A 136,043-nucleotide genomic window follows, 5' to 3' on the forward strand; every position below is an offset into this window, starting at 1 on the left:
ATATATATATATATATATATATATATATAATATTTTACAGTGATGCTGTCTGAACAGGAGGAGGCAAATATGTATGTTTGGTCCACTTTCTTGAAACAGAAACCTTTAATTTCATGTTGTTAAGTAAGAAATGGGAAAAACAGCCCTGCATATGCATGTATTGATCTGTATAGATTTGTATGAGGGAAGAGGAAAGTGTGAGAGGTATACACCAGAGTTAACATTTGATTTGACATGTAGGCAGTCATTGTCCTTGGGTGGAAAGCTCTGATGATTTTGTAAATGACATTATTTCACTTGACAGTTGTGGAAAGGACCTGCATTAACAAGGGACTCTATCTATTGTCATCATACTACTTTGTCAGTTTTGAATTATTTACTCACAGAGAAGTCAAAACTCCATAACCGCTAAAACAAATCATCTTAATTAAGGCTTCCAAGCCAAATATTTTAAAATCCCAATAGCTAGGAATAAATCATATTGTTTTAGAGTATAAGAGCTCTGTCATATTAGACAGCTAGGGCTGCCATAACAACAACAACAACAACAAAAACCGTCGACTGGGTGGTTTAAACAACAGAAATTTATTTTCTCTTAGTTCTGGGGGCTAGAAGTCCCAAATCAAGGTCAGGTGTGGTTGACTTCCAGCGACGGCTCTCTTCTTGGCTTGCAGACAACCGCCTTCTCACATGGTAGAAAGAAGGAGCTCTGGGGTCTCTTTCTAGTCTCATAAGGGCACCAGCTCTGTGGCATTAGGGGGCAACTTGACTATTTAACCTTTATCACTTCCTCATTCCCTATCTCCAAATATAGCTACATTGGGGATTAGGGCTTCCTCATAGGAATTTTGTGACAGACACAATCCAGTTCATAGCAACTATTCCTCAGGTTTTTATTTTAAATTTAAAGAAAAAGATCTATAGACGTAGCCTGTAAAAAAAAGGGGAAAAAAACCATTTATATATACCTTTGTGACATATACTGGGAGAATAAGAAGATTTAAAAACTCTTAACATGTGTGCGTTTATAAAATTATTTTCTTTGCTTTTCTGCAGTCAGTGGAGTAAGCTCATTAAAAGTCAGTGAAGCAGCATGTCCCATTATCAGCACACTAAACCACAGGATTAACGAATATTCGAGCAAAAGCAATCACATTTATTAATGTCCCCATGGAGCTGTGGTCTGAAACAATAAACTTAACCATAATAATTTGGTATCTACTAATCAAATGAATTATTTTCTCCATCTCCTATTCCTACTCTACTTCAGATTCCCTGATAATAAAAGGGGGAAAGGGAAAATATTTTATTTTTAAAAAGAATAACTTTGAGGAAAGAATACACCCAGAGAAGTATAAACAATTAATTTGCATTTGTTGGCAACTTGTGACTCTGGCAAAGCACCCGGGAAGACCCGATGAAGCTCCCTGATGCCATGGATTGGGTAGCAGGGATTCAGAACCAAAGTGGTCGCCTGGAAAGGCCGGCAGGGGCACATGAAGACAGATGGTAGATAAGGGGGGATTTTTTTTCCCCCCATTTATTCACCAAACATAATTAATTAAGTATCTCTTTTGTACCAGTGTGAGTTGCTTTTCAAAAATGATCTCATTTAATCCGCTCACTAACCCTTACAGATGAAGAAGTCAGAGAGGGGGAGGGGCCAGGGGAGGAGGGAGGTTGGGGTTGGGGTGGGGAGGAAAAAAGAGAGAGGGAGGATGGGAGGGAGGGTGAGAAAGGAGAGAGAGAAACTTGACCAAAGGAACACAGCTAGCGAGATGGGGGAGAGGAACAGTTTCACATGCAGAGCAATCTGACTTTGAGTCCTTGGTTCTCTCTATTCCCTGTCACCCTGTAAAAAGCTTGTCATCTACACCTGTAATTTTTTTTTTTTTTTTGAGTTAGAGTCTCACTCTGTCGCCCAGACTGGAGTGCAGTGGCCGCTCCCGGCCACCGCAGCCTCGACCTGCTGGGCTCCGGCGATCCTTCTGCCTCAGCCTTCCGAGTAGCTGGAACTACAGGTGCGCGCTACCACGCCCGGCTGATTTTTTGAATTATTGTAGAGATGAGGTCTCGCCAAGTTGCCTAGGCGGGTCTCGAACCCCGGGCTCAGGCAATCCACTCACCTCGGCCTCCCAAAGTGCTGGGATTACAGGCTGAGCCACCGAGCTCGGCCTACACCTGTAATTTTTGCTTAATTTTGGTATCTCTTGCTAGAGAGTAAGATCCTTGAAGGCAGAGGCTATGTCTGTCTTGTGGGCTCCTGTATCCCTCATTATACCCTACAGATTCTTCTCCTTGGCCTGTGTTGGAAGCAGGGCACTTCCTGTTACATTTACTTCCCGTTTGGTGCAACCTGCTAAGGATATATTCATTTCACTCCAGCCAGGCCTCTGGAATCATTCTCACTCATGCTGTTGACTGGTCTCTTGCTTCTACTCATTCCCTTTAAGCCATTTTCCATGTAGTCGCCAGTGATTTTCTAAAATGTAAATCAGATTTTGACCTTAGAATAAAATCCAAAACCTGACCATGGCCTCCATACCCTATTACAACTCCTACCCACATCCTCCCTGAGGTCTCAGGCCTCTTCCCCTTGCTCCCTGACTCCAGCCATACGGGCTCCCTCCCCGATTCCAGCTGAGTCCTGTTTTGTCTTGGAGTCTTTGCACAAGCTGCTTCCTTTGCTCTCTTTGTTTTCTTTAATTAGCCTGGAGAAATACATGCACAAGGAAGCACATATAAGGATACTTATTGGAGCATTGTTTGTAACATGACAGTTGAAAACAACCTCATCAGTAAGAGGGGCCTATACACTACAGTGTACATCCTCTGTATTTCAGAATATTATGCAGCAGTGAAAAAAAGACCAAGGTATGCACTGACAGAGTATAAGTTGGCGCAGCTCCCGTGGAAGGCAATTGGGCAAAATCTATCAAAACTAGCTATTCAGGCTGGGTGTGGTGGCTAAAGCCTGTAATCCCAGCACTTTGGGAGACCGAGGTGAAGGATTGCTTGAGCCCACAGGTTTGATATCAGCCCGGGCAACTTGGCAGGACCTCATCTCTACAATAAATCAAAAATTAGCCGGGCGTGGTAGTGCGTGCCTATAGTTCTGGCTACTTGGAAGACTGAGGCGGAAGGATCGCAGGAGCCCAGCAGGTTGATACTGGGGAGGCCGAGAGCCTGGGTGACAGAGTGAGGCTCCACCTCAGAAAACAAAACAAAACATAACACAGAAAAAACTAGTTATTCATAATGCCCTTTGACTATAATTTTCCTTTTGGGAGTTTATCCTATAGGCATTCTTCCACACAGGGAAAGTGACATAGGTACACAGTTCTTTATTATAGCACTGATTGTAACAGTAAACATGGAAAATAACCCAAGACTCTGTCCACAGGGGCCTGGTTAAACCGTGGCATATCATTTCCACTAGAAATTCTCGGTGGAATACCATGTGCCTGTGTGAAAAGAAGAGAAAAGCTCTGTTAGATGTTCGGATAGATTTTTTTGGGAAGGCACTTCGAGGTGCAGAAGACTGCATGACATATGCGTGAAGTGTGTAAAACGTGGTAAAATAAGATTCTATATTCATACTTGATTGAAGGGCATGAAGAATAGTTGTCATGAAACACAAACAACAGTGGTTACCTAAGAAACTTAATATGGGACTGTGTAGATAAAAGGACATGTATGGGGAGAGAAACTGTCCATTGTACATCTTTGTATTCTTTTGGGTTTTTTTTTTTTTTTTTTTGAGTTGGAGTCTCACTCTGTCACCCAGACTGGAGTGCAGTGGCCGCTCCCGGCCACCGCAGCCTCGCCTGCTGGGCTCCGGCGATCCTTCCGCCTCAGCCTTCCGAGTAGCTGGAATTACAGGCACGCGCTACCACGCCCGGCTAATTTTTTGATTTATTGTAGAGATGAGGTCTCGCCAAGTTGCCCAGGCGGGTCTCGAACCCGCGGGCTCAGGCAATCCACTCACCTCAGCCTCCCAAAGGCACGGGATTACAGGCTGAGCCACCGAGCCCAGCTTCTTTTGGGGTTTTAACCACATGAATAAAGGCCGGGAGTGATGGCTCAAGCTTGTAATCCTAGCACTTTGGGAGACCGAGGTGAGATTGCCTAAGCTCAGGGGTTCAAGACCAGTCTGGGCAACTTGGTGAGACCTCGTCTCTACAATAAATCAAAAAATAAGCCAGGCATGGTGGCATGCGCTTGTAGTTCCAACTACTTGGAAGACTGAGGTGGAAGGCTTGTCTGCTCCCAGGAGGTCCGGCATGCCTCTGCATTCCAGCCTGGGCGAGCGTGAGAGTGCAAGTCAAAAAAAAAGAAAAAGAAAAAGCCATGGGAATATATTACCTGTCCCCCCACCCCACCAGGCACACACACATAACAAGGAAGAAGTAGGTTTGTACGTTCTGACATCAGAAGGTCTATAAGACTTATTGTTAAGAAAATCCAGCAAGTTGCAGAACAGTGTGCACACGCATATCCATGTTTAGAAATACAAGGGAGAAGGGGTCAGGAAGGGCTCGAGAGGGGTCTAAGGGGAGGGGGTGGGATGGCCAAGAGGGACTTTCTCTTTAGCTGCATGGCTCAGTTGTTTCCCTCCCCACCCCCACAGCAGAACGCGGCATCCATTACTCGTTAACCAATTAAAACTGAAGGAATAAAAAAGATTGCAGTGATTAGTAATATCGGGCAATGGCCAGATGAAGGGTTAGGTTCTGGGAGTAGGTGAGGAGTTCAGGAGGTACAGGGAATGTTCAGACAAGCTGTTAGCTAGGTATACGTGATGTTCAAAAGCCCCACTGTGATGCTGGGAGCTGAGGTAAGACACTGAGGGGCAGCTCTGAAGGCTACAAAGAATGATGAGCCGGTAGGTGTCTTTATCAACAGAGGCAGCTCTGTGACTTCTAGGCAGGCAGGGCTGGAGATTCTAGAGCTGCATGACAGGCATCTCCAAGGAGGGAGGGTTTTAGCTAATGGTGCAAATCGTCTAGACCTGCCTGTCGGATATAGTGGCCACTGACCACATGTGGCAACTGAGCACTTGAAATGTGGCTAGTGCAACTGAATTTTTAGTTGAAATTTAAAAACATGTTTAGTCATGTTTCTTATCTTGGACAGCTGCATGTAGCTGCATGAAGAACTGAGTCTGGTGGTGTGGGGTATGGAAGAATAAGTGGTCTTCACTAGAAATGCCCAAAGGTGGTATAGTGACCTTAGGAGAAGGCCTGGAACAAGGGTCTAACATCTCCATCACTGAAGAACATTCTATTGGACAGTGCTGGTCTGGCCACATGCTTCCATCGAGCCCTTGAAATGTGGAAAGTCTAAACTGAGATGTGCTGTGAGTGTAAATAAATACACACTGGATTCCGAAGACTTGGCTCAAAAAAAAGACTGTAAGATAGCGAATTAATGACTTTTAATATTGATGGCAGGTTGAAATGATAATATTTTGGATACAGTGTGTTAAATAAAATACACTACTAAGAGCAATTACAATTGCTTCTACTTTTTAAAAATGCAGCTACTAGAAAATTTAAAATTATATTTCTTTTGGACAGAGTTGATCTAAAAAGTGCAGAGAAAATGTTGAGAGGGGATCAGGTCAGAGCAGGGCTGAGGATGATGGGGATGAGAGGCATTTTGGAAAGAATGGGCTCACATTGGTATGTTCTGGTCCCAGGTGGTATTTAGCCTTAACTTGATGGGGAAAGCTGCCATGAGATCTGCCAAGGGACTGGGGTTCCAGCACGGAAACTGGTGGTATGGGACTGGCCAGGTAGAGGGGTGGAGGAGTAATGTCAAGGGCCTTGTGGGAATACTTAAGGACTTTCCCAGGTTCTCTTTTCCCTCATTAGGGAACTTCTCAGGATGGGTGTGGTGGTTCATGCCTACGATCCCGGCACTTTGGGTGGCTGAGGTGGGAGGATCGCTTGAAGCCAGGAGTTTGAGACCAGCCTGGGCAACATATCAAGACCTTGTCTCTATGAAAAATAGAAAAATTAGCTGAGCATGGTGGCATGAGCCTGTAGTCCCAGTAGTCGGGAGGCTGAGGCAGAAGGATCACCTAAGTCCAGGAGGTGGAGGTTGCAGTGAGCTGTGATCATGCCACTGTGCTCTAGCCTTGGTGTGAGAGTGAAGCTGTGTCTCCAAAAAAAGCAAAAACAAAAACCAAAAAACTTCTCCTCCTTGTCTTAATTTGACTCATAATACCTTAACATGCTATCCCTTTATATAGCAGACCTTGCCCCGATTAAGACCAGCCTTTCTCTTAAACACATGAAACTGGCATGGTGGCTCATGCCTGTAATCCCAGCACTTTGGGAGGCCAAAGCGAGAGGATTGCCTGAGTTCAGGGGTTCGAGATCAGCCTGGGCAACTTAGTGAGACCTCATCTCTACAATAAATTAAAAAAAAAATCAGCCAGGTATGGTAGCACATGCTTGTTGTTCCAGCCACTCGGAAGGCTGAGGTGGAAAGATCTGAGCCCAGCAGGTTGAGGCTATGGTGACCATGAGTGTACCACTGCACTCCAGTCTAGGCGACAGAGTGAGACTCCAACTCAACAAACAACACACGTGAAAAGATGCTTAAGTCACTTATAATAATAATGACACACAAAGCAAAATACAAGAACGTACCATTTTTCACCTAGCAGATTGGCCAAGATAAAAAACAAAATTAAGAAAAAATAGTGCAGGCAAGGTATGGGAAAACAGGGCAGTAGGAATTTAATTAGCAAAACCTTTGTGGGAGACAAATTGGCAGTGTCTGTCATACTTTGTGCTTCTCCTTGGACTCAATCCCAGTATTTATCCTACAGATATAATCAGTGCAAAACGACATATGTAAAAGGGTACTCATTGCAGTAGTGTTTATGAAAATAAAATATTGGAGACAACTTAAATATCCATTAATCGAGATTGATTAAATAACTTACAGGCATCATTGTAAAATAATGTAACTTCATCAATAATAATGTAACTTCAATAGTAAACAGTTACTAACAATAATAAGGAAGATCTCAATGTATAGATGTAGAGGATCTCTAGCATATATTAAGTAAAGAAAAAGAGAAGGTGAGAACAGTGTAAGTAGCACACTGCCATTTCTGTGTGAGAAAAACTCAATATATTTGCTGAACTACATGTTTATAAATATACAGATTTTTGAAATCTGTATAAGAAGTTAGTGACAGTTGTGGCTTCCAAGGAGGTGAACTGTGTTGTAGGAAGAAGGCAGACTTCACTTTATACTATTTTGTGCCTTTAGAATTTTATATCATACAAGTATATTACCAGTCAAATAAAACTAAGTAAAAAATTCTAAAGCTTCTATTTATGTGTGAATTTCCTTTGAGCACAACTTCGTAGAGTTTCTTTGCCTGTACTTTACAATATAGCACATCTTGCTTCCTAGAGAGTCAGAGTTGAGGACCCTCTTTCTACTTTATTACTTAAGAGAAAATTTGATCATTTATTTGATTGTCAAGTATGGTATCTGAATATACTGGTTTTTAGGTTTCAAGAATTTTTAATTTTTTTCCCTCTATTTTGTGCCTATCTTCAAACTTTTTGTTTTTGTTTTAGAGACAGGGTCTAGCTCTGTCGCTCAGGCTGGAGTGCAGCGGCACAATCATAGCTCACCGCAGCCTCAAACTCCTGGGCTCCAATGACCCTCATGACTCAGCCCCGTAAGTAGCTAGGACTACATACATGTGCCACCATGCCCAGCTAATTTTTAAAAATTTTATTTTTTGTAGAGACGGGGTCTCACTCTGTTGTCCAGGCTGGTCTGGAACTCCTGGCCTCAAGTCATCCTCCCACCTTGACCTCCCAAAGTGTTGGGATTACAGGCATGAGCCACTATGCCTGGGCCTTTTCTTCATACTTAAACACTTTCCATTAAGTTTGTGGAAGTTTTTTTCTAAAATGTTTGCATTTAAAAATTACAGTTCTCTTATTCTTTGACATTCTCTTGAAATATATATTTCAATACAAAATGGAAAGATAAAACACAAATGCAATGTGCCCTCTAGTGGTTAAAGACAATGATAAAAAATGTATTTATTTGCTTTACCATCTACCTCTTCCAAACCAAATACACAGATCAAAGTCTAGATTCAGTTATATGAATAACTTAATTGGTTATATGAATGTGGCTCTTATCTTCATATGAAACCATGACATATCAAAATATTTGTACGTCTTGTAAAATAATCATTTCTCTATTTGCAGTAAGCAGACAAAAAATTTACCTGTCTGTCCATTTGTTGAATAAACCATTCAAATAGATCAAAGCGTAGACAATGAAAAGTAAGTTTCTTCTCATCCTTGGTCCCCTAAATCTAAAGATTCCTTATGTAGAGGTAAGCACATTTGTCAGTTTTAAAAGAAATATATAGTGTATATGCACAAATACACATGTTGTATTAGTTATTTACGGCTATGTAACAAATTACCCCAAAATGTGTGGCTCAAAACAACGAACATTTATTATCTCACATTTTCTGTGGGTCAGGAACCCAGTGGCTTAGCTAGGCCTCAGCTCCAGGTCTTTCCCAGGGATGCAGTCCCCTGGTGCTACAGGCAGGATTCAGTTCCTCACAGGTTCTGGAGCTAAGGGCCTCATTTCTTCACTGGCTTTTTGCCTGAGGCACCCCTCAGTTTACTGCTACATGGGTCTCTCCACAGGGCACCACACAGCATGGCAGTTGGCTTCATCAGTGTGACCAAGAGAGCCAAAAAAGGCCAGCAAGCCTAGCTGCCAAAGTGTTGTGGTAACCTAATTTCAGGAGTGACATCGTATCACTTTTGCTTTGTTGTTTGTTAGAAGCAAATGACTGGGATGGACCCATACTCAAGGGGAGGGATTTATACAAGGGCATAAGTACCAGTAACTGGAAGTAATTGGGGCCATCTTAGAAGCTGCCTACCTCACATGTAAGAATTATAACTCTAGGCACCTTTTTAAAAAAAAAGTTTCATACCTTGCTTTTGTCATATCGTAGTGTACCTTTTGGAGCAATTTCCAAGTTAGTACATAAAGATCTCCCCCATTCTTCTTCTTCTTCTTTTTTTTTAACACAACATTCAGTTATTTATTACACAAAGAGTTTTACCACATGCATGTTTGTATTTTCTTTTTAATGTCAATGGGAACATCCAAGGTTTTATTTCGGCTTTCTTCAAATCCCTCATTCTTCTAACAATGGCATAGCATTTCAGCCCTACCTCCACACAGAACATTCTTTGTGCATGCCATACTTTCTGAACAGTTCCATATTGATGGATATTTAGGGTATTTATGGTTTTTTACTACACACTTCTTTACCTGTATGAGAGTGCATCTGGAAGGTAAATTCCTACAAGTGGAACTACTGAGTCAAATGGTACCTTCACATTTTGATAGCAGTGATCAAATTGTCGTTCAAGGGAAGTTGTACCAATTTATATTTTCCAACTCTGAAGTATTAATATAAGAATTGTATACTTATCCACAGCTTTTTAAGGCATTTTTTCCCCTACAAGTTTTAATGAAAAAGGAAAAGAGAAATCACAGAAGAAAAATTAAAATTCGAAGTCTAGTACACTGGACAAATTGGAATATTTAATTAACTAAAAAATGCAACAAACCTCTGCTTTTGCTTAATCTGATCTGGATTTATCAGGGTATTTTCCTAGTATAATATACAGATGAGAGCAGGGACCCTTGAGTTTAGGTTCAAGTATAACTGGTGATCCGTGCTGGTCATGTCCCTGAAACCTGGGGTAATATTCCCCCTCTGACGGTTGTGTGGCTTTTTTAACAGCACTCAGTAATTAGCTTATCAGATTCCAACTTCATCTGGAGGATATGACACTGATTGATAGACATAAAGCTGAGTTTACATTGAATAATTAGTTACCTTGGAAGCTTGACAACTTTAGCCATTTTTGTCTTTTCTACTGATGCTTCAGGCATTAGAAAGACAGAGAATGTTGGGGGTAAAAGAAGTCTCAGACACAGCTCAGATACTCAACTCTTCTCCTCTGAAATCCTTTATATAATCAGTCAGCCACTATTTGTATGTTTTCACAGAGAAATAGTTATTTAATTAGGTAGAATTATTTAACAAGGGTAACTGTTCCCTTGTTAAATAGTTCTACAGGCTACAACATTTGGGCCAGGCACAGTGGCTCACGCTTGTAATCACGGCATTTTAGGAGGCTGACGTGATAGGATTGCTTTAGTCCAGGAGTTAGAGACCAGCCTGGGCAACATAGTAAGACCTTGGTCTCTATCAAAAAAATAAAAATTAGCTGGGCATGGTGACACATGCCTGTAGTCCCAACTACTTGGGAGGCTGGTGTAGAATGATCACTTCTGAGCCTATGTCACAGCTGCAGTGAACTGTGATTGTGCCACTGCACTCCAGCCTGGGTGACAGAATGAGACCCTTGACTCAAAAAAAAACAAAAAAAAAAGTACTTAGTTGAAATCAGAAATCTGTTGGTTTGCTCCAAAGCATTCTTGTCTGCTGAGGGGGGTTGTCACAAGAAAAAAGTTTTTGTTCTTTGTAAATAGTTCCCTTAGCTCCCATAACTCTTCTCCAGAAGGATGATTTTTTTTTTTTAAGAGATGGGATCTGGCTGGGTGTGGTGCCTCACTCCTATAATTCCAGCACTGTGGAAGGCTGAGGTGAAAGGATTGCCTGAGTCCATAGGTTCAAGACCAGCCTGGGAAACTTGGTGAGACCTCATCTATACAATAAATCAAAAAATTAGCCGGGCATGGTGGTGCATGCCTGTAGTTCCAGCTGCCTAGAAGGCTGAGGCAGAAGGATGATCTGAGCCCAGCAGGTCAAGGCTGTGGTGGCCATGAGCCTGGGTGACAGAGTGACACTCCAACTCCAAAAAAAAAAAAAAAAAAGAGAGAGAGACAGGATCTCACCCTGTCACCCAGGTTGGGTGTGCAATGCCATGATCACAGCTTACCTCAGCCTCAAACTCCTGGGCTCCAGTGATCCAGAAAGATAATTTTAATTGGCATGATTCCTTTTTCCCAGTGATTGGTTTTCAGATGTACCATAACACTGATTTCTCTCCCCGAACATAATCCTGTTCTAAGATTCAGAAAGGTGTCAAGTATGAGGACCTCTGTAGTGCCAGTCTTTCTGCCGATCCCCACATGATAGTAGATGTGCTTCTAGAAACACTAATTGAGACTATGCATAATGGTAAGAGCTGCTGTGAATTCATAAATGCATTGACAACATTCCTAGCAGCAGCATTCACAGCAGCCAAAACCTGGAAGCAATTCAAGTGCCCATGGACAGATGAAAGGATAAACAAACTGTGGCACAGACATACAGTGGAACATTATTCAGCCTCACCAAGGAAGAAAATTCTGACACATGCTATAACATGGATGAAACTTAAGGCCATGATGGTAAGTGAAATAAGCCAGTCATAAAAGGCCAGATATAGTATAAACCCATTTATATAAGGTAGCTAGAGTAGTCAAATTCACAGGCAGAAAGTAGAATGGAGGTAGCCAGAGACTGAGAGGAGAGAGGAATGTTTAATAGATACAGCGTTTCAGTTTGGAAAGAAAAAAAGTTCTGGAAATGGATGGCGGTGATGATTGTAAAACAGTGTTAATGTACTTGAAGCCACTGAACTGTATACTTAAAAATGACAAAGCCGGGTGCAGTGGCTCAAGCCTGTAATCCTAGCACTTTGGGAGGCGGAGAAGAGAGGATTACCTGAGCTCAGGGTTTTGAGACCAGCCTGAGCAACGTGGCAAGACCTCGTCTCTACAGTAAATAAAAAAAAAACATTAGCTGGGCGTGTTGGCACGTGCCTGTGGTTCTAGCTATTCAGAAGGCTGAGGCAGAAGGCTCACCTGAGCCCAGCAGGTCGAGGCTGCCACTGCACTCCAGCCTGGGTGATAGAGTGAGACTCCGACTCAAAAAAACAAAACAAAAAGATGACTAAAATGGTAAATTTTATGTTATATGTATTTATCACAAAAATAATTACAATATCTTATTAATTGCAGCAACATCTCCAAACATTTGAAAAATAGTTGCACGTGTATCTGAGATCTATTGTTCATACACTTCACAGTTAGTTTTGGTTCACCCACTTCCCCTCACCAGGGAATCTTCATTCATTTCCCAGGGAGCCTCTGTGGCCATTTCCCTGGGCACAGCTGATTGAACCAAGAATGAGTGGCTAACCCGAGCTGGCCTCATCAGAACCTCACTCCTGAGAATTTGAAATTTGACTTCAGGAACTTTTTGCTAGTACCCACGTAGGGGTAAAAATGAGGCAATATATGGCTGGGAACTATAAGGTAGTCATATTCTTCCATGTTCACATATTATTTATCCAACCAGTATTCACTGTTTACCTGCTCCGTTCGAGGCTCTGTGTTAGGTACTGGGTGCAGCTGCATCCCTGCCCTCCTGGAGGCAGAGCAAGGTGACTGTAGAAAGATGAATCTCTAATGTTCTCGATCATATTTTTGTTAGCTGTAATATTTTGCAGACTGTTCTCTCCTAAATGAACAACACAGTATACCATGTTTGCTTTTTTTAATCACATTAACTTCCCTTCTAAGTTATTTATTTATTTATTTAAGCATATTCTTCAGCACCAGGACAAGCAGAATTGCTCAATGAAAGCTTGGTTGACAATGACAGGAAATTAGAAAGATTTTAATTGTAACAACAAATGTGACAGAGCACCAAGATCACTCACAGAAGTTCTGTGTGTTCACAGAAAACTTACAAAGAATGGTGTGTTGTTTGTTTGTTTACTGGTGGCAGCAGCGCCATCACGTGGCAAAATAGTAAATGATGCCAACTTCATCTGGAGGATATGACACTGATTGATAGATATAAAGCCGAGTTTACATTGAATAATTAGTTACCTTGGAAGCTTACAACTTTAGCCATTTTGTCTTTTCTACTGATGTTTCAGGCATGAGAAAGACAGAGAATGTTGGGGGTAAAAGAAGTGTCAGACACAGCTCAGATACTCAACTCTTCTCCTCTGAAATCCTTTATATAATCAGTCAGCCACTATTTGTATGTTTTCACAGAGAAATAGTTATTTAATTAGGTAGAACTGTTTAACAAGGGTAACTGTTCCCTTGTTAAATAGTTCTACAGGTTAAAACATTTGGGCCAGGCACAGTGGCTCACGCTTGTAATCACGGCATTTTAGGAGGCTGAGGTGATAGGATTGCTTTAGTCCGGGAGTTAGAGACCAGCCTAAAGACCAACATAAAATATTAGTCAAAAAATATTATTTTTCAATGATTTAAAAAATACTAAAAGTAAACATAATAATAACAAAATTATTTCTCCACAAATTTCTTTAGGATCTCACCTGGGGCACCGCAGGCCCCCCTACAGAGATAAGCAGGGAAAGAATAGGTGGGAAGTGCTAGAGCCCTGATATATTCATGGGTCAATGTTCCTTTTCCATGTAAGGCAACACATTTGCAGGTCCTGGGGATTAGGGCATGGAAATCTGTGGAGGGCCACGATTCAGTTTACCACAGGATCTAAAATGAACTTTATGTTTCTGTATTTTGCCCCTGGCTGGCAGGGCATGGCTTTGATCCCACCAGAGGAATCACATGGGAATGGCCCTAATAAATATAGTCATCTCTAACCAATTAAGTTCTGAAATTGTTACTGAGGAACTCAATGGGTGGAAGATGTGGTTCCAGTGAAGATGGAATGAAACAGCCCCCTGTTGTCAAAGGGCTTACCAGGCGTAAAGGAGACGTATCACAATATGAGTGTAAGAAGGAAAGGCTGAAATTTTAGTTTGGTTTAGTCACTGCTGTATCTGCAATGCCTAGAGCAGAGTAAGCACCATGCAAGTACTCAAGAAATACTTGTTAATGAATAAAATCAGCATCAGAAACACTTTGGGGAGAGCACAGGAGAATCCTGGCTTGAGAGTCAGAAAAGACCTCATGGATACTGTAGAACAACTGGGAGTGTCTCCAGCCCTCAGGATTTCAACTCTGGGGTTAATTCCCAGGAGTTGCTACAAGCTTCTCAGAAAGCAGGATGAAGGCCTTAGCACAATGTTGCCTCGCCTTAAGAAAATTCAAATTATGCTAATTTGAAATATTTAAAAGGCGTCCTTCGAGTTACAAATTTTGAAATAATACAAATCCCCTATCATCCCCAATTTAAAAAAACTTTGTCATAAAAGTGTTTGATTGTTATATTATGAGTTTAATGAAAACCTACTCTATAAATGTTAACTTAGAGTTTTAATTATAGTATTAAGTAAAAACCTTAACATAATCTTTGTCTTAAGTTAGTGAAAACAGTGTTATAAATCACCTATATAACTCTTAGATAAGTTTGGTTTATTTACTACTAAAGCCTATGAAAATCTTGGTTTGTTTGCTACTAAGACCACTAACTGATAACTTTTAAAAGATATGTATATAAAAGAGTTTTCTTTGTCTTGCCCCTTCAAAAATGGTATAAAAGCTCTGTATTAACTAACATTAAATTGTCATCTGTTCAAAAAACAGGTGTCCGGTATATAATCTTCGTCCATCGCCTATCCGTCTCTCCTTCAACACTTCCCACGACCCTTGCGGGGCGGGCCCCCGCTACACTGCTGGCTGTGAAGACAGAGGAGGGGGTCAGGGACCAAGGGGTGTAGGCGAACTCCAGAAGCTGGAGGAGGCAAAGAAAAGGATTCTCCTCCAGAGCCTCCAAACTGAGCTGATTTCTGACTTCCAGAACTTGCTATAAGCCACTAACTTTATAATTTGCTACAGCACAGTAGGAAACTATACAGATTTCTACCTGTCCTCTTTTTTTTTTTTTAAGCAGGATTTATTGAGAGGACAGAAAAGCTCCCACAGTGGGAGGGGACCCAAGGGTGTTGCCCTCTGCCTGTCCTCCTTCTAATCTGCCTTCCACACTGCCCATCCTCACTGGTGTGCAGAGCAAAAACATTTTTACTTTGCTCCCTTGTCTTCCTAAGTCATGGAGATGGCCTGGTTTGTCTTGACACAAGCCTGTAATGTTTCTCTAACAGGGTTGTCTGACCATTGGCATTCTTTGGTGAATCCTCACAGTCCCTGAGTTTTTTAAAATATCATATTTTCAGTTCCATGGTTAGCTAAAAAACTTGATATATAATCCAACATACAACCCAAAAGTCATCCTTATCCTCATGAGAACACTAAAAACATTCTCATTAAAGCCAGGAACAAGACAAGAATGTCCATTAGCAACACTCTTACTTAATATTATTCTGGAGGTATTGGCTAATATGATTACACAAGAAAAAAGATATTAAAAAATGGGACAAGAGGAAGTAAAATGTCAATTATTTGGAAATATAATTATACACCTAAAAGCTCAAGAAAATAAACCAAACTGTACCAATAATACAAGAGTTCAGTAAATTGTATAATAATTGTATAGCAATCAGTAGATAAATAACAATTACTCCCAACAAGGACATATATAAAGAATGCAAAAATTTTTTCTATTTATAGTAACAACAGAAAAGATAAAATACCTAGGAGTTAAAATAACAAGAAATATGTAATTTATATACATAACTCTGAATTGTACCCCACATCTTAAAAAAAAAAAAGAAATTGCAAAGTCAAGAGGTAAATTGGCAGTTATTTGCAAATATACACACATAAAAGCTCAAGAGAATAAACTGGAAAATTACACAAATAATAAAAGAATTTAGTAAACACATTATACAACATTAAATGTATAGTGATCAATAAACAACAATTACTTAGAACATATATAAAAATGAAAAACTTACTCTATTTACAGCAACAACAGAAAAGATAAAATACCTAAGAATTAAAGTAATAGGAAATATGCAAAGTCAGTGTGAAAGAAATGGAACAAAATTTGAAAAAGAAGAAAGGTATGACATGTTCTTTGAGAGAAACTTACCATGATAGTAATGTCAAAATAAAGCCTAATGTGTTTTAAGACCACTGTTAGTAATGACTTTTGTTACTAACAAATGAAATTGATATGGGAAATAGTCTTGCTTCATTTTCTCTTTATAACTTCATTCTCCACTTGACTTGTATTACCTGGTCTTGCCTCAAGAGTTTTACCCACATGGGGACATTCAGGCTCCCAACTGGCTGAAGCCAGGTCACAGATTAAGGGAAGCCTTATCTTTGGTGGTCCAAGCCAAACTCACCTTTGCACTGCCAGGCCATGGCAAGACAAGGCTTCTCAGATGCTGTTGTCTGTTGGTTCTCATGATCTGCCATGGGCACCTTGAGTCCTCCTTTGTCTGGCTGTCTCTCTGTCTGTCTCCCTCTCTCTCTCCTCTCTCTCTCTCTCGCTCACTTAGGGACACCCATTTCCACAGTACTCCATCTGGACCAAGGTTTTATTGACCTTATCAATACAATAATGTCTACACTGGCCAGGTGGTGGCTTTTGCCTGCAATCCCAGCACTTTAGGAAGCTGAGATGGGAGGGAGGATCACTTGAGACTAGAGTTTGAGATCAGCCTGGATGACATAGTGTGAACCTCAATTATACAAAAAAAACAAAATTACATGGGTGTGGAGGTGCATGCCTGTAGTTCCAGCTACTCAGGAGGCTGAGATGGATCACTTGAGCCCAGGAGTTTGAGGCTGCAGCGAGCTGTGTTCACGCCACTGCACCCCAACCTGGGTGAAGAGCGCGACTCTGTCACTAAAGAGAAAAAGTAAGAGTTTTCTTTTCACCAAGATCATAGTTAAAATGGAAATTTCTCTTATGTTCAACATGTCCCCAGTCTATTATTGGGCTATGTGCTTTTTGACACCATCTCTTATCTCTCAGGTATTTCCAGTTTTAAAAAATGCCACTGCTAAATACTATTGTCAAAAGAATTCTATATGTAATAAATAAGTTAGGTTTTTTTTTTTTTTTTGGTGGCAGAGGGGAGGAGAAGGAAGAAGCTGCTATTACCACTGAATCCTTATTTGTAAGGCATTGTGGGGTGGGTGTGGGGGAGGTAATGAGGTTAACCAGAATCTTCCATTCTACAGATTACACCCTCCTTGAAGGCTGCTCCCTGATTATTCCTAGAATCAGCTAGGCGCTCTCTTGGCAAAAGAGGCTAAGTCTGATTTTTAGCTGTCTTCTTTCTTCAGAGCCTGGCACATGCTAGAAATTCAAGAAATGCCAAATGAACAAATGGATGGGGTTGTGCTTTCACCAAACTATATCCTGAAGACTGAAGAGCAAGGAAAGACTGCTTTAAAATTCTCAAGAATGAAAGTGTCACCAAGTGGGAGCAGTCCATTGGCACAATACAAATTTTAGCTTTGGGAAATCATTTATACGGTCTCTATCTTTCAGCATGCAGAGGTCTCACAGCTATTAATATTATTAAATTATATTTATTATTCTACTCTTTCCCCCCTCAGATAAAAGCTTTTTTGAGTCAGGGTCTCACTCTGTCACCCAGACTGTTCAGTAGCATGATCATGGCTTGGCCTCCTAGGCTCAAGTGATCCTCCCATCTCAGCCTCCCCAGGAAGCTGGGACTATGGATGTATGCCACCGCATATACTATCGCATATACCACCGCATACACTGGCTAATATTTTGATTTTTTATAGAGACAAGGTCTCACTATGTTGCCCAGACTGGTCTTGAACTCCTAGACTCAAGTAATCCTCCCACCTTGGCCTATGTAAATGCTGTGATTACAGGTGTGAGCCACTACCCACCTCCCCCTTAAACAAATTAAAACATTTTGAGGAGGGCCTCTAAAAATTATTGTGGGTTACTGGAAACAAATGAAAATGAAGAAACATCCTACCAAAACTTCTGGGATGTCATAAAAACAGTTCTAGGAGGGGAATTTACATCTCTATGAACACACATCAAGAAAATGGAAAGATCACAAGTTAACAACCTAACAAATCACCTAAAGGAGCTGGAAAGACAAGACCACCAACCCTAACTTTAGCAGAAGAATCCAGATCACCAAAGTAAAAGTCCAAATATGGGACATAGAAGACAAAATATCATAGAAGTCAACAAAACAAAAAGCTGGTTCTTTGAAAGAATAAACAAGATTGGTGAACCCCTAGCCAGAATGACCAAGAAAAAGAGAGAAAAAGTCCAAATAAACAAAATCAGAAATGCAAAAGAAACAAAGCGGGAGGTATCACACTTCCAGACTTTAACTTTATTATAAGACTATAATCAAACACCCTGGAATTGATACAAGAACAGGTATACAGATCAATGAAACAGGATAGAGATTCTGGAAGCAAAATCTCAAGTTCTCAACCAACTCATCTTTGACAAAGCCTCCACCAATAAACACTGGGGAGAGGAGAACCTATTCAGTAAATGGTGCTGGGAAAGCTGGCTGACCAAATGCAGAAGATTGAAACAGGATCCCAACCTATCACAATACACAAAAATCAACTCTAAATGGATCAAAGACCTACATATAAAACCTCAAACTTTAAGGACCTTGGAAAATGGAGAAATAGCCCTATAGAGATTGGAACTGGCAACCAATTCCTGATCAAAACCCCAAATGTCCATGCCATAAGAGATAAGATAGACAAATGGGATCTCATCAAACTGAAAAGCTTCTGCAAAGCAAAAGAAACCATCAAGAGAGCAGGGAGACAGCCCACAGAATGGGAAAAAATATTTGCCAACTGTATATCTGACAAAGGCCTAACATAAAGGATCTACAAAGAAATCAAATGTGCCAAAAGGAAAAAAACAAACAGCCCCAGTAAAAAGTGGGCAAAAGACATGAATAGACACTTCTCTAAAGAAGACACATGGGCAACTGACACACAAAAAAGTGCTCAGCCTCACTAATCAGAGAAATGCAAGTCAAAACCACATTGAGATACCACCTAACCCTAGTAAGAATGGCCATCATTAATAAAACAAACAACAGATGCTGGCAAGGATGTGGAGATAAAGGGACGCTTCTACACTGCTGGTAGGAATACAAACTAGTACAACCTCTTTGGAAAACAGTGTGGTGATTTCTAAAAGAACTAGACATTGACCTTCCATATGACCCAGCAATCCCCCTACGGGGAATATACCCAGAGGAACTCATCATTCTCCAAAAAAAGATACCTGCACATGCATGCTTTTTGCAGCACTATTCACAATAGCAAAAATGGAACCAACCGTGCTGCCCATCGAAACTGGACTTAATAAAAAAATTGTGGTACATATACATGATGGAATATTATGCAGCCATAAAGAAGGACTAACATACGGACTTCACAGCATCTTAGATGGATTTAGAGTCTATCATACTCAGTGATCTATCACAGAAACAAAGAACTGAGCACCACATGTTCTCACTCATAAGCGAACCCTGAACATTTACCATAATACTGTAAGAAAGGGATTGGCAGTAGCAGGATACTGCCAGGGTTGCAGGGTGGGGGTGGGGATAACACAACATCAATAAGGGTACCTGATCTCCAATCAGGCAAAGTGGGGACCAAAGGGAGGCCCAAACTTTACCTGTACAATGACCACTTGTACACCTAATCCTGAATTGTGCCCCACATCTTTTTTTGGTTTTGAGTGGGAATCTTACTCCGTCGCCCAGGCTGGAGTGCAGTGGCACGCTCACAGCCACCCCAGTGTCGACCTGCTATGCTCAGGCGATTCTTCTGCCTCTGTCTTCCAAGTAGCCAGAACTACAGGTGCGTGCTACTATGCCTGGCTAGTTTTTTGATTTATTGCAGTGGTGAGGTCTCGCCAAGTTGCCAAGGCTGTTCTCGACCCCATGGGCTCAGGTAATCCCCTCACCTTGGCCTCCCAAAGTGCTGGAATTACAGTCTTGAGTCTCCACGCCCAGCCCCCACATCTTAAAAAAAGAGAAAAAAATGAGCCTAAAGACTGTAGAAAAAAAAATTATCATGGGTCCTAGGCACCAAACGTTTTGAGGTTAAGTCAGTTCTGGTTGGTGCCTAGTGAAAAAACAGCACAAAATAGAGTTTCTCTGGTTACTCTGAGTAGATCTGGTCATATGGGTAGGTCAATACTGCATGCTCTGCAATAATCATTAACTAGAAGAATAACCAGCTTCATTCTACTTGGTCACAGATGTTAAGATTAACATCACATCCTTCTCCTGAGAATTCGTCTTCCAACTACTAGCCCAGCCCATCTTGTCTGTGTGATTGACCACCCATGACTGATCAGTCCCTGCATCTCTCCAGTCAAAAGAAAACAGACTATCACCATGGCAACGACAACCCCTTCCCACCTTCATGTTCCATAGGAATGCTCTTTCCCAGCATCCTGGGAAACAAAAAATTATAAACCCCCTCCTCCAGCCTTAAGCATTCAGGGCATACTGTCCTTTTAGGGTCTAGCTCCCTTATCTACTCTTGGGGAAGTGACTTTTTCTGATCTACTTTTTGAATAAACCATTTTTATTTCTTTCTCTTTTTTTTTTTTTCTGAGTTGGAGTCTTACGCCATCGCCCAGGCTGGAGTGCAGTGGTATGCTCACGGCCACCCCAGCACCAGCCTGCTGGACTCCAGAGATCCTTCTGCCTCAGCCTTCCAAGTAGCTGGAACTGTAAGGACGCCCGGCTGATTTTTGATTAATTGTAGAGACAAGGTCTTGCCAAGTTTCTCAGGTTGGTCTTGAGCCCACGAGCTCAGGCAATCCACTTGCCTCAGCCTTCTAAAATGCTGGGATTACAGGCTGAGCCAACAAACCCAGTCAAACTATTTTTCTAATCTACCTTCTGTGCAATTCTTTGCATAGCAACAGCGCCAACTCAGCTCACCAAGCTAGCACCTAGGGAACTAGTTGTCAATGTTTTGATCATCAACTCTGAGTAAGTAAGACTTAACACTGTACATTATAAATAGAGCCAGGTGCGGTGGCTCACACCTGTAATCCCACTTTGGGAGGCCTAGGCAAGAGAATTGCTTGAGCCTAGGGATTTGAGACCAGTTTGGGCAACTTGGTGAGACCTCACCTCTACAACTAAAAACAAAAAAAAAAAAATTAGCCAGGTGTAGTGGCACGTGCTTGTAGTTTCAGCTACTTGGAAGGCTGAGGTGGAAGCCCAGCAGGTCGAGGTTGCAGTGGCCATTAGCATGACACTGCACTTTTCAGCCTGGGCAACAGAGTGAGACTTCAATTTAAAAACAAATAAATAAACAGACTATAAATAGAAACTTGAAATGCCAGTGTGGAGAATTTGTCCACTTCATGTGTTGAAGGCCTGGCTAACTGGTGTGCACAGTCCCTTTTCCAAGAAGTTGCCACCTCACCTGGACTGTTGCCCAATGTTGCCAGACTTTCTTGTGTTTCAAGAAAAGCTGGAAACACTAAGTTTTATGTAAAATCTCCCAGTTTAGAAATGCTAGCTCAAATTTCAAAGAAAATTGCTTCTGGAATGAACCAAACAAAATACCTGGATGGATTGTATCTGGCACTATGTAATTTCTGTTGAGAAAAGCTGCTTCAGGGAGAATCCTTATGAACAAATGGCAGGTGTGGGGATGTGAGAATCAACACATCAGGAAGAGAAAAATGGCATGGTTGTAGTGTGAGCACAAAAAGGTAATACTGATTACAGTAAGCTGTATGAGTCTTATTACTTATGTGTAGTCCCTTGGTGATAAGAATCATTAATCTAATTAACAATTTCACATTCTGTAGAATTCCATTTGGATTATTTTCATGCTGTCTCACCCTCCTTATGAGTAAGTAGGGCCAGAATTCCATAACTTAAATGCATCAAGGAGAACTCTGCTCATAATTGTGGATTTTGAATTTTTAAAAGATACATAATTAGGCCTGAATAAAGGCCTGTGTATTACTTCTAGTCAAGTCACACTTGTCTGACTTGCTTTGGGGCTTACAGCATAAAAAAGGAGAGGGAAGACATCTACATTCCTTTGTTTTAACTCTTTAGGGGCAAATATTTAGTAAAAATTATTTTAAAAATTAAAACTTTCAAGATTTGTCCGAAGAGCTGCATGTATCCACTTTCTAGTGACCAAGTCAGCCTGTGCACTGTCAGAACACCACTGGGCACACCCAGTTCCATGCCTCTCTTCATCTCAGCTGATTTCACTTTCTAATCCTAGAGTGTAAACAAGCAGTTAAGATCTAGTGTGATGGGCTCCTTAGAGTGGGAAAGTATTGGTTCCCATGGAAACAGAAGCAGGGTCTCTGACTCAGGCTTGGCGGGGGAGGGAGGACTGTAAGCCTTCCTGGAGGAAGTGACTGTCTTCAGTAAGAGCAGAAATTGATTAGACTTCAATATGGGTACAGGGCAAGAGTGAGGGAAGCAACCCAGAATTGAAAAAGTGTGACAGGATCCGAGTTCAATTGTGTTGGAGGGCGCAAAGCATCATTCTATTTTAATCTTACTTATAGCATGTGTCACTTTCTGATCATTTCTTGTTTACTTGCTTACTGTCTGTCTTTTACCCCTCTCCCCTCATACAGAATAGGAGTCCTAGCCTGTGAATTCCTCAGTGACTGGCACAGATGAGTGTTAATCTTTCCTGAGGTTCAGATCCTGTCCAAGTACTTTCCTCACTCCCCACCCCCACCATCCAGCAGACACAAAATTCTTCACAGCTGGCTCAAATGCTTTCTTCTCTGAAACCTCCCCCATCTCTTCTCCCCACTCCTACTCTCAGAATTAATTACTTCTTTGAGCGTTCCCCCAGCTATTGATCCTTCCTTGCAGCATCATTTTAATTATGCATAGTGTTAGTTTGCTGTTTCCTTGTTTGTCTCCTACACTCCTCATTAAGTTTTAAATCATGAAGACAGTGTTATTTTTATCTGACTCTGTAAAGTTTGACACCACTTTGGGCAGGCTTTTATGCACAACATGGGCTCAAACATATTTTGAATAAATGAATTAGGGAGAGGTCCATGAACACGCCCCCACTCCCACCCCAGTGCTCAAGAGCAATCTTTTAAAACAAAAATCCGACCACAAGGCCAATCTTCATCCCTGGAAATAGAATTCTAACTCTTCTAAGCACAATGGTTACCTTAGGGCTCTGTGTGAACCTGCTCCCATCCACCTCTCCAGGCATGTTCCTTCTCCACCCCTGGTCTAATACAACTAGACTGCTCAGGGTGACCTGCACTTCTGGGTTGTACTGATTCATGCCACAGGGCTTTTACTTCATTACTCTGCCTGGAATGCTTTTTTCACTTTCCTGCCTGGCTCAGTTCAGGCTTCTCAAGCAAGCTTTCCTTCTTCGAACTCAGGAGAAACTTTTATTTATTTACTTATTATTTACTATTTATTTTCTAGAGTTGGGGGTCTCCTCTGTTGTCCAGGATGGAGTGCTGTGGCATGATCACGGCTCACCGCAGCCTTGAGCCCTGAGCTCAGGCGATCCTTCCACAGTAGCCTCCTCAGTAGCTAGGACTACAGGCCTGCTCTACCACATCTGGTTAATTTTTACATTTTTTTTTTTGTAGCGACGAGGTCTTGCTATGTTGCCTGGGCTGGTCTCCAGCTCCTGGACTCAAGCAATCCTCTTGCCTCGGCCTCCCAAAGTATTGGAATTACAAGCGTGAGCCACCGCGCCCGATCCCAGAACCTTTTTTTAAAAAAAAGTACCAAGAACAGAAATTTACGGTGCTATCTCATTTATGTGATTAAAAATAAAAACAATACTAAAGCGAAAATGTAATCTTTAAAATGTCACACAACTTACATGTATGCTAGACTTAGACCTCCGTCTGTATTTGCGATTTTCTTTCACTGTCTGCATGCACCCATTTTGCAGACACCTTAGGTAGTGTCTATAGGTTTACCCGCAGGTCGAGTCAAACGCTCCTCCTCTCAGGCTTTCGTGCACAACCCTATCTCAGCATTCACCATCTTAACATAAGCAGACTAAGCCTGCCTCTCCCACCAGGGTGCGAGCTCCGGAAGTGGCGAGAACAACGTGTCTGTCCACCCAGCGCCTGACACCAGTTGGTTCCAGGCCTATTTCCTGAGTGGAAGTAAGAGCTCCTGCCTAGAGGCCGGGCGCGGTGGCTCACACCTCTAATCCCAGCACTTTGGGAGACAGAGGTGAGAGGACTGCATACGCCCATGAGTTCGCCAGCCTGAGCAACTTGGCGAGACCTCGTCTCTGCAATAAATCAGAAATAACCGGGCGTGGTGGCGCATGCCTGTAGTCCTAGCTACTTGGAAGGTTGAGGTGGAAAGGATCGCCTTAGCCCAGCAGGTCGAGGCCGCAGTGGCCGTGAGTGTGCCACTGCACTCCAGCTTGGGCGACAGAGTGGGAATCTGACTCAAAAAAAAAAAAAAAAAAAAAAAAGCTCCTGCCCTGCATGACCGGTGCATTTCTTCTTTAAGGAGGGTCTCCCCTTCCGCTCAGGAAATACAACCGGCTCGCATCCATCAAGGGAAGGCGCTGGGGCAAGAGAGTGAAACATCAGTCGGCCCTGAAAGTCAGGACAAGACGACGCTGTAAATTTCAGGGCCCCAAAACGCAAGCAAGCGCCGGGACTCCCAGGAAAGCGAACGGACTGAGCGCAGCTGGGGAATCACCCACACCGGAAGTCACGTGCGCAGCGGCGCCCAAATCACTCTCTCGGTAGTCGACTATTCAGCCTCGCAGGCGTCTCTGGCGCGCTTCGCTGAGATACGCTCTCTCGGTGCTCGACTCGCCCGTGCTGCTGCCGCCGCCGAAGGAGGGGCAAAGCTCAAGATGGCGGACAAAACGCCAGGCGGATCTCAGAAGGCCAGTTCAAAGGTAATTTCTTAGAGGACTTCGTAAGTCAGTGGGTCTGTCACTGTCGCCTGGGGCCTATAGACGCTTCTGGCCTACGAGGGGCGATTGGGATTGGGGTCCGCGTTCAGGTCGCGACAGCAGGCCCGGGTGCCGCCGCACTGTGGTGCGCAGGTTGAGAGGCCTGCTGTCTCCCCTCAGCCCCAGCCTGGATTCAGCCCAAGACTGGCGTGCCCAGGGGCAGGCGGCGTGAATATTCGGCCCGTGCTTGGCATTGGGTGAGATCAGGAATTCACACGGAGGCCCGAGGCCGAGAAAACGCGCCCCGGTCTCTCAACTTGCTGCGCTCTCGAGGCCGCGGGACTGCGCCTGGGAGAGGCGGGAATCGCTTCCCGGTGCTTCTGTGTCTGTTTGCTTTTTTTTCTCGGTTCATTGGTTTTGGAGCTCACTCACTTCCGGCTTCCCTCAGTTTCCCTGGTGCTTTCCAGAGATTAAATCGTCTCTCGGGTCGCAAGCTGTGAGGGAGGCCCAGTTGTGGAAGGACGCGCGGGGTGGGAAGTGCATAGGCGGGAGCCGCTCTCCTTTGCTGTGCTGCATAGCCAAGGTTAACGCTATACTCCACACGTGGTCTTTGCCTCACTTTAGAGGAAGGGAAAAATGCTTTTGAGGGTCGAGTATTTGTGGTCTTCTTCATGTTTGTTCCACTGAAAAGAGAACTTACGCAGACTTGGAAGCTACTTAAGATGAATCCATTGTATTTGTATTTACAGGGAACCGTGTGCACGCGTTGTGAAACCAGTGAACTATGTGGCACTAGTAAGGCTGTGCTTATCATCGGGTCTGAGTTGCCATCTTGGGCGGGTCATTTAATCATCTTTTGCTTCTTTAAGTTTATCATCTCGAACGAAAGTAATAGGTACTGGTACGAGGTAGTTATTAAGCTTTTCGATGCAGGAAGGTGTGTATCACTTAAAGTTCTAGGGCAACCCCCACCGATCCCCTCCTGCTCTGGGAGCTTTTCTGACCTCTCAATAAATCCTGCTCCCCCCCCAAAGTAAATAAATAAAGGTTCTAGGGACTGTTAAATTTTAAAGAGTGTGTATGCTTATAAATCAGTTATTAGGAAGTTAAGTTTCGTAGGAGAGAGTCTTGCATCTACAGTGAACCATTTTACACTTGCTTTCTCAGTTTTTAGTAATTTGAATCTTTATGCCATTTGGTGAATGATGTCCACCAAATAATTAGTGGATAACTTATAATGGCCTGACCAGATATCCTTTAGTTACACAGAAACTAAAACTATGGTAGGGGACCAGTTTTGTCTGCTTTACATCATGCCTTACTTCATCTCAGTTTTTTCCCTCCCCAGTACATTTCTCCTTCCCGATCTTGGCTCACTCTGCCATCTTTTCTCAACAGATCCATGACAGGAGTCTGTAAGAACAGCCTCACTTCTGTTAGTGAGCTATTACTAAAGCTAGTTGCATCCATTATAATTCATGCATAAGCCTCACAATTTTTTGTTTCTTATAAAGTAATATTTTAAATATTCCTTAGTTGAGGCCTTGGATACATTAAAAACATTTCAATGTATGTGTTCAGGCTTCCTTCTTATAAGAGTACTAATGATTGTGAATGTGTGATTACTCTGTATACGTAAATTACTGGATTTTCTGGTAATATAGTTTTTCAGTTTATATTACTTTGGATTATCATGATGCTGCTGCTAACAGATTTCTTACTGATATCTTTAAAAGGAATCAGAATATCTCAACGAAAATAGTATTGACGTGATTTCTCCATTAATATGGAGGCTGCATAATGTAATGGGAAGATTATGGATTTTGCTAACAGAATCCAGGATTTGGATTATATATGTTTGCCTTAATATAATTGCAAATTGATTAAACTCTTGAGACTAAATTTTCTCATTTGTAATATAGATGTAATTCCTTTTTTACAGGGTTGCTATAAGGATTAAACGAGTTAATGTTTATAAAGTACATAATAAATCTTAGTTTTTTTGGTTTTTTTGAGTTGGAATCTCACTCTGTCTTCCAGACTGGAGTGCAGTGCCACCACAACCTTGGCCTGCTGGGCTCAGGTGATCCTTCCGCCTCAACCTTCCAAGTAGCTGTAACTACAGGTGCACACTACCACACACAGCTAATTTTGTGATTTATTGTAGAGACGAAGTCTCACCAAGTTGCCCAGGCTGGTCTCGAACCCCTGGGCTCAGGCCTTGGCTTCCCACAGTGCTGGGATTATAGGCTTGAGCCACTGCATCCAAATCTTAGTTTCTTTCACTCTCCTTTTTTGTTTTGTTTTTAGAGGGAATTAAAAAGTACTTAATTTTCGAAGTGTCAGGATAAATTTTTTTTTTTTTTTGAGTTGGAGTCTCACTCTGTCGCCCAGACTGGAGTGCAGTGGCTGCTCCTGGCCACCGCAGCCTCAACCTGCTGGGCTCCGGCGATCCTTCCGCCTCAGCCTTCCACCTCAGCCTTCCAAGTAGCTGGAATTACAGGCACGCGCTACCATGCCCGGCTGATTTTTTGATTTATTGTAGAGATGAGGTCTCGAACCCGCAGGTTCAGGCAATCCACTCACCTCAGCCTCCCAAAGTGCTGGGATTACAGGCTGAGCCACCGAGCCCGGCTGTCAGGATAAATTTTAATCCTGTCATTTGGAATGTGTAATCATGACTGGCCAGATTGCTGCTTTTTGTTTCTAATACAAGTCCAGAAATTGTTAGAGAAAGTGTAAGATCATTTTGACCAATACTATGGTATTTGGAATTTCTAGCCTTTTATCTCTCCGGTTTGATATCCTTTCCTTTGGAGAGAATAGACAGATGACTTACAGTCCACAGTACTGATGACATGAACAGACACTTGTGTTTCATGATTCTTCTTCTTTGGTAGTTAAATTCCCATTGGTATGGATATGGCGAGGGATTCTTAGTAACCATATTTCTAGACATTGAGGAAAATGTTAATTTTAAGATGTACAATATGACAAATCATTAACAGCTCTTATAAAGAGATTAGATAAACTCTATAGTTCTTCTTGCTTTAAAATTACATTTTATGTATGTGTAGTCAAACGACTTTATTCATAGTTATGAAGAGAGCCACATGCCCTTTTATTTACTGTGTAATTTTACTGTATTTTGCATTGTAAAGCCTGACAAATGTAGACATTCAGCAAATGTTTTAGAAATAGAGCTAACATTTTCCTATGCATTTATTTCTGTTTATTACTAGACCAAAGTATTGCTTGATGGGGAAGGGGTGTGGATGTCATGTGTAGTTTTGATTTTGAGATGAGAGACAATGAGACAGCCTATAATTTGTTCATAAAATTGTTAAACATATTTCCTTAAATATTTATTTTGACTTTAAAATGTTTACTTTTTTAACAAAAAGGATATGAAGAGAATGTAGTATTTTCTTTCCTTCTGCATTTCCTGTGCTGGTAATATTGCTAATATGATGGAATTGTGTGCCCTGTTATTTCATTCTGTGATAGTGCCTATTTTTGCCATATCATAAAAAATTGATTTAGAGAGGTGAATGAATAAAATAGAAAATACTATACTGGCTTCTTTGCACATCCAGTGCTGAATTACTTTGGAAACTATTTTGAGTGACTGCCTTTGCTGGTTAACAAAATATCACTTTTAAGAAATAAGTAGTCTGGGCAGCAGTGGTGTGTGCTTGGTTTGGCTTGGATAGTAGCATTAAGCTAGGTAGCTGTTATTTGTTAATGAATAGACAGCATAGTATATTTGACAATGTTAAGTCAACAGGTATATTGAGACTCTCACTTGTTAGATCTTGTACTTGCTGTTGAGGTAGACAGTGTTAAATAAGACCATACCCTCTTTGGGGGAGCGTAGAAGAGAGTCAGCACATACACTAGTGCAAGATAGAGCTATTGGAAATACCTAAAAGTTTAGAGAAAGAAGTGATAACTCTTTGAATGGAGGGTGGGGAGAGGGAGGCTTCAGGAGCATAGTAGAATTTGATTGATGGGTCCTTTGAACAATGAGTGGAGTTTTTGTTGTTGCTGTTTTTTTTTTTTTTTGAGTTACAGTCTTACTCTCACCCAGGCTGGCGTGCAGTGGCAAGCTCACGGCCACACGGCGTCGAACTGCTGGTCTCAGGCGATCATTCCGCCTCAAGCTTCCAAGTAGTGGGCACTACAGGTGTGCACTACCATGCCCGGCTAATTTTTTTTTTTTAATTTGTTGTAGAGATGAGGTCTTGCCAAGTTGCCCAGGCTGGTCTCGAACTCGTGGTCTCAGGCAGTCCTCTCACCTTGGCCTCCCAAAATGCTGAGATTACAGGCTTGATCCCCTGTGCCCGGCTATGAACGGAGTTTTGAAGGGTAGAGATAGGGTATAAAAAAAGAGATGGATGAAGTGAAGAAAGTAAGTTGCTGGGAAATGGATTGATAAATGGTCTGATAGGACACTTGCATGAAGATAAAAGTTATTGAGACTGGAAGGGCAAGTTCAGGCTAAATTGTAGAGGGCTTTGGATGCTAGGGAATAAAATTAGAGAGCCATGGAAAATTTGAGACAGGAAAGTCCTTTGGAAAGCTGTTTCGGGAGATAATTAAGAAGGATTTGAGGGCAAGGAGGACCAATTTGGAGGTTATTGCAGAGGTGCTGGTAAATAATTGAGGATTGCTTCAAAAATCTTACCTCAGATCCTCTCCTGGGAAACTTTCCCTAACAAACCCCACGTCCTCACGCCCATCCTCATGTCCAGTTGAGATTTGCCTGTCTTCTGTGCTCTTGTGGCATAACCACATTGCTTTGTCTCTTTTTTAGCTCCTAAGTACAGGAGCTATGTCTTATTTTACCTTGTATCTCTAATGCAAAGCACAACATCAAGCCCAGTAAGAACAGTAAATGACTAGATAAAGGGACAGTCTGAACCACCATGGTGTCTTTAGAAAGAAAAAGAACAGTCCCTATGGAAGATATATGTTAGAGGTGAGGTGAACAGGAATTGATGCAGTTGATTATGGGGCATAAGGAAGGAGTCCAGGATGACCTTGTTAATATGCTGCTACTGGTGAACACTTAATGAGCAGTTACTAAGGACCAGGCACTGTTCTAAGTGCTTCATCTGTATTTGCCCTTCACAACAGTCCTGTGAGGCAGGTGCTATTTAACTTCTCAGAAGGAGAAACTAAACTCAAGATAAGTGCTGGTAAATGCAGAATATGTGCACTTCAACATTTTACTGTTTCCAGATCATAGGTGATTGAGAGTTATGATCTAGTGTTAGAAATAGACAAGAGGTGAAGCTAGTTTGGGAGGAGTTTTAGATATGTTGGATTTGAGGAGCTTGTAGGCATTCAGGTGAAGATATCCAGGAAGCAGTCTGAGGACAGATTTGGAGCCCAGAACAAGACCAAGATTGCAGGTCAAGAACCTGAAGTTGGCCAGGCTCGGTGACTCAGCCTGTAATACCAGCACCTTGGGAGGCTGAAGCAAGTGGATTGCCTGAGCCCATGTGTTGGAGACCAACCTGGGCAACTTGGCGAGACCGCGTCTCTGCAATAAGTCAAAAATTAGCCAGGCGTGGTAGCTTGCATCTGTAGTTCTGGCTTCTTGGAAGGCTGAGGCAGAAGGGTCGCTGGAACCCAGCAGGTCAACACTGGGGTGGCCGTGAGTGTGCCACTGCACTCCAGCCTGGGTGACAGAGTGAGACTCCAACTTAAAAAAAAAAAAAAAAAAGAACTTGAAGTCTTTGCAGTACATTAAGGGTGTTGATGATATGCATCCTACAGGAGAAATCATTGAACTTGTGGAGATAAGAGAGTGAGGAGAAAGATATGGGAAATTGGGAGACAGATGAGGGAATTGAGAGCTGTCTAGGCAGAATGGTGGTATTGGAGGAATGTTGTGTGTACACTTGCTACCCACAAAAAGGAAAGCTGTGGATAGCTTGCTAATTTAGAAACTCAGGGATATGGGGCTTTCACTTAAGGGAAAATAGGAGCAGCTCGAAGAATATTAGTTTTGTTCTCAGCCAGCAAGGTATAGGGCCATTTGGTATAAGGTAATTGGCTTCACCTTTAATCCCCTTGGCAGCCATTGGAATGATCCTTTTTCCTTTTTGATTTTCTTGGCAGTTCTTCCTTACATCTCTGTTGCCTGCTTTTTCTGTCCCAAGATAGATTTATCTCCCCCCACCACTTTATTTCAATAACTTTAAGGGGTTACAAATAGTTTTTAGTTACACAGTTGCATTGTGTAGTGGCAAAGAAGTCTGGGCTTTAAGTGTACCCACTACCCCACCTGTGCCCGTTGTAACCGATAGGTGATTTTTCATCTTTCCACCTCTTCCCACCTTCCCCCTTCTGAGTCACCAGTGTTCATTACTATATCATTCTCTAAGCCTTTACAGATCCTTAGTTTAGCTACCACTTATGGGTGAGAACGTGCAGTGTTTGGTTTTCTGTTCCTGAGTTAGTTCACTTAGGATGATATTCTCCAATTCCACCCAAGTTGCTGCAAAAGACATTATTTCATTCTTTTTGATGGCTGATGAATTATCTTATGTATGCTTCTTTATTTCTTCAAATTTCCCTTATTATGCTTTTTTCATTTCTTGTTTTGGGTCTTTTTTAAAATTAGGGGACAGGGTCTTGCTATGTTGTCTGGGCAACTCCTAACCTCAGGTGGTCATCCTGCCTTAGCCTCTTGAGTAGCTTGGATTTCATGTGCCAGCCACCATGCTGCTGCTTTGGGTCTTCTCATTTGGATAAGGAATTGTGCTGTAGATTTTAGGAGATCTTTAAGCATCATTAGTTTGTATTCCTCATTAAAAATAAAAACCCCAAACTAAATCATACAGTTCATTTCCAGGTTAACAAGAGGGAGAACTCAGCTTCTGAAATAGTGTTTACTTACTGTGTCCCCTGACCACAGGCTTTATAATTTTTAAGTTGGTTATTCTTTTAAAAATTGTATTAACTACTATTTGCATCTTTCCAAATGTTCTTAAGTCCAGACCCACTTTCTCAGTGCTGTGTAGCTAGAGATAGGTGTGTATCAGTGGAAAATATCTGGTTTGCAGCAACTGTGATTAGTGACATCTTTGGTTAATTGAAATCAACTGATGTGTCTTCTTAAGCCTCGCTGTTGTTGATCAATTTAAAAATTAATCAAATTGTGTTATTTGGAAAGCTGACAAAAGTGCTCCTTTTGAACTGATTACTTTTGTTTCAGTGATTATTTACCAATTTGGTGTCTGGTTATGCAAGTGAGATTGTTGAAGATAAGATTACAGAGCTTCATCTTTAACCTTTTGCACTCAGAGACATCTCCCCTATCACCTACCAGCAAATCAATCGCAGTTTTTTACAAAATAGTGAAAAACTAATCACTTCACTAAAATAACTTGGAACCAGTTATTTAATTGTAATATTTAGTTTATAGAATTTTGGACATTGAGGAGCTTATTTATGATCAAAAAATCAAAATTTTATATCTTATATTTTTCTAAGGTAACATGTGAAACAGTCACAGCCACGGATTGCGAGTTCACTGATACATGTTGTGTAATAGTAATTTATTGGATGTCTTCCACCTGGTGTTTTTCTATTTGGGCAAACAATGCAGTCTTGTTTTCTTCCTCCCACATTGATAATATGTAATTTATTGTCCCGTTTGTTGTTCGGAGAAGATGTGGAGGGACATGCTCATAATTCCTGAAAACCACTTCTCAAGTGATTGATTATATCTCAGTATATATTCCATCTCTTTATTTGCTTTTTCATGCAATTTGAATGGAAAACTTCAAGAAAACATACATATTTGAGAAATTTGCAGTTGCATAAGTTTGCCCATAGAATCACCAGCTGTCCTGAGGGGACAGTCTGAGTGGTTTGCTAGATTTACAATGTCCCCTCAGAGGGGACATCAAGAGCAAAGGGTTAGATGATTTGGAGTCAGGAAAGATTTAACTGTCTGAAAATAGGTAGGGTGTCTAGGTTCTTGTAGCTTTTATTTTTAAATCCTAGTAATGATGATTTAGATGTGGTGGCATAGAAGATTAAAGAAAGGCTAGCACTTTCCGAGCTACTCTCATATGTTTGTATGAGTGAACAAGGGTTGGTTGTCTTGGGCTGATTTTTGCCTGGGTTAATGCTCAGTATAATGGAGTGCAGAGGAGTAAATTGATTCAGTGTAAAAAAATCTAACCACCTGTTCTTGCTCTTTGGACAAGGTAAATAAACCAATACTGTATGGATTTATATTAGTCTTTCTATATTTGCTCTTTTCTGTAACATATCAATCTTCAATTTTCTCTTAAAATAATATATTTTGTGTATATGAAATCTGGAACTGGGAGCTAGAGTCAAGTGAAGATACTTGTGATCTCAAGTTCTTTTTTTATTTTTTGTTTTTATTTTTTATCTCACTCAGCTAGACTGCATCAAGTTCTTGATTTCACTTTTTTTTTTTTTTTTTGAGTCAGGGTCTCACTTTGTCGCCCAAGTAAGAGTATAGTGTTGCAATCACGATGTAATGCAGTTTCAAGTTCCTGGGCTCAAACATTCCTCTCACCTCAGCTTCCCAAGTAGCTAGAACTACAGGCACATGCCACCATGCCTGGCTAAGCTGGTCTCTAACGGGGCTCAAGCAATTATCTTGTTTTTGCCTTACAAAGTGCTGAGATTACAGGCGTGAGCCATCACACCTGGCCCTTGATTTCACTTTTAACAATTAGATATAAATACACATAAGTAAATCTTACTACCTAGTACCTTCAAAAATAAAAACAGCTCAGTTGACACAGTTAAGTTCTGGATCTCCCAGTAAAAATTTCAGTAAGATGCCGTGTATTATTTGGTTAATAGCCTTTCTTCTTGTACCTAGAAAAAATAAGATGAAATTTTAACATTGACATTGTTGGAATGTACTGTTATTTAAAGACTGAACTCTTTCTTTTGCCAACAGTCAGCATGTGGCATACTCTTGATTTTTTTTAAAAAAAAGCCCCCTTGAAGCAAGTTGTAAATGGTGGCCTCTTATGGATTGGATAATAATATTTTCTTTTTCTTGTACTATTTCTGCAGTAGAATTTGTACTTTTTACTAGACACGCAAGGGTTTATGTATGGATTTCTTTATGTGGCTTTAGGTGGTTGGAGAAAAGAGTGGTTTCTGTGCTGTATACCAAGAAGTTGCTGGGCAGTGTTGTGGCAATAAACAGTGTTATCAATGATTAGGAAACAGCTTTTGCACAAAAATTCTATTGTAAAAATGATGGGTAGGTTTCCAGTCAGTATTATAAAAAGGTGACTATGCCTCAGATATATCGCACTAGCATTTACATCATAGTTTTGGAAGCATGCATCCTGAATTTTTTTTAAAAATGACAACACGTTTACTTTGTATCATAACTTTTTATAAGTCAGAGATTGATTGCCCTCATTCAGTTTTATTAACTGAGAAGAAATTTCTAAAAGTTGTGAAAGATTAGGTTTGTATAACATGAAACACTATTTTGTTAGTATAATAAGACATTTAAAAAATATTGACTTTTATTTTTAATAATTGTAGACAAGATCATCGGATGTTCACTCATCTGGGTCTTCAGATGCACATGTGAGTATAAAAGCAGTCTTCCTTTTTTCTTTAACATTTAATTTCTTCTCATGCACCCCTACATCTATGATTTTACTTGAAAAATAAATATAATTATATTGTATGTACTGTTTCTTTTACTCCTTTTTGCTAGGTGCTTTTTGTGTATTCTACTTGCATAAGTTATCCCTTTCAAACCATATTAGAAACCTAATATATATATTTCCTTATTTTTTTGTTGTGATTATAAAATTCTGTACACATGTGTGTACTTTTACATTGACTGTGGGATTGCATTATACACTGTCTTTTCTCACTGCACAGTACGCCTGTTGGAAATCTCAGTAGGTCATAGCTGTAATCTATTCTTTCTAAAGGTATCACAACATTCCATCGTGGAAAGGTATAATTATTTATTAAGCTGTTTCTGTGATGATGGACATATGCTGTTTGTTTAAAGCTTTTGAATAATATATTGAATAATACAGCAATACATAATTCTTTTTAAATATTTTAATTAAAAAAATTTTTAACCTTCTCGGGTTCTATTTTTCTTTTTCTAAATTAAAATTTTTAAAAATTTGATTAATATTTCTTTACATGTGTTATGACACCACTGTTCAAAATGTGGCCTACAGACTCCTAGGGGCCACTGAGACTCTTAGGGAGGGTTTATGAGTTCCAAACTATTTCATAATAATACTAAGGTTTTTTTTACCTTTTAAATTGTTTTGACATTTGCACTAATGCACACGCAGTTCGAGGTACAAAAGCATTTGGTGGGTAAACTGTTGACACTTTGGCATGAATCAAGCAGTGATGCCAAAATATACTTGTAGTCATTGTATTCTTTCCCACTAGGCATAATAAAAATATGCTAGTTTCACTTAAGAATGTTCTTGGTGAAGCAGTAAAAAGAAAGTCTTGACCTTTTGTACGGGTCTTTTTTAGATTCTGTGGGGTGAAACAAGAAGTACATAGAAGGTACTTCTGCTAACCCAAGTGTGATGCTTGAGTTGGGACATGAAACTAACTGCTTTTTCTGGAATACCTTTTTATTGTTACTTGTTTTTGAGTAGGAGTGCAGGCTGCTCATGGCCACTGCAGCCTCGACCTGCTGGGCTCAGGCGATCCTTCTGCCTTAGCCTTCCAAGTAACTGGAACTACAGGCATGCGCCACCACACCCAGATAATTTTTTAAAAAAATTTCTTGTAGAGATGAGATCTCGCCAAGTTGCCCAGGTTGGTCTTGAACCCATGGGCTCAGGCAATCCTCTCACCTCAGCCTCTCAAAGTGCTGGGATGATAGGCGTGAGCCACCACACCCAGCTGGAATGCCATTTTTACTTGGGAATGACTGACGAACTATGGTTAGTCAGACGTGGTTATTTGGCAGACGTTTTCCTGTAAATAAAGAAAATGAATTTATTTCAAGGAAGACGACTGACTGTTACTTGTATAAAATTCAAGCTTTAAGTGCCAGTTAATAGTTACTGAAAACTTTCTATGTTCTTTGGGACTTGTTTGTTAAAATCAGTGGTGATATTAAGGATTGTGATTTTTTGATAGTGTGTAATGAAATTTGTCAATATTTGGACATGGGTTATTTCTAGTTTTCAGTGCTATGATGTGATTTTTAAAAAACTCACTTTACTTTTCTGAAGATGGATGCATCTGGACCCTCGGATAGTGATATGCCAAGTCGGACACGACCAAAGAGCCCAAGAAAACATAATTATAGGAATGAAAGTGCCCGTGAAAGCCTTTGTGATTCTCCTCATCAGAATGTCTCAAGAGTGAGTATTGATAAAAATAAGAAAAGATATTTAATGATTTTAATCTGTTCTTGATTGAATTTGGTGGTTGAATATCTTGGTTTTGCACTTGTTTTATCTTGTTCTATTTGAAAATAACACTCTTTCTATATTTGGGGTAGCAATAAACTTAAGTTCATGTGGAAATTTTTTTTTCTTTTTTCTTTTTTTGAGTTGGAGTCTCACTTTGTCGCCCCGACTGGAGTGCAGTGGCCGCTCCCGGCCACTGCAGCCTCGACCCACTGGGCTCCGGCGATTCTTCTGTCTCAGCCTTCCAAGTAGCCAGAATTACAGGCATGCGCTACCATGCCCGGCTGATTTTTTGATTTATTGTAGAGATGAGGTCTTGCTGCCCAGGCGGGTCTCGAACCCACGGGCTCAGGCAATCCACTCACCTCAGCCTCCCAAAGGTGCGGGATTACAGGCTGAGCCACCGAGCCCGGCTTTTTTTTTTCTTTTTAAAGATGGGCTCTCCCTCTGTCACCTAGGCTGGACTGCAGTGGTGTGTTTATAACTCACTACAACCTTAAACTCCTGAACTCAAACGATCCTCCCAACTCAGCCTCCTGAGTTTCTAGAACTGCAGGTGCTTGCCTCCATACCTGGCTAATTTAAAAAAATTTTTTGTAGAGATGCAGTCTCACATTATTGCCCAGGCTGGTGTCATACTCCCTGCTGCCAGCATTTAAAGTTTTAAATTAAAAAAACAAAGGAGTGTTTTGGTTATAAAATGGTTAATCATCACATTTATCTTACCCCCATATCCAACATTTACTGAATCAAGTACCAAATAGCAATCATTGGAAATAATATGCAGATGATTTGGATCCAGTTCTTGTTCTCATAGAGCTTAGTCTCACTCTGGGAAGCAAACAGGAACAGGTGGTGTTTACTCTGGTAAGGGCAGGTGCCTAGGGCAATCCAGGGACACAGAAGGAGCTTTTTTGCTTCTAGATCTACAAAGTGCTCTTAGATTCTTGTCCTCCTTCTTTGTCAGGTAATTTTTTTCTTGTGATTGAATTTGTGACATATAATAATAACATAGTCATCACTATCCAGTATAAACCACCGGTGACATGGTCTTTTACTTTCCTTATTTAATATTTCTAGGCATAAATATATTTTTATTTTTCTGAGATTCATTTTATAAGAAAACATTTTAAAATATCCTATTTCGCCGGGCTCGGTGGCTCAGCCTGTAATCCCATGCCTTTGGGAGGCTGAGGTGAGTGGATTGCCTGAGCCCACGGGTTCGAGACCCGCCTGGGCAGCGAGACCTAATTCATCTCTATAATAAATCAAAAAATCAGCCGGGCGTGGTAGCGCATGTCTGTAATTTCGGCTACTTGGAAGGCTGAGGCGGAATGATTGCCGGAGCCCAGCAGGTCGAGGCTGCGGTGACTGGGAACGGCCACTGCACTCCAGTCTGGGCGGCAGAGTGAGACTCCAACTCAGAAAACAAAAAAAATCCTGCTTCAGTTCTGTTTTTACATTTCAGCAAAAATTCTGTAAAACTTTTTAATGGATGATTATGTTGTTCATTTGAGTTAACTCTTCATTATTTTCTTAACCATTTCTCTCTAGGTGTCTAAATTTAGCTCTTAATAGGTATATAGATAAAATTTGAACACAAATTTTGTCTTTTCATTGAATTTCTATGTAATTTTACCAATCATTTAAACTTTTGAAGTTGAAACCAGACACTGAATGATGGGAGAAAACGTTTTTCTTTCTATTTTGAGGGGAAAAAATAATTTTTACTCTGTTGCTAAAATCCAGTATTGATTTTTAGATTATAAACTGCTTTATTTTTCTCAAAGGGATTTTAATATAACTTTAAAATAGTTTACAGCAGTATTACTCTTTCATTCTGCATCTCCCAAGGGCAAGCTTATTTAATAACCAGGGAATTGATAAGGTATAATTTTGTAATTGGTTAACTTTTCATTTTAGGAGAGAGAAATTTCAGATTTCAGTATTTTTAGGTTGTATTTAATAAACATTTCTACCTTTTAAGTTTATCAATCACATGCATACCTGATTGAACTAAAGGTATATAGACAATTTATGTAAGCCATATTTCAGAAGGAAATTGCTTCTAGGTTATGTAAATGAAGACTTCATTAAAATACTATTTTTTTAGGCCGGGCTCGGTGGCTCAGCCTGTAATCCTGTGCTTTGGGAGGCCGAGGTGAGTGGATTGCCTGAGCCCGCAGGTTCGAGACCTGCCTGGGCAACTTGGCGAGACCTCATCTCTACAATAAATCAAGAAATTAGCCGGGCGTGGTAGCGTGCACCTGTAGTTCCAGCTACTTGGAAGGCTGAGGTGGAAGGATCACTGGAACCCAGCAGGTGGAGGCTGTAGTGGTCGGGAGCGTGCTACTACACTCCAGTCTGGGCGACAGAGTGAGACTCCAACTTAGAAAAACAAACAAACAAACAGTTTTCTTATATTTCCGATTAATCGATGTAGTTTTACTTGAGTTGAAACCTAAAATACTATAGCTGATACATTCTTAGCAAAGAAAATGACAGTATTATGTTCATGAAAATCAGTATTATTGGTAAAAAGTTAAGTGTAATTTACTAAATTATGAAAGTAAGTGATGTGACTTAGAGTACTTGAAATGGGAGTTGTAGATGATAAATTCCTGCAAAACTGGACCATGAAAATGTAGGACTCCCTTTTCCTTATTTGAAGATCTGTTTTCTTTTTTTCCCCTCTTTTTATTTTTTCATTTTCACACAGGGATGTGCCAAAGTTGTGTGGCTCATGTCTCACATGCATGTAAACATCCAATCACATGCTTATGAACTACAAAAGGATCTGACGATCTGTTTTCTGTTATTACTACTTTTGCCCCGAAATATGTGTACTTTCCCTCCTCAAATACTTTTATTCTTGTCCTGAGCCTTGGTGATTGTTTCTTTGGTCTATTTTTTTTTTTTTTTTGAGTTGGAGTCTTACTCTGTCACCCAGACTGGAGTGCAGTGGCTGCTTCCAGCCACCGCAGCCTCGACCTGCTGGGCTCTGGTGAGCCTTCCACCTCAACCTTCCAAGTAGCTGGAACTACAGGCGTGCGCTACCATGCCCGGCTCATTTTCATTTATTGTAGAGATGAGGTCTCACCAAGTTGCCCAGGCGGGTCTTGAATCCGCGGTTTCAGACAATCCACTTGCCTCAGCCTCCCAAAGGCGTGGGATTACAGGCTGAGCCACCGAGCCCGGCTCTTTGGTCTATTTTTAAGAAAAATGGCTTTTCTATGTTTTTGACCTTGAGCTGGCAAATGAAGACATTCTTTTTTTTTTTTTTAAGACATTCTTTAATGAACACTTATGTCGGAGTCAAACCCAAGGCAAGCACCTGATGTGTGGGGTAGACCCAGCATTTCTTCAGTGAAGTTTCTAAAACAATCTATTCTGAAGACTTGGCTATCAGTTGAGTTGTATTAAAATTGTAGCTAGCATTAAGGATGTGTATGTAAAGGTGTGCTTTTTGTTTCTTTTTGTAGCCTCTTCTAGAAAACAAACTTAAAGCATTCAGTATTGGAAAAATGAGTACAGCTAAGCGAACTTTAAGCAAGAAGGAACAAGAAGAATTAAAGAAAAAGGTAATATATTCTGAATTGTCCTTGGAAATTAATATGTCTAAGGGGACAATAAATATGTGGGCAGTAGAGAATGTTTCCCAAAGATTCTTGACCAATAGGAGATCCTCAGTTCCACCTCCCGGTCAAATCTATAACACAGGTATAGGTGTCTAGCTTCTATTCTTGTCCCTTTCTTTTTTTGAGGTAACAATTTTGGTTATTTTCTGGTCTTTTTTTGTGTGTATAAGCAAGCGTATGTGTGTGTATACATGTGTTGAACCTACTCCCCTTAGATGAATGATACTAAGCTATATAAGTCCACTTTTTTCCACCTTTTAAAGCTTAACATTATATCTCAGAGATTACTTCAAGTATATAGAAATATTACTTACTCTTTTTTATGGCTGTGTATATATGCAATTGACTAAAATCCTGTTGAGAGCATTTGTACTTTGTTCTTTTGTCATTATAAACAATGCTGTTACTTATGTTATGCAGATGTTTTTAGTTTTTTTTGCTAGTGTATTTTTGGGATATATTCTTGTGAGATTTGGGAGGTATTCTTAAATGTGAGATTACTGGGTTAAATCGTAAATGCATAAATGTTGTTCTGCCATATTGTTATATTGTCAAATTGTTCTCTCTAGGGGCAGGGACCCTTTGCATCCCTCTCGGCAGTGTGTGTTTGTTTCCCCATAGGGCTGCCAATAGAGGATGTAACTGAAGGAGCTTTGCCAATCTGTGAAGTGAAAAGTGGTATCAGTGTAGTTTTAAATTTGATTTCTCTTATTATGAGTAAAGTTGGTGAACAGTTTTTCTAGGGCTTGTTTCTGTGACCTGTCTGCTCGTATTTAGACCATGTTTTCTATAAGTTATATTAACACTTTGTTGTACAGGGTGCAGTGTTTTTTCTGTTTGTTGATTGTCTTTATTTTGCTTTCAGTATTTTCATTCAAAAACTGTTGTTATGTATTCAGATTTATCAGTATTTCCCTGTGACTTCTGGTTTTTTAGTTAAGTTTTTCCTGCTACCAGCTTATAAAGGAATTTCCTCATGTTTTCTTCTACTACTTGTATGGTTTCATTTTTAAGAATGTTAAATCTAACTCAAATGCGGTTTATTCGGGTTTATGATGTGAAGAATAGATTCGTTTTAATCTTACCCCATTTATCAAAAAGTTCATCTGTTTCCTACTGATTTGAAATGCTCTTTTATTTAACACTAAATTTCTACACCATACTGGGTTTTTTCCTGTATTTTCTGTTCTGTTTCATTCATACTTTTTTGGGAATATTTAGAATATCTGTAATTGAAACTGTCAAGAAGAGTTTTTTTTCTTTAATACCATCTGTTTGGAGTAGGTGTTGCTGTTTCAACTTCTAACATTTTGGCCCTTGAATTGTCTTTAAACAAATTTACTTGTTTACCTATACTCAGTAGAGGAGCAAAGCATAGTTTCAGTGTTAAGTAAATGTCTAATATCTACTAAGGATTAGATGTTATTACTTGCTAAGAGTGCTTAACTTGGGAAGGGAGGGTTTCATCTACATTATTGATGAATTTAATCATGTGTACATTAATAATTTTATATTATGTGATAATATTTTTGTGTGTATTCAGGAGGATGAAAAGGCAGCTGCTGAGATTTATGAGGAATTTCTTGCTGCTTTTGAAGGAAGTGATGGTAATAAAGTGAAAACATTTGTTCGAGGAGGTGTTGTTAATGCAGCTAAAGGTCAGTGACTTAATAGTTTTTTAGCAAATCCCATCTTGGTTGAATGACTGAAGGTTGATAATTATAGCAAGAAGTTTGGTTGCTTTTGAATTTCACATTTTCTTTCTATCAGCACCCTCTAGTGGTTATATTAATTAGCAAAATAAATGGGCAAGTATGGATTGATATGAAGCACAATGACTTTTCTAACCTACTTAGTCCCTGTCAAGTTTCAAGACAGTGGATCACTTTGCAAAAATTAAGATGTATTTCATAGTTTTACTACAAATGATTAAATTAGTATTAAGAGGGCGAGTGGTAATATTTGGATTTAATTTCATATTTGTCCATTGTGATAAATCTTAATACTAAAGCATTTTACTAATTTTTGCTTATCTTTAAGTAAAAATAGTAAAATCAAATAATGTGAAATTAATTTTAAAACTTAGTGTTTTAAATTTTAGAAGAACATGAAACAGATGAAAAAAGAGGTAAAATCTATAAGCCATCTTCAAGATTTGCAGATCAAAAAAATCCTCCAAATCAGTCTTCCAATGAAAGACCACCATCTCTTCTTGTGATAGAAACCAAAAAACCTGTAAGTCATACTTAAGTAATTGATCATTTATGTTAAGAGATGACAATGTCAGTGAAACTTTTAGTACTTCCACTGTAAGCAGGACTTTGGTTTTTTTACTTTCTTTTTTGGGGGGGGAGTAGATTTTGAGTTTTGATGTTTTCTAGTCCAGTAATTTACTTAGATGAGAGACAAATTAGGATAGAACATGTAGATGTTAGTCTTTTTATGCTTTTTGAGCAGTGAACATTTGCTGTTTATGCACATAGTATATTGCAAGTCAAAAATTGACTAAATTTTAGGTATAATGTAAAACAATGGGATTGTCTTTTTAAACAGTTCTGAACTGAGGTATTTAAATTATTAGCATGTGTAATATATGTTTCTCAGGACATTTTTGGAACTTTTTGGGAATTACTATCAGAATTTATAATACTTCTTTGTAAATAGTTTCCGTATTAGAACAATTTTTATTCTTTGAGGATGGGGTCTTTATGGGGGATGGTAGGTAGATGTGGGTCATGTCATTTGGAGCCACATTTGTGAATAAGGGTGATTACACTGAGTAGACTTACTTGTCTTGTGTAGCTTTTAAAATTGCTCTGAAAGCAATTTTTAAAAAGTATCCGCTTCATTGAGATATAATTCACATACAGGAAAATTCACCCCTTTAAAGTATGCAATATAAGCTTTTTTTTTCTTTTTTAGTATATTTATAGTTGTGCGGCAATCACCATACTCTAATTTCAGAACGTTTCTATCACCTTAAGGAGAACCCCCATACCTGTATTCGTCACCCCCATCTCTCCCTTGCCTCCAAGTCCCTGGCAACCCACTAAACTACTTTCTGTCTCTTGATTTGCCTATTTTGGACATTTTGTCCAGGTGGAATCATACAACATGTGATCTTTTTGTGTCTGGCTTCATTACTTAGCTTGATGTTTTAGAGTTCATCTTTGTTTTGGCATGTATCAGTGCTTAATTCCTTTTTGTGGTTGAATAATATTCCATTTTGTGGGTATACCAAGTGTTATTTATCCATTCATTACTTGATGGACATTTGAGTTGTTTCTACTTTTCAGCTGATATAAATAATGATCTTGTAAACATTTATGTAGGGACTTTTGTGTGGATTTATGTTTATGTTTTCAATTTATGTTGAACGTGTTTGAGTTACATGGTAACTAACTATATTTAACCTTTTGAAAAACTGCCAAACTGTTTTCCGAAGCGGCTGTACTATTTTAGCTCTGCCACTAATGTATGAAGGTTCTAGTTCTCTTACATCTTCACTAACATTTGTTAAAATTGTTGTTTTTTTAAAAACATTTAGTCATCTTAGCGGGTGCAAAGTTGTACCTCATTGTGGTTTTGATTTGCATTTATCTGATGATGTTGATCATCTTTTCTCATGTTTATTGTCCATTTGCACTCTTTTTTGGAGAAAAGTCTATTCAAATCTTGGGTCCACTTTTTAGTTGGGTTATTTATTTATTTTATGGTTGAGTTGCAAGAGTATTTTACATCTTCTGGAATTAGCTATATGATTTACAGATGTTTTCTCCCATTCTGTGGACTGTCTTTGACCTTTCTTGATTGAAGCACAGAAGGCTTAAATTTTGATCAAGTCCAATTTATGATTTTTTTTTGTCACTTAAATTATTGGTGTTGTATCTAAAAAAAACACTAATTCAAGATCATGAAGATTCATTCCTAAGTTTTCCTTTAAGAGTTGTATCTCAGCTGGGCTCGGTGGCTCAGCCTGTAATCCCGCGCCTTTGGGAGGCTGAGGTGAGTGGATTGCCTGAACCCGCGGGTTCGAGACCCGCCTGGGCAGTGAGACCTTATCTCCACAATAAATCAAAAATCAACCGGGCGTGGTAGCACATGCCTGTAATTCCGGCTACTTGGAAGGCTGATGCGGAAGGATCGCCGGAGCCCAGCAGGTCGAGGCTGCGGTGGCTGGGAGCGGCCACTGCACTCCAGTCTGGGCGACAGAATGAGACTCCAACTCAAAAAAAAAAAAGAGTTTTATCTCCTACATTTAGGTCTGAATATACTGAGTTTTTGTGCATTTGATGTATGATGTGTAATAGAGAGCTAACTTCATTCTTTTGCATGTGGATATTCAGTTGTCCCGGCACCATTTGTTGAAGAGACTATTCTTCTCTCATTAAATTATGTTCCACTTTCCAAGGTTGGGAGGGGAGGTGGAAGATTCCAAAAACAGTTTTATTAAAAGAGGGATACCAAAGACGTTCTTCCTTTTTTCAGTAATTCAAATGGCAGTTTCTTACATGTCAATTCAGTTACTTCATGTTCATTAATCCCTCCCCCTGCCCCCCAATATTCAAGCTTAAGTATTACAGGCTTTTAGGGGATAAAGTTGGTCACTCCTGTACTTTGACTACTGATGGTCACTTTGTTTCATGTTTTTAATGGTTTAATTGTTTAAACCATTGTTTTGAGGAACAAGAAGGGAAGTTCAATGATAACAGAAGCATTCTTTTTAATTTAAATTATTAGAACGTAATTAGTATTGCAGTATTTAAAAATGATCTTATCATTGAATCATTAGTTTTGCTTAACCTTTTTTTGTTTGAAGTATAACTTGTCATATCCTTCTTAGCCACTGAAGAAAGGGGAGAAAGAAAAGAAAAAAAGCAATTTGGAACTCTTCAAAGAAGAATTGAAGCAGTAAGTTTTATAGTGTGGAGAATAACTATCATAGGTATATTGAGCTAATACAGATGCAGGTATGAAGAAGGTAGTGTACCAATTAGTTGTAATTAACCAGCTTGCCATGAGGTTGTTTTAGATTTTATAATGATAATTTGTAGGGTATGTTTGAAAGTAAATTAACATTTAGTTCAGCATCTAAGTTGCTTGTATTATGTTGATTCTGTTCAATTGATTTATCCAATGTCCAGAGTCCTGTTTGCAGTGGAAACAGTATATTCACTAAAAGTATACTGGGTGGGAGTGGGAGCAGTTAGACTTAGCAAAAGAAAATTTGTTGGTTTTAGTGTTAAATTTCCTTCTCATCTTAAAAGCAGGCTTTGTATTCCATTGCTAGCATGATATGTCAGAAATTTGCTCATTGTTTTATTATAGCTGAGGGACTCTGATTGGTTATTAGTATTGGTATTTCATTACTCACAGATATTTCAAGTTATTTTAAAATAGTACCTTGATAAACACTGTTCTTATTAAATGTGAACAAACGAATTTTTGGCTCATTATTAGTGATTGTAAATATTTTCAACAGAATTCAAGAAGAGCGTGATGAGAGACATAAAACAAAAGGCAGGTTAAGTCGATTTGAACCTCCCCAGTCAGATTCTGATGGTCAGCGTCGTTCTAGTAAGTGGCGTTTATTTTAATGTGTATATTTGTGATTAATTACAGCAATTCCCTCTTTTATCCATGTGGGATACATTCCAAGACCCCCAGTGAATGCCTAAAACTGTGAACCGTACTGAACCCTGTATTTCCTGTGTTTTTCCCTATACTTATAGTGAAGTTTAGTTTATACATGAGGCATAGAAAGGATTAACAACGACATCTAGTTACAGAACAACTATAACAACATACTGTTTTAAAAGTTATGTGAATGTAGTCTCTCTTTCAAAATGTGTTGTTATGCTGTATCTCCGGTAACTCAAACAGTGGGAAGCAAAACCTAGGATAAGGGGGGGATTAATATATTACGGTGTTCTAAAAACTAAGAATTATTTTCTTTTCTCCCCTTTAAGTGGACGCGCCTTCAAGAAGAAATAGATCATCTGGTGGTAATACAGTTTCTTGCTTTTTTAATTAATAAGAAGTTGTCCAAAATTTTTATTTTGGGGGTTATAATTTTTTTTTTTCTTTTTGCCTTAGTTCTTGATGATTATGCACCTGGCTCACATGATGTAGGAGATCCAAGTACAACTAATTTATACCTTGGAAACATCAATCCACAGGTAACACTGATAAAGTAAGATGATTATTGACTCATATTCTTTGTGCTTTTGGAAGAAAGCTACCTTGCCAGTTTTTTAAAAATCAGGATTCTGAAATTGACAAATCTGATAGTTAGTCTTTAAAATTATTTTGTAAACTTGAGACTTGCTGGAGTGAGTGGTCCAGATTGTCTTGCTCCAGATTCTTGTCTCTTCTTTCATTAACTGGATTGTACTCTTAATTTGAAATGTCTTATTACATGCTCATTTTGTTTATCAAATCAGAATTTGACCAGTGATGATTAATATTTTTTGAGTTGGAGTCTCACTCTGTCGCCCAGACTGGAGTGCAGTGGCTGCTCCCAGCCACTGCAGCCTCAACCTGCTGGGCTCCGGCGATCCTTCCGCCTCAGCCTTCCAAGTAGCTGGAACTACAGGCGTGCGCTACCATACCCTGCTAATTTTTTTTGATTTATTGTAGAGATGAGGTCTTGCCAAGTTGCCCAGGCGGGTCTTGAACCCGCGGGCTCAGGTAATTCACTCACCTCGGCCTCCTAAAGCACGAGATTACAGGCTGAGCCACCGAGTCTGGCCAGAGACTACCCACTTCTAATGTATAGCTTGTTTCCCATGGAGTTCCTTTTTTCGTTTTCTCCTCATAATAGCAAACTAGTATTTATACTTTTGTCTTTTATGTTTTAATTATATTCCCACTGCAGTGCTGTTAATTATTTTATGGGGGATGTAGTGGTTGTTATACATAATATGCTTTTATTAGAAATTGCATTTATTTTGACCAGGCACTGTGGCTCATGCCTGTAATGCCGGAACTTTGGAGGCCAAGGCCAGGGTATTGTTTGAGGCCAGGAACTTGAGACCAGCCTGGGCAATGTAGTGAGACACCTTCTACAAAAAAATAAAAATGAAAAAAATTAGCTGGGCATGGTGGCATATACCTGTAGTTCTAACTCTAGGGCAGGAGAATAGCTTGAACCCAGGAGTTTAAGGTTACAGTGAGCTATGATCATGCCACTACACTCAAAACTGGGTGACATAGTGAGACTACCTTTAAAAATAAACATGGCACCTTATTACATATTTATCATTTTCTTTTGCTATTGATTACACTGGTAGTTGAGTGTTGGAAATAAAAGATAGTTAGATCCCTTTTTCTTTTATTGTCAACAGATATTTCCTCTCTAATTTAAATGTGCTAACTGTTGCCTGAAAAATGCTGCTAAATGCCTAAACAAAACTTTATAAAACAGCTTATTTAGATCTAACATCTTAAAACAGAAAGATGGCTGGGTTCGGTGGCTCAGCTTGTAATCCCGTGCCTTTGGGAGGCTGAGGTGAGTGGATTGCCTCAGCCCGCGGGTTTGAGACCCGCCTAGGCAACTTGGTGAGACCTCATCTCTACAATAAATCAAAAAATTAGCCGGGCCTGTTAGCGTGCGCCTGTGGTTCTAGCTACTTGGAAGGCTGAGGTGGAAGGATCGCCAGAGCCCAGCAGGTCGAGGCTGCGGTGGCCGGGAGCGGCCACTGCACTCCAGTCTGGGCGACAGAGTGAGACTCCAACTCAAAAAAACAAAACAAAACAAAAAAAACCCCCCAGAAAGATGAAAGTAAAAGTGATTTTTGTTTCTATGGCCACTCATCTTCTCCATGCTAGCATCTTATTTAAGTAAAACAATGTTTTTGATATGAAAAGATTTATACATGCCTCATGAAGGATTTTACTTGTGTAGAGTTCCTAATAGTTTGATGGAAAATTATAGCATTAATAGGTTGCTTTTCATTTTGTAAAAACTACTTTGTTTTCTGTTGTATGGAATTTCTTTTTTCCCTCTTGTTACGTACCAAAACACTCTTAACTATGCTTTTTAATAGATGAATGAAGAAATGCTGTGCCAAGAATTTGGAAGATTTGGACCATTAGCCAGTGTGAAAATTATGTGGCCTAGAACTGATGAAGAAAGAGCAAGAGAGAGAAATTGTGGCTTTGTGGCCTTTATGAATAGAAGAGATGCTGAAAGAGCTTTAAAAAATTTAAATGGTAAGAAAATTTATATTACTCATTTGTAGAGTTCAGATAGTTCTTTGGTTTTGAAAAGTATAAAAACTTCTAGGAGGCAAGCCTGGTGGATCACACCTGTAATTCTAGCACTTTGGGAGGCGGAGACGGGAGGACTACTTAAGCTCAGGAGTTCGAAGCCAGCCTAGACAGCATAGTAAGACTCCGTCTCTACAAAAATAAAAAAAATTAGCTGGGTGTGGTGGTGTGTGCTTGTACTCCTAGCTACTCAGGAAGTTGAAGTGGAAGGGTTTCCTGAGTCTAGGAGGTCCAGGCTTTAGGTGAACCATGATTGTGCTACCGCACTCCATCCCAGGTGACCGAGTAGGACCCCGACTCAAGCACAAAAAAAAAAAAAGGAAAAGAAAATTAATTCAAATCACCAGAAAGTATTCTTTTCTCCTGACAGTTACCAAAGTGACCCTTTTTTTCTTTCTTGTAGGAAAAATGATTATGTCTTTTGAAATGAAGTTAGGTTGGGGTAAAGCTGTACCTATTCCTCCACATCCAATATACATTCCACCTTCTATGATGGAACATACACTTCCCCCACCTCCATCCGGATTGCCTTTTAATGCACAGCCTAGAGAGCGGTTAAAAAACCCCAATGCTCCCATGTTACCGCCACCTAAAAACAAAGAGGACTTTGAGAAGGTAATTTAAAAAATGTACATAGGGCCGCATCTAATTTGTAAATACTAAATCTGTGGTAGTATTTCTTTTCAACAATTTTATAGTAAATGTGTGTGTAATTCTGTTTGGCAACTCTTAAAGAAATAAGTAGATGTGTTCCCTGCCTTAGCCCATGGAAACCCTGTATTGAAATCCTAGGTCATATTTTTATTTGTGGCTACCATTCCTTTTTTGACCACTCGATAAGTTTTTTTTCCTTTGTCCTGTGTTGTATGCAGGTTTGCTTAAGTGCAGTATCTAAATTTACTTTGTTCTGAGAAAGTGATTATTTGTATTTGGTTAAGTGACATTACAATTAGAGACTTCCTAAATAGTTAAATTGTTTGGATGGCAGCTAGCTAACTTAGTTCTCAAGGTCTGAGGTATTAGAATATTTAAGAGCATATGTGGTTTTTAAAGAACAGTTAATCTAGTAGAAGCAAAGGGTGAGTATTTTTATTAAACATAAACCAACTTAATTTCAAGTTTTAAGAATTTGTTGGTTCTGTTATGAATTAATGACACTTAAAATGACAGGGCTGGTTTTAAAGGCTTGGGAACAAAGTAGTGAACTGTATGGTCAGAGGCAAACAGTTTATTATTTCACAAATTAAAATCTTTATCTGATAATTCTCAGTGTAGTACCTATTTCAGTGCATTGTTGTGCATTCTGGCAGGAATGTTCTGATTCTTTGCATTTGGTGAACATTTATTGTTCACCGAACACATCCATTTGCATTTATGTAATTGTTTAGTGTATAATTACTTCAAATGCAGTGATTGCCTGCAAAACTTGTGATTAGATGTGTAGTATTTTCAATGCATATGTATATTTTTGCTTGTTACTTGTTAACAATACTCACATATTCTATGTTTATTATCTGATGTGACTTCATATACAGACTCTGTCGCAAGCCATAGTCAAAGTGGTTATCCCAACAGAAAGGTACATGTTTTTCTTTATTATTACTGATCTAAATATAGACAATATCCCCTTCTGAATTTAAAAAAAAAATGGTGTTGAGGAAAAGGTAATATCTTGACTGAGCAATGGTTCCTTCCCAGTACCTTTTGGGGGGTTATGTGAAATTTATCTAACTTTTGTATACTTTGTGATTTTATGTCATTATTTTTTTCATTTTTTTATTGTTATTAATGTAGAGAATTTTTATAGTTTGAGTAGTTAGAATGTGTTTAACAGCTCTGATTTAGAGTTCTTGGTCTAATAATGTTAGACTATTTTGATGGGATAATAGGTCCTTTAAATGTATCTTAAATTTTAGAAATGTTACAGCTTGACCCAATCTGTTGTTATTTTTTCTTGTATTCTGAATTATCTACATTTAATATATAACCTTGGTTTGAGTTTTCCTTATTGAAGGCATAGCGCTTTTTTCCAATTGATTTTAAGAAGAAATTCCTATTTTCATGAACACTGGATATACTAGAAACTTTTTTCATGATAACAAAGGTATTTGGAATTCTTTTATTTTTCTTTCTTCCTTTTTTTCTTTTTCAATGTACTGTTAAAGCAGGAGTATCATGCTCTAGGTATGCTCTTGCTCAGTCAAGCTAAGCCTTTTCCCAAACACAGGAACACAACACTGGTTGAATAATAAATGAACACAAAAGAATACCAAATTCTCTTTGACATTGGCCTTGGTGAGCAACACCAGCTGAACTGTCTGCGGCAGCGGGGGACCAGGAAAACATCATGGGATGGATTGGGAAAGTATACAGTTTTTGACCAGACATTGGTACGATCGACTCCAATAAATGTGGTTTTATTATAACTGAGAGACAATTTTTTGTTTTTTTGTTGTTGTTGCCCAGAATAAGATAATTACCATTTTAAAATAAAATAATGCACTTTAAATATATCATCTTTTTGTACTACACTGTTTTGTTTATAGAAAAGTCACCATTTTTTAAATAAGAAATTAAACACACAATCCTTAAGGAAGAAGAGTGTGATTACAATTCTTTAATAATCTTGAAGTCAAGTTAGTAACAACTAATTGTCAGATTTTGATTTTAAGTAATCATGAAATATTTAAAAATTATTTTAAGCTTTTTATTTTCTAAAAATAGATTTTATCAGTTACAAGCCTGTTTAAAACTATAGTGGGTTTTTTCTCCACTGATAAAAAGCATTCACAGGAAAGTATTTTTGTAGTATACAAAAAATATATTTATCTAGTAATAGCTTTACATGTGGCTCAGCTTATTTCTAAACAAATTTTGAGTATACATTTTGCTGAAAGTCTTGATTCACCATTAGAATGAATCCTTTGTTTTTAAACTTGCTATACCAGTTTTCATCTATCTTATACTGAAGTCAAGTGTCTTTTGACTTAATTCATACAAGTTTCTGGATATATAGCATTTGTCCACTTAGTAATTAGTCTTCTATATTATGATACATAAAATTTCCTTTAGTTTTAATCTGGCTCATACCAGTGAGAGTTTTGAAATGGAATCATAACTTTACGTTATCTCCCTCCTTTCAAAATAATGTCATTAACTATATGGATGCTGAGAATACATTCTCATTTGGATATTAAGAATTGCAGTGCAATTAATACTTCTGTGAAAGAAAATAATTTTTAGATTTAAAATTGAGTGATGTTTTTGGTTTTTGTTTTAACAATTTGAGATTGAATTAATAATTTTAAATGTATAGTTTCCCCTGTGTAAAGATTTAAACTGTCATATAATTTTTTCACCTCTTTAGGCTTAAATTAATTTTTTCACTATGTAGAGATTTTTAGTATCCACTTAAGTAGGTTTGTTTGAAAACTGTAAGGAAATAATTATAGGCAACATGAGATAGACTACTTTACTGTTCATGTATTCTGAAACAGGACATTATAGAGCCAAAAAACAGTCTGTCTTGTTCTATAACTATATATTATATTCTAGCAGTTATATGAACGTAATTTGAGCTGGGAATGCTAAAGGTGTAATTTAGTGTGTGCCTTGTACCAAGAGCCAATATCCTTTTGCTTTTCCCAATCGTTATTTGCCAACTCTATATGCTGGGGGACTAGTGAAATGAGAAATTAAAAGCAGCTTATAAATAAGCTGAGTCATTTTTGCCTGACACTGTAATATGTTTAAAACTGTGTTTGGAGTCTAATTGTATCTACATGATTTTAGGACCCAGCTTCAGATTTTAAAAATAAAGGCTTCCTATGAGTTCAATAAAATGACTAAACTAAATAGCTACTCACATGGGTATATTTTTGGCTTAAAATATTAGACAATAATTGTGGCAGAAAATGGGAAGGGCATCTCACCATGTGTCCCATTTTGCAGTATTTTGTAAAGAATAGGACTCCATTCACTTAAAGCTTTGGCAATATAATTTCTTCATTGATTGATAATATACAGGCAGAATTATCCATATCATTAATTGTGAACTAATTTGAAGTGTGATCCAAAGGGATGTTGCCTCATTAAAGGTCAGATTGAATAAAAACTCCATCTGGTATGTGTGTACCAGAAAAGCACAGGAGTTGGATGGATTTTTTATTAAGTCAGGCCTTAAACTTGTTAACTAGTTTTGCATTTTTATAAATTATAGTCATGGTCATAGCATTTCAGTACCACCACAAAAATGCTTGGTTTAGGAATATATTCTTTTAAAACTGAGATAGTGTTATGTAAGTTTTTAGATGGCTGTAATAACATACAAACTCTAAGGTACTGATTTTATATATTTGCAACTTTCCAGTTAGTTGTGATCTATGATTAATGTTTTGCTTTTGGAAAAGAAACTTAAATGGTACTTAGAAAATTAAATCTTTATTACTGTGAGGCTGTGTTGTGGTTTCCCATCCTCCCTTCACCTTCCCCTCCCCTCCCACTCCCTTTACCCCCACTGCTCCACTCCCTCTTAATGCACAAGGCATTAACATATGCTCCAGGTTACTTTTTTGGTCTTAAATCAGTATTAGTCAGCAGAATAATCTTTTCCTGCACAATGATAGTAACTTAGGTCAAGTGTAGTTTTTTATGGTGGTAGGTCTGAATCCATTTTCTTTAACTGTGTTGTTGTTGTAGGAATTTGCTCGCCCTGATACATCGAATGATAGAGTTTGTTGTACGTGAAGGGCCAATGTTTGAAGCTATGATTATGAACAGAGAAATCAACAATCCTATGTTCAGGTATGGATTTTTTTAAATTACGGTAAAATGTAGCATGAAATTTGCCATTTTAACCATCTTGAAGTATACATTTCAGTAGCATTAAGTACATCACATTGTTGTGCAGTCTTCACTGCTATCTATCTTTAAAATTTTTTCATCCTCCCAAACTGAAACTTTGTACCTATTGAATAATGACTTACCGGTCTCCTGGCCTCCCAAAGAAGAATGTTAAATCGCCATTCTTCTATTTCTTATGAATTTGAATACTCTGGGAAATTCATGTGAGTAGAGTCATACACAGTTTGTCCTTTTGTGACTGGCTTATTCCACTTAGCATAATGTCCTCAGGGTTCATCTATGTTTGTAGCATGTATCAGAGTTCCCTTTTTTAAGTCTGATGTTCCATTGTATGTATTAGCCATGTTTTGCTTATCTTCTGGTTTACATTTTAAAACTACTTTTAATTTATTTTTTAGAATGGAAAATACTCCTAAGAATAAAGTTCTGAAAGTATGGAATTAGTTTTGCAATGGGATGAGAAGGTAGTTTTAGTAATTAGAGTAAAATGTACATAGGTCAGTTTTTTTTATCAGATTTTGATTTGGTTAACTAAATAATATTATTTTTAGCATTCTTTAGGAAGAAGTACTTTTTGTTATGCTTTTCAATGAAATAATCTTTCTTAATTGTGACAAAGTTGAATAAGTTAGTTTTAAAGGAAATGGCTTATCTTCTGAATTGCTGTGGTAACTAAGACACTAATTTAACACTCTTGCTTAAGTAGTGTAAAATCACTGCTTTTGTGATTATATGTTGGGAAAATCTTTCTATTGCCAAACATGGTATCTGACATATAGGTGTTCAATGAAAAATGGTAAAACTCAGCAAGATGCATGGCTTCTGAGTACTACTGTCAGTCACAAAGGCAGTCTAGCATTGAGAGGAGGGGGTAGCAGGAAGCAGTTGGCAGATGGCAGTGGGTGAGGATTTCTCTTCAGGGATCTTTGTTTTTACTTTTATTTGGAACCAAATAGGTAAATAATGTTTCTCATTTATTTACATTTAATTGAAGATATCTCTTTGTTAAAGAATATGATTTTTTGTTTGTTTTGTTTAGGTTCTTATTTGAAAACCAGACACCAGCTCATGTTTATTATAGATGGAAGCTTTATTCTATTTTGCAGGCAAGTAGAATCAGTTATTTTGTTAATTTTGATTCTGAATTATTAGACCTTTCTAATAATAACTTTCTCAATGTTTATTAGGGTGATTCTCCAACTAAGTGGCGGACGGAAGATTTTCGAATGTTCAAAAATGGATCTTTTTGGAGGCCACCACCATTAAATCCATACCTGCATGGGATGTCAGAGGAGCAAGAAACAGAAGCTTTTGTGGAGGAGCCTAGTAAAAAGGGAGCACTTAAAGAAGAGTAAAATATTTTCTAATATATTTAGAAAAGTCACTTTAACGACTGCTTTAATGAATGGTCTCACTAAGATATTAACCCTAAAATGAAAGTTTTTTTCACTTATGAATGTTTAAAATAGTAACCTCTTTCATAATATGCTTTATCATTTTAAAGAACTTGGCAAATATAAGTTTGTGTTCCATTGACTTTGACAAAACTCTTGCTACTGATAAAATTAATGGTGATCTCTTAAATGTGGTTGACTTCTAACATCAGAATACTTCAGTTTCTTACAGAAATTATTTGGGGAACTTAAGAATTCTTGCTTCTCTGAATGCAACAGAAAGAAAAAAAATATATAGTTAGTGGAGTCGCATGTTGACTATGTGGAGCTTCTTCATGGAGTTTGCTGTGTGTGGAGAGCTGTGAGATGGCCATCTGGTTTAAGAAACAGAAACATATTTATTAAATAAAGAGGACATCCGTATACCTCGGGGAAAAATGGCTCAAAGAATTTTCAGAATATAGAATTATGTATAGGAATACCTCATTTTATTGCACTCTGGTTTATTGTGCTCTACAGATACTGCCTTTTTTTTTTTTAAAGCAAATTGAAGGTTTGTGGCAACCCTTCATCAAACAAGTCTATTGGTGCCATTTTTCCAACAGTATATGCACACTTTGTGTCTTTGTCACATTTTGGTAATTCTGTCAGTATTTCAGACTCTTTAAGAGTATTATTATATCTGTTATGGTAATCTGGGATCAGTAATCTTTTCTGTTACTGTAGAAATTGTTTTGGGGCAACACGGACCACTCTGTAAGATGGAGAACTTAATTGAAAAATGTGTGTGTTCTGACTGCTTCATACGTTGCTGTTTCTCCATCTTTCCCCTTCTCTTTGGGCTTTCCTATTCCCTGAAACACAACAGTATTGAAAATAGGACAGTTAATAATCCTGCAATGGCTCTAAGTGTTCAAGTAAAAAGAAGAGTTAAAAGCTAGAAATGGTTAAGCTTAATGAGGAAGGCATGTTGAAAGATGAGGGGGGGAGGGGGATGGGATTAACAGTCGCAGATATCTCTCTGGGGAAGGGGAAACACCTCTTCTCAACATGGTGCCTGAATGAAACGTAATTGTACACCTAACCCTTAAATGTACCCCACAAAATCATAATAAAAAATATTGATTAAAAAAAAAGAAAAATTTAACACACAAAACTAAAATAGAAAAATCAAGAGATTGCTACATTAGATCAAGCAGCAATTTTACTTTGAAAGCATAGCAAAAAATAATTTGTTTTGAAGAACTTTTACTGTTTTGTTCCTGCTGAAGAATAAAAAGTTAACATAAAAAAAAGAAAAGAAAGATGAGGTAGGATTAAGGCTAGGCTTCTTGTGTCAGCCAAGTTATGAATGTCAAGGAAATTTCTTGAAGGAAATTAAAAGTGCCACTCCTGCAAACACATGAAAAAGAGAGGCCAGGCGCGGTGGCTTACGCCTATAATCCCAGCACTTTGGGAGGCCGAGGTGAGAGGATTGCCTGAGCCCACCGGTTTGAGACCAGCCTAGACAACTTGGCAAGACCTCATTTCAAGAAATCCAAAAATTTAGCCAGGTCTGGTGGCGTGTGCTTATAGTTCCAGCTATTTGGAAGACTGAGGTGGAGGGATCACCTAAGTCTAGCAATTCAAGGCTGCAGTGGCTGTGAGTGTACCACTGTACTATAGCTTGGGCCACAGGGTGAGACTCCAACTCAAAAAAAAGGAAAAACAGCTTGTACTAATAAAAAAGATGGCCATCTCATAGCTCTCCACACACAGCTAGTAATGCTGTACTAGCAGAGTAACTGTGTCAGAGAAGGCGTGGCCTGCAAAGCCAAACTATTTACAGTCTTGTCTTTTACAGAAAAAGTTAACCTGTCCTAATCCCATGCAGAAGTGCTAAAGTAATAGACTTCTTCCAAAGAGGGGGGAGTAAAGAACATGAAGGTTTTTCTTCAGTGTAATAGGATGTTATATAAGTTCTTCCAAAAATTGAGACAAATTTGGGGAACTAACACAAGTCAGACTTAATACATTTCAGTTTTCAGAATTATTTTCTCTGAGTAGATTGTAAAGAAATTAGTGAGCAAAAGTATGAGGGCATTTGCAGTTTGTGTCTAAATACTTATAAGTTTAAAAAATTTATATTCAGACAGAGGGATAAATTAGAAGAAATCTTGCGAGGATTAACACCAAGGAAGAATGATATTGGTGATGCAATGGTTTTCTGTCTTAATAATGCTGAAGCTGCTGAAGAAATAGTGGATTGCATTACTGAGTCATTGTCCATCTTAAAGACACCTCTTCCTAAAAAGGTATGCAAGTGATTCCTGTTTATGAATGCTTACTTAAGAAAAGGGGAGCCAGGCGCGGTGGCTCAAGCCTGTAATCCCAGCACTTTGGGAGGTGGAGGTGTGATGATTGCCTGAGCTCAAGGGTTTGAGACCAGCCTGAGCAACATGGTGAGACTTTATCTCTACAATAAATCAAAAAATTAGCCAGGCGTGGTGGCACATGCCTGTGGTTCCAGCTACTTGGAAGGCTGTAGGTGGAGAGATCACTTGAGCTCAGCAGGTCGAGGCTGTGGTGGCCGTGAGCATGCCACCGCACTCCAGCCTGGATGACAGAGTGAGACTCTGACTCAAAAAAAAAAAAAGAAAAGGGTTAGTTGACATACCTTTTGGGTTGGAATTGATTTCCTTTTTGCATGAGAAACTTGACTGACAAAATCTTTCCCATGCAGTCTTACATTACTTCTCCCTGGGTAGCTTATGTTCATTGACATACAAGTTATTGACAGGTTGAAATGTAAATGTGTTAACAGATTTTATATCTCTGCTAAAGTCAGGATTTTGGTGATGTTGGGTTTCACACAATTCTTCTAATTAGTAGTGATAGTAGTTATAGCTAAACATTAACCTTATACTACTGATTCTAAGAAATGACAGTACAGAATTCTTTTCTAGGCATATTATTAGCTACTGATTTTTATTTTTAACCCATTTCGTATTATCTTTTGGTATTATAGATTGCCAGATTATATTTGGTTTCTGATGTTTTGTACAACTCTTCAGCCAAAGTTGCCAATGCTTCATATTATAGAAAATTGTAAGTATAGTGATATAAGGTGATATTCCTGAAATAAAATATTTAAGGGTAAGGAGTTAGAGAAGATGATTGCTTTGTTAACAACCCCTGTAATAAGAAATAGTCAGCCCTCCTTTTTTCTGTGTTCTGCATTCATAGATTCAGCCAATCACAGATTGGAAAATATTCAGAAAAAAAATTATGTCTGTACAGAACGTGTACAGATTTTTTTCCTTGTCATTTTCTAAATAATACAGTATAATAACTGTTTGTATAGCATTTACATTGTAGTAGGCATTATAAGTAATCTAGAGATGATTTAAAGTGTACAGGAATATGTGCATAGATTATACGCAAATACTATGCCATTTTATATGAGGCTTGAGCATCTGGATTTTGGTATCTGTGGGAGGTCCTGGAAACAGTCCTCCGTGGATACTGAGGGAAAACTGTAATTTGGATTTTTTTGTAGAATTTTTTTAAAAAATTGACTTGCATTCATTGAACTAACTCACTATAAGCTAAATTACCAATTTCTTAGATTTCACTTTATATCATATTTATTACTGTTGACAGTAGAACAAATAGGTAATGGTAAAAAATACCTTTATTTTTATTGCATATTTAGCTACCTATGAATAAACAAACAATACCTATAATGGCAAACAAAATAAGAGATCAAAGTTATAACATTAACTATAGATTCTCCTCTAATCATCATTGTATTGATTTTAGTTTATTGTTAATGTTTTCTAAAGCAATAGGAAATTATGTTGCTATACTATAATATATTGCTTTTCCTCGGTTCCCTACAGACTTTCTGTGTTTGTTTTATGAATGAGGTTCAGGGAGGCCTTTCTTTTGAAATTGACTCTGAAAGGAAATTAGACATGTGGATCCTACTCTTAGATCTACTAGTAGATTTTTCGCCTTAGACAAGTCACTTTTTTTTTAATATAAAATAAAAGAACTGGACTAGATGTTTCAGAGAATCCAAGATGTAAAATTCCTTGCTAACAAAAGGAACTAGTACTTAAAACGTTTGGGGAATTTGCAGGAGGAAAATTTAGAATAATAGGAATTAAAATAATTCAGTTAAAATTTTAGAGGCTAAATACCTTGTTCTTGATATGTAATAATTTCTTGGTTAGTTTATTTATACATAGTTTAAGTCCAGGAGGGGGTTTCATTGGCTAGCATGTGGAAGGGAATAGGGATTTTAAAACAAATTCTATTTTAAAGAATATATTATTTGAATTTCAGTTTTGAAACAAAGTTATGTCAGATATTTTCAGACCTCAATGCTACCTATCGTACAATTCAAGGCCATTTACAATCTGAAAACTTTAAGGTATGTGTATTGTTTTGCTGTTTTTGCCCTAGCGTTTTTGTCTTTTTTCTTTGCCTTAGTGTTTAAATGGGTGGAGGTGGAGAGCATTGGAAGACTAGCGAGCACAAGACAAGTATAAGACGTAAATTAAAAACTTGAATGTTTTAGAAAATACTGTTGTAAAATTCTATTGTCATCTTAATTTTTATTACCAAGAAATATCCAAAATTTTAAAATACATTAAACTAGTGTTATTTTTTCAGGTGCTTAATTTTTGTTTAAGCATTAATTATTTAAGTGTTTCAAATATTAGTCTTTTGTCCACAAAACATTCAGAAAATGACTTGTTTTGTAATGGTATATACTATTTAGCTGGATTAGGGTGCATACATTTTATTTACATTTAGAAAGTATATTGGTTATTAATTTAGTATAATGTACACTGTAGACCAATGTTAAGGGAAGGTAAATAGTACTTTTAATTTAATAAGTCTATATATGTGTATCATTTCATGGGGAGAAGACTAAGAAAAGTTTTTAGCTTGAACAGATGCTTCACCATTTGGGGATTTAGACCAGTGGTCCCCAAACTTTTTGGCATCAGGAACCAGTTTTGTGGAAGACAGTTTTTCCTTGAATTGGGGGGGTGGGGAGTGGATTATCAGGCATTAGATTCGCATAAAAAGTGTGCAGTCTAGCTCCTTTGCATGCACAGTTCACAGTAGGGCTCATGCTCCTATGAGAATCTAATGCAGCTCCTTATATGACAGCAGGCAGAGTTCTGCTCACCTCACTGCTCATTTCCTGCTGTGCAGCCCAGTTCCTAACAAGCTACAGGCTGGTACCAGTCCATGGCCCAGGAATTGGGGACCTCTGATTTAGACAATTCCATTTTTAAAGCTTTTGAACTTAAACATTGACCATCAGAATTTATAGAAGAGTTTAGGGAACGGGCAGAGAAAAGTGTTAGTCACAGTGAGGAAGTACTTTATTGGACCATAGGAATTCAAGGTGTAAAAACTTTGGATTCCACTTTTCATAAGTTTCCATGTGAGTGTTTCCCAGAATGTGGCTCATACCATGTCGCACTAATGGTATGGGAATTCGATGTTTCTTTTTTATGATTTTTGTTTCTAGGGTTTTTTTTTTTCTTTTGATTGGAAGGGAACATTGATTTAAAAAAAATATGGCAGTGGGCAGGCACAGTGGGTCAGCCTGTAATCCCAGCATTTTGGGAGACTGAGGTGAGAGAATTGCCTGAGCCCAGGGGTTCGAGACCAGCCTGAGCAACTTGGTGAGACCTCGTCTCTACAATAAATCACAAAAATTAGCCAGGCGTGGTGGCATGCGTTTGTAGTTCCAGCTACTTGGAAGGCTGAGGAGGAAGGATCGCCTAAGCCCAGCAGGTCAAGGCTGTGGTGGCCATGAGCGTTCCACTGCACTCCAGCCTGGGTGACAGAGTGAGACTTCAACTCAAAAAAATATATATATATGGCAGTGATGTGTAGTTATTTTCTTGAAAGCTTTTTTTATTTTTAATGTCAGTTTAAAGGAAAACTTAGCAGTTCATGATGGTCATTCTCATGTACTAAAGCTTGAGACACATAACCCAAAATAATTTGTTGTCTGTTTTCTATTCATTTAGCAACGGGTAATGACCTGCTTCAGAGCATGGGAAGATTGGGCAATTTATCCAGAACCATTTTTGATCAAACTGCAAAATATTTTCTTAGGACTTGTAAATATTATTGAAGAAAAGGAAACAGAGGTGGGCACTCGGTGTATTTGTCTGATTGATTTTAAAATTTGTTTTTGGAGTTGGAAGTGCTGTGGAGATGTGATATGCTACATATGTGAGGAACTTTTTTTTGTGAAAAATGTCTACTGTTTGCCAGTAGGTAGTGGATCTTTACTGGTGGAATTGTGGGAGCCCAGGAATAGAAATGATGTATAGGAGAAATTCTCTGCCTTTTGTACTTATGTGAGTGGTTTTATGATATATTAGTAGAAAAAAGCAAGTAATAGAGCAGTAAATATAGCATGATTTAATGTTGTTAAAGATAGCTATATAAATAAATATGTACATGAAAAGATGTAGCAGATACTATTAGTCACCATTCTGTTCCTTTTTTTATCTCCTAAAATACTCATGATTGAGTCTTTTATCTTTATTTCTGTTATCCTAGTCAAGCTTACATGTTTTCATTTCTTCAAGATCTTCCTAATTGACCTTACTGCTCCGATCCACATGATCCTTGTTTCAGTTTCCTAAATATATAATGTTTCTGTCTACCATTGACCTTTATACATGTTCTTTCCTCTTTCTGTAATTTCTCTTTACCTGGATTTCAGCTTAAGCATAACTTCAGAGAGTTCTTTAAGTGAAACTTACTTTATTATGTTCTAACATTGTACCTTGGGGTGTGGATATCCAGCTAAGTTGTCTTGTACTGGATTACAAATTAATCTTTTAGTAATATATAACTTTAGCAAACGAAGGAAAATAATACAGTAGTACACATTTCCATAGGATGTACCAGATGACCTCGACGGTGCCCCCATTGAGGAGGAGCTTGATGGTGCACCTCTGGAAGATGTGGATGGAATTCCTATTGATGCAACTCCCATTGATGACCTTGATGGAGTCCCTATAAAAAGTCTTGATGATGATCTTGATGGAGTGCCTTGTAAGTTTAGTTTTCAAACGGATTAAATCTAGCTAATAAATTTGATCACCAAAACTCTTTAACTTCCATATAGGCTGATATGAGAAAAGGTTATAATCTCTCATTCAGGTATCAAGTTAATAACTTTTTAGTTTCTGCTTTCTCAAAATTCAAATACCCAGTAATACATTTGACTGTGCCAAGAAAAAGCCTTTTGGTCATATTTCTTGTTGGAACAATTAGCCTCTTATAATATTAGCAGGTTTCTCTTTTTGTCTTAGTTGTCAGGAAATTTTAGACAAAATCTTATGTTCAATTATGTTCATAATCCCAGTTACCTGGTCTTATCAGTTCTGTTTTATTAGCTTTCCTAACTTACAGGTTCAGTTTCCCTAGCTTCCTAAAGTCATTTTGAAAATAGGAAGTATACACAGAACTTCAGTACATCTGAATTATATGCTTGAATATTGAACAGTATATGAATTTTGAAGTTTAGACAGTAATTAGGTAAAGATAATACCTAATTATTAAAAATAAATTAAAGATTTGTTTCACTTCTTAATTTCTTCATTTGCTTAAAATATTACTAGCCTGTATTTTCTGGGTAAGTAGAGATACAGAGAATTGGGTTAGTCATAATCTTTATTCTTAGTATTATTATTATTCATCTGTGACTTTATTTTACTTTGATTTTTTCAATAGTATAGTGCATACACGTTAATTTGAGTCATCCTTTAGTAAAGGCTAATGGCTTATCTTTCTGTAATAGTGGATGCAACTGAAGACTCAAAGAAGAATGAGCCTATATTTAAAGTTGCCCCCTCAAAATGGGAAGCTGTAGATGAATCTGAATTGGAAGCACAGGGTGAGTAAAAGTATGATAAATATTGAGCTTTAAGAAATTAAGTACTTACATATATGCACACACATAACACCGTTATGTTTTCCTTTTATAATTTTGTAACATATTTTAACCCTAGTACTCCATGTTATATTTTGTGTCTAGTGTAAGCTTTCATTGTGGTTAGTGTTGCTGTTATAATTTTCTTAAGTCCTTCAGTTTGAAAGCTTGGAGAGTAATCAGAGAAATCACTGAAAACCTTTCAGGTTAAGGCATTTTAGTAGAAAATGTAGATGGGAAGCTGTACCTGCTTGGAAATCTACTTAGAGGTCATTTCAGAGCTTTGACCCTGCTATAATGCTAGTCTTACTAGATGCAACATAGACTGCCTTTCACACTTACCTGGACTTGTATTCTAGTGCTTATAATCTTGATTGTTAATATTTGTAGGTTCTAGTTAAATAAATCTTAACATTCAAAGCAGAAATAAGGATGACAACACTATCACTTCATAAATTTGAATAAAATTGTAGTGTAGTTGTGAGGAGATTTAGCACATACCAGTGGCTAGTCAACAAATAGTTAAATGCAGATAAAAACTTTTGTAATACAAACTTTTCAGTTCTAAAGCTGGGCTTCTACTGTGCTACTACAAAAATGCTAATTTACCTTATGGAATTACATCCTCTTTTTCCTTCCATTCAGCTGTAACGACTTCTAAATGGGAGTTATTTGACCAGCATGAAGAATCAGAAGAAGAAGAAAATCAAAAGTAAGAATCTAAGTTTCGAATGTACTCAGTTTCTTGTCCATATATGCTCCCTTTTTCATTAAGAGGTATGGTTGAAAATAATAGTGAAGAGGAAAGCTTCACTCTTAAGAAAAACCTTGTGAGGATCATTTTTAGTTCTCTATTGGTTTTTCAGTGAATAAAGAGCTTTTGGTTTCTAGTCTTGATGCATCTGGTTTCACTTTGCTTTTAAGTTTATTTTTGTGCTAGGTTATACATTCTCATTTTGTAGTAGTTACAAATTGATCAACTGCATTTGTTTCAAATCTTTGCTATCAAATATTGTTTGATAGTGATTTTTAAAATGTGAGTAGGGAAGGTTATGCTTCCCATTAATATGGGAAGCTGAAGATGAATCTGAATTGGAAGCACAGAGTGAGTGTTTCTTTTTTTTAGATTACACGTTGCTAAGAAAAATACTTCATTACGACCATTGTGTTACTTAAATGTAAATACTTCAGAAGAACTAAGAATGAATAAAAGAGAAAAAAAATCTTGAGGTATAGAAAAAATTTTTATTTTTTTTTTCTGTTTGATAATTACCCCACAATTATTTTTGTATTTAACACTGTGTGGTTATAGGAATCTCTGCCTCCAAATTCTCTTGCAAGTTTATATTGACAATTTTAGTAAGTGCTTGACACTTTTAAAAATCACTGCAGAGAAAGTTGATTATTTTAAATCGGAAGAGATGGCATCAGGGACCCAAAGCAAAGGTTTCTTTTTTCTTTCTTTCTTTCTTTTTTTTTTTTTAAGTATCTGTGTTCTTTTATTGTTCTCAAATTGAAGCAGGAACAAAGGGAGTGTCCCTTTGTGATCTAACACAATATGGGCATTTGTGTGGATTCACTAAATGGACATTTGGATTATTAGGGAAATGTGATCAATCAGCAGGTTGTAGAAACACAGTTTGATATGATGATGAAAACTTGTCCATAATGATGACTTTCCAGAAATGTTGGTGTGATCAGAACAAATCAGCAGTGATTATAACAAAATATTTGCAAAATGTAGATGTTGCTTGCTATTATAAATAGCTATCTGCAGCTGTTTAGGAATACAGAAATTGGAAACAGTTTAGTTTTGTTGGCTTTTAAAACAGTAGTTTTCTTAACCCTGTTTATTTACCTGATCCCATCATTAACATCTTACCATTTTTGAATCACTACTTTAAAATGAGTGTATGTACTCATAAAAATAGTTCTTTAATGTAGGAGGAAGGAAGGATAGAAAAACTGTTGAAGGACTCAAAAAATGTAATTCTGTTGATTTTATTTCTAAAGATATTAGAGTTGTTTTGGGGCATAAGACTGTTAGAGGTATGACTGCATTTTAGCATTGATATTGGAATAATAATATTTTGATAGAAGCATGGATCATGAAGTATAACTTACATTTGATTTTTCCAGGAATTCCAAACAAATCATGGTAATGTAAAAATAACTGAAAGTACAAAGCAAAGGAGAAAAAAACTTCCACAGACACCTCTCTGATCCTTGGCGTTTCCTATGTCTCACTGCTACTCTCTAGTGGCTGAAATCAAAATGCCCTTTTACTCAGGGCTGATTTTTGTGACTAGTAATTATTGAATTTGTGGCAGAAATATAACTTTTAAAAATACAGTACTACTAATGCTTTGGACAAAAGTTACAAAAAATAATTTCATTTGTAATGCATTCTGTATGAAGTTAGAGTTCTGCATTTCCACTTCTTTTTTAAAAAAGAACAAGAGGAAACTGTGATGAGATTTGAACCTAGAACTTGTGACTAAGAGCTAAGGCCAAAACCAATAAAAACAAAATGCTCAAGTCTTGAAAAATTATAACAGCATTTATAAGACGTTTATATATTTTAAATAATCAAAGTAGTATATAGCTCATTTAAAAAGCCTTAAATATGGTTAATGTCTAATATCCAGCCATCTAAATCCTTTCTATGTATATATACACATGCTATTTGAACATAATATATGCTATTTGAACATAAACATAAATCTGTATGTTTATGAAAATATTGAACATCAAATAGCTATTTGAACATAAATGATATTAGATATTGTACATACTATTCTGAGACCCATGTTTTTTACTCAAGTGTCATGGATATTATTCCATGTCTATATATTTACCTGGTTTATATTCATCTATGGTTAAAGAAAGTATTCACATACACATACAAGAGTGTTTACTAAGGAATATTTGAAATTGCAAAAACTAAATTGGAAGAAAATTTTAAAAAACAGGCCAGCGGGTTCGAGACCCGCCTGGGCAGCGAGACTTCATCTCTACAATAAATAAAAAAATCAGCCGGGCGTGGTAGCGCACGCCTGTAATTCCGGCTACTCAGAAGACTGAGGTGGAAGGATCGCCGGAGCCCAGCAGTCGAGGCTGCGGTGGCCAGGAGCGGCCACTGCACTCCAGTCTGGGAGACTGAGTGAGACTCCAACTCAAAACAAACAAACAAACAAAAAAACCAGGCCAGAATTGATTAAGTCGTTTGCATTATATAGTTACCACAATTTATCCAAGTCACATCCTTATTGATTGAATAATTCTCCAGTAAGCATCCCTGTTTACATACACATGTTCACCTCAGCCATTTAAAAATATGTGAAATACTTGTAAAATTTTATGCATCATAAAACAGGAAATTCTTGTGTTTTAAAAAATTAAACTACATTTAGGAAGTTTCTGACAAATTAATCAGAAATGTTAAGAAAAATTTGATTATTTTTGAAAAGAATATATATATTTTTAACAGTTGGTTTTGACTTTTCTCTGCCTTAAGTATGTATTATGTTAAGTTGTACCTATATACGATATAAATGATTTGTGGGGCTCTGAGTATGGAGTTTGTAAACTCTTAGCAGTGTTCTAGAAAGGAGCTTTGGATGAGAAATTCAAAAACTTGTAGCCAAGTCTTTTCAGTATTGTATCATTTCTGGTTCTGAATTGCCAGCCCTTATTTTTGTATTCCTGGCTTAAGTTTTTCTCTTTCAGTGTGTGCAGCTTATTACATAAGGCTTTAATTAAACTTCGTTTAGAAAGAATTTGATTGTAGCCGGGCTCGGTGGCTCAGCCTATAATCCCAGCACTTTGGGAGGCTGAGGTGAGTGGATTGCCTGAGCCCGCGGGTTCGAGACCCGCCTGGGCAGGCAAGACCTCATCTCTACAATAAATCAAAAAATTAGCCAGACGTGGTAGCGCGCGCCTGTAATTACGGCTATTCGGAAGGCTGAGGTGGAAGGATCGCCGGAGCCCAGCAGGTCGAGGCTGTGGTAGCCGGGAGCTGCCACTGCACTCCAGTCTGGAGGACTCCAACGCAAAAAAAAAAAAAAAAAAAAGAATTTGATTGTACATTATTACAAATAATTTTAAATGTATACTAAAAGGAATCTTTCTGCTTACTGTAGAATGTACTTAGCTATCAAATACCAACATAAAAGGACTTACCAGGTTCAAATGTTAAAGGCAAAATGTCATTTCTCTGGTTTATACCAGTAATGTTGTTATCACAATCGGTATTGTTTATAAAGATTTTTTCTTTGTATATACATAAACATTTTGTGTTTGTTTGTGCCTGGATGTCTTGTTTCGCTCGAATTTATTTGCCAATAATATACACTCACGAAACACCCAGTCTCAGAATGTAAAATTTTTATTTTTAAGCCATTCATCCTTCATGCTTCAAGAACATTTTAATTCTGTTCTAGCACTGATTACCAGCTTTACACATAGTTACCTGTCTGTTGCCACTAGATAGTTTCTAGGACAGAATAATTTTTCATCTTCATATCCTAGGTGATTTATCCATGAGATCTCTCAGGTTTTAATCTTCTTGTCTGACCCAGAACCAGTACAACTTTTAGAATCAACTATAATATGAGTACTAGTGCTTGCCAGCATTTAAAATTTATACATTGCTTTATTATTAGGGTTATGTGCTAATCAAATGAGGTCTTTACCTACTGTTTTGATTTATAGTAACTCTGTGTCTCAAGCTCATGTATTTTCTTGTTTATGTGCTCTGCTGAAGGGAGGTTACACATTTGACTTGTTAAATAACGTTTCATGAAATCACTCTGAACTGTGAAGTATACAGAAATCATTGATTATTCATTTCATTTAACTACTCCAAGGAAAGTTTGTTTCAGAATGAAAGGCACATAGATATCGTTAACATAAACAAAATTGATTAAAGTATGATTATGTTGAAGCTCAGACTTTTTCTGTGGAGGAAGCAAGTGCTTCACAAAAATGTATATAAAACATTACTTGATCAGATATTTTGCAAAAAATGTCTTAGGGATGAATTGTCCTCTGCTGTTTTGCTGACATCATTTAAGCTCTGCAATAATGAAAATTAAAATATCCAGGCTATAAAATATAAAACTTGTTTTGCTGCCTTGACATATAATGTGTTCTGCTTATTTCTAAAGTCAAGAAGAAGAAAGTGAAGATGAAGAAGATACTCAAAGTTCTAAATCTGAAGAACATCACCTGTATTCTAATCCAATCAAAGAAGAAATGACCGAGTCCAAGTTCTCTAAATACTCTGAAATGAGTGAGGAAAAGCGCGCTAAACTTCGTGAAATTGAGGTTAGTATTGCAGTAAAGCTTAAACTACGCTTACCTGACCTTTTGCTTTTCCACCAAGCTCAGCTCCCTCTTGGCATCATACCTTGGTGTACCTATTGTTCCCTCTACCTGCCTAGAATTCTTTCTACCAGGTGACTTTTCTTCAGGCCTTTTCGTTCAAGCATCCCTTCTCCCATGGAAACCTTTTCTTACCCTTTTGGACTTGCTTGCTTCTATTTCTTTTTGTGTGATTTTTACATGTATTGGGTGTGTGTGTATGTATGTTTTGTTTGTTTGCTTATTTGCCTACTTGTTGTTTAGTGTCTCTTCTCCAATAGACTTTAGTTTCTAAAAGGGGAAAAGATCATGTGTGTTTTCTCTTCATTATTATGTCTCTTGGCACATGGGAGATCCTCTGAAGAAATTGATTATATGTATATAGGAATATATATATATATTCCTATATATATACACACACACACACACATATATACGTAATACATGATATTATATATGTAATGTAGGAAATCCATTGCATTTTGTATATACATAGTATGTAACTAGGAAAAAGCAAGTTATTTTCTGGCATGTTCAAGTTATGTTTACATTTTATCACAGGCTCATTTTCAATGCCTGTACCTTTAATGATGGGGAAAGAGTAGCCTTTTAGTGGATCTTAACATTAAAGCGGAGAAATGCATGGAAGAGCCCAAGCTATCTCAGGCAGACTTTTCTCTGCCTTTTTCTATCCCCTCTCCTTTTTATTTATTTATTTATTTTGAGTTGACCCAGACTGGAGTGCAGTGGTACGGCTCCCGGCCACCATAGCCTCGACCTGCTGGGCTCCAGCGATCCTTCCGCTTCAGCCTTCCAAGTAGCTGGAACTACAGGCACGCGCTACCACACCCAGCTAATTTTTGATTTATTGTAGAGATGAGGTCTCGCCAAGTTGCCTGGGTGGGTCTCGAACCTGTGGGCTCAAGCAGTCCACTTGCCTCAGCCTCCCAAAGTGCTGGGATTACAGGCTGAGCCACCGAGCCCAGCCCCCTCTCTTTTTTAAATGCTATTTGTTTTAATCAAAGGCTATTCTGACTTGTCAGAGAGAGAAAAGTTTTTGTAATGATTCAAGGAAATGAACCATTCCCAGTAAATGCTAGCAGGGGTGTCATAGTCAGTCTAAAACCTTTAATGAACACATGAAAGTGAATTTTAAGACTCTGCCCATTCATTTAACAGTATTTTTGAATGCCTACTCTGTGTCTGTACTACTTCTCTTACTAACGTTTGATACTTGTCACATTAGTTACCTCATTTCCACTTAGTCACTGTTGGGCTGGTACAAATTCTCATCCACCTCTTTCTCAGATATCACCCCACTGAAAAGTGAACAGAAAACATTTTGTTTTAGCCCTATACAGAGTCAGCATGGTGTCAGTTATAAGTGGAAATGAGGGGTTTTTTTTCATAATTAGTAAGTTGATTCGTTTTTCCTAGGCTGTATTTATCCACATTTTTAATATGATTTCTTGGGGAATAAGGTCTGTGTCAGTGAACACACTCACCTATGGACCTTTTCAACCCACACATGCCCCTTTTCTACTCCTCCCACTTAATTGAGAAGCTCTACTGTACTGACCTGATGAAACTGTTGGGAGTAGAAACAAAGACTGAGTTTGATAAAAAGATTATTTTCTTGATAATTGGAGCTACCCCCTTATAAATGTCAAATTAGACCATCAAATCCTTTTAAGATGTTCTGTTTCATTATTAACTTGAAGAGACCATATAATTTGGCTTTTTGTTAAGCTGGGAGGTTTTTATGAATATTTTTCTTTCCACACTGCATATGTATACATGTAATAAACATGCTTGCATGTGCTTGTGTACACACACACCTTGCATGCATACATTTCCATACTTCATGTGCTCTTACATGATCTGGCCTCTCCCTTCATTGTTAGATATTCAGTGATTGATTCTCCTACTTTTATAGTGATTTCCTCTCACAACTTGTCTTCTGGGATTTAGACTATGAACCAAATTCTAATTTTAAAATGTAGTTCGTGCATCATCTTATAATTATCTAATCCTTCTCCCCACCCTATTTACTCTGAGAGATTTAATCATGTGGAATGAAGTTCCACAACTGTTGGCAAATTTGGACTAGAACTTAGGACTCGTGAACTTCATCCCAGTGCTTTTCCTATCTTCTCCGCCTCGAATTTTTTTTGCTTTTTAAAAGCTAGTCCCTTTCCCAAATGTGTCCTAATAAAGATGCCTATAACTGAAGCTTTCTTAGTATGAGATTAGTGAAAACCAAATGATTTATGTTATAAAATATTAATATTCTCTGTAAAAACATAGTCATATGACATTGTAGTGCTGACCAAAAACTAGTTCTTAATCTTTTAGGTACTATTTAGAGCAGTGCTTGGGCAGAAGTTACCTTTTCCTATTCCACTGTTTTCCCTATTTCTATCAACAAGGGTTGAAAGAGTGGAACAGTGGATGGGGAGTCAAGGGGAAGATCTTCTGTGTTGGAGAAGAAAGATCTCTTTCTACCCTGGACCCTATGGAAAGAGTAAAAATTGAGTGGGAAAGTGATACCTGATCATTGTCCCAAGGCAGTAAGCAATTGCCTTTTGTGTTGGGACCCTTGGTCATCTGTTTTTTGGGTGCCTTGGACTTGTGTTTGAGCCTGTGTTAGACCATATCAGCAGGAACTCTAAGTAAGGATTTTATAATGATTTTTAAAATGATTCTCGGCCGGGCGCAGTGGCTCACACCTATAATCCCAGCACTGTGGGAGGCTGAGGTGAGAGGATTGCCTGAGTCCATGAGGTTCAGACCAGCCTAGACATCTTGGCAAGACCTCATTTCTGCATTAAATCAAAAAAGTAGCCGGGTGTGGTGGTACATGCCTGTAGTTCCAGGTACGTGGAAGGCTGAGGTGGAAGGATCTCCTGAGCCCAGCAAGTCGAGGCTGTGGTGGCCATGAGCATCGTGCCACTGACTCCAGCCTGGGCGACAGAGTGAGACTCCTATTCAAAACAAACAAACAAACAAAAAATGCTTCTCTAGGAATACCATCTTTTTCCCTATGTAGCATTCAGGTCTGTTGTTTGACTCTTAAACTGATACACAACAAATACGTTCTGTAGAATAGTCACTTTGGTCACGACAGGATGCTTTACACAGTGGTGAACTTGGCCATTTATGTTGGTTCCCCCATTTCCTTTCTCAGCCTTACATCTTATTATCCTGTTAAATGTGGTCATCATTAAAACAAGAAAATAATGGCAGACTTTTATTAAAAAACTTTGAAAAAGAAGAGAACTTCAAGGCTCTGATTATAAAAGACCCTGATTATAGAAGTGAAATTTGATAGGGAAAGAGCAAAAATCAGGGGACTTAAAAGAAATGTTTGTGAAGCCAAAAATAGTGAAAATATCACTTTGAATGGGAAAAAATGTTTTTGTATGAATATTTTCATTCTGTTGGAAAGACTCATTTGCAGTCAAGAGGGTAAAAAAGCTTAAACAAATGAGGTCTTGTTTTTGAAATATAAGTAAGTGCTGTAGTAGCATATAGTTCCCTTGAAGGACACATCTGTGTCTGAATAAAATAGTATGTTAGCATGTACAATCAGTTCATTAGACAATGTTTTCCCCCATCTTTGAGTGGAACAAGATTGGGCAGATTGGCAACTCAGTGGTACCATCTAGAATCCATGTGCTTTCCATCTCAACATCCTCCAGCTCCTCATGCTTTTCACTTATTTGTCCTCCCTTAGTTAAAAAAGCAAGTATTCTCAGCTTTGCAAGTTTCTTGGATAATTTAAACTCTTTAAGTCTTCAAGTAGTTTTTATTGTAACCACTTTGTGAAGTCTTTAAGTTCAAAACAAATTTCGAGTTTATTCTTTTTACTATTTTTTATATAGTAAAAATCTTTTTTTTTTTTTTTTGAGTTGGAGTCTCACTCTGTCGCCCAGACTGGAGTGCAGTGGCATGCTTCTGGCCACCGCAGCCTCGACCTGCTGGGCTTTGGCAATCCTTCTGCCTCAGCCTTCCAAGTAACTGGAACTACAGGCGCGTGCTACCACGCCCGGCTAATTTTTTTGATTTATTGTAGAGATGAGGTCTTGCCAAGTTGCCCAGGTGACCCATGGGCTCAGGCAATCCACTCACCTCAGCCTCCCAAAGCGTGGGATTACAGGCTGAGCCACCGAACCCGGCTGTAAAAATCTTTTTAATACTTTAATTTTCAGAATGAAAAGTACAATGTACTCACTTATTCCAGTTTTTTTCTCTCCCTGTAACTGATTTTTACCATTTTTTTGTATATGCTTTTAGATCTTTATCCATTGCAAACACACTTACACAGACACACACACACAGACACAGACACACACACACAGACACACACACACACACACACGTTTGTGTGTGTCTGTTTACTAGAAATCTCTTGTTAAACATATAGGTGTATAGGTGGTCTACTTTTACATATAATACTGCAGTTAATAACTTTTACAAATAGCTTCGTGCAGTTATATGGGCATCCTAAAGGATAAATTGTAAGAAATGGAATTGGAATTTTTTCTAATTTTCTTTATTTTAATGAGCATTTATTCTTACTGTCTTAAAAAGTATATCTCTAATATGATTTAATCTTTTGTCTGTGTTTTGATGTACAGTGATTGTGCTGTAAATAGAGGGAGACCTTCAGACTGTGCAGCTCTGTGTTTGGTACTATACAAGCTGGACCAGAATGTCACTGCCTTTTTAAAAAGCTGTTTATGTTCTGCTGGCTTTCATATCTTGCTGGCAGTATGCTTGCCTTTAGCAACCTTGCCTTTTTAATTTGGGGGAACCAGATAACCAAATTCATTGTAATTGTGTTTAGAAAAAATAAATAGGTTCTTATGGCCAAGAAGTACAGTTTATAGTTTTTGAGTCCTCATGACTATGCAGAGAACATAGGCTTACATCTGTTCCATTGAATTTTGCATAGTTGGGTTTCTCTGATATGTGGCCTTCATATGAGGTTATGTTTTGCTTGAATACTCACCAGTTGCCAATTTACTAAAGAAAAGAAAGAAAGCAGTGTTTGGGAAGGTATAGTGATGAAAAATACTTATTAATAATTTTCTTATTTCACAGCTCAAAGTTATGAAGTTTCAGGATGAATTGGAATCTGGAAAAAGACCCAAAAAACCAGGCCAGAGTTTTCAGGAGCAAGTGGAACACTACAGAGATAAACTTCTTCAACGAGTAAGGAATAAGTATACTCAATAGTATACATTTTTCAAAGTTATTTATTTGACTTCCTAGAATATTGGCATACTTAAAGTCAAATTATATCCTATGATGTGTAAATGCTGAATACTGGTAGACTATTAGAAACGTTTGAAGTTTTAAAAGTATTTCACTTGAAAAAAGGAGTTTTAAGGCAACAGCACGCTGTTTTAAGCTGTACGCTACTTCTGTAGACTAGAAGATCAACCTTGCTAAGAGCATGCTTTTAAAAGCGGAAGACCCTTCGAGAAGAGTCACGTTTGTGACAGTGAGACATCAGCAACCCTGAGAAGAGGCACAGAAACAAAGATGGAAGCAGAATTTGGAAAGTTCTGCTGTTGAGAATTTCAGTGAGCTCCTATTTCCTGTTGATCCAAGGAGGGACAGTGAGTGGTAGAATAGCTCATTGGTGAATTCTAAACAGATACTTTGTATTCTGGTAAACAAAATATCAAGGAATATGCAGAGAATTTTGGAACCAAGAACATCACATGATAATTGTTGAAGGAACACTAATTTTGTTGAGACTGCTATATATTTTTTAAAATTTAGATTTAAGACTTTTATTTTTTCACACCCAAATAAACCTGAGTAGTTGACTCTCATTACTCCCCTATTCACCCCCAAACCCTCTACCCTTCAGATTGAGAAGAAACATTTGTTTTCACTTTGTAGCTTTGAGAATGCCTAAAGCTTTGTCAGTTGGCTTGTAGTGGGTCAGTGTGTGGCCTGAAGGGTCAGTAGCACTGATCTACTTGGGCAGCCGGTAAAGGCCAAGCCAGTCAGCCCAGTCTAGGTAGTGGTATTCAAAGATTTAATGGTAATGACAGGCTTCCTCGGTTTTAGGAGTATTGAAGGGAAATTTCTGGGCTGAATCTGCCTTTATTACATCATTAACCTGATGTTAAACATATTCCTGTAAAATCTTAAGGAGTTTTTACTGTTGTTATTGCATCACTAAAGGTTTCTTTTTGTCTCCAGAGAATCTCTCTAGGTGTCAGATTATAGTCCTCAAATGTTTCTCTCAGATGTTTTTCTGTCCCATTCTTTGGAATTCTCATTTCTGGGCCAGAGGCAAGTAATACGAAGAAAATCTATGATCCAGAAATGGGACTTTCAGTTCAAGTCCATGGGCAGCAGTAGTTTCATCTTCTTGGAGACCATCAAACGGAGTTCCTTTAGCCAGCCTCTCATGCTCCCCCTTGGCTTTTTCAGAGGAAGCCTTGTGAAAAATACATATTACCCTGGGCAAGTTCATCTGATCTCTTTCCAGAGAAGATCACCCTAACCCTAATTTTATCTGTTCTTCCAAATATACTTGGAAATTAAATACATATCTACGAAGCACAAAATGTAAGTTTCCAGGGAAAACGTAGCTTCATCTAGAACCCGAATACCTTCTTTAGAGTTAAAGAGGACTTCGTGATGTCCACTTCCAATAGGATTTGTTACCTTTCTAGACACCTATAAATCAAGGTTGTCTTCCACACTAATTGAAAATGTCTGGAGAGTGTACTGTACTTGAGCCTTTTTTTGCTGCTTCAACAGAGTGGCAGCAAGCAAGCTGGAGTCCAAGCCTCCTGATGAAAGGCAGCCAATCTTTCTGTTATCAGACACTTCTTCATAGCATTGTTAAAAAGGATCCAGAGGTTGCTCTTCACAGTTTCTGTCTCAAAACCTGAGAAGAGTTTCTCCAAGTTGTCGTAGAGGAGATATAGTGATTCATCCTGATTCATCCCTATAGTATTGATATTTATCCATTTCCATGGATGCAACTTTGCCATTTGGCCTTAAGTCTAAAACTTCATGATGTTTGGGGAAGACTCCACTCTTAGAAAGGGAGTCATGGACCAGGTGCAGTGACAGCCTATAATCCCAGCACTTTGGGAGGCTGAGGCGAGAGTATTGCCTGAGCCTGGGGAACTTGGTGAGACCTCGTTTCTACAATAAATCACAAAAGCTAGCCAGACATGATGGCATGTGTCTGTAGTTCCAGCTACTTGGAAAGCTGAGGTGGAAGGATCGCTTGAGCCCAGCAGGTCTAGGCTGTGGTGGCTGTGAGCATGCCACTGCACTCCAACCTGGGCGGCAGTGAGACTCCAACTCAAAAAAAAAAAAAAAAAAAAGGTATTCATGGAGTGCTCCAGTATAACAAGACTGTGAACTTCTAAACACACAGCCAAAAATCTATCTTCTGTCATGACTTTAAACAAAGGTATAACTCTATATGTCTTTCTGCCCAGTAGTAATACTTTGTTATTGACAATATCCAGTAAAATAAACACAGATACACTATCCAGCATATAAATAGTCATGAAGATGAAGAATTTTGTCATAAAGATGAAGGATTATTTCACCATTATCCCCTTTGGTTTTATATTCAAATTCAGAATGATGTTGGATCTTCTTGTAGTTGTAGATTTTACCATTGTAACAGAGCCACAAATAAGGACATTTATTCACTTGAATTGGCTGTTTTCCAAACAGCTGGTCAGCCACTGCCAGCCGGTAAAATCCAAAGCAACAGTTTGTGTATCCATTGACATTCTCAAAGTGAAATGCATCTGGACACCTGTGTGCAATTTTCATAGTGCTCAGACACTGAACAGAAAGGCAGTCATCACTGTCAGAGAGCGCCCAAATGCCACACGTGCAGTGGAGCTGTGGGCTCTCGGCTCAAGCTGGTCAGGTTGGTGGGGGCTGTGGAAGCCAGGGTTAGAGACTGCGACCGACTCATGTTAATTTTAACCCATATCTTGACTGTCATTGTGGGGCAAAAAGCGTAATTAGATTATATAAAAAGAAATAGGGAAAGGCTGTAGAAGGGAGCGTACAGACTGTCAATGTGATGGGGAGAAGTCTGGTAAAGCAACTCTGGTGCTGCACAGACCTATGGAATTCCAGCACCACTCTCTGCTGTACATGCATCGGCAAGTCACCACAACTTGCTTTTCTGTGAAACGGGTTGATACTCCCAATTGTATAAGATTGTGAGTTAGATAACTACTGTTACTACTATTACTTTTTATTATCACATTAGAATGTTTAAGATATTTTATGTGTATTTTAGCTGTAGTAAGGATCGTACAAAATAGGCATTTCAATCAGTAAATTATTTTCATTATCAATCAGGAAAATGCATTCTTCAGATCATCAGAGGAAGTCAGTCTCCTCAGCACTACTATTAAAATTTGCACCCTACGCTATATTTGGAAAAAAGATAAAGAGTTTTTAAAAAGGTGTTACTTATCTATACCCTGGATATGGTGGCAGGCTATTGATCTGCATGGGAAATTACACTTTGAGGTTTTCACTGGTCCTGATGGTAGCAAGCTCAAAATGAATAATACATGTATTACCACATTAGTTTCCTTGCATGCTATGATAATTGGAGAGAAGGATATGTTTCTTGAAGGCACATGCCAGGGGCATGTACCAGAGTTGAGTAGTTGTGACAGACTGTACGTCACTCACAAATAAGAAAATATTTACTGTCTGTCTCTATACAAAATATGTTTGTCAATGTCTGGTACAGGCACTTTTCACCTTTTAAAAATTAGAGTAGGTTGGGCGTGGTGGCTCAAACCTATAATCCCAGCACTTTGGGACCGAGGTAAGAGGATTGCCTGAGCCCACGGGTTTGAGACGAGCTTGGGCAACATGATGAGACCTCATCTCTACAATAAATCAAAAAATTAGCCAGGTGTGGTGGCACATGCCTGTAGTTCCAGCTACTCGGAAGGCTGAGGTGGATGGATTGTCTGAGCCTAGCAGCAGGTTGAGGCTGCGATGGCCATGAGCATGCCAGTATACTCCAGCCTGGGTAACAGAGTGAGACTCTCACTCAAAAATAAAAAAATTTTAAAAATAGAGTAGAGTAGTCAGCTATCAGACGACTTTCTTGATGCATACAAACATGGAAAAATTAAATTCCTCTTGGTAAGACCTAAATTGGTTTTGTGGATTCTTTGTCTTTAATTATACTGTTAATATTACCAACAGAAATCAGAATTTCAAGTGAGAGGAAGTGGTTGTAGCATCTGGGGTTATGTAAATAAGTTATTTTTCTGGTTTATATAATTGTATGGTTATGTAGTCAGTTTGTATTTTTCATAAATTGAGATTTTAAATTTCTGGTACAATTGGTACTTGTTACTAATAAAATTTTGATGGAAGATTATTATGAATAGCCTAGCCATTTCTCTTTCCAACCTCTTCCTTTGGCAAAAGCTCCTTTTGGTTAAATCAACTTGCCATATAGTTGGAAAAGTCACTCTACTATTTTATTGTAATCTGTGATGGAAAGGTCAGTGCATTGTTAGGTTTTTCTGGCTTTGACGGGTGGGTGAGTGGGGGAAGAGTGCTGACTCCAGAACTGAGGCTCAAATTCTTCTTCACAACCCTATGTGACCATGGACATAGTACTTTATCTTTCTGGGATTCAGTTTACATCTCTAGAATGAAGATAATAGAACTTTTTCTAGGGCTGTTTTGAAGAATTGCATGAAATGGTCTATGGAAAGTTGTTTAGTACATTGGTTTATAGTAAGCATTTAGTAAATGTTTAAGCTACTGTTGCTAGTATTATTCAGTATAAAGTAGAAAATATAACTAGTTTTCCTGGAATGGTTATTTTTTTTTTTTCAAAAATGGTATTGTACCTTAAATACTAATTTTTAAAAATTATCTTCCAGAAGAGAAAATATCATCATATAATGAGATTAACACAGACTGGTATTTTTAAACAGTTAAATATTTTCTTTAAAAAAATAACAGGAGAAAGAAAAAGAATTAGAAAGAGAACGAGAAAGAGACAAGAAGGATAAAGAAAAATTGGAATCTCGATCCAAAGACAAGAAGGAAAAAGATGAGTGTACTCCAACAAGGAAAGAAAGGTATAACATTTCTCAAATTTAATGCTTACAGTGGTTTGAAGATTTGGAATGGAGTTTTATTTCATAATATTTTCATCACTGATGGCAGCAAACTAGAAATGCTTTTTCATTAAATGTGTTTGGCTCCTGCCTGCAGGAGGCAGAATTAGCTGAGAAATGGGGCATTTAGTTGGCACTTGGCTTAGTTAACTAGGGCATCGTCCCTTTACAAGGTTTATATGGTATCCTTAGCCTTAGTTCAGTGCAAGCATTCAGTTACAGTATTAGGTATCAAACCTGAGGCTTAAATAACAAAACAGCTTGCTAGATCTTCCTTGTTGTTGTCCATATAAGCATTTTTTCCAGTCTCTGTGTACTGAGGCTGCTCCCTTAAATTTGATTCTTAGTCTTACCTTGAAAGGAAATTGTATGTATAGGCCATAGGGGCTTGCTCCTTACTTTATGTCTTCATTCTAATCAAAAGCATTTCTCGTTCAGTTTTTATTTCTTACTCTCACAGTTCCTAAATCTCTGATTTAGTAAAGAAAATTGCTTCAGTTAACAGAACTAGAACTTCCTAGTTAAAAAAACAAGCAATTGCAAATTTAAAAATTCTGGTTTAGTCACTCTACAGAAGGTTATCCCAGTTGGTTAGATAAAAAGTCTGTCACTTTATTGTCTTTTATTATTATTATTCTGATATTATTTTAGATTTACCAGGAAGTTGCAAGAATAGTATAAAAAATTTCTGGATACCTCACAATAACCAAATACTTTTGCTTTTTTCTTCCTTTTCTATCTGTCTACAGCCATTTAAGAATACTTTGCCAACATGATGCCCCATTCTCTTAACCACATTCACTTAACCACGATAAAAGTATCAGCTCCAAGAAATGAACATTAAAAAAAAAACCACACACCATATTTAATCCAGAAACCTTACTTAAATTTTACCTATTATTCCAGTAATCTCCTATAGCAAAAGAAAATCAAATTTAGTTGAATTCAGTTGTTGTCTCTCGATCAACCTATCTTTAAGACTTGTTTGTTCTTGATATAAAGGACTTTGAATATTGTTAAAAATAACATTAATATGGCTAGTGAAAATAAGGTCAGAGTAAACTGGTAGGAATTGATAGCTCATTTAGTAGAGGAAGACGAATACCGGATCCTTTGCTCACTTATGGACTGTTTTGGGGGCTTTGTTTCATAGGAAAAGGCGACACAGTACATCCCCCAGCCCATCTCGCAGTAGCAGTGGTAGACGAGTGAAATCCCCATCACCAAAATCGGAGCGATCAGAGCGTTCAGAAAGATCTCATAAAGAGAGCTCACGGTCCAGGTCATCTCACAAAGATTCTCCTAGAGATGTTAGCAAAAAAGCCAAAAGGTAAATGCAAGTCATTTTTGGTGATACTTCAAATACCAGTTTCCTTGTCATTTCACCAGCTTTTGGAAATAATTTGGTTGGCATACATTTTTTTAAAGGATTTTAGAAAACCAAAGAAACACACTTTCATTTTAGGTTATACCTCCCCACCTCAGTCTTTTTCTTGACTAAAGTACAAGAAGGCTTCTAACAAGCAAAAACCAACCAAGAATTTTAAACATCATATCTAGTGTTTCCTGTGGAATGGGGGTAACTGCTTTTCTTTTCATTCTGTTCTTTAGTTTCTATAGAGCAGTCTTTGATTTTTGTCAAAGCTGAAAGAAAATCACATTTTCCCCCATAGCAATATTACTAACAAGTTCTTGGGTAGAGATTTGTGGAACTACATACCCTAAATACCATTTCTTCAGTATATAATTTAGTATTTTATATACTTTTTTTCTTTAAGTTCCAGAAAAGTGGTTCAGAAATGTTCTGGTAATCTGGGATCATATAGAGGAATTTTTCTGAGAGTTAAAACTGCTTTATATGCTAATGCTTTATTGTTGTAGCTATTTTTAGTAAAATTTTTATAACTTTTCTCCTTTTCTAAGTGGCACTAGGATGCCACTTATTCTAAGTGGCACTAGGATGCCACTTATTCTAAGTGGCACTAGGACGCCACTTAGAATATATGTATGAGTATATTAGTATATATGTACATATAATGTGTATGTATATTTATTTGTTTTGGTAATCTTCATGAACAGCACTTTAAAGATTATGCTGTCGCCGGGCTCGGTGGCTCAGCCTGTAATCCCGCACCTTGGGAGGCTGAGGTGAGTGGATCGCCTGAGCTCGCGGGTTCGTGACCTGCCTGGGCAACTTGGCGAGACCCCATCTCTACAATAAATCAAAAAATTAACCGGGCGTGGTAGCGCACACCTGTAGTTCCAGCTACTTGGAAGGCTGAGGCGGAAGAATCGCCGGAGCCCAGCAGGTCGAGGCTATGCGGCCACTACACTCCAGTCTGTGTGACAGAGTGAGACTCCAACTCAAAAAAAAAAAAGATTATGCTGTCTTAAATGATGCCCTTGAATGATACTGCTGGACTGCGAAGCTGTGTGTTTTTAAAATTTTGTGAATATCTTAGATACAATTTTGAACTTTATCTTGTTGAATAAAGGTTTAAATTTTGGGGGTATTGGTGACCTGGGGGCTTGTTAAAAATGCAAATTCTCAGTCCCTACCTCTAGGGATTTTAATTCAATAGAGCAGTGGTCAGGCTCTGAAATCTGTCTTTATATAAGTATGGTACTGGTGATCATTGATGCAGTGCATAGTAAGTATAAAGTCTGTGTGTGTATAAATTTGGTAAGTTTATGGTCTTATTTTAAAAATGTGGCTTTCATTGTGCTCTGTTAAAGATCATTTTAGATAGTTTAAGGATAATCAGTTTTGATCACATGAGTACTTTGATAAATTGTTTTTTGTTTCCTCAGATCACCATCTGGTTCAAGGACACCTAAAAGGTCTAGGCGATCACGGTCTAGATCCCCTAAAAAATCAGGGAAGAAATCCAGATCTCAGTCCCGGTCTCCACACAGGTCTCATAAAAAGTCAAAGAAAAACAAACACTGACATAGATTTTTAAGATACTGTCACTTGTTGGAAATGCGGTTTTGTTTTGTGCCTGAACAGTCTGTTTTTAAAAAAAACAAAAACAAAAAATCAAATGAAAGAGCATTCCTGGGTTTTTTGTTTGTTTGTGAATGCATGTGTAAACTCATGAGTAACTGCATCTGTAGATCTGTCATTGTTTTATATTGTGTAAATTACTTTCGTTGTGGCTGTTTCTCAAGATGAAATTTTTATTGTGCTAATGAATTTCATCAGAAATGTGTATAATGGATCTGCTGGCAGTAGTAGTATTTTGTTTTAGGATGTTGTGACTTAGCAAAAATAATACTGATGTCGTCCCCCTTTTTGTAGCTTTGACAGTTTGAATTAGATTTCAAATAAAATCTGAACAGAAAACTATAATGTTGTTTTTTTGCCCCATTGGTGATATTAAGTTCCTTAAAGTCCTCCTAAGTGAGTTTGGCACTACTGTTATGTTTCTTATACCTAATGCACTTTATAAGCTCCAGTGTTCAAATAGCTGAAGTTTTATATTTACTAAGATGACTATCCACATTAAGGGACCTAAGACTCCTATTTGGTGGTTTGCTAAGCAGTTTCTTCCATAAGGTTTTCTTGGGTAGTACTAGTGTCCAAAGATCAAAAGACTAAGTGTATGTGGCATGGTATTTTGTTAATGGGATGCCTGGCTAAAACTTTATCTTTTTTCACAGAAGCAATATGATTTCAATATGCCCAACCATGTTCCGAGCAGCTACTTATTTTTAGGGGAAAGTTAAATCTTTCATCTTTTGATTTCACTTCTATCATGAAAGAAGTTTATTTATAAAAGAAATTTTCTAACAGAATTTGGCCATAGAATTCTTTTGTATGATAATTGCCCTTTTATAGTCTTCTGTAGGCTGTCTTTCAAACACTGGTAACAATATTTTTTACAAGTTTCTGCTGAAAACAGCTTAGGTTTTTGTTGTTGCTGTTGTTAAAGGGATTTGGTTTTGGTTATGGCTTAAAGTAAAATTTAAAAACTAAATGTTTTTCGAGAAATTTAATATCCAGTGGTTTGTAAATTCAAGGCAGAGGTAATTGATTTAAACCATTTGTAGAATGGAACTCTATTATAAATGAGAGTAAATTGCTACATTATGAGGAAGAAATAAGAAAATTTGTGTAATGTTGGTCATAATATTGCTATAAATATAATAAAGGGTTATATAGATTTGAACTGATACTATTATTTGTGAATCTTGCTTTCAATTTTTAATTTAGAATGGGTTTTCCTCACCAAAAGAGAAAGTAGAAAACTATTCTAATAATGGAAGGTTTTGATTTCGCTTGCTTTTATAAAAATGTCTTTTCAACTTGTTTTACTTAATCTTGCCTAGTCACAAAATAAGATATGCTATACTCATAATTTGGGGAGTAGCTATATTAGCTGAGCAGTGAGGCATGCTATTTCCACACTGGGCAAATTTACAATAGGTTTGGAAATGAGCCAATCAGATTATTTTACTTAATGGTTCTTATCAGCATGCAAATATTGCTTGAAAGTTACTCCCTTATCATTCACCGTTTTATTTGTCCATTTTACTAGGACGTGTTAATTCCTAAAATTTGCTCAGAATAAGTAAAAGTGAACATTTGGTGCTGATAATCAAAAACCTATAAATATAGCCATTTAAAAAGTAACATATTTTTCTCCCCTGTTCATTGCCTGGGATAATGGCATTTGATACAATCTACCTTTCTTTGCAGAAATAACAGTAGTGTTGAGTTGCTGGTGATTTTGGTATTTCATCATTCACTACTGGTATCTAGTATAGGCTTAGAAATCATTGGTCACAGAATGATTTTTTCCAGTCAAGTTGCAAGGGATGCTTCTCTCTTTGAAAAAGAATATCTTAGAGAAGGAGGATTTGAGTAGAACATGTTAGGTCAGTTTTGGGTGCTTATTTGTAATATTTTTTCCTACTGCAATGGAATTTAGCAGTTCTCTTCTAGATCCTGATGCAAGCATCATAGTTTGTCTTATAGTGGGTAAAACTGACTTCCTTTTGGGTGGGTGGGTAGGGATTGCTTAGGCCTTAAAGAATCTGTATTCTGTGAAGTTTGTTAATGTGCATATTAGACTGTGTTGGATTTTTTTCTTGAATTACAAATAGTATTGTTAGATAGGTGATTTCCAATTTTGCTTTATGAGAAAATATCTAGAGGAAGCCTATTTAATTCCCCATGGATGTTATGAAAGTTTAATGACATCAGAAATTGGTGACTTTTAAGGGGGAGCTATTCTGCCATATTTTTATAACAGCTCACTATTTATCTGTTTCTCATCTAAAGAACTCTCTAGTTACATAGCAGTGTTTCTGTGGGTTGACTAAATAAACTATTCACAGGCCTGGTCTACTAGTTAGAAGAAAGACTGTGTTCCTTGTATGTAATAGATAGTTATTGTCCTCTACCACAGTTGCATATCAGAGGAAATCCTCTCTTGTCTACTGTTCTTATAAAGGCCATGACTTAAGCTCTTTACCCTCCAACCTAACATTTATACCCAAGGATTCCTCACTAGATTAATACCATTAACTCTGCTCTCTTCTACAGATGAGAGAAAGTAAATAAGTACTGGTCTGATTCTTACCAAAGAAAGACCTATGATTGAAAATGATCGAGTTAGTGAATCTTTTCTTTCACATTGTAGTTTCTTCTTACTGATGGTAAGCATATGGAAATTTCTGAGGTGTGACGTGTTGAGAAGTTAGAGATTAAAGAACTGACACAACAAAAAGCCCTTACCCAAAAGAATGCTTTTATTTGGCTCAGAATGTTTTGAACTTTTCTGCTAAAGTTGGCAGAAATGACTATTCACTGACATGATTTTTCTTTATTGCAGACCTTTCTTGTGGGCTTACCCTGAGACTTTAATCCCAATTAAAAAATCTTGTTGGAAATACTTGCTTATTACTTGTGTATTTTCTACCCAAACTTTAATATTCTTGAGCATTTGAAAATATTTTAAATAAATTTTAATCATGATAAAACTTGGGTTTATTGGAAATACTCTGTATACATTTGCCTCCATGGTGGCTTAAGTTCTAAAAAATAATGTGGCCATAATAGTTTGTTATTATTATTATTCAAAATAAGAGCAAATAAATCCATATTGCCAAAGTGACTTAAAACTATTGTGATGACCACAACAGTTATTTCTTTAGTAGAGAAAGTTGTTTTTAAAAATAAATAGTACCACTTTTCTAAGACTGTTAATTTAAAAAATGCTGTTTGGTTTTAAACTAGTGAAGATACTGCTCGTATAAGTTTAAAGGAACATGTGAATGTAAAAATCTCACATTTACAAAGTGCTTATTAGTCTATTCCTATTTCACATGCATGTTTTAGAGCAGATTTTAAGGAGTGTTTGATTCATTGTCCTTTTGGCTTTGGAAATTTTTGTTATCACCTTCTTAGGACTTGGATACTGTACAGATAAATACAAATCCCAGGGGAAGTGTGGTAATGAGAGACTAAAAGGCAGGAATGTGCTGCTGTTCACTGAGCCTTGTTCCACAGTTGACAACTCGATGCCTCAGTGTTTATTCAGTACCACCTCATGGAGCTTCAGTGTAAATGCATTGTATGTATAATTGGTAATTTGTATAGTTTTGTAGATCTATAGACAAAATGCCCTCATTCATTTTCACATGTAATTGTGCTTGCAGTATTTGTGTTTTATTTCTTTACTTTAGCCGGCTCTTGTGTGTTGTATCTCTGGTGATTTGAAATATCAGGAAGGACAGCTTATCAGAAAAGAGAATAATATAGTTGAAATCAGCTCAGCTGAAATACTTTACAGCAAGACATTTGCATTTGGGTGAACTGATTCTGTAATTTAGTTACTCTTGATGTAAGGATTAGGTTTATTGTGGAGCTGCTTTCTAGATCAGACTGTCACTTTATAGTTTTTCTACATAAAGATTATATAGATGCAAACAAAGGTTGTGGAATTTCCCTTTTGTTGTTTTTTTTTTTTTCTTTAATTACTTTAATAAAAATATGTTGTTTTCATAGCAAACTTAGACTGTTCATGTAATTTTCTCCATACAACTTTTCTCATGCAAGCCCAGAAAACTGTATGGTTTTCAGCAGCTTTTGCCAGTTGAAATAATTGATGTACCACATTTATCAGTTATAGCCAAAATGTTACTACATTTTATACCCTTAAGCTATAATCAAATAGTTTCATGATAGGTAATTGTCTTGACTGGGGGATTTCATTTCCTTGCTGGTTTCCTTAAAAAAAAAAAAAAAAGTTCTGTTTTATTTTATTGAGGAAAATTTCAAACATACACAGAAGTGGAATGTATAAGGAACATCCGTATACCCATAAACCTGCAAATATCAACTTAGTATGTATCTAAGTTGATTAATAAGTAATTATTTAAAAAAAAGACTTATTTGTGATAAAATGCTCATAACAAAATTTAGCATCTGAGCCATTTTGGTAGTATTAGATATATTTCCCACACTGCTGTGCAGCCACTCTCCAAAACTTTTTTGTCTTGCAAAAGTGAAACTACCCATTCAACAACAACTCTCCACCCTACTTCGCCACCATCATCATTCTGCTTTCTTATTTTTACAAGTTTGACGACTCTAGTACATCATCTAAGTGAAATCATACAGTATGTATCTTTTTGTGACTGGCTTATTTCACTTATTAGCGCAGCATCCTTGAGGTTCATCCATGTCATAGCATGAGTTTTGGTTCTTTTTTAAAGCCCGCTTTTTCTTTGAAGCTTCTGTATTGTGGAGTTTGAAAAGGATTCATTGGCATTGTCTGTTTTGGGTAAAAAGTTCAAAAGAAAACATGTAATAATAAGTATATGTGCCAACTAGTCCACTTTTTAAAATTTCCCCCCCATTTTCACAACTTTTTGTGCTGTGTTCTCTTTAATAGTTATATATGATATAATTTCATGTCAACGCTTCATAGCATAGTGTGCAAAATACACTTTTGAAGCAAACTGATTTTGAAATTATAATGGATTGATATTATTAAGAACCAAAAATATGTATATGCTTTTTTAGTTTTATTTACTGCCTGATGAAAAGGAAACTACAATTTTGACATATAGTAAGTTCACTGTTTTGATTAGGTATTTTGGCCACAAAAAAAGGAAAAATAACGTTTCTGACTTAAAAAAATTTTTTCCCCTATTCCTAGAAAACACAGAGTATCAAACTGTTAGAATTAAGTACCTTATTCTTTGATTTTTAAATGAGGTATGGCTTGGCACAGTGGTGGAGGAGAAGGACGGGCCTGGGCTGTGGGATCATTTGCGTTTGTATACTAGCCCTTTTCCTCTACTAACTGTGATCTTTTGGAATCTTGTTTTCTCATCTATAAATTGGGGGTATTCACTTCGAGTGGTTATTGAAAGGATGGAATCGCATGTAAATCACTGGCACATGTTGTCATACAGTGGCGCTTTTAAAAGATTTTTAAGCAGTCTTATTCTTGAAAACTAATGCTGGGAATATCTTATCACTAAATCAAGATAAACAGTAGCACTACAATTCTGTAACACTGATAACCTTTAAAATACTTTTTTTAATACTTGATTTGTGTTCGGTAAACAGATTTTTATTAACTTACATTTGGGGATATGTTGGCATATTTATTGCATACAGAGTACCACTTCATAATTTGCTGTCCCAATCTTTTGGATCACATTTAGTTCTTAATTTCCTATGAGAAAAACATTTTAAAGTAGATTTTTAAAAAGTACTTTTTATTCGTTGTCAGTTACTGTTGTGGAATTCCACTAACTTGAAAAGGGGAATCCCCCATAAAGAAAAATCTAAATATAAACAGCTGAAATAGGGGATATATGGAGAAAGTCTGGAGAACAGTATAAAATATGTTGAAGCACTGGATTCTTTGTCCAAGTTCAAAGTAAAGAAAACCTTCGAATTACCAGAGCTGAGAAGCAATACCCAATTTTCACAAAATGGGAGAATAGAGAACAACATCCTGCTAGAAAACAGTAATGTGAATGTAATTGAACCCTTGTATTTTGTGTATATTTTCAAGTTACAGTTTGTATTTTGAAATTATACAGGAATAAGAAATGCACCCTAAAGCTACTTTTAGAATAGAGAGACGAAACTATATAGTTTGGAAAGGAAATTACACTTTAAATTCCATTCCGATATAATGACTTGGTAGTAATGTCCTCAGGACATAAGCAGAGCTCTTCCGAGTTCTCACAGCTGCACAGACATGAACCTAGAAGAGCACAGCTTTGATTAAAATTGCGATCTGGGTCCTCCTTGTAACTGAGATATTGAATTTGAAAAGAGTAAGCAGCTTGCTATATAGATTGGCCACCTAAGCATCTAAATATTCCTATTACATGAAGTGGTATCAGATGATTTTTCTTGTTTCAGCATATTTAGTTTTATTGCACTGTGCAATAGCTATTGGATGCGAGCAGTTTATTAAGAGAATTTAGGAAAATGCCGTTCAGATGATTTTGGCCACGCTCACGTTTTAACAAAGGATCTTTCACTTACTCTGGAAAAGCAAACTCACAAGATGTAGAGAGAGATTAAAAAAAAAAATCCAAAAAGTGTTTTAAGTGGATATTTTATATTCTCTAATCGTATTAACATTTAGCTAACGTGAACTTAAACTGTAAATTTCAAGATTACATACTATGCATAGTTTACATATTCCGTAGGATGCTTATCTTTAACTTCTGATAACTTCTTATTTTAAAAATGTGTTTTCCCCAGAAAAATCTGCAGCATGTCCAACTCTGCCAAATACTGTATATGTGTAAGTACTGCAAAGGAGAAATATCAAGTATTTCTCAAGAAGCAACTACACCTAAAAATACTGACTTAATTCTGAATTGATTGCCCCAAAGCATGCTTAATTTTGCTTAAATAGCAGGAATGTTAGAGAAAGTGTAAGCAGGAAATGATCTTTGTATTTGTTTGTTCTTATGACTGACATGGAACTTGTCACAACTTCTCTGAATATTCTTTATGTGCAAATGTTTTGCAGTACAACCTAGTGTACTCTTATTTTGTCGATATTGTATAATAAAACCATGACCAACAATGTATGAAGAATGAGGGAAAGTTTTGGTGCTAAGATGAAGAATTACTCTGTCTTCTGTATATTTCAGAGCTTGTAACACCATTCATTAATTGCAGAATTCAACTACCCAGATCTGTTTAGCGTATTTCTAGGACAGCTTCTCTTAAAACATTCTTCATGGTCAACAATCACGGCATGTATACTGATATTGTCCTACCTAGTGGAGAGTTCAGAGAATTCTCTTCGCGTTCCAGAGCCTATCATAGAATTCAGAGTACTTAGCTACATAGATCACTACTTCATAGCTTTCACTGTACCTCATGTCTTTATGTTACTTGGATTATCAGGGAAAAGCCTTCAAGCTGTTTTAAGTGCCTGACTGTACCTACCCCTCCTTGTCCCACACTTGGGCCCTTTGTCAGCCTATGCTGATGTGCTCTTGCATAGGGATTTAAGGACCCTTGAGGGCCTTGCGAAACTCCCTATGGCTGTATGGAAGATGGTTTACCTCTGTCGAAACAGACCTTTTTGATCAAAATAGAGGCGATGCAATGAACTTTGGAGAAGGCAGAGGACTCGCTCTGCAGCTTTTACTTCTTTCCTTGCAGAGCGTTTCAGACAAGGTAAAGATGATACATTACCTGCTGTTAGCCAAGATGGTATTTATCTCAAACTGATTAATTTGTACAGATTCTTTCCTTTGACCAAAACACTGTCTAATGCAAGAAGAAAACTGGGACAAGGATATGAAATATTAGATATAGTCACTTTCATAATCTCCCATATGAATGAATCTTGGTATGTTTTGTGTGGAATGCGATTTCTAAAGTTGAATTTCTGATCTTGATCATCTTTAATGAGTCTAGATTATCTCGTACAGGGCTCGATGAGACAGACAGTTCACAGAAGGAGAGTACCTCCTTGAAAACCTAGCTCTTTGTATTGTGTGGCCGAGCATGACTTGGCCAATTTTAGAACATAACTGGACTGAAGACCCAAAAACTTCAGCCTTCAACCCTTGCAAAGCATGGATTCCAGTCACTTCCCATCTGTGTGGCCTGTACTGTGCACCTAGCATCATTCTAGGCACTGGGGATATGGACAGACAAGGTCCTTGCTGTCATGGGGCTTACTAATGGGTGGCAAGAAATGGAACAAGATCACTGAAGTTGGGTAAATGTGTTGAAAAACAAAAAACGGTGTTGCAATAGAAAGTGGAGGGTGGTGGGGTGTACACCTGTCATCCCAGGAGGCTCATTTGAGTCCAGGAGTTCGAGGTTAGCCTGGGTACAGTGAGACACAGGAATCAAGGAACGCCTCTGGTAAAATCTGAGCTGAGAGTTGGGTAAGAAGATGGAGAGCTGGTTATGTGAAGGTAGGGCATGGGGTGTCCCAGGCTGAGGGAGTTAAAGGGAGACATGTTGGTGTGTAAAAATGGGAAGAGATCGGCGTGGCCCAGGAGCAGTGAGGGAAGGAGGATGTGGCCTGAGATGAGGTTAGATAGAGCCTGCCTGATGGATTTAAGCAAGAGAGTGATCTGATGTCATTTGAAAGGACACTCCAACCGCTGCACAGACAGCGGGAGATGGGCAAGAGAAACTGGGAAACCAGTCAGGAGGGTCTTGGTCATGAAGACTAAAAGGGATCATTTAAGTAGCATATCTAGCTCTGCCCCAAGTGCACAGCAGCTCCCTAATAAATAATTCAAGCTCTCCTCTCATCATTTCCTTGGATCTTGTGATTCCTTTCTCTGCAGCAGAGGCTAAGATTAACTTCACTTGACCTCTCTTACACAGAAATCAAACCAGTAGATGATCAGGACACAGCACTCCTGTTGCTCTTGGGCAGGCTTGCGAGGAAATTGGAAATGGCATAGACGACACAAGCATTCTTACTTATCTTGAGTTCACAGCCATCCACTGCTACAACCACCTACTGCACTGTAGAGTTGTTAATAGATATTAACTGGAAAAAGGAGTTTCAGGGGCATCTCAGTTGGGCAACACAGGATTCTTGACAGCGGTGCTTCTCAGAAGCTTGAGTCCGTACTGTGTACCCCCAGGCCGGAGGCACCAGGTATTTTCCAAACATAGCTGATCTCAGATGGTCTCAGAGGACTGAAATTCCACAATCATACTTTGGAAAACAATTTGAGTAATGATTGGCCAACTTTATTTTTCAGAGTCTGATGATCTAAAGTAATGGATTGGTGAGGTGTGTCAGTATCCTTTGGCCCAAACAACAGAGGCCATCTTTAGCTAAACTAAGAAAAACAGAATTCAGTGGAAGCCTATGGAGACCTGGAGAATTTACAGTGCCGCTGGATAGCCAGATGGGATCAGCAGGATAAGAAAGCCACAATCACAGGGGGACATTCTGGCCAGGCTCTAACCTTCTTCAGCCTCTTTGTCCTTCTGCAGGAGGTTCAGATTCTAGGAAGGGTGCACCTGATGAACCTAACTTTTCATCTTTTCATGTTATAAACTTTTAGAAAATACAACTGGAATGGCTACTTAATGTAGTTTACTGAGGCCCTGTTGTTAGACACTTGGATTGTTTCCATTGTTTTTCTATTGTAGATAATGCTATGATGAGCATCGCTCTGCATAAAATTTTATTTCCATTCATTAAAAAATTGGGGGGGCAGCCCCTTTGGGTCCCCTCTGGCTATGGAAGCTTTTCTGCCCTCTCAATAAATCCTGCTTTCTCAAAAAAAAAAAAAAAAAAAATTGGATTATTCTCAGGTAAGGAATTATTGGGACAAAGAATATAACACTTTGAAGCTTATGTGATGCATGTTGCCAACTTTCCCAAAATGTGCCATCTTAGATTTCCTCTTCTGTTAGGGAATGGGTATTTCACTCCAGTTTTGGGAATTTGTGGCATACTATTTTAATTTATTTTAAAAATAGAAATGAGAACTCATTTGGTTGCCTAGGCTGGTCTTGAACTCCGGGGCTCAAGCAATCCTCCTGCCTTTGCCTCCCAAAGTGCTGGGATTTCTGGCGTGAGCCACTGTACCCAGCCATGAGTAATTCAATTTAAAAGTAATTCAAGTTGGATGAAATTACTTGGTCCCAGCTGGGGAGATTTTTGGAATCTATAAAACAGGGAGACTAGCCTGGGCATAGTGGCTCATTCCTGTAATCCCAGCTCTTTGGGAGGCAGAAGCAAGAGGATTTCCTGAGCCCAGGGGTTCGAGACCAGCCTGGGAGACTGGGTGAGACCTCATCTCTTCAATAAATTAAAAAAAAAATTAGTTGGGTGTAGAGGCACACATCTGTAGTTCCAGCTACTTGGAAGTCTGAGACAGAAGAATCCCTGAGCCCAAAATAGGTTAAGGCTGTGGTAGCTGTGAGTGTGCCACTGTCCTCCAGCCTGGGTGACAGAGTGAGACTCCGACTCAAAACAAAAAAACGAAAAACCAGGGAGACGGGCAGGGTATTTAGATGAGTGCAGTAACAGGCCTAGCCAGTTTAAGTAATTTGTGGATCTAAGGCAGTCCCACTTGCATAAACCCTGAGTAGTGGCCATGTCCCTAGACCCATAGATTTCCTTTGACGGCTGAGGCAGGAGGCCAGTGACTCCCAGTACAAATCTATTGTAGCCCAGTTTATTTCTTTTTTAAAACCATTATACTAGCCGGGCTCAGTGGCTCAGCCTGTAATCCCGCACCTTTGGGAGGCTGAGGTGAGTGGATTGCCTGAGCCCGCGGGTTCGAGACCCACTTGGGCAGCGAGACCTCATCTCTACAATAAACCAAAAAATCAGCCGGGCATGATAGTGCATGCCTGTAGTTCCTGCTACTTGGAAGGCTGAGGCGGAAGGATCGCCAGAGCCCAGCAGGTTGAGGCTGCGGTGGCCGGGAGCAGCCACTGCACTCCAGTCTGGGCGACTGAGTTGAGACTCCAACTCAAAAAAATAATAATAATAAATAAAAAATAAAGCCATTATACTGTTTTTAAGAGAGAAATTGTATAATAACTTCAATGTAAATCTTTGGGTGACTTAAGTGGTTTTCTATTTTTATGTGTACTTTTGCCAGGTTGCTTTGTGCAGTTAAGTGTATGAGTGTAGGGATGTGGTGGGACGAGGATTAGGAAGGCAGAAGGGAAGACATTTCTGATAAATGTTTAAAAGTCAAGCCAAGCGATGCTGTATTCTCTTCCAGACAAGGGACCACCTAGACGGGTTTCCACTTTTCTACTGTAAACTGGTGTGTGACTGGGGGAGCCTTCTCCCAAATGACTCTAAGAGATGAAAGGCTGTGGGACCCTCCTGCATTGGGAGTTCATCAGATGCTGGACCTTAAGGTTCTTACCTTTCAAATCTTATCTTGGCTTGGTGAATCTGAAAAGTAGTAATAGAGAATGTCAGAATAACTGTGGTGAGGTAGGAGAGTGAACCATTGCCTCCTCTGAGCTTCCTACCCCCATCATCATGGGTGACGAGCCACCCCAGCTTCTGGGCCAGGGAGGAGAGCCAGAGCTTTCAGTGTGGGTGTCCCAACAGGAGTCACGTTAGGAATGACCCTCCCGTCAGCCTCAACCCCCATCACCTAAGGTCAAGAAGAGGTCGTCACTAGTTAAACAGTGGTCAGGAGGAAACCACCGACACCCTACCCTCCCTCCTTTCCCTCATATCTCGCAACCTTTCCTGCCATTATTTTCCTACAACCCACCAAGACTAATCAACACAATTCTTTATTCCTTTATTCTGGGTTATGTCAGTTATGAGACACCCAGACTCACAGGGGACCCCTCACCTCCGACATTCTAGTGCCCTGTTGTATCCAGGATCACGGTCCAGCATTGGCAAGATTCCCTGTGTCCTCAACCTCGCTTCTGGGCTCTCCTGTTAGCTTCTGGTGTGATTTTGAAAATGCTGGACTCAATCCTGGAGGACACCTGGGGAAGGTCTGTGACCTCCATGTTTAATAATATCGTTTGGAAAGAACATTGGAAGTCTCAGCTTGAGTTCCCACATGCAGGTGCGGTTCAAAAGTCCCCCTCCTTTTCCTTAGTAGACACTGAGGCCCTCACGGATCAGGTAGCCCCATGGGACTATGATTTCAGGGGTGATGAAAGATCCTAGACAACTACCAGGGTGCTTTCTGGACACAGGCATGTAAACTGGGTCAACGCATCACGTTACCTAAGACAGGAATATAGTCGGGAGTAGCTATTTGCATGCAAAAGACAGCCTCTCATCTCCAAAAGGACGCTGGGTCAGCCAGGCAACTTGGGTTCTTTCATGAGTTGGCTGTGTGAGCTTGGGAGAGAAATGTACCATCCTTGTGCCTCAGTTTCCTGGAGTCAAATCAGTTTCCCAGGCGTGGGTTCACACACAAGCGACCTCAGAATCACGTGGGGAGCTGTCCCTACTCAGTTTCCAAGTCCTTACCTCGGTTCTGTAGATCTGGGAAGTGGGGCCTAGGACCTGATATAGGTATATTCATTCTAAATTATGGAAAATTCAGTATACCCTCAAGTAGAAAGAATAGTATAATGAGCCCCATTCATTTACATCTAGCCACTTTAGTTTGTATTAAAATCCCGTATATTACTTTGTATGTATTTTAGTAGCTTCTCTTCAAGACATGAACTTAAAAAATATTACAATATCATTATATATCAGAAAAAAATTAACAGTGGCTCCTTAATATCAAAAATCCTGCCAGTGTCCCAAATCCACAATTGTCTTATAAATTTTTTTTCAGTTTATTTGAAATCCAAATAAGGTTCATGCATTATGATTGGTTAATATAGCTTTTAAAAAAACTTTTAATCAGCCGGGCTCGGTGGCTCTGCCTGTAATCCCGCACCTTTGGGAGGCTGAGGTGAGTGGATTGCCTGACCCTGAGGGTTCGAGACCCGCCTGGGCAGCAAGACCTCATCTCTACAATAAATCAAAAAATTAGCCGGGCGTGGTAGCACGCGCCTGTAGTTCCACCTACTTGGAATGCTGAGGCGGAAGGATCACCAGAGCCCAGCAGGTCGAGGCTGCGGTGGCCGGGAGCGGCCACTGCACTCCAGTCTGGGCGACAGAGTGAGACTCCAACTCAAAAAAAAAAAAAAATTAAATCTATTGGTATCCCTCAATTTCCTTTTTTTCCCCTTTAAGCTTTTTGTTACAGAGACTGGGTTATTTGTCCTTAAGACTTTCCCAGCTGGGCATGGTGGCACACCCTGTAGTCCTAGCACTTTGGGAGACTGAGGCAGGAGGATCGCTTGAGACCAGGAGTTCGGGACCAGCCTAGGCCACATAATGAAACCGTGTCTTTACAAAAAAATTTTAAAATTAGCCAGGTATGGTGGTGTGCACCTGTAGTCCCAGCTCCTTGATGAGAGGCTGAGGTAAAAGGATCTCCTGAGTCTGGGAGGTTGAGGCAGTGGTGAGCTGTGATTGTGTCATTACACTCCAACCTGGATGATAGAGTGAGACTCTGACTCAAAAAAAACCAAAAAAACTTTCCTAGCTGGGTGTGGTGGCACATGCCTGTAGTTCCAGCACTTCAGGGGGCTGAGGCAGGAGGATTGCCTGATCCCCAGGAATTTGAGACCAGCCTTAGCAACTTGACGAGACCTTGTCTCTACAGTAAACCAAAAAATTAACCAGGCGTGGTGGCACCTCCCTGTAGTTCCAGCTACTTGGAAGGCTGAGGCAGTAGGATCGCCTGAGTCCAACAGTTTGAGGCTGCAGTGGCCATGAGTGTACCACTGTACTCCATAATAGGCAACAGAGAGAAAAAAAACAAACAGACTTTCCCATGGGCTAGATTTTGCTGACTGCACCCACCTCCACCCCTTCCCTAAATTTATTTTCTGTAAATTAGTAAACTAAACTAGAGGTTTGATCAGATTTAGGTTCAAAAATTTTGGCCAGACTACTTCATAGGAGGTGATATACACTTCCTTCAGGGGCACATCATGTCTGCTTATGTCTTTTGTGTGACATTAGATTAGCAGTCATTGAAAGTCACTCAGTTTCCCAATTCATTTGGGTCACAATTGGTGATGTCCGATAATATAGAGAAACTTCCCTTCATCTGCTACCTGCTTCATCTATGGTTGTTTCTAGGGGAAGGGCAGCGTACATGCTTGATTCTTTTTCTTTATTTTTGAGTTTTCAAAGTCACTTTGATGCTGGGCTATCACTACCATCCTCCGAAGTGACTACTGAAGTTTTACTGTTATTTTTGTATTATTATAGCCTCATGGCTTTTAACGTATCAGCTGTGCTTGAATCAATCTCTGGCCAGCGAGAGACTCTTGAAGTTGGCTCCTGAGTCCTTTTGACAATGACGTTGTTCTTTCGTAGCATCCTTGTTTTCTGACATGGCAGATTCTCCAGGCTTATCTTGTACATTTTTTTACTCCAGACGCAAAACAGTCATTTTTCCAAGGAGTTTGAATGGAACTTATATTATTAAAAGACTCCTCAGGTAATTCTGACGTGCAGCCAAGTTTGAGGTTCCTTCCAACTGCAAGACACTAGATTTTTTTTTTCTCCCTGCCAATTAAAGTAGCAAAAATATATTTGAAATGATGGTTAAACATTTTTAGGAAATAAAAATATTTCCATGTCATATTCTTTCCCTTTGCTCACTGCACTTTAAGTTGGTACAACCTTTTCAAATGCAATTTGATCAGGTATCGAATATAAATATTGTCACACACTTTGACCCAGAAATCTCACTTTCAAAAATCTGGTCTAAGGAAATAATTTTTATAAAACAAGAAGCATGCATCAGAGCTTGTTTGCAAACTGTAAAAAGTTAGACGTAGCTCTAACATCCAAAAATAGGGGAGCAGTTTGTTAAGATTACTGAGAGTCTACTGGAAGGAATATTATGAGGTCATTAAATGATGCCCGGGAGGACTAAGCTCTGCCAGATGCAAAATTGTATTTATGACATTATGTTAAAATATGCATATGGAAAAAGTTTAAAATGGAATATATTAAAATGATAGCAGTAGGCTAGTAGACTTTATAATGGTTCCTTCCTATCTTCCTTTCTTTTCCAAAATTTTTTCAAAAATTACTTAAAACATGTATTTTAAAATTCTAGGCTGGGCGTGGTGGCTCACATCTGTAATCCCAGCACTTTGGGAGGCTGAGGCAGGAGGATTGCTTGAGCCCAGGAGTTGGAGACCAGCCTGGGCAACATAGAGAGACCTCTTACCTCTACATAAAATAATAATAATAATGTTAATAATAATGAGCCCTCACCTCTACAGAAAATAATAATGATAATAATAAACCATCGCCTCTGCAGAAAATAATAAATAAATTAGCCAGGCATTGTGGTACATGCCTGTAGTCTCAGCTACTCAGGAGGCTGAGATGGAAGGATCGCTTGAGCCCATGAGGTCAAGGCTTTCGCTGAGCCAAGATCCTGCCACCGCGCTCCAGCCTGGGAGACAGTGAGAGGCCGACTCAAAAAGTAAAAAGAAGGAAAAATAAAATAAACTTCTGCAAGTCTGTAATATTAGATGATTAAAGTTGACTTATGGTCCTCTGCTTATTTTTTAGAGACAGGGTCTCAATCTGTCACCTAGGCTGGAGTGCTGAGGCACAATCTCAGCTCACCGCAGCCTTGACCTTCTGAGCTCACTCAGCCTCCTGAGTACCCTGAGACTACAGGCAGGCACCACCATGCCTGGCTTGTCCTTTGTCATTTAGGAACAAATGGGTTAGGAAATGAAGCACAGCGCATAAGGCGCAGACCAAAGTTTGGGGCATTACCTGGGGAGTAATGGGACTGGAAGGGACTGCAAAGCACTAGGGTGAGAAGGGCCATGGGTGACAGTGGACGTGCTTGTGCCCCCATCAGTTTTCCCCCAGCTTGTCTTGGTTATGCTCATAAATTCTTCAGCTGCAAGCATGGGCTTGAATGTTTGGAAGGTCCCTTGTCTCCCTGATGGGCATTACCTCAGGCATTTCCTTCCGGGGAGTACTGTGGATTTGTTTTTACGCCAAGATCATCAGCAAATGTAGCTTGATGGGGGCGGCAGGGAACAATTGTCCAGCCTGGCATGTTAAGGAATTTGGTAACCAGGGGACTCAATAACGATTTGTTGGGTTTGTGCTTTAGAGGATTTAGACTTTGAGCAAGCTCCTGCAGGTTGTTTTTACCGGTAGATAAGGCATCTTTTGCATCTTTTCTCATCTCCCCTCAACCCCAGCTTCCAGGAAAGGAAGTCCTTTCCTGGCCTTCTCTCTCTTGAGGCCTCAGGTGGGGCCTGAGGCAAAACTCAGGGGGAGAAAGGGGAGAAGCCCTGGGCCTCTGACCCACTCTTCGTCATGTCTACTCAAGGGCACTTATCATCCCAGCATTTCATCCTCATGGGAGAGATGGTGCCTGAGGGGTGAGGACAGGCAGGCAGATAGAAGCTACGTTTCAGAGGACTTGGGGTGCCAGGCTGAGATTCTGGACTCTTCTATAAGAGCCACAGGGGTTTTTGAGCACATGAGTGATGTGATTGGACATTGGATTTAGAAGACTCACTCTGCTGCTGAGTGGGAAAGACGCTGGCACAAGGTGAAACCAGGGTGAGGGCCACCCAGGAAAGGCCAGGTGAAAGGCCACAGGAGCTGAAACAGCTGGCAGCAGCAGACGGTCTGGGATGAATTTATCCCCATAGACAAAGGCCACTGTTATTTACCAGCTTCTGTTACCTGTTCCTCCTTGGCACGAGGCGGGGCCACTTGTATTAGTCTTACAGCTACTGCTGTAACAAATTACACACACGGAGTGGCTTAAAACAATACCAATTTACTTTCTCACAGTTCTGGAGGTCAGACGTCTGAAATCGAGGTGTTGGTGGGGCTGTGTTCTTCATGGGGCCTTCAAGGGAGAATCTGTCCCTTCCAGTTTCTAGAAGCGACATGCATTCCGTGGCTTGTGGCTTCTTCCTCTATTTGCAAGCTCAGTCATTCCAACCTCGGCTTCTATCCTCACATCTTCTTTTCCTGCCTCCCTTTTGTTAGGACACTGATTATAGTGGGCCCGCCTGTATAGTTCAGGCTAACCTTATATCGAGATACTTGATTTAATCACATTTGCAGAGTTTCTTTGGCACTTAAGGTAATGTATTCACAGGTTCACGTGGGGATGAGAACACAGACATCTTTGGGGGCCAGCTTCTGTTGACCATACCTCCCAGTCTGGCCAGTGGAATGTGACCCGATGAATGTAATTTTTTTTCTTTTTTTTTGAGTTGGGGTTTTACTCTGTTACCCAGGCCGGAGTGCTGGAGTACAAGTGGCATCATTAGGACTCACCACTGCATCGACCTCCTGGGCTCAGGTGATGCTTCTGCCTCAGCCTCCAGAGTAGCTGGGACTACAGGTGTGACCAGCTATTATTTTTATTTTTTGTAGAGACAAGTTCTCGCTATGTTGCTCAGTCTGGCCTTGAACTCTTAGGTTCAAGCAGTCCTCCGGCCTTGGCCTCCCAAAGTGCTGGGATTACAGTCGTGAGCCACCTTACTGGCCAGGAATGTGATTTTCAACCTCTCTTTGTTAGGCATGACTATAAAACCTCCCCTGTGATCTTCCATGGTCTTTCTTTCCCTTTCTCTGTGCTGGAGACCCCTGGGGGGCAGAGCCAAAAAACAGAGGCACCTGGGACCCTGGATGTCCAAGTCGAAGGCTTCCTGCTGCTGAGGGAATCCACATTAGGCGTCATTGAATGAGGAATGAACCTCTGTGTTCAGCCACTGTTTCATCAAGATAAGATTTGACTTGGAGTACACTTTGGGACACCTTTGCCTTTGAGGTGTCAGGTGGGCATACCATTCCATATCCAAAGTCCAAACATGAAAATAAGAGTACGTCTGTTACCTCAGAGGGAAAAAATAGATAAGGTAATAGACCTAAAAGAAATTTCACTAATGCATCTTCTTTCTATTTTTTAAGTTAGGTTTTCATAGGAGTCCATTTTTGGGGAGAACAGCACATTTACATGTGGCAAATTCAGCTGTGGTTAGGCTTGGGTCAGTTGCCTGAGAGGCTTAGTGATGATGGAATAATTGCAGGGAAGAGATAGGATGATTTGAAAGGTGAAAATCTGGAAGGACTGGGGACAGGGCAGGAGCCGCCTTCACTGGTGGGCAAAATTTCTGGATGGAAACCGCACTCCAGCCTGGGCTACTAAGTGACTCTGACTCAAAAAAAAAAAAAATTTAAATTTAGAATGTATAAATTCTAAAGTGAAAACTCCTGGTGGTAATGGCTAACAGTTTAAGTTTCCTGAATTTTCTTCTATCCATATCTCTCTCTTTCTCTCCCTTTCCCTCTCTCTCTCTCTCTCTCTCCCTCTCCCTCTCCCTCTCTTTCTCTCTCTTTCACACACACACACACACACACACACACACACACACTCACTCACTCACACTCACATTTTCAACTTGCTCTTTATACTTGCTTTCTCTTGGTTATGTTTGGAGATACTTCCTTGTCGTTACCAATAAATCTTCCTCACTCTTTAACAACCATTGATAAACATTTAATCTGTTTTTATTTTTTATTACAAACACCATATCAGTGACCAGGTTTTGAGCACTGGGAGATCACTTCAAGAAATCTACTCACTGAAGAATAAGCCCTTGGCATAGCATCACTGAAACAAAGAGTAGGAACATTTTATAATTTTGCCAGGTATTAAAATTTTCCTCCAAAAATATTATACCAAAATTCCTTTCTTGAGAGGCAGAAGTTGCAGAATCAAGGAGTTGGGGCATGGCTCAGGGAGGAGGGACTCTTGCATGAAGACATGAGGGAGATGGAAGGATGGGGCAGAACTCACTAGTCTGGTTTGGGTGCCCAGCGACCAAGCCCTGGGGATTAGGGCACATGCTTGGTCTCATGCTCTGTTGTCACTGTTAAAATTCCTAATTTATGAAAAAGGCCCCCTGCATTTTTATTTTGCACTGCACCCCCAGAATTATGTGGCTGATCTTGGCAGGGGGAAACCCAGGGATAGGGCCAACGAGCATTTGTCCTTATGGAAGAAGGAGCTGTGTGCACAGAGCTTGGCCCCAGAAGTCTGGACTCCAACAAAGGGGTTCACAGTGCACCCAGCTGGGGCCTGAGGGCCAAAGGAACAGCTGGATCGGAGTGTCAGTAAGAGCCTCTGTTTATGAACTCCCTTAGCACATCCTGAAACAGTGACCCAATCTGGAACCCCAGTGGTTCTGGAGACCAGACCAGCAGCATCAGCATTCCCAGGGACTGGTTAGAAATGCAGATTCTCAGGCTTTGCCCCAGACCTACAAGACAAGACATTCTGGTGGGGCCCAGAAGCCTGCATTTCAACAAGCACGCTCTCCAGATGATTCTGATAGGCGTTCTAGTTTGAGAGCCGCTGACTAGACTAATCCTGAATTCATCTGGAGGGAACCTCTCAGGGTTGGTTTCCAGAAGAGCAACAGCTTTCTGGCTTCTCAAGGACAGAAGTGAGCCCCACAAGGAGAGACTCAGGAGCCTGACTTTTTTCTTGCCCAGGCGAGGGCCTTTCCCTCCTATTTCAGCCTAAAGGAAAAGCTTTGGACCATTACAAGTCTCCTGAGGATGTTAACTTTCTTCTCTCCCTCTCCATCATGGACATAATCTACTGGGCTAATAAAATGCCACGTAGGCCTCATTTCTGTGGGTCCCCTGTTGGACCTAAGATATAGGCTGTAATAAGTTCTCCCCACAAAGGGGGATAAGGAAAGGCTGTGCAAAGATGAATATCCTGAAAGACTTATTAATGATGTGAATGCTGCTTTTGAGACACTAAAAGCCACTGTGTTAGCTAATAGCTTTATGATCATGCTTTAGACTCCTGAAGTTACACACATCTAAGGTAAATATCTTTGTCAGGAAAGGGGCCTCTTGGGAGGCACAGAATATGAGAATATTAGAATTGGAAAGGGCAGCTAGAGATGGTAATAAAGCTGTGCCTCATCTAGGAATAATATTGAAAAATGCTAATACAAATTGTTGAAACTCCCCGAAGAGTTAGTTCCTTGTACTGTGGCCCAGTAAAATGGGGTGTTAGATGTGCTGTATAGAATGGAAATGCCAAAGATATCTTGGGCATGGTGGGTGAGTCAGGGTCTACCTACTTCCCCTCCCCCTACCTTCACTGAGAGGCATGGTCGGCTGAGGGCAAACCTAGGGTGCCCATCCTCCCATTCTCTGGAAACTGGGGCATCGCTATCTCATGCACAGGCCTGAGGCTAACCTGAAGGAGCTATTTTCGACTGGACACTTCCTTGCTGCAGGGAGAGGTCGGAGCTGGGCCCTTCCCACTGTCTGTTTTCCTTCCTTGGGATCCTACAAGTACTTTGTGAGCTCTTCTGTACCGGGGACCCTACCTCCGGGAGTGTGGGTCGTGGGGATAAACTCAGCCCGCAGAGTTGGAGAACAGACGTCCTTTCCTTGCTTCCCGGTCCCCATAAAAGGGATCTGGTACATGGAGACAGCAGAAGGTCTGCAGATCTCCTTTGAGTGCACCCAGATCTTGATACCCTCTGGGTAGCACTTTCCCCTAGGAGGAAGCTCTGGGTTTGTCACAGCTGGCCACAGCCACACCTGTGCTGGTTGCTGGTTGGAGACGTGTGGGGGAGGGCAGGTGACAGACTGACAGAATATCCTTTAAGCTGCAGGTGTGAAAAGAAGATGGGTTCAAGGTATCATAACTGTTGAAAAAGGCTCGGTGGATAGAATTGACTTTCCAAGTCATTAACACTAGCAGGGAAATGTTAACTTGGCCAGAGGAGCTGGTTGGGTTTAGTCTGGAGCCCCAGGGGGCACTTTTCCTGCCCTGGGATGTCAGCCCAGGGACAATCTCTTGTGCCTCTTCTCTGACACACTTGCAGTGAGAGGGGACATGATGCTGTTGGATGGACTTGCAAATGAAAGTGTGTGACGTTCTGTGAAGTTTGTGGGCATCTCGACTCATACGACTAAAAAAGTCTTAATGAAGGAATGCTCTTCAGATACATGACTTTCATTTCTTTTTAAAATTTCCCCTCTAAGTGACCTTTAATTTCAGAAATGGGCCTCTGACGTCCAGGATTTCCTTGTGTTTGCTAGTTTTCTTCCTTCTGGGCTCATTCTTTGTGACGCAGTTACCATCTCTAACTTCCACCACAGATATAGGAACTGGAGATTGCAGCTGGTGAGAAGAAAACAGCTTGCAGGGATGGGTTCTTGAAACTGAGGTCTGTATTTACCTCAGCAGCAGAGAAAAGACATAGGGCAGGGGAGCGCATAGATGCTGACACATACAGGTGGCATGCGGCCCGGTGGAATGCTTTTCCGAGCCTTAGATGGCATTACTGGGTTTGTGAAAAAACACTTCTCCTCTGGGTGGTTCATAAATTCTGAAATCCAGGCAGGCTGCCGAGTGGACTGGATTCCTGCCTGCTGCCCGAAGGAACTGGAACATGAACATGGAACAGCATTACTGTACAGAAATCTTTTTTTCCTTCTCTGGCTTTGAAATTTGCATTTCTCTCATTAAATAAGCTGGTTCAAAAGCATGTTGTACAACACACTTGTCCACGCCACTTAATAATTCCAAATGATTTTGCATTTTTACAGGTTATTTTTTTTTCAAAGAGCTAATGTTAGCAGCTTCATATTTTAGGTGGGAAACTGAGGCACACCTGAAGCCTGGCTTTTTTTTTTTTTGAGTTGGAGTCTCACTCTGTCACCCAGGCTGGAGTGCAGTGGCACGTTCACAGCCACTGCAGCCTTGACCTGCTGGGCTCAGGCAATCCTTCCGCCTCAGCCTTCCAAATAACTGGAACCACAGATGAGCACCACCATGCCTAGCTAGTTTCTTGATTTATTGTAGAAATGAGGTCTCATCAAGTTGCCCAGGCTGGTCTCGAACCCCTGGTCTAGGTAATCCTCTCGTCTTGGCCTCCCAAAGTACTGGGATTACAGGCTTGAGCCACCACCGCATCTGGCCTGGCATTTTTAAAAATGTTTTATGTTTTGCCAGAACACTTAGTATTGCAGACCTAGTGTCTTATCTAAGCACAGTGTCCCCAGTGTACGAATCAGGATTTAATACTGTCCGAGTCAGGGTTCTTAGTTGCATGTAACAGGATATGACTCGTGCTGACTGAGGAGAAAGAGGGTTACTGGGCAGCTCCAGGAATCACCAGGAGCTCAGAGAATGGTGGAAACAGGCACCACAGCACAGATCCCAAGTGCCACTACTTCCACCCTCAGACTGTATTCTCATCTGTGCCTGCCTCTGTCTGGCTAAGTAGCCAGGCCAAGGTCACATGCTGGGCATAGCTGCAAAGGAGTCTGGGAGTGTAAATCTTAGGGCCCTTTTGGCTTCTCCAGTGGAATGTGAACTCTCCTCTCATGTTGAGGAAGTTTCCAAGGATGAAAAAGGGATGTGGTTACTGGTGAGGTGTCTGTTCACATCTTTTGCCCATTTCTTTCTCAGGTTGGCAACTCATTAAAAACATTTCTTTCTGACAAGTCCTTCTTCAACATCTATCTTTGGAAATTTCTAGGAAACCATAAAAACCTTAAGAAGCAGAGACCTAGCCTATCCCCAAGCCATAAATTTAACATTAAGTATATACATTTCTCAGACTAAAATATTTATTGTCAGCAGTGTATGATGTAGGGTTATTTGAAAACTTTTGGTGTGTGGAATTAATAGGGAGCCCTAGGGTTCCTTGATCTCTCATTCTCTAGCTCTCAGGCACAATCCCAGAGGTGAATGAAAAATAGTTAAACAATGGAAGAAAAAAGGAATCTCATTTGCTGTGTTTTGATTTTCAGAAAAGATAATTTCTAAAGCTGTAACCTCAGAAAATGAAGGAACATTTTCTTATTTTGAACCAAGTATTTGAATCCGTTAGTTTTTCTGTAATTATAATACAAACATTTAACTCAGAGTGCATTGCTCTGCTGGAATTTCATACCACTTGCTTTAAACTGCACAATCTATTCTTCCCATCACATCAGTTAAAACGTATTGAACATTCACTACAACCTATCATTAAGGAGACGTAGAGAGACCCAATCTTGAAGCATTTACCAATTAGGTGGAGTGGGTTGGTTTCCTATGAGAGCGCTGCATTCAGTGGCCACATTTCAGGGAGAAACAGGGCCAATGAGCCTCCCAGCCTGTAAAGAAGTTGGTCAAGACAGAGGAGGAAGGTAGGGAAGGGGGTTAGGGTTCAGAAGTTGGGTACAATGTTCACTTTCTGGGGAATGGGCCACCTGAGACCCAAACCCCACCACTACACAATATGTCCATGTAACAAACATGCACTTGTACCCTGAATCTAAAATAGAATAATTTTTTTTTTAGTTGAAGTCTCACTCTGTCACCCAGACTGGAGTGCAGTGGCTGCTCCCAACCACCACAGCCTCAGCCTGCCGGGCTCTGGCGATTCTTCCGCCTCAGCCTTCCCAGTAGCTGGAACTACAGGCGCGAGCTACCACACCCGGCTGATTTTTGACTTATTGTAGAGATGAGGTCTTGCCAAGTTGCCCAGGCGGGTCTCAAACCCGCGGGGTCAGGCAATCCACTCACCTCAGCTTCCCAAAGCGCAGGATTACAGGTTGAGCCACTGAACCCGGCTTAAAATAAAACAGTTTTAAAGAAAGAAGTCAGACCTAACCACTTGATTTCTATTTTGATAATCTGGTCAAGATAATTCACAGACTTCCTTAACGTTTACATGGTGGGATTTTCCTGCTGCCTGGGCCCACCACCATTCTCCGTTCCATTTTCTTCCTCACCCATTCATTCCCTATTCAGATTCTGCACCTACCTGACAACCACGGAGTAGTGACCCCTATCAGGACAGTTTTATGAGAAAAGGGAAGGAACTGTCCAGGCCTTGGAGTTTCACAATACCAGTGCTGGCCAAATGAAAAATGAGGGGAAACTTGGAAAGCTTCCAGATCAAGAGAACAAATTCCAAGGACCCCTAGGGGGAGTCTAGGCTTCTGGGTGGAGTGGCATTTTGCTAGGTTTAGAACCAACAATTCTACAGTTGTCTCAAGTAAAGTGCTTCCATTTAGTTCAGTGATACTTGTGGAAATCACATAGATTACATCCAGGGACACTGGGACCAATGTTGCATGAAGAATTGATTCCTGTGATCTTCTTCTTCTTTTTTTGAGTCGGGGTCTCACTCTGTCACCCAGGCTGGTGTGCAGTGGCATGATTATGGCTCAATGCAGCCTTGACTTCCTGGGCTCAGGTGATCCTTCTGCCTCAGCCTCCCAAGTAGCTGGGACTACAGGCATGCACCATCACATCCAGGTAATTGTTTGATTTATCTTTCTTTCTTTTTTTTTTTTTTTTTTTAGATATGAGGTCTTGCTATGTTGCCCAGACTGGTCTCAAACTCCTGGGCTCAAGCAATCCTCTCACCTTGGCCTCTCAAAGTACTAGGTTTACAGGTGTGAGCCATTGTGCCTGACTGGTTCCTGTGATCTTAACTCTGCATGTTTAGATTGTAAGTTTGTGGAACTGTTTCGTTGAAAGAGTAGGAGCCAGGCTTGGTGGCTCAGCCTGTAATCCCGCGCTTTGGGAGGCTGAGGTGAGTGAATTGTCTAAGCCCGCGGGTTCGAGACCCGCCTGGGCAACTTGGTGAGACCTCATCTCTACAGTAAGTTAAAAATTAGCCGGGTGTGGTAGCGCGCGCCTGTAGTTCCGGCTACTTAGAAGGCAGAGGCGGAGGGATCGCTGGAGCCCGGCAGATCGAGGCTGCGGTGGCCGGGAGTGGCCACTGCACTCCAGTCTGGGCGACAGAGTGAGACTCCAACTCAAAAAAAAAAAAAAAAAGAATTCTGAGGACTCATAAGAACCCACAGACGTTCTCCTCTTGCTCCATAATCCCCTACATGCATTCCCTCCTTCTACTTTTCCCCATAGAAGGAGGGAAAGAACAATTTTTGCATCTCAGTAATGGCATTCTGCAACCACAGCTCTTTAACACCCTTGTGGTGGTGGTGGGCAAAGGATTACCATTTTTTTTTTTTTTGAGTTGAAATCTCATTCTGTCACCTAGGCTGGAGTGCAGTAGCATGCTCACGGCCACCGCAGCCTTGACCTGCTGGGCCCAGATGATCCTTCTGCCTCGGCCTCCCAAGTAGCTGGAACCACAGGTGCTTGCCACCACGCCCGGCTAATTTTTAAAGATTTTATTTATTGTAGAGATGAGGTCTCACCAAGTTGCCCAGGCTGGTCTCGAACCCGTGGGCTCAGGCAATCCTCTCATCTCAGCCTTCCAAAGTGCTGGGAATATAGGCGTGAGCCACTGCGCCCAGCCGACAATATTTGACCTCCTCTTTTGCAAGTCTTGTACATGTGGTCTACTCCCAGTCTTTGGAATGTGGTAGTTTGTGTGACACCCTACTGGTTTGTTCTTGGCTCTATGAAGCTTTGACCATGACTGAGACTCAACAGCCCATTCCACCCTGTTGTGTGCATATGTATGCAAATGATCATCTTCATCCTCCTCCTCATCAACTACATCTCCCAACTTGTTATGTCTCACACTTAAGGGAGCTTTCAAGGTTCCAAACGCAAACAATATTGCATAAAAGAAAGTAGGTCGAGTTTAGGGAGGAGCAATGGAAAAGATGGGTATACCAAAATGGAATGAGGCTAAAAAACCATAAAGTTACTGTCAGTGGACCGAAATTTGGCCCTGCGCTTTCTAGTTGAACCAAGAGAAGACCAACTGGTTTCAGAATGTGAGACCGAAGGAACTTCTTTTGGACCCAGGTAATCAATAGATTATGATGATGAAAGTGCTTCTCATCTATTAAGATGAACTTATTTTAAAAAGCTAGACTGGCAGGGCATGGTGGTTCATTCCTGTAATCTTTGGAGGCCAAGGCGATAAGATTACTTGAGCCCAGGAGTTTGAGACCAGCTCAGGCAACATAGCAAAACCTTGTCTCTACAAAAATTAAAGAAGACTGGGCTCGGTGTCTCAGCCTGTGTAATCCCAGCACTTTGGGAGGCCAAGGTGAGTAGATTGCCTGAGCTTGCAGGTTCGAGACCAGCCTGGGAAACTTGGCGAGACTTCGTCTCTACAATAAATCAAAAATTAGCAGGGCATGGCAGCATGCGTCTGTAGTTCCAGCTACTTGGAAGGCTGAGGTAGAAGGGTCGCTGGAGCCCAGCAGGTCAACGCTGGGGTGGCCGTGAGCGTGCCACTGCTCTCCAGTCTGGGCGACAGAGTGAGACTCCAACTCAAAAAATAATAATAAGCCGGGCTCGGTGGCTCAGCCTGTAATCCTGCGCCTTTGGGAGGCTGAGGTGAGTGGATTGCCTGAGCCCGCGGGTTCGAGACCCACCTGGGCAGCGAGACCTCATCTCTACAATAAATCAAAAAATCAGCCGGGCGTGGTAGCGCATGCCTGTAATTCCGACTACTCGGAAGGCTGAGGCGGAAGGATCGCCGGAGCCCAGCAGGTCGAGGCTGCGGTGGCCGGGATCGGCCACTGCACTCCAGTCTGGGTGACAGAGTGAGACTCCCACTCTAAAAAAAAAAAAAAAAAAAAAATAATAATAATAATAATCAAAGAATTACCAGACTTGGTAGGAGTCTGAGGCAGAAAGATCGCCTGAACCCAGGAGGTTGAGGCTGCTGTGATAGTGCCATTGCCTCCAGCCTGGGCAACAGAGTAAGTCTCTGTCTCTCACTTAAAAAAAAAAAAAGAAGCTAGATAATTATAATGCTAATACTTTCCCCCATTGCCCACGCTTCCTCCAAAAATGCTCCAATATCAAATAAATGAACATAAAAATGCCCCCAAAGCACTAAATTTGCTGGAAATACATGAAATGATCTGAATTGATGAACTGCTCTACACACAGAAACTGTTAAGAGGCTGCTTGTTTTTTTTTTTTTGAGTTGGAGTCTCACTCTGTCTCTCAGACTGGAGTGCAGTGGCCTCTCCCGGCCACCGCAGCCTCGCCTGCTGGGCTCTGGCGATCCTTCCACCTCAGCCTTCCAAGTAGCTGAAACTACAGGCATGCGCTACCACACCCAGCTGATTTTTGATTTATTGTAGAGATGAGGTCTCACCAAGTTGCCTGGGTGAGTCTCGAACCTGCGGGTTCAGGCAATCCGCTCACCTCGGCCTCCCAAAGTGCTGGGATTACAGGCTGAACCACAGAGCCTGGCTAGAGGCTGCTTTCAAACAAGAGGAAGCAAGAGTCCCGCCATTGTGGACAGCGGGTTTTGAAGGCACAGGACTGTATCCATTCCATGGTTACACCTGAGCCAATCGTGGAGGGGTGGGCAGGGGAAGGGAACTCAGGCGGGCACATGGGAACTCCCTCCTGAAATGTGAGTCAAAGAAATTATAGAGACAGACAATGCTTGGCCGCCATCCAATCCATCACCTGTGCTGGATGGGGCTGGAGTCTTGTCTCTATGACCCCTCCACTCCCTGACCGGACCTACTGGCCCTGTCCTCTGCCAGTGTGTGTCTCCTGCTTTCTTTGTTGTCCTGACAGACTACCTCCTTCCCCCACAGCTTTCTAATAAGCTCTCTTTTTACTTAGGCTCACCAGACTCCCGTTTCTTGCAACCCAAGTGTTCTGACTGATACACGCTCAATACGACTTCAGAGTGAAATTGTCAGTGGGATGGGTTTAGGTGGCACACGAAGAACATTTGCATTTTCGGTTATGTAATTATTATAATGCACATTGGGAAAAACTATAAACAGCACATCAAACCCACAATGTCACGGGTATTATGGCTTAGAATGACTTCAATACATTTATTTAAGTCAAAAAGTGAGTCATTTAAAAGAAAAGCACTAGTGATAGTACAGGTGTCCCAGAACTGTGGGCACAGACCATCTCAAATGTGATGTGCACATAGCTTGTGAGGCCATGGGACTGTCACGTTTTCATAGGAAAGGGGGTACTAGATTGGACTTTTGAGGGGTTCACTCTGCCACTGCGGGAGAAGTTGAGGGACAAGAGAGGCTGGAGGCGACCAGAACTGGGGAGGGACCTCCTACCATGCACCAGAGAGCAGGGCCAGGCACAGACTGGAGAGGAGAGGATGAGCTGCCCAAGACCCCTGGATAACCCTTCATCTTCTTCCTTTGTGGCCGGTAGGTGTAGACAGACCAGCCGAGGCAGGGCTGAGAAAGAGCCCTTCGGGAGCCCTTCCTGGGGTTATCTTTCTCTCCCCTTTCCTTCCCTTGTCATCCGGTGTCCCCTAACATCCCCACTTCCCAGCTCAGGCCTGTCTGGCTTTGCTGGCCGAACATGGCAGGTGTGAGGTTTCGGAGGCCACCCTGCCCCCAAGGGGGCAACCATGGAGCTTCTAAGCTCAGGCTCCACGGACAAGGTGGAAGTGACTCCCAGCCCCCAGCTGCAGGCCCTTCCCTTGCACCCCTTACCACCTCCCTTCATACATGCATCTGGAGGTCTGCTGGGTTCCCTGTGGTCTCAAGCTGGAACTCTCCTTCACTCACCTGGCTCTGGCTCCTGAAGCTGCCCATCCTTCTGGGGCACAGTGGATGCAAACCCTGCAATAGCTAGTGGCTTCTTAAGCACAGATGTTGTTCTGTCTGTAACAGACCTTTGGCTACCTGGCAATTGACAGTGACTCTATTTTCATTCTGCCATTAAGGATCTGGTAAATCATTTTTCTCTCTAGTTCTCTGCTATACAATTAGTGGGCTGTGCCACCTGATCTCTGTCTCAGTTATTTATGGCTGCTAACAAACCACCTCACACCTTAGTGGCTTCAGGCAAACTGATTTATGATGTCACAATGATGTGCATGACTGGGCTGTTTTTGTGGACTCAACCGGTGGATCAGCCAGGGCTGGGCTCGTCTGAGACATCTGGGATTCTGGCTCTCTCACTCTGGATGGTCCTTCATCTTTGGCTTCTTCATGCCATCCTGGCCCCTGGGTGCTCCGAGAGAGGGTGGCTGGAGGCTGCAAGGCACCTGGAGGTCTAGGCTCTGAGGCTGCAAAGCTTTGCTTTCACCACATCCTCTTGGTCAAAGCAGCTGACAAGGTCAGCCCAGATGCCAAGGGTGGGAGCTGGACTCCACCTTTTGACAGGGAGTCAAATTCATATTGCAAGGGGGTGAGGACCTGGATGGGTGGGTGTCATGAGGAGGGGTTAGGCGTGATTGTAACAATCAGCATAATTTTTTTTTTTTGAGTTGGAGTCTCACTCTGTCGCCCAGACTGGAGTGCAGTGGCCGCTCCCGGCCACCGCAGCCTCGACCTGCTGGGCTCCGGTGATTCTTCCACCTCAGCCTTCCAAGTAGCTGGAACTACAGGCGCACGCTACCACACCCAGCTAATTTTTTGATTTATTGTAGAGATGAGGTCTCGCTGCCCAGGCGGGTCTCGAACCTGCGGGCAATTCACTCACCTCAGCCTTCCAAAGGTGTGGGATTACAGGCTGAGCCACTGAGCCCGGCTTACATAATCTTTACAGTCCCTTCTGGCGTATACCATGATTCTTTTTTTTTTTTTTGGAGGTTTCATTTTTATTTAGCACAGATGGAGACCAAATAATCCTTCCAGTTGGGTTAGGTTTTGAGAGCTCATGATAAAGAGAAGATGGGAAACGTCAGTGATGGTTAAGGTCTCAAGAAAAGGACAGGACCCCCAGATGGTGAGGGGTCAGAAAGTGGCCCCTCATTCCTCCCATTTCCTTTCCAAACATCCCAGGTGTGTGTCACCTGGGACAGAGGCAGAGATGGGAAGGGGAAAGCATCAAGTTCCTCTCTTCCGATTTGATGACCACCAGAACTTTCCACAGGAGAATGTGTGCTTTTGGACCTTGGCTTTCTTCTGGAGGTCAAGTTCTCTGAGGACCCACACAGGAGTGCCCAACTGTCACTCAGGGTGTACAGGGAACTCCATCCAGGAGTCAACTGGACGCATTTGCATTGGTTCTTGGAAGTCTGTGTATGGCCTGGCAAGAGAAACAGAGAGGGGAGGGGAAGAAGGAAGGGGAGCTTCCGCTTTCTTGAGCAAGTCAGAAGAGGGCCAGGGCTTTGGGTAAATAAACCATAATGCTTAAAACCAAATCACACTTTAAAGTGTTGCAGAGATGAAAGCATCACTTTTAGAAGAAGCATAGCTTAAGGGGGGAAGTTAATTACCTGTGTTTGCTTCTCAATTCCACCTCTTCCTAGCTGTGTAAGTTACTTGGGTAAATTACTTTCCTCTCTGTTTCTCAGTTACCTCATCTAAAGATGGGGCTGCTGACGATGACATCTACTCCCCAGAGTTATCATGAGGGTTGAGTAATGCACACACACAGGAGACATTTGCAACAGTGGCTGGTGCGGGGTGAGTGTTCTGTAAATGTTAGGTGTCACCATGAAGATTTTTAGTGTCCATTTGGGTTTTACATAATAGAAACTGGAACTCTGAAATGACCATTGGGATCACACTTGGTTTTGTAATATCTGGAGAGAACAGACACTCAGAGGTCTTCTCTCCAAACTAAAAGCAAAACTATCTTTTACTAACAAGCCATTCTGACACCGACTGAATGGGCATTCTCTCCACACACATACCCACCATCAAAGGAGTTGTTGAAACAATTTAAGTTCTCAGGCAGCTGTTCTGAATCACATGGCTTGTACCCCAGCTCAGAGGTGCAGTTGCCTACTGATGCAAAAATTTACCTTGGGTGGGAGCCATGGATGTGCCTTTAGCTATTGGCCCAGGAATTAGGTTCCAGAGGTGAGATTTTTAAAGGCCTTGAAAGCACTGACCTCAGGGAAAGCGTCTTGTTTATAATGGTGCTGTATTTTTTTCTAAGTTGGTCTTAAGGTCTCTCTCACGAGTGTGGCTGTCAACTCTAGCCCTGTACTGATGGAGTTCCACGGGATTTGGTCGTGGATGTTTACAGCCTACCTTTCATGGGACACTGTTTATCCTGGCGAGTGACCTAATGTCTAATTGTCTCACCATGACCAGGTGTCCCTCTCACAGAAAACTTGTTTATACTGGCAGACACCCTTGTGGCTTGTGGCTCTTGTTCAAACCCATGTCCAGTTTGCTCCTACCAAGATAGCCACTGTCTAAAGAACTCTGACCAGGCAAGAAGTTAGGCTCAGGAGTGCCAGTCAGGTGAGACAAAGAGGAGATCACTCACAAACACGTGAAATTCCAGAAGCAGTAGATGACGAATCCTAGAGAGAGGAGGACAGCGTGCGTCTCAGGACCAATGGGAAGGGGACAACCATCCAGGACATGGGTGTTCAACCAGCGAGTAGGAACAAGGGAGAGAGAGAGGGAGATCTGTGGGCACAAGTCTTTATTGGGGTCCAAGGCATTACCTTGGTGGGCTTTCCACAGGGAGTTCTAATTGGTGGGTCAAGAGCAGGCAGGCACGAGTTCCGTGGAGTCATGCTGTGATTAACAGGTGATCACTGAGCCATATCTTCCCAGCGCGTATGTGGTGTGGGGTCAGTGGAGCGAGTCAAGTAGACTGTATCTAGCTGCCCCACAAGGAGGTGGTCACTAGTAGGCGGTCGTATGAGGCAGATAACTAAATTGACCATATTGAGGAACCAAGGGGAGGCACGAACTGAAAACTGTGTCAAGGGTGCCTAAGCCCAACTCCTGTCTGAGGAAGTGATTCAAAATGGATGTGGAGGCCACATAAAATTAGATGAACCACTACAGTAGCAAGGCAACTCATTTCTATTGCTGCTCTACAAAGATGCCAGGGGAATAGTGGAGATGTCAAGAGAGAAAATTTCCAGTGATTACATTTTTAAAAAATGTGGCAAGGGCACTGGGGGCTGTTGGTATTGTTTGCTAAGATCCCAGAAGTCATAGGGGCTTGAGATTTCCTTAGGGATTCTCCCTGCTCTCCAGCCTCTCATGCAGCCCAATAAAGATCCAGTTCATGTAACGATAACCAAAGCTTCCATTCATTAGGCTAATGCTAAAAACTGAAAACCTAACAGCATTTGCAATAATGTTATTATGTAGGCAGGTATTGGCCACTGTAAAGCCAACTATGATTTGAGCATAGTAGAAGATAGAATCCTCTTTATTTTTTTATCTTATTTTATTTTTTTGAGACAAGGCCTTGCTCTGTCACCCAGGATGGAGTGCCGTGGCTTGATCATAGCTCACTGTGGCCTTGACCTCCTGGGTGCAAGCGATCCTTCTACCTCAGCTTCCCAAGTAGCTGAGACTACAGGCATGTGCCACCAAGCCTGGCTAATTTTTTTATTTTTTGTTTTGTAGAGACAGGATCTCCTTATGTTGTGCAGGCTGGTCTTGAACCCCTGGTCTCAAGTGATCCTCCTGCCTCAGCCTCCCAAAGTGCTAGGATTACAGGTGTGAGCCATTGTGCCTGGCATGAAACTTTTTTTTCTTTCCAGATTTGCTCCACGAAGGATAATTTTTCAGGCATCTTAGCCTAACAGATTTTTTTCTTAAATTCTTCCAGGTTCTTTCACTTCTGTATGATCACCGAGCACCTGAAGAACTTTCCATTCAGGTAAGAGAAAGAGGATAAAACATTGCACGTGCTTTTCCTCAATATGGGCACAATCTATTAGGGAGCAACAGTAATCGTTTTGTGGCCTTCTGCCTACAAATTAGTCTAAAAGTGTGCACTACTGTGTCTATTTTTAAGAGTCCTTACACAGACTGCTGCTCATTTTATCTTGAGAGAAAAAAAAGAAAAATTTCTGAGACTTCATTTCACTCTTTCACATCCAACGAAATAAACTTCTTTAAAGATAAGTGGGTTTTGCAGTCTGGCGAAGACCATGAAGCTATTCAATTCAGCATGCTCCTATCAATTGCATTTGAAAGACATCGGTAAAGGTTACAATGCCCAGAGTGTGAAAAGTCGTTTTTTAATTTTAAAAATTCCATAAGAAATGTATAGCTAAGGTAAGATAATACATTTCAAACATATCAAAGGGTGAGAAATGGAAATGGAAAACTTCCTCCCTCAACTTCCAGGGCCTATCCCCAGAGGCAACCACTGTCCCCAGTTTTTGTCCTAAATTCTTCTAGAGCTTACTATCATAAATGTATGTAACATGCTTGCACCTCTATTAATCCATCAACTTTAAATGGATCCTTTTAACTTTTCTCTTTCAAGAAAGATGTTATCTCACTCATACTATGTTGTCTGTTATTTTGCTTAATTCTTCTAGTGATGAACTCCGTCAGTGGAGAAAATTCCTATAAATCACCAACTCTCTGTTTCATCTCTTCTTATATGTCTTTTTTGGACCTCTTCTCTACCCTCTCTCTCTCTTTCTTTCTCTCTCTCTCTTTTTTTTAGGTCAGAGTCTCACTCTGTCGCCCAGGCTGGGGTGCAACCTTTACTTGCTGGGCTCAGGTGATCCTTCTACCTCAGCCTTCCCAGTAACTGGAATTACAGGCATTGGCCACCCAGCCTGACTAATTTTTCTTGATTTACTGTAGAGATGAGGTCTCGCCAAGTTGCCCAGGCTAGTCTCGAAACCCTGGGCTCAGGCAATCCTCTCATCTTGGCCTCCCAAAGTGCTGGGATTATAGGCATGAGCCACCGCGCCTGGCCTTCTCCACCTCTCAATTTATGGTTGCAGTAACATGGTTTATCACAACTACATCCTGTTCATGTAATTATAACCAAAGCTTCCAGTCAGTATTTAGGTTAATGCTAAAAACTGAATACCTAACAGCATTTGCAATAATGTTATTATGTAGGTAGGTATTGGCCACTGTAAAGTCAACTATGATTTGAGTCATATAATAGAAGATGAAATCCTGTTTATTTTTATTTCATTTCATTATTTTTTATTGTTTGAGATAGAGCCTGTTCTGTCGCCTGGATGGAGTGCAGTGGCATGATCATTGCTCACTGTAGCCTTGACCTCCTGGGATCAAGTGATCCTCCCACGTCAGCCTCCTAAGTTGCTGAGACTACAGGCATGTGCCACCAAGTCTGGCTACTTTTCTTATTTTTTTATTTTGTAGAGGCAGGATCTCACTATGTTGCTCAGCCTGGTCTCGAACTCCTGGCCTCAAGTGATCCTCCTGCCTCAGCCTCCCAAAGTGCTGGGATTACAGGTGTGAGCCACTGTGCCTGGCACGGAATCTTTTTTCCACCAGGTAAGCTCATTGAAGGATAATTTTTCAAGCATCCTAGCCTAATGAATTTTTCCTTCAATTCCTCTTAGTTTATATATGATCATATTTAATGATCACTCTTTTACTATATAACACACAATTTATTTTACTTCATTTAATTTTGTTTGCTTAGTTTTTTCATATAGAGTAGTCTAATACCTGCCAGAATGTAAAATTTTAAGTAGAAAATAATTTTTTATTAGATTTTTAAAAGAATTTTTTTTAGAGGCAGTGTCTTCTTGCTCTGGTGCTCTTGCTCTGGTGCTCAGGCTGGAGTACAGTGGCCTTTTTCATAGCTCATTACAGCTTTGACCTCCTGGGCTCCCACCTCAGCCTCCCTAGTAGCTGGCATTACAGGTGTGAGCCACAATGCCTGGCTGAAACTATTAAATACATTGCACAATTGTCTTCTAGAGACCAGTACTGCTTAAGAAAAGCCTGATTTATGTTCTATTTTAGCAATCAAATTCTTTTTTCTGGATGATTTTAAGATTTTTTTTTTATTCTTGGAAATGTTAGCAGGATGTGTCTAGATGAGGGTATTTTTCTTTCTTAATTTTGTTTTATTTTATTTCAGTTGTGGGGTACAAGTGAGGATTTATGACAATTAAGTTGCAAGCAGGTGAAGATTGGGCTTCTAGCTGACTCTTCCGCCCCCCACCCCCCGTAGTGGTAGATGCCCGGAGTGTTGCCACGTGCCCTCTCCCTCTCCCCTCCCTCCCTCCCCTAGCGGTGTCCAGCATCTGCCAATCTCACCCTTGTGCCCGTGTGAACAGTGATCAAGGCACGCCTATGAGTGAGAATCTGCGGTCTCCAGTTCTTTATTTCTGTAATAGTTCACTTAGTATGGTGGTCTACAGCTGCCTCCATGTTGCCATGGATTTCTTTATGGCTATGTAATAGTCCATCGTGTCTATGTACTGCATTTTCTTTAAGGGGATTTTTAAATTTAATCTTGTTTGAAACTTAGTGACCCTTGCAATCTAAAAATTCACATCTTCACATAAAAGTTCAAGGTGTCTTATTTTATTAGCATTTTGATGATTTCCTCTTTTCAGGTATGACTGTACACTTTTACCGGAATTGCTATCCGATAGATGCCAAACTTTCTGAATATATTTTCCATGTCTCCACTTTTCTACATATATATATATAAAATTTCTTTGTATTTTTTTGCTCTATATCCTGGAGAGTTTTAGCTCTGCCTTTAAAATAAAAACCTTGATCAGAAAATTAGCTGGGTGTGGTACACTACATTACAACTAGCAAGACAACTCATTTCTACTGCTGCTCTACAAAGATGCCAGGGTGATAGTGGAGATACCAACAGAGAAAATTTCTGGGCGCCTGTAGTCCCAGACACTTGGGAGACTGAGGGGAAAGTTTTCTGAGCCCAGGAGATCAAGTCTGTGGTGAGTTGTGACTGCACCACTGCGCTCCAGCCTGGGCGACACAGTGATTCCCTCTGCCCTACTGAAATAATAAAAATAAAAACCTTGGCCTTCAATCTTCTCCCCTATTCTTTCTATTAAAAAAAAACCACATTTCTTTGGTGATTCTATTTTAAAATTGCTATGATCCTTTTTCTTTTTTCTGATTGGCCATTTTCCACAGCACACAGTTGCTGGCAGGAGTCTCCTTTTCTGCTGGGCAGACCCGAGTTTTCCTGAGATAGGAGCCTTGGGCTTTCACGTGTGTGTGCGGGGAGTGCTGAGAGGCCAACCTCCCTTGGTGCATTGACAAGAAAAGCCAGGCGGGTGGTCTCGGGAGACCCCCGTTTGCCAGCATTAGGAGGGTTGCACTCTGGGGTGCAGGGCTTCCATGTCGCCAGCTGCCCTCTGCTCCGTGTAAGCCAGCACTGCCAGGAGCCCTGACTTCCCTAAGGACTGTTTGCATCCTGATGATTTGCTCCTGGGCATCCCTCTGTGGCTGGCAGAGTCTGCAGCTTCTTCAGGCTTCCCTTAGGCCAATCGACCCGCTGCTCTCCACTCCACTACCTGCTTCTGCTTTCTCCACGCTCCTCTCCCCTCAGTCAAGCCATTTCTTAGGGATGCCTCAAAATCCCTAGTCTGCTGGTGGCGATGTTGCCTTTGCTGATGGCTGTGAAAAGGGATGAAATCTGCTGTGTCCTTGGAACGTCCCCCCCAGGGGCCAGAAGGTTAGAAAGTGTCCATCTTGTGTTGTTCAAAGTTCTGCTGTAAAATCCCCCCTCAAGCCGGGTTTGGTGGCTCTGCCTGTAATCCCGCGCCTTTGGGAGGCTTAGGTGGGTGGATTGCCTGAGCCCGCGGGTTCGAGACCCGCCTGGGCAGCGAGACCTCATCTCTACAATAAATCAAAACATCAGCCGGGGGTGGTAGCACATGCCTGTAATTCCGGCTACTCGGAAGGCTGAGGCGGAAGGATCGCCGGAGCCCAGCAGGTCGAGGCTGCGGTGGCCGGGAGCGGCCACTGCACTCCAGTCTGGGCGACAGAGTGAGACTCCAACTCAAAAAAATAAAATAAAATAAAAATCCTCCCTCAACGCTTTCCCACAAGTATTCTATCAGGTTTATCTGTGTGCAGAATTTCTAAGGTAGCTAATACGCCTTGGCATCTAGATGCCCAATTAGTAGGTAGAAGATGCAAATCTCACACAGTCTTTGATTAATTAGATCTGCTATGAAATCATCCATCTGATGACCACCCTAATGAAACTAATAAAAGTCTCTTCTGAAGCAGTCTATTCTTCGTACCTTAAGTACGGTACCTCGCTCAGCTACGTTGGCACCAGAACTAACAGACTCATTATCTTCCAGATTCTGATGTCTATTTTCAGGCTCCATTGGTTTCATTAGACACAAAATAAAATCACTACCTATTAAAATTGCATTAAAGCACTAACTTAAACTGACAAAAGCTTAGAAACTTAGAGCCTGGGCTATTGTTTAGCCTCCTGTATATGGGAAATCCCTGTCTTCGGCAGACTGGATTGGGCCAGCCCAGACTGTACGGCCTGAACATTCTATGTTTCTCTCAGCTAAGCAGAGAGCCACCGGGGCCAGCTGCCAGTGACATGACTTGGCTTCTCATCAATCAGTGATTCAACAGTCTTTTTAATGCTTCCACGATTATCTTCTGATTTCTAGAGTGAAACGAGGCGAATGCAAAGATGGGAAGAAAGATAATTTTCACACGGCCAGTCTAGGGCCTTCAGAAAAGACCATTAAAGGAGACATTTCTGCTCCGGATGGTTTGGGGCTGTTTGTCAACAGGCCGGAAGAGTGGTTAAGCTTCTAGCACAACATGGAATCAATGTTATTTTCTGCAGAGATTTAAAAAACAAAAAACAGATCAACAAAACAACCTTGATTCTTTTGTAAAAAATAGGAACAAAAGGTTAAGGGCTCCTGGCTTCCCAAAGTCAATCTGTAGCCCCACTGCATCTGGGTTAGCGAGGCATAGTGGGCATTGAAGGGCATGTTTTGGAGGTAGGAGAGAGAACTGGCTGAGGAGAGAACTCTGTTCCTGGATCAGATCTAGATTAACTTGTGACCTTGAGCTAGCGACTCCATGGACTTTCACTTCTTCATTTGTAAAATGGGCCTGTTGCTCTGTATTATATTATTACTCTTACCAGCCAACTCAGTGTGTGTGTATGTTTGTGATTTTTATTTTTATGTATTTTGAGGCAAGGTCTCATTCTGTCGCCCAGACTGGAGTGTGGTGGCATGATCACAACTCAAGCAGCCTCAACCTCCTAGGCTCAGGTGATCCTTCTGCCTCAGCCTCCCTAGTAGGTGGGGCTGCAAGTTTGCACCACCAATAGCCCACTTATTTTTGGATTTTTTGTAGAGACGAGGTCTTACTATGTTGCCTAGGCTGGTCTTGAACTCCTGGGCTCAAGCAATTCTCCCACCTTGGCCTCCCAAAGTGGGATTACAGGTGTGAGCCACCGCGCCTGGCCTAGTTTGTGATCTTTAAAAACTGCCCTTCAAAAAAATTGCCCCTCCCCCAATTGAGTACCACTGTTGTAACCCACCCTTCCTGCAGCCACCTGGTTAATGGTCCCTTTGGATCCTACCTTAGGACTTGCATTCTGATGACCTTAAAAACTCTAGGCCAGGCCCAGTGGCTCACACTTGTTAATACTAGCACTATGGGAGGCGTAGGTGAGATGACCGGCTGAGCCCAGGGGGTTGAGACCAGCCTGGGCAACTTGGTGAGATCTTAGCTCTACAATAAATAAAAAAATTAGCCACGTGTGGGGTCGCACACCTGTGGTTCCAGCTACTTGAAAGGCTGAAGTGGGAGGATCGCCTGAGGCCAGCCTGTTGTTGAGGCTGGGGTGACAGAGTGAGACTCCGAATCAAAACAAAACAAACTGTAACTCTGACAGCCTCTGCATTTATGTTTAGGAGGACAGAATGGTCTGTGCCCACAGGCTTTGGAAGAGGGAAAACTCTGCCGCTCTCTTCTCCCTTCTTTCCACACTTTCTCATTCCCTGATTCCACACTGGTATCTATCAGCTGACTCTTGAGGTTGTGTCCTCAAGGTAGAAATCCAGGAAGTGACAGGACACTGCCCTTGATAGCAACTTTTTGGGTGCCATGGAATTCTAAAGAAGTTATCACACAATTGAAGACTATGATACAAAAATATAAAGACAAACTGATATCAAAGCCACTGGCTATTGACCACTCATTGTGAACCAGGCATTGTACTAGATCCTTCTATATACATTTTCTTGAATTCTTACAACAGCCTAGTAAACACTACCATTCCATACTATAGATGAGAATACTGAGTCTCAAATAGGCTAAATAATTTCCTCAAGGATCTACCAAGTGGCTGAGCCAGGATAGAAGACAAGCAGCACTCCTTGCCACCTGGCCACACAAAGTGGCATCATGGAACAACCTGCTCTTCAAATATGGGCTATAATCCATTAATATACCATGAAAATAATTCAGGGCTTAGGAAAAAATAGAATAGGCTGGGTGCGGTGGCTCAGCCTGTAATCCCAGCACTTTGGGAGGCCAGGCGAGAGGATGGCCTGAGTCCGGAGGTTCGAGACCAGCCTGGGCAACTTGGTGAGACTTCGTCTCTACAATATATCAAAAAATTATCCGGGGGTGGTAGCGTGTGCCTGTAGTTGGAAGGCTGAGGTGGAAGCGTTGCCTGAGCCCAGCAGGTCGAGGCTGCGGTAGCCGTGAACGTGCCACTGTACTCCAGCCTGGGCGACAAAGAGTGAGACTCTGACTCAAAAAATAAATAAATAAATGAAATAGAAAATATTAGGGTGCATCTTATGAAGTAATGGTAAATATTGCTTTGTGACATTTATTGTTATGCATGTGTGTGTGTGAGTATGTGTGTACGGGTCTGTGATACAAATTGATTTCTTACTGTGGATAGGCATATGATTTTTTTAAATGATAGAGTTTTAAAACTTCAACCTGAAGAAGTTAATGAATGAGACAGAATAAAAAGGGCAAAGTATGGGGGAGTCTGGATTTTTCCCCAGAAATGGACCATTTGATTAGTTTTATAAATACTTATCTTTATAGCTCAGTCTTCTTTCCCTACAGTTCTTTCTAGTTCTGAAATTCTATGACTCTTTGAAAAGTACAGGTAATTGATTTGTGTTCTGGCAGTGAAGGGTGACGAAGTCGCCAGGTGCTAGGGAGCTTTACAGGGGGGTGTCTGCTGAGAGGAGAGAAAGAGGCTGATTTTTTGGGCAGAGGTCCTAGCACCAGCAAAGGCTTGGTGGGGTGAGAATGAGGGTGCTTTCCATGCTGAGCTGAGGAGGTTGAGCAGACATATTGTTGGCAGTGGGGAGAGAGGTTTTCACATAAAGATAATGTTAATAAAAGAGCATTTTATCACTCAAATGCTTCAAAGGCCAGGCAGGTACCATGACTGGGTGAAGTAGACCAGGTGGTAGCTATGGTGAGTTTCATATCTTATGAACTCGGAGGCGCCAGCCACCACTCAGTTCTGAAAGATATCTCATGAAAATACAGGTCCTGACTAGCTAGATCTTCAACTTTTTCAACACAAGCCAGAAATTTGAATTTTTACATTAAATCTCCTGATTTGCAATATAGACAACCATATTAGCTAAAACAAAGCTGCTATAACAAATATACCCCAAAATATGGTGGCTTTTGAGAAGATGGAACTGTGTCTCAAACTGGTGGGGCAGCTGTGCTCCACATGGTCATTCAGGGACCAAGGAGAGAACCATGGAGTTGATAGCTGGAGGAGGCTTGCCAACCACATGCCCTGCAACTGGGCAGCACATCTTTCCTTGCAGGGGCATCAGGGTAGCACATCTCTGTGTCTACCATGCTAAATGGTCTATCATGTAAATGATCTATCATGCAAATAATGATATTTCTCTTTTTTTTTTTTGAGTTGGAGTCTCACTCTGTCACCCAGACTGGAGTGCAGTGACTGCTCCCGGCCTCCGGAGCCTCAACCTGCTGGGCTCCGGTGATTCTTCCGCCTCAGCCTTCCAAGTAGCAGGAACTACAGGTGTGCGCTACCACACCCGGCTAATTTTTTTGAGTTATTGTAGAGATGAGGTCTCGCCTGCCCAGGTGGGTCTCGAACCCGCGGGCTCAGGCAATCCACCACCTCAGCCTCCCAAAGGCTTGGGATTACAGGCTGAGCCACTGAGCACGGCTTATTTCTCTTTTTTTTTGAAAGCAGGATTTATTAAGATGACAGAAAACCTTCCACAGCAGGAGGGGACCTGAAGGGGTTGCCCAATAATGATGTTTCTATACTATCCTTTATTAGTTACATAGTCTTTGGTGATATGGATATATTCACCTGTTCCCTTATTTTTAAACATTTAGATTGTTCCCCTTATTTGCTCTTAGAAACAACATTGTAATGAACAGTCTTGGTTAAAACTTTAGAAGCATCCTTATTTTTGTTGTACAAATTTCTGAAGTAGAATGCTGTTCAGAGTATCAGTCTTTCTGTCTCTAGTCTCTTTCTTCTCTCTCCCTATTCTCTTCCCCCTCCCTCCTGCCTGCCCGCCTACCCGCTTTCTCTCCCTCCCTTCAGTCCTTCCTTTTTTTTTTTGAGTCAAGGGATTCATACTGTTACCCAGGTTGGAGGGCAGTGGCACAATCATGGCTCACTGCATCCTTACCTCCTGGGTTCAGGTGAACCTTCTTCCTCAGCTTCCTGGGTAGCTGGGACTATGCACCACCATGCCCAGCTGATTTTTTTATTTTTTTGTAGAGGTGATGTCTTGCTTTGTTGCCTGGGCTGGCTTCAGACTCCTGGGCTCAAGCAATCCTCCTGCATTGGCCTTTCAAAGTGCTGGGATTACAGGTGTAGGCCATGGTACCTGATCTCCTTTCCTTCCCTTTTGGTCTTTCCTTGTCTTATCTTCCTTTCTTCTTTTTCCTTTCATCTTATTAAATACACATAATACCACACATAAGGAAAGTACATAAAAATGTATATTGTAATTATACAAATAAAGGAAATAATGATATTTACCACCCAAGTCAACAAATGTTGGGAGTCTCTTCAAAGCACCCCATATCTTTCTCAATCATACATTTCTTTTGCACCATATCAGAAGAAACTATTAACTGATTTTTTGTGGAAAGCACTTCTTTGCTTTTTAAAAAAGACTTTTTATCATCTATGCATGTACATCCTCAAAGAATGTGATTTAATATTACCTGTTTTTGAACTGTGTGTGAATGAGATAATATTGTGTGTCTCACTGTTTTTATTCAATGCTGTGTTGACAAAATTTGTTCATGTCTTTGTTTATACTCTAGTTCATTTCTTTTCATTTCAATATTCCCTTGTTTGACTGTATAATGTATTTACCTATTTTGCTGTTTGGATTTTATAAACAATGTCATTTTAAAGAGTCTGGTCTATACCTCCTGGCATGTATGTCCACAGATTCTCTGGTGATACACCCAATGAGTAGAATTGCTGGGTGGGTTATAGGGTATAAACATTTTCCAGTTTGCTAGGAAATGCCAAAACCTTTTCCCCCAAATAACAATGATTTATGATTTCCACCAGCAGGGCATGAGAGTTCCTATCTCCCCAACAGTTGGTGCTGCCAGGTTTTTACATTTTTGGCAATTTGGTGATATGTAGTATCTTATTGTGGCTTTTAGTTTCATCTCTCTGATTGCTAATGAGACTGACATCTTTTCATGTCTACTGGCAACTTCATCTTTTTCCTTTGTGAAGAGCCTATTAAAATCTTCTGCATTTTTTTTCTATTATGCTACCGGCCTTTTTCTTATTGATCTGTGGAATTCTTTGTGTAATGTGGATAGAAGTTCTTTGTCATTTACATGTGCTGCAATGTCTTCTCCCATTCCATACATTATCTTTCCACTAGTTCTTTATGGCATTTTTTGATTAACAAAAGCTCTTATTTTTAATGTGTATATATTTTTCTTCAAGATTAGTGCTTTTATATATTGTTTAAAATTTTTTCTCTGTTAAGATCATGAAACTGGCCATGCTCAGTGGCTCAGCCTGTAATCCCAGCACTTTGGGAGGCTGAGGCGAGTGGATTTCTTGAGTCTGTTGGGTTCAAGACCAGCCACTTAGTGAGACCTCGTCTCCTTAATAAACCAAAAATCAGCCGGGTGCATGTCTGTAGTTCTGGCTACTCGGAAGACTGAGGCAGAAGGATCACCGGAGCCCAGCAGGTTGACACTGGGGTGGCTATGAGTGAGCCACTGCACTCCAACCTGGGCAATGGAGTGAGATTCCAACTCAAAAAAAAAAAAAGATCATTAAACTATTCTGCTATATTATTGTCTAAAAGCATTACTGTTTTATATTTCACATTCTTGACTTTTCTTGGTCCTTTACATTATATATTCACCAACTATTTCTTTCTTTCCTTCTTTCTTTCTCGCTTTCTCACTTTCTTTCTTTCTTTCGAGTTGTAGGGTACAAGAGAAGATTTGCTACATAAGTAGGTACAAGCGGGTGAAGTCTGGGCTTCTAGCTGGCTCTCTCTTCCCTTGGTAGTGTACCAAGTACAAAGCATAGGCCTCTCCCTCCTCCCTCCTTCCCCTAGCAGTTCCCAATGCCTGCCAGTCCCACTCTTGTGCTAGTGATATATTCACCAACTTTTATAGTCACTGGTGTGTTGATCTGAATAAGCAGTCTTATTATTAGTGGAAGCAGAACCTTTTAAGTAAAATACTTTTAAGGATTTTACTATGTCAAAACAAATGGCCCTCTGGGAAAGGTGATACCGGTGTGCATTCCTATAGCAGGTTATAGCAAGATTTGAAATGGAAAAGGACTATGTAGGACTTATGCAAAGAGGAACTCCAAAAGTCTCAGAATTTATTTAAAAATTGCGAGAAATAAACATGTTGTCCAAGTCATAGTTTATGATATTTTGTTATAGCAGCTCAAGCAGACTAATACAGTACTTATGTGGTTCTGAATTTAGAAAGTAATTGATTATAAACTGTTTTGAAAAGGTAAAGGTCTAGATACACTTAAAATAAAAGCAAATGAAAGCTTTAAAAAGTCTTAACAACAAAAGCAAACTGTATGTATATATAGTTTACACAAGCATTTCAAAAGAATTCTCTGATTTTGGATGCATGGAGTTTCCTTGCATCTTTTGCAATGCTAATTAGCCAGGAATTAGAATATTTACCACTACATTAATAAGAAAATAGCATGAAAAAGTTGTTTAGTGAGCTGAAGCCGGAGATCCAGGTTGAGTGAAATTGCTACGAGTTGCATTGCTATTAACACAAACCATCAGGTACAGAGAAGCTAGCGCCCAGAGGATTAATGTTAGACTAAACCAAAACTCAAACTTAAAAACCAACTAGTGACTCCAGTAAACAGTGTGGTTCATGACCTAGCATGAACAAAAGGAGTAACTTGGCATGCAAGATGGAAAGTGTACTAAACAAACAAAATCCACTTTAGCCTCCATAAATGACCAAACTGGCTGCAATCAGATCACATGCAAATCAGGTGCTGTCTACTCAAATTGGGTAATTGGAATGTACCACACGGGAAAAAGAAATCATAGGTAGAGTCTGTATTGTACTAGGGAGACACTGAACTGAACCACTAGAGGTTAATGGAGCAGTTAAACTGAGAAAAGGTACAAAGTCAATTTTCCAGTCGGATGTTTGTACGTTCATTCATTCATTCCCTCAGCAAATATTTGTCCAGCACACTCCATATGCAAAGCACTCGTGCTGAGTCCTGAAGTGGTTTTAAAGATGTACATAACGGTACTAGAAAATGTTCAGCTTGGTTTCTTATGTGGCAATATGTCTATCTTTGAGTTATTGCATCTCCTGTAAAATACTGCCCTTGTCTTTGAGAGACTTTGACTATCTGGAGCAGTGTTTCTTAAAGACTAGGAACTATTTACTCGTGAGATAGTTGTTAGGAGAATGAGAAATGATTTTCAATTTTAGTCTGTGGCAGCCTATCTTTAACACTTTCTGAGAACTAATCGCCCCCTCCTTTAAAACAACAAAACAAAACAAAACAGGGAAAATGTTTAAGCCTTTTATAGGCCATAATCAAGATAGAATTTAATAACTCTGTTTTGTTTCCATTATATATTTTGGTTACTGCTCATTTCTGGAACATGATAATGGTTTTCCATTTATGGTAGTGATATATAATTTCTATTTAAAATAAACATCAATTACGTCTTGAATAGTGAGTCGGATGAAGAAAAATATTAAATAAGCAATAGACAAGTGGTATCTGTGCATGGAAAAAGAGAATGAAAGCAGTAGAGGAATGAATAAGATTTAGGAAAGAGAAATAAGACAAACGCATGCAGCTCTGCAATGAAAGCTAACTTAGTGGTTCAGGTGTGAGCTAAGGTAGGTGCCCTAGGCATTGGCTGCCTCTTCCTTCTGTAGTAATTCTGGAAGGCTCCCTGGAGAAGACTTTCTGTGGATGGAGACTGGCATAAGCAAAAAGGGACCTTTCAAATGGGGGGAAAGACTGAAAGGCTGGGAGTCAAGGCATACGCTACTGCAGCTGTCTGGTGGTTTCCCATCCCAAGTGTGCACCAGAGTCAGTTGCAGGATGGTTCCAACTTGTGAATTCTCAGGACTCACTCCTGGAGGTAAGGATTAGGTGGGCAGGGGGAGAGAGGGGTGCTTCAACCTCACCTTGAGAAGGTCCTTACCACTTGAGAGAGCCTGTGACTGCAGAGAAGAAACAGAGCTAGAGGCAGAAAGAAGCCCTTGGGCGTGGAGGCAGCATCCTGTTTGTGGTCATTGACCTGCAGTACCAGTGGGCAGCTTCCTCTTCCCTGGCTCTTGGCTGCAGTCAATGGCGGGCATGGTTATGACTCTCTCACGTTGCCCAGGAGGCTTACCTGCATATTTGCTACCAAGCAGGTGGTGTTTCTGTGGGTGAGATTGGGAGGAGAAGGCCTGGGTGTGGGAGGATAGAAAGGAGATCTTTTCTTAGTTCTATGTTCCGGCTTTCTGTATGAGCACTGGTTAGGCTTTCAAAGGTCCTTGGGGGACACTGTGAAATAAGAATGTTAAAATTCTGCTGGACCTAGCTATTCATGGGCAAAATTAGTACCACATTTTCAGTCTTCCTAAAATTTCCATCCTTCTCTAGTGGGAGATTATAAGGACTAGCATCTGCAAATTGATTTGAAAGCAAACCATGGTTGTGCAAGCAGATATTATGTGTCCTCCATTGACAGCAAGACTCAGTGATGTAGGAGTCTTGCAGGGAAATAAAGACTTTTTGGATCAGGAGGAATCCAGGATTAGACTAAATGTGAGCCCCAAATGAACACAGTGAATATTCAGCTCTTTGCCTTAAACTACCAGATGGATCATATTCTGTTAGGGGATTACAGAGTGAGTTAGATAAAATGATATAAAAGATTGCTGACCCAGCCTGGGACAGTGGGCAAGCCGTGGGCACATCTGCAACTATTGAGCACATATTTCTAAGGGTTTCCAGCAGAACATAAGTAAACAATCGCCTGCCTGAGTGATATGGGTGTTTCGTAAGGGCTATAAATGCCCATGCTGGCAGCCAGCATGGCTGGCCAAAACCAGCTGTTTAAGAAACAATGCCATTCGGCCAAGGCATATCAAATGGCACCATCTCTCTTGGGTTCCTCTCTAACATGGCACTCTAAGCAGAAGGGCCACATTGGAGAAATGTCACCCGGTGGCTTTCATATTATTGAGATGTGGTGGCTTTCATATTATTGTGGACAGAGCTAAACAAGTCAGGGATCCAAGAGCTTCCAGAACAGTGCCACACATTTTAATTGAGAAGAATTAATCTCTACCAGCAGGAGAGGGCTTCCTTCTGTCTCAGTGACTGCTACTCCTACTTTGTTGGCACTGACATTCTGCCAAGCACAACACTACACGTTATGATATTGTACATCAAATCTGCATTCTCTGGGCACAGAGTCTAGGCAGGGACCTCTGCTGAACTTTCACATGCTTCTCCATCACGAGTATAAAGTGACTCACTGAAATGACAAGTCAACATCACAACAGTCTTCTATGTTCTAGGGAGAAGAGACACTGGGGAAAAATAAATGCAATATCCATCAGGTGCTTGTCATAAAAATCAAAACAGGCTGGATGCCACAGCTCATGCCTGTAGTTCCACCATTTTGGGTAGCCAAGGAGAGACAATTGCTTATGCTCAGGAGTTTAAGACCAGCCTGGGCAACACAGCAAGATCTTGTCTTTACAAAAAATAAGAAAATTAGTCTGGCATGGTGATGCATACCTGTAGTCCCAGCTACTGGGGAGGCTGAGGCAGAAGAATCGCCTGAACCCAGGAGGTCGAGGCTGCAGTGAGTCATGATTGTGCCACTGCACTTCAGCCTGGTTGACAGGGTGAGACCCTGATTCGAAAAAACAGACAAATGGAAAAAAAAAAAAAAATCCAGCCAACTGACAAATAAGCCCCCCCAACCCCTCAGATATCTTACTACAGCAAATTCTTTATTTCTTATGTTGTGCTGAAATTTCATCAAGTCAATTAGATGTTGGAAATAAATGAAATGGGACACTGGCCAGAGATGAAGGAAACCATTTATTTTCATAGGAAAGCTAGGGGTTTAGAAATTTGTTGGATTGGAATCTGACCTGTGGCATTACAATGCAGACTGTCTCCAAAAACTGTAACTGGGGCACGGATTTGCAGAGGAGACTTTTCTGCATAATAAGTTGTGTCCTAACAATAAAGTCGTGCATAAAAATAGACAGCTAACAAGGCAAAGGAAAAGAAACAGTTCACCAAATCATCAAAACATTTTGTGTTCTAGAAACGGATATGGCAGAAACTGCACTTGAACAGGAAGGTTGTTCCTTTGAAAAGAGTAGAATTCATGTAGCATCATGACTGTGGAAAGAACTCTGCAGTGGGACCAAGATGTAACACACCTGAGATGTTACATTTGAAGCCAAAACTGCATCCAACTTTTCTGCATGTAACTAGGTGAGATCTGAGTTGAAGTATGGAGAGTTGACACAAAACTTTGGGAATTTAGAACTCAGACACGAGGAACAGGAGACGAAAGTGGAAAAAAGTCTAACGATGAGAAGATACAGAATAAAACTGCCCGGATCAAGAGCAACTTTCTTTGTCCATTTTATCCCCCTGTTGCATTCTCTATCTGGTGATGCCAAAGCGATGTATGTATGAAATTGTACCTTCCACCTCATCCACCAATACACCTTAGAAATTACACACATAAGCACACAGATCACCTGTGGAAAATTCCGTGTCTCTGCATAATAGTTTCTTTAAAAGTTACAAGGACAGAGATAACATTGCCTAGAATGGATTTGCTTTTGTGTGTGGCAACGTGCACCCTGAGGCTTGTGACATGCCCAGAGCACTGTCTTTCTTCAGAGACAACCAATGTCACAGTGTGTTCCTGCCATAATGAAGTGTGGCTGCGATTTCTCATTCTTTCTGGTTAATGCAAGCAAAGCAGCTATTTTGATCGTTTTTGTTAAATGTGGAGGGCTAATTCTGAGGAATCTGTAAGCATTATTTTACTCATTTTTGTGCTGGGAACAGGCCCTGAGTAGGTCACATCCTGTAGTAAGGCTCCAGTGGAGAGCTGAGTGGCCTGGAATTGAGTCTGGGTCTGCTGTCTGCTGTGCACCCTCGCATGGGGCTGCTCGGGAGAGAGGAGGGAGACTCTCATGGGCTAGCAGCTGCTCCAGAACTTTCTACTAGCCATGTGATAACCTTGTGTAACAGAAGAGGGGTTCATCCACCAATATGTACAATACTGAGTTATTTATTGTGTTTACCTAAGATTAAATACTAAAGTGGCCACTACTGTGCTTCTCAAACTCTAATGTGCAGACCAATCGCTCAGGGATCTTGTGAAAAATGCAGATTTTGAATCAGGAGTACTGGTCCCTGAGATTCTGAAGTCTTAACAAGCTCTCAGGTGACTCCAATTTGACTGAACCACTGACCATACTTTGAGTAGCAAGGCCCAGTGGATGTCAAGGCCAATGAAACTCATAGGTAAGCTTGCTGTGATGCACTCTCTGCTGTCCACTGAACCCACTTTTCCATCTTTCTGCCCCTACTAACCACAGCCACAAGCCTCCCTGCCCCCCCAAAGGCCCTCATCAAACCAAATTCCCCATGTCCCTATCAAGAAAGAGGTAAAGAAAGCAATACAGCATCCTGCTTCCTGTAGACCCTGAATTCTTCTTCTGACTAGCTTTGTCTCCTCCCTGCGGCGAAGAGGCCCTTAACCTTGGGCCTCTTCCTAACCACCTGGTGCTATGTGATGTACCTTACCTCTGTGTTCTCCCCAGCTTTTCCTAGCCATTCTGTAAGACAGTTATTATCTCTGTATTACAGATAGGCAAACTGAGGCCTAAAGAGATTGTATATCTTCTCCAAGAACACAGAACTAGTAAGTAAACTTGTAGGGAATTAATCTAGGGCTGATTCCTCATTCTGTACATGAGTCCTTCTATCTTGTTACTAAATTTCAAGGAACTTAATTTCTTCTGTCAATAAAGAGATTTTCCAAATGACAATCTTTTACCAGACATTGCAGCATCTGAGGCAGAAGTGACATTGAAGACATGGGAGTATTACAGTAGACATCTCCTTGTTTGTTTTAAACAGAATTCTATTACTGCAGAACCATGTGAATGTCTCATGGAGTTTCTACTAATGTGACATTATCTCTACTTCCATATGACAGTTGATTTTGGTGACTGGTTATTTATTTTTAAAGCATTTTCTGATCATAGACTAAAACCTCAATGGCAAAGCTTCTTCAGGCTTTCAGATGTTGTTTTTAGTGAGGCTCATGTCTCAGGAGTGATTAGGTAAGACCAGGTGGGAGAAAGGTCTAGGATGTCCACAGTGCAGGGGGATGGCCATCTCTGTGACCTGGATGTGAGGAGGCCTGGCTTCTAAGCACCCAACTGACAGGGGCAGGCCCCAGTGGACAGAACAGGCTGCTCCAAGGAGGAATTCCCACAAACTGGAGCTCCAGGGAAGGTCAGTGGTCAGATGCATGATCTCAATTTCAACCCCCTCTGGTGGGTTCATAAGTCACAAATCAAGGGAAGCTGAGGAAGCCCCAGGGAAATGCGATGTTTTCAAAATGCTTCAAGACCACTTTCTAGCTGACGTGAGCATAGGACACAGTTTCTACCACTGTTGGGAGGCATTTGGCATGGAGCTGTGGAAAGAGGTGACAGAAGCTGGGTCTCTTGTTTCTGGGCAGTAATTTGTTCAAGACGCCTTTTCCTAGAAATTAGTTGTCCTACCAACTTTGGCATGGCAAATAGCTTTGCAAAGCATGCTGAGATGAGCCAGCAGGCTCAGTCATCAAAGGCGGGGGGATGCAGCCCACCTTAAACTGCCTTTCGTGAGTGAGCACTGACATTACACCATTTGCTTGCAAAGATTTTACTTAAAAGGACCAGCACCTTCTTCCTTGACTCTATAGTTGTTTTTATAGTAGAGACATATTTAAGGACACAATCTATTTTCTATAATTCTTTTATAAGGACCTACGCTAAGTCAGTCAATAAATACTGAGCACATATAAGCCAGACATTGTGCGATTCCTTTTATTGGGAATAAAACACCCAATAAAGAAATCACGTGGATGAATTCATATTGTTGAAGGAAGGTCGTATTTTTTTCTTGACTCTCTATGTCAGGCAAAGCTGTCAATCTCTTGAGCAATTTTTCTTCTTTACTATGGTTACTAGGAAGCTCAGAGCCAATTTTTAAAATTCACCTCTAGCAAATGTTCAGGGCCTCATGGGATGAATTGCTATACAGACCACACCCCTGGCTTCATGTTATTTTCCCTTTGTTCAAATTAAAAAAAAAAAATCTTTGTGAACCACCTCATGTTCCTACCATCTTTTTTGAAAAATAGGGGGCTATAATTAAATAGCAGTCTATTTATTAATAAATAATTTAAATAATTTTAAGTTACAAAATATCAAATAATAGCATATTAAATAATAAAATCTTTAAACAATAATTATCTTAAATAACAAAGTTGCTATTTAAATAATAACATCTATTTATTTATTTTCGAGTTGAAGGTACATGTGAGGTCTTCCGATATAAGCAAATTGCATGTAGGTGAGGTTTGGACTTCTAGCAAGCCCTCTCTCCCCTGGTAGTGGACTTGGTACGCATGTGTGGTTGTGCGCCCCTCATCCCTTCTCCCTCCCTCTCTCTTTTAACACTGTCCAGTATCTGTTGCTCCCATCTTTGTGCTCTTGTGTCCAGTGATGAGGGCCTGCTTGTGAGTGAGAACATGCGGTATGTAGTTTTTTGTTTCTGTGATAGTTCCTTCAGAAAGATAGCCTCCTTAATTAAATAACAAAAGGACCTATTTATTCTTTATTAATAAATAATACAAATGCTTATTTTATTTTAAATAATCCTTTTATTATTTAATTATTTAAAATAACTATACATAAGGGGCTACCATTACCTTAAAAATAAATCATAAAAAAGATCCTTGAAGCCGGGCTATATGGCTCAGCCTGTAATCTCGTGCCTTTGGGAGGCTGAGGTGAGTGGATTGCCTGAGCCCGCGGGTTCGAGACCTGCCTGGACAGGCGAGACCTCATCTCTACAATAAACCAAAAAAATTAGCCGGGCGTGTTAGTGCGTGCCTGTAGTTGCAGCCACTTGGAAGGCTGAGGCAGAAGGATCGCCAGAGCCCAGCGGGTCGAGACTGCGGTGGCCGGGAGCAGCCACTGCACTCGTCTGGGTGACAGTGAGACTCCAACTCAAAAAAAAAAAAAAAAAAAATCCTTGAAACAGAGTTCAGGAGATACTGATATGGTTTCTGGCAGTGAATCCAACTAGAGAAGGATAACTGTTAGTGTGAGGTGGTCACCAGTGAGCCGCCCAGTCAGTGCTGGTGACCACCAAGGCCAGGGAAAGTGGTGAGTGGTGGGGACACTGAGGGTGCTGTGGGGCTGGAATGGAGTCCTTAGGAGGTCTGGCTGGTTAGGAACCAGGAGTTGGGGTTCCAACTCCAGGAGAAAGCACCGTTGCAAGGACAGAAGGAGAGCGTGGCACAGAGACCACAGCAGTAATGAGGCAGTAAGCCTCCCTGTCGGGAGTTTTTGATGGCAAGTTACAGAAATGGACTCTGAGGAACTTAGTGGGGGAGGAGAGAGGGATTTGTAAAAGCAAATGAATTTAAAGACATTAAAGAATTTAAAGAAGAAACAAACAAATAGACTTAAAGGAACGAGAAGAACGGGCCATCATTTTCGGGCTCCCCTGTTGGGATGAGAGGGCAGCAATCATTTTCCTTCTTTCTTCTGAAGATTCAGACTGCCTGGCACATGGGAGGAGGTCAGTACATATAGGCTGAATGAATGAGCGAGCTAGTGAATGAATGAGCTGAACTTTCATGGAAAGAATCTAACTGGCTGAGCTGGGGCCATGTACCCGAGCCCTGGGAGGAGGGAGGAGTGCCTTGACCGAGGTTCCCACCAAAGCTACATACAAGAAAGAGAGATTGGGTGCGGGGTACCCACTAGGGGACAGAGGAATGGCTGGTAGACTAGAGAAGGCAGTGGTTAGAGCTGCGGTGGTGGAACGTTGCCTGGTCCAGTTAGCTAGGCCCTGTCCTCTGATGTCTGGAAGGAAAAACTTCAGAAAGAAACTCCAAGACTGTGCTGCCGACCCTCAGGGCTGGGGTGAGACCCAGGAAGTGGACAGCGGGGCTAGGTCTCAAAGGCGAAGATGCCGAAAGGTTGTGCAAATCTAGGTGGAGAGAGTGGTGCTCAATCAAGGACACCACGAGGGCGACACATTTAGAAATTAGCTACGTATGTTCTTGGAGAAGTAAACCTGTGTGCACGTCTCACAGAACATCCTTCTTGGGATCCTTGACAAATTGCTTTTTAAAGTCCAGGGTTAAAGAGACCCCTAATGTTGAGTGAGGCATGGCCAGGAGGCACGCCCGAGCAGGTGGACATCATGACTTCTCCACTGGGCTCAGCCCCATTGGACCTCCTGCTGTTCTTTAAACGCGTCAGCCTTATCTCCTCTTAGGTCTTCTGCATTTACTGGCTCATCTGCGTGTAGTTTTCATTCCTCGGTTTTCGCCTGGCTGTGTCCTCATTCTTTGCAAGACTTACCTGCTCTTTGCAAATGTCACTTTCCCAATTTTTTTTTTTTTTTGAGTTGGAGTCTCACTCTGTAGCCCAGACTGGAGTGCAGTGGCCCGCTCCCGGCCACCGCAGCCTCCACCTGCTGGGCTCCGGCGATCCTTCCGCCTCAGCCTTCCAAGTAGCCGGAATTACAGGCATGCGCTACCACGCCCGGCTGATTTTTTTGATTTATTGTGGAGATGAGGTCTCGCTGCCCAGGCGGGTCTCGAATCCGCGGGCACAGGCAATCCACTCACCTCAGCCTCCCAAAGGCACGGGATTACAGGCTGAGCTACCAATCCCGGTTTACTTTCCCAATTTAAAGTCACCGTTTCCACAATATTCACAATAACAAAAACACAGAACCAACAGAGATGCTCAATGATAGTGGACTAGCCGGGCTCGGTGGCTCTTCTGCAAATGAAATTATTATGTGACTTATTGTATGTCTGGGTCATTACTGTGTTAAAAGGCTAAATAGATTAAAATGAAAGGAATTTCAAAACAAATGTGGGAGGGGGACATTATCAAGTTTTTGGATGTCGTGCGCTGTAACAAAGTTCAGAATTAATCACGGTACCATGAAAAATGGTAAAATATTTGCAAACAAGGAGAGGGTGGGGATGCCAGAACCTGTAAATTTATGCCAGGCGAGCACTCTCACAGCTGAGCACTGACTGTGGGGGCGTCTGGCAAATGGATTGACTATTTTGCCAACTCCAGGAAAGTGTTACCAAAGTGCAACAAATATGTTTCTATGCAAACAATTGTTTTAAAAAGGATCCTCACATCGACGAGCGCCATTCAGTGTTTTCTGGGGAAGCACAAAGTCAGAGACTAAATTAAAGTTATTAGAAGTTATTTTTCTTGGGGTCATGCTGAGTATGAAGGGCTGAGATGTCCTTTCCTCCCTGACTCCTCCTCTCTTCCATGGGCCTTCTCTTTAGTTTTTGTGGGGAAGGAGGTGAGCGAAGGAGGGACGGTGACATTTGAGACAGCAAGTGAAGGTGGGGGGGAGTCCAGAGAACGGCAGGTGGGCAGGCGTTTAATTCAACTCTACCGCCTTCCTCTGTAAACAAGGACTAAATACTTCCGTCAGTCTCGGCCCGCTCCCAGAGGTTCTGCCATGCAGCTTGAGAAAGCTGGATGTGGAATTTGAGTTCAACTCTCCCCCCACCCGCCAATCTCCTACCCCATCCCGGGGAAAAATGAGCTGAGCTATACTCATGGCATTATGGATTTTTCAGGAACACGGGGCTATATCAAGTCCTTTGAACATTTTTCTACCCGGAAACTAAATCCGTAAAAAGCGACTTAAAAACTCATGGAAAGCAAGTGAACTCGCTTTTCAAGAGTCTTTGTACTCAGAAGATTCTGTAAGACTCACCGCGCAAACTGCAACATTTTAACTTTAACAGGGTCCTCGGGCTGAGAGGCTGCCCCAAACAGTACAAAGATAATTCTGCACGCACTCTGATCACCTTCTAAAACCTTCAGCAGAACAGGAGGCACCAAACCTCCAGGGACGAGCGAGCGCTCTGTTTATCCGTGGGCGCCGAGCATCGCCACCCGCAGCGATTCACCTCTGCGTCCCTGGAGGCCTGAACTGGGGTCTACCGTCTTCCTTGTGCGCTCTCGATTGCCAAGCACCGTTCAGTCTCCGGAGGCTGTTATAACTGTCCCCATTTTACAGATGAAGTTGAGGCTATGGCTTAGTGTTCTCGAGGGTGAGAGGGAGGGGAGGAAGGGAGAAAGAGGAGCCTTTTCCGCTAACTTAAAAAAAAAAAAAAATGCACGTAAACCAACCCAAACCAACTAAAAATTGATGTCCTACTTCCAGCCACGGTGCTTCCTTTGGGGTCAAGTCCTTTGCTTTCCTCTCTAAAACCAGGAAGCGGGACAAGTCTTTTACTACAAACTGGAACAGAGAGTCGCCCCCCTCCTCCAGCACCCCAATTCCAGGGGACGTCAATCACAGTGGACGCCAACAGCAGAAATGGGGAGAGCAACGGCTGGGGGCGCAATAAAAGCGGAGCGGGCCTGTCCGTGGGTCCAGCAAGCCGCGGAGGAGACGCCCCGCCAGCACACCTCTCCGGAAAACTGAAGCGTCTTCTTTGACCTCAAGACTAGAAAGATTTATTACTTCCTCCGAGAAGGAGCAGCCACAGCCCAGCTGGAGAGGGCGAGCAGGGTGTCCGCGGCTGGGGATCGGCGCTCCGCGTCCTCCCAGCCCGCCGCGGCGCGGGGGCG

The 136,043-nt window shown here is 40.3% G+C and overlaps 1 protein-coding gene and 1 pseudogene across 7 annotated transcripts; one reads left to right on the plus strand and one right to left on the minus strand.

The window, feature by feature from the left end:
• Positions 1-24,660: 24,660 nt before the first annotated feature.
• Positions 24,661-82,080, plus strand: U2SURP (U2 snRNP associated SURP domain containing). Of its 6 annotated transcripts, XM_021706169.1 has the most exons (29): positions 24,754-24,804; positions 34,369-34,413; positions 36,057-36,188; positions 39,719-39,817; positions 41,418-41,532; positions 41,976-42,109; positions 44,718-44,785; positions 45,357-45,451; positions 45,844-45,879; positions 45,971-46,053; positions 47,923-48,088; positions 48,549-48,760; positions 49,681-49,724; positions 50,190-50,249; positions 52,844-52,948; positions 54,048-54,114; positions 54,196-54,359; positions 56,534-56,696; positions 57,410-57,489; positions 58,732-58,819; positions 60,444-60,566; positions 61,329-61,485; positions 62,234-62,329; positions 63,011-63,077; positions 67,534-67,693; positions 72,836-72,946; positions 77,747-77,865; positions 79,058-79,234; positions 80,716-82,080. In XM_021706169.1, exons 15-29 carry the CDS (start codon positions 52,869-52,871, stop codon positions 80,852-80,854), a joined length of 1,791 nt encoding a protein of 596 aa, XP_021561844.1. In that variant the 5' UTR covers positions 24,754-24,804; positions 34,369-34,413; positions 36,057-36,188; positions 39,719-39,817; positions 41,418-41,532; positions 41,976-42,109; positions 44,718-44,785; positions 45,357-45,451; positions 45,844-45,879; positions 45,971-46,053; positions 47,923-48,088; positions 48,549-48,760; positions 49,681-49,724; positions 50,190-50,249; positions 52,844-52,868; the 3' UTR covers positions 80,855-82,080. The 6 variants fall into 6 exon arrangements, with proteins under 6 accessions (XP_008070716.1, XP_008070717.1, XP_021561841.1 ...); XM_008072525.1 differs by lacking the exon at positions 50,190-50,249 and having other exon boundaries at positions 24,661-24,804; XM_008072526.1 differs by lacking the exon at positions 50,190-50,249 and having other exon boundaries at positions 24,661-24,804; positions 45,844-45,876.
• LOC110594430 lies at positions 73,635-75,633 on the minus strand (annotated as a pseudogene). The gene is made up of 2 exons (XR_002481245.1): positions 75,069-75,633; positions 73,635-74,793 (listed from the first exon to the last, which is right to left on the minus strand). The product of XR_002481245.1 is annotated as an asparagine synthetase [glutamine-hydrolyzing] pseudogene (transcript).
• Positions 82,081-136,043: the final 53,963 nt, after the last annotated feature.

Source organism: Carlito syrichta, unplaced genomic scaffold, assembly GCF_000164805.1.
Source record: "Carlito syrichta isolate Samal-C Ts95f unplaced genomic scaffold, Tarsius_syrichta-2.0.1 Scaffold315320, whole genome shotgun sequence".
NCBI classification, from domain to species: Eukaryota; Metazoa; Chordata; class Mammalia; order Primates; family Tarsiidae; genus Carlito; species Carlito syrichta.

Excerpts from the sequence above, each read along its gene's own strand:
- U2SURP (XM_008072525.1), top strand. The coding sequence starts at position 24,760 with ATGGCGGACAAAACGCCAGGCGGATCTCAGAAGGCCAGTTCAAAG. Across the intron at positions 54,360-56,533 it reads AAGGGAGCACTTAAAGAAGA|ACAGAGGGATAAATTAGAAG; the intron begins GTAAAATATTTT and ends ATTTATATTCAG. Across the intron at positions 60,567-61,328 it reads TTGAAGAAAAGGAAACAGAG|GATGTACCAGATGACCTCGA; the intron begins GTGGGCACTCGG and ends ACATTTCCATAG.